Source organism: Lathamus discolor, chromosome 15 (assembly GCF_037157495.1).
Source record: "Lathamus discolor isolate bLatDis1 chromosome 15, bLatDis1.hap1, whole genome shotgun sequence".
In the NCBI taxonomy this organism is placed as follows: Eukaryota; Metazoa; Chordata; class Aves; order Psittaciformes; family Psittacidae; genus Lathamus; species Lathamus discolor.
Window position 1 is genome coordinate 10,312,183 of NC_088898.1, and position 137,119 is coordinate 10,449,301.

At 55.3% G+C, this 137,119-nt stretch overlaps 5 protein-coding genes and 1 long non-coding RNA gene across 14 annotated transcripts; 2 read left to right on the forward strand and 4 right to left on the reverse strand.

The window, feature by feature from the left end:
- The first annotated feature begins 305 nt into the window (after nt 1-305).
- Nucleotides 306-8,279, forward strand: BSPRY (B-box and SPRY domain containing). The gene is made up of 6 exons (XM_065695552.1): nt 306-420; nt 856-954; nt 1,083-1,313; nt 2,854-2,879; nt 4,212-4,336; nt 7,633-8,279. The coding sequence occupies exons 1-6, from the start codon at nt 364-366 to the stop codon at nt 8,157-8,159; spliced, it is 1,065 nt and encodes a 354-aa protein (XP_065551624.1). The 5' UTR covers nt 306-363; the 3' UTR covers nt 8,160-8,279.
- Nucleotides 8,280-8,847: 568 nt separating this feature from the next.
- On the reverse strand, nt 8,848-10,481 carry HDHD3 (haloacid dehalogenase like hydrolase domain containing 3). The gene has a single exon (XM_065695553.1). It carries the CDS (start codon nt 10,143-10,145, stop codon nt 9,429-9,431), a length of 717 nt encoding a protein of 238 aa, XP_065551625.1. The 5' UTR covers nt 10,146-10,481; the 3' UTR covers nt 8,848-9,428.
- A 76-nt stretch (nt 10,482-10,557) lies between these two features.
- ALAD (aminolevulinate dehydratase) lies at nt 10,558-18,537 on the reverse strand. The gene is made up of 12 exons (XM_065695551.1): nt 18,454-18,537; nt 15,452-15,587; nt 15,229-15,279; nt 14,401-14,497; nt 13,906-14,041; nt 13,378-13,461; nt 13,068-13,156; nt 12,435-12,490; nt 11,711-11,798; nt 11,045-11,131; nt 10,749-10,878; nt 10,558-10,644 (listed from the first exon to the last, which is right to left on the reverse strand). Exons 1-12 carry the CDS (start codon nt 18,509-18,511, stop codon nt 10,565-10,567), a joined length of 1,092 nt encoding a protein of 363 aa, XP_065551623.1. The 5' UTR covers nt 18,512-18,537; the 3' UTR covers nt 10,558-10,564.
- A 716-nt stretch (nt 18,538-19,253) lies between these two features.
- POLE3 (DNA polymerase epsilon 3, accessory subunit) lies at nt 19,254-23,256 on the reverse strand. Its single transcript, XM_065695940.1, has 4 exons — nt 23,055-23,256; nt 22,207-22,292; nt 21,385-21,503; nt 19,254-20,926 (listed from the first exon to the last, which is right to left on the reverse strand). The coding sequence occupies exons 1-4, from the start codon at nt 23,118-23,120 to the stop codon at nt 20,766-20,768; spliced, it is 432 nt and encodes a 143-aa protein (XP_065552012.1). The 5' UTR covers nt 23,121-23,256; the 3' UTR covers nt 19,254-20,765.
- A 7,327-nt stretch (nt 23,257-30,583) lies between these two features.
- On the forward strand, nt 30,584-106,711 carry RGS3 (regulator of G protein signaling 3). 9 transcript variants are annotated; one of them, XM_065695930.1, is made up of 24 exons: nt 30,584-30,961; nt 35,005-35,151; nt 41,175-41,225; nt 41,814-41,872; nt 42,505-42,599; nt 43,425-43,493; nt 44,230-44,290; nt 46,001-46,091; nt 46,728-46,795; nt 50,744-50,825; nt 51,403-51,508; nt 51,809-52,148; nt 52,592-52,631; nt 57,088-57,278; nt 59,695-59,778; nt 66,554-66,665; nt 72,736-72,776; nt 83,786-83,908; nt 96,356-96,982; nt 100,504-100,577; nt 103,870-103,971; nt 104,580-104,641; nt 105,215-105,381; nt 105,461-106,711. In XM_065695930.1, the coding sequence occupies exons 1-24, from the start codon at nt 30,919-30,921 to the stop codon at nt 105,644-105,646; spliced, it is 3,021 nt and encodes a 1,006-aa protein (XP_065552002.1). In that variant the 5' UTR covers nt 30,584-30,918; the 3' UTR covers nt 105,647-106,711. The 9 variants fall into 9 exon arrangements, with proteins under 9 accessions (XP_065552002.1, XP_065552005.1, XP_065552003.1 ...); XM_065695931.1 differs by lacking the exon at nt 30,584-30,961 and adding an exon at nt 34,668-34,719; XM_065695933.1 differs by lacking the exon at nt 35,005-35,151.
- On the reverse strand, nt 101,951-104,809 carry LOC136022513 (uncharacterized). Its single transcript, XR_010616192.1, has 3 exons — nt 103,424-104,809; nt 102,993-103,088; nt 101,951-102,370 (listed from the first exon to the last, which is right to left on the reverse strand). It is a non-coding gene; the product is annotated as an uncharacterized LOC136022513 (long non-coding RNA).
- Nucleotides 106,712-137,119: the final 30,408 nt, after the last annotated feature.

Below are 137,119 nucleotides of genomic sequence, written 5' to 3' on the forward strand. Positions count from 1 at the left end.
CAGGCCGGTGCGCACAGACCGGGTCGCTGCAGCCGGGCCGGCCCCACGGCGAGGCCTTGGGGCAGCCAGCGCGGGCCCGGGAACCCGCCGTGTGGGGCCGCTCCCGCCGCGCACTCACCGGGAGCGGGCGGGGCCCCGACGTCCGTCCCGTCCCGTCCCGTCCCGTCCCGTCCCGTCCCGTCCGCTCCGCCCGGCTCCTCGGCAGCCGCGCCGTGCAGTGCCGTGCCCGGCAGTGCCGTACCGGGGCAGTGCCGGTACCGTGCCCGTACCGTACAGGGGCCGGGCGGGGCCGTGCCGGGGCGGGGCTGTGTGCGAGGCCCGGACGGGGCCGCCGCCGCCCAGCGGCAGGTGCGGGGCCGCAGGATGGCCCAGCGGGGCCGGGAGCCGCGGCCGCTGGCGGAGCGGGCGGCGGAGCTGCGGGTGAGCGGCGGCGGGGACCGGGACCGGGACTGGGACTGGGACCGGGACCGGGACCGCCTCAGCCTCAGCCTCAGCCCCGGGCGGGGCCCTTTCCCCGGTGCCCGCCGGGGCCGAGGGGAGCGCGGGGCTGCGTGAGGCGGGGCGGGTCTGAGGGGAGAGAGGGGCCGCGCCCGGGTCTGGGGCCGGCCGGGGGGGTCTTGATGGGGTGCGGGACCGCGCGAGGGGTCCCTGTGGCGGTGGAGCCGTCCCCCCGCAGGCTGTGGGCTCGGGGGTCCCTGTTGAGGCGTGGGGCTGTGGGGGGGATGGGGGCTGCCTGTGGGGAGCGTGGCAGGGGGAGGTCCGTGTGGGGCTATGGGATGGGTCACCCGCGGGGAAGGAAGGGGTCTCTCCACGGCTCTGCATGTGGTGCCCGACGACCCCCATGTTGTGCTCCAGAACAAGATCGTGGACCGGTGCGAGCGGCTCCAGCTGCAGAGCGCTGCCATCGCCCGGCACGTGGACGAGGTGCTGCCGGCCAAGGACCAGGGCGTCCTGGTGAGTGCCGGTGGTGGCCGGGGCTCGGGGCGGGCCGGTTCCGCCGCTGGCAGAGCCGGCAGGGCCGGTCGGTGCTGCCGGTGGGGCTGAGCAGGGCGGGTGCTCCTCGTGTCCCCTCGGGCCGGCAGAGCGCAGCCAGCGTGGCGCGGGAGCGGGTGATCCAGAGGCTGATCTTCGTGGGGAACGCGTGCGAGAACGAGGAGCAGCGGCTGCTGGAGAGGGTGCACGCGGAGGAGGAGCGGGCGCACCAGAGCATCCTGACCCAGCGGCTGCACTGGAGCGAGGCCCTGCAGAAGCTGGCTGCCCTCCGAACCTACCTGGTGGACATGATCACCAGCCTGGATGACCAGGGCCTGGTGGTGAGTACTGCTGCTGGTACCCAGGGACAGCGCAGCCAGCCCAGCGGTGACCTAAGCTTTTAATGATGGGTCTTAAATACAGTATCCAGCAGCTCGCTGCACTGATAGCGTGGAGGCAGAGCTGGACAGGACCTACATTTGCAGATCTAGCACAAAGAACCTCCTTCACCTGCTTCCTTAAGCCAGGAACCGGTGGCTCTTCCACCTGGCTCAAGCCCCTGGCAAGCCCCTGTGGTCCTAGAGCATCTGCTCTGCCCACTGCTGCTTCTGCTTGCAGTGAGGTTCAGAAGTACCCAGGCTCAGGTCTCCCAGCCTGAAGCTTGTAGCTGCCAGCCCTCAGATGCCCTTTGGCTGGACAGGCAGGACAGCTCTGGGTTGGGAGCTGCTCTTATAGCAGTTAACAGAGCCACCAGTTTTCTAGAGCTCTGTCCAGTTTTAACCACAACGTGACCCTCAGGAGCACCTGCAGCTCGTCCTGAGAGCCTGCCCTGTTGTCTGGCCCATCTCTGCTGGGGATATTTACTGTGCAGAGCTGCCAGTGCTTCCCTTTGCTCAGTTCCTCCTCTGGCCGTCAAATCATCTCAGTTTACCGAGGCAAGCCCTTGGAGGCACTCACCTCCTGCCTTGCTCTCAGCCTCTGCTTGTCAGGTGTAACTTGTGAAGGGGGGGCAGCAGCTCTGCTGGGTGCCATGGGCAGAAGGCAGATGCTGCTCCTGCGGTGGGAAGTGCAGCTCCAGTCCTGCCGCAGTCCCTTGGCTGGCTGGGCTGCGGCCTCGCTGCCGAGAGCAGGGGGTGGAAAGCAAGATCCATCCCATACCTGTGGCAGAAAACAGGGAGACCCTCAGATCCTCTCTCCTTTTGCCACATAGTGGAGGGGAAGTGGGGCTCACACATTCCCCACCTTGGGATGTTGGTGTTGGTGCTTGTGTCTGTCAGGCATCGATACGTGTCATGCTGCAGGACAGTGAAAGGCACGCAGAGCACCCTGCAGCTCCTGTTTGAGCAGGGATCAAATGTTCTGCTAGCACTTTGTCAATGGAGCTGTACCCTGAGAACACACCACTGCCAGCCCGTGCAGAAACAAGTGGGACTGACCAGGAGGTTGGCTCTTGACTCGGGCCCTCCACAGCTTCACCCCTCACTGACAGCTCTGGGGGGTGTTTGCTGCAAGCACAGGGTGTTCCTGCAGCGTGCAATGATGGGATAAGGGACAGGGGGACCTCATGGCTGGGGTTCTCCTGCTCTGGGCAGGGCAGGGTGCAGTGCATCTGTCAGATGCAGACAGGCTGGTGCCTACCAGAGGGTGTGGAATTAGAGCTGGCTGAGTCCTGAGCCAGGGAGTGGAGAGTGCTGCAGCTGGAGAAAATGGGTGCTGGTTCCCCCTGACGAGCGCTGGGGTGAGGAGTGGTTTCTGTGGGTCAGGAAGGAGAACAGTGCTGAAGGAGAGCAGTGCTGCCTGGGTTTGCAGTGCCCAGCCTGGGTTTGGGGTTTCATCTATGGGCATTGCTGCTGTGATGATTCTTTCTCTCCTTGTCCCCAGCGTGCGGAACAAGAGATCTTCGAGAGGTTAGTACCCAGCGGCTCCTGGTCCTTTCCTTGCTCCAGGCTCACCTGCACCCCTTGGCTCCCGCTGTGAGCAGCATGCCCTTGCTCAGGCAGCTGGTGACACCCCTCTTTCCTCCCTCACGCTGCTCTTGTGGGGTTCAAGGACACACAATAGAGATCCCTCTTGTCTCTGCTTCCCATGCTGCCAGAGACAGAGGTGTTTGGCACCTAGAAGCGCTGTATGTGCTATGTCTTTTTGGATGCGCTGGCTCTTGCTTATGGGGGACCTTCTCCAGCTCCCCAGAAAACTCCACGGGGCTCACAGGGAGATGGAGCATGCCTGACCCTAGCCTGATGGCAGGAGATGGGGTGGCCCATCTCCAAAGCTGGGGAGCTCTGTGCCTGGGGTTGTTGCTAGCACCGCATTGCCCAGAGCAGCAGCATGCCCAGACTTGTGCTGCCTCCTTCCCTGAGAGGCAGGATGCACTGAGGGGTGAACCAAGGGCTGATGTCAGCATTCCAAGGCCAGGTTGGATGGGGCTTGGTGCAAGCTGCTCCAGTGGAAGGTGTCCCTGCCATGGCAGGGGTTGGAACTGGATGAGCTTAAGGTCCCTTCCAACCCAAACCAGGCTGGGATTCTGTGATTTCTAACAGTCATCACCAGTAACATGGGGCTGCCCTTGCTTGAGAAGGCAGTGTGGTGGCTGCATTTTACAGGCGTTGATTTCTGGGGCTGCTACAAGGCTGCTGCCTGAACTCTGCTGCCCAGAGGACTTTCAGGGGTATTTTTGCCTGGACCCTACCTATGGAGAGCAGGAAATGTGCCCCAGCACGTCACAGCAGCCTGTGCCAGCGCCTTTACTCACAGCCATGAGCTGTGTGTGCTGCAGGCCATGGGAGCCCAGCAGATCCCCCATCTCCTGGCTATGCTCTGTGAAATCTGGAGCTGCTCTCTTGTTGCATCCCCCCTGCTCTGAGCCAGCCTTTATTGGTGCACGGGGAATTCTGACTCTCTCCCAGCGGCCTCTTCATTGTGCTCCTCTTGTACCTGAATGCCTGCTCTCAGGTGCTTTTGCTCTGTGTCAGGTGAGTGAGGAGGCTGTTGGCTCAGGCTGCTGGGATTGTACTTAAAACACTGAAGTCCTTTCAGAAGGGGCTGTAATTGCAGCCAACCGAAACTATCACTTACGATAAGAGCTTGCCTAGGAATTCCTGCTGTAGTTCCTCTGTGCTCCTCTTGCAACTGCTCCAGCTCGCATTTCTGCCATACCTCCTGGTGATCTTTATAAACACCTCCCAGCTCTGGTCAATAAATCATTGTATTTCAAAATACCTCTTGTTTTCCCTTGCTAGGACAGAGGTGGCGGAGGGAATCTTGGAGCCACAGGAGTCCCTGAAGTTAAACTTTAACCAGACGTGTGTTCAGAGTCCACTGCTGCATCGACTGTGGGCCTCTGCCGTTCTCTGCTGCATCACAGGTCAGTGTCTCCTGCAGGTCCCACACACCCTGGGCATTCCTGTACACCCATTCATGTCGTGCTCAAAGAAACACCCTGATGCTGTGCCCAGCCCAGCCTCTGCCTGTTGCTTGGAGCCTCCAGCCAGGGGGCCAGCAGCAGTGGTTGGGGAGGGGGGGTAAGGGCTGCAAGCGGCTGGTTTTGGCTTGGAGGAGAGCTGGGGTTTGGAAGGATTGTGCCTTGTGTCAGCTCTGTGGCTTAGCCCCACCTGGTTTCTTTTGCTGTTCCCTGCGTCACTGTCAGCACTGAAGCTGGTGCTGCTGTTAGGGATCTCTGTCACTGTGTCCAGAATCGGCCTGCTGATCATTTTAAAAGAGGTGAAGTCACCCATGTGGTGTCTGTGGGACACTGACTGCTGGAGTGAGAAGGGAGGGAATGCAGTAGCTTTCTGATCCTAACGTGAGGCTGTGGCTCTGCACCCCCCGAGGTTTGTTCAGCTCTTGCTGTACAGCTGAGGTTCCATGGGAGATGTCTGTGCTCTGCGCAGGTTGTACCAGGCTGGTGTTGGCTGTGGTGAGCAGGCAGAGGGTTTGCTTCCGGCCGTGCTCTGTTCCAGTGGCTGGTTGGGAAATGTTTGCTTTTACTCCTGCTTTCAGGCCATCGTTAGAGCATTTCAACTACATCCTTTGTTCCTCAAAGATGGCACCATCCTTCACAACCAGAGAACATTTGTCCTGCCTGCTGCCTGGCGAGCAGGCCCTGGGGTGACCTTTCAAAGCTTCTGCATTAACTTCTCATTTTGGCTCATCTCACTTTTGATGCTGATGAGCAGTTTCCAGTGTTCCCTGTTTCCAGTTTTCTCTGTTTCCAGGTCCTTCTCAAAGGTGTGCACTTCTGGCTTTTATTGCTCTTGTGGTTTTGGGTGTTAGCTTCAGGACCAAACACCATCATCATTCATTTGTTCTGCTGCAAACTGTTGTCTAGCTCTTCCTTTGGGATTAATTTCCCCCTCGGTGCCTGAATGCTGGCAGTTGTGCAAACTCTTGTGCTTGGAACATCTCGATGGTTCAGAGCCATCCAGTCAAGCAGGAAACCTTTCCATGATTCTCTTTGTTTTCACACGTTGTTTTTGTTGGATTCCTCTCCCCATAGCCTCCCTAAGAAATGGAATGGCTCTCAGGCATTCAGCTCTTGTAGTGGTGTACTTCACACATAGTTCATTCTGTTTGGCTTTAGTTGGGTGGGTTTTTGTCTGTTGTTCCATTTGACGTGCTGTTACTGCATGCCGAGGATGCCTGCCATACCCTTGCATACCTCATTAGTCTGTAGTGCACCCAGGACCTAGCCTTACAGATTGAGTATTAACTGGTGGTCCTAGCTTTCTTCCAGACACAGTAATGTTGTGTTTCTCATGGTGGTCCCTCCTTCCAGAGATAGCAGAACAGGCGTCAGTCTGGTTTGTTTGCTTGGAAACGGTAAATTCCTGGCCTTGAGGGTTTGTGCTGTAGCCTCTCAAAAAGCTGCAGGCCAGCAGGAAACAGAACCTTCACTCCACACTCAAAAATAACCACGATTCCTTTGATGTCTTCACTTGGCATCCAGGCTTCTGTGTTGCTTAGGTCTGGGGTTTACAAAGGCCTGCAGGGACAGGCCAAGGGGAATGGCTTGAACCTGCCCGAGGGGAGACTGAGCTGAGCTCTTAGGCAGAAGCTCTTCCCTGGGAGGGTGCTGAGGCGCTGGCACAGGGTGCCCAGAGAAGCTGTGGCTGCCCCATCCCTGGCAGTGCTCAAGGCCAGGTTGGACACAGGGGCTTGGAGCAAGCTGCTCCAGTGGAAGGGGTCCCTGCCCGTGGCAGGGGTTGGAGCTGGATGAGCTTCAAGGTCCCTTCCAACCCAAACCAGGCTGGGACTCTATGATATGGTAGAGCTCTTGCTGGCAAATGACTCACCTGCTCCAGCCTTGTTTCCTTGGCAGCTTAAGACATAAAATGGGTGCAGTGAGGGCAGAGGAAGGCAGGGCAAGGAGGGGCACTCACAGGTAGAAACTCTGTCCCCTGGGAGCAGGTGAGTCAGTTGGGCATTGGCCTCATCTCTTGAATTTACAGAGGTGGGAGACACTCGTGGAGTTATTCAGGACTCACACATGGTCTGCTGAGGGGTTTCATGCACGGCGAGCAGTGCTGGGTGCTATCACCCATGGGTTTGCAGTGGTGCAGAGCCCTGGTGGGTGCCAGTGTCCTGCAGCCAGCCCGGCTCTCGCCCTGGGCTGCAGCTCACTGGGTTTGTGCTGTGGTGCAAGGGCAGCCCCTTCATACACAGCAAAACCAAATCACGGCCGTGCTCATCTCTAATGCCCGCTGCTTCCTCCCTCCACTGTTCCCAGCATGCTCGGTTGATAACTTGGGCTTTCTAGGAGGAAAGGGATTTCCCCACCCAGCCCTCTCCATTCCTCCTCGTTCCTGTATTTCCAGCTCTGCAGGATTTCTGTAAGGAGCCCTCCTTCCTTGTGCAAGCTCCTGACTCACCCGGGCTAGGGGAGGAGAAGTCAGGTCCTGCTCACCCACAGCGGCGGTGGGAAGGGACACGGGAGCTGAGGTTTGTGTCGCTCCCAAAAGTGGGATGAGCCAAACCTGTGGAGTTCTGATTTGTGTGGATCTGACAGAGTAAAATGAGCAGCATCTTGTTCAGCATAGAGAAGACAGGGCTCCAGGCAGACCTTAGAGCAACTCCAGTGCCTAAAGGGGCTACAGGAAACCTGGAGAGGGGCTTGGGACAAGGGCAAGTAGTGATAAGACAATGCGGGATTCAAACTGAAAGAAGGCTGATTTAGATCAGACATTAGGAAGAAATCACTTATTGTGAGGGTGCTTGCTGGCACCTCGCTGGCACATGGTGCCCAGAGAAGCTGTGGCTGCCCCATCCCTGGCAGTGCTCAAGGCCAGGTTGGATACAGGGGCTTGGAGCAAGCTGCTCCAGTGGAAGGGGTCCCTGCCCATGGCAGGGGTTGGAGCTGGAGGAGCTTTAGGGTCCCTTCAACCCAAACCACTCTGTGATTCTGTGATCTCTGACTCGGTAGCACTTGTAGTGCAAGGGGGGAGAGGTGCCGGGTAAAGTCTGGGCTTTGTTGAGTCTGGTTTGAGAGGGAAAGCTGCCGGGAGCTGCTGTGCTGGCCCCCAGCCCCTGTCACCCTGGGGGGGCAGATGGGTTCCTCAGGAACGATGTGCAAGGGGAGGTTGGTTGTGATTGTGTTTCTGATGGCCAGGACTTCTTCAGGTGGTGGCCACCGAGCCGGTGCTCACTGTGTGGCTCCTCTTGCAGGCTCACAGGAGATTCACATTGATGAGAAAACGCTCAGCCCCCACCTCAGCCTGTCGGAGGACAAGAAAACCCTGACCTTCAGCCCCAAGAAAGCAAAGGTGGACTTGGACGGCCCCGAGCGGTTTGACCACTGGCCCAACGCTTTGGCTACTGCAGGTTTCCAGTCCGGAGTCTGTGCGTGGAGGATCAGCGTGGACAAGAGCTGTGCCTACAAGCTGGGGGTTTGCTACAGCTCCCTGCCACGGAAGGGCTCTGCCAACGAAGCCCGCCTGGGCTTCAATGCTGCCTCCTGGGTCTTCTCGCGCTACGACAGGGAGTTCAGGTTCCTGCACGCCGGGCGCCTGCAGGCCGTGGAGCTGCTCAAGGCTCCGGCAGAGATTGGGGTCCTGCTTGACTTGGCAGGAGGGGAGGTGTTCTTTTACGACCCTGATTCCTGCACCATCCTCTTCTCCCATAGGGAGACCTTCACAGAGCCCCTGTACCCTGTTTTCGCTGTGGCACACGAGAGCATCTCGCTTGTCCAGTGAGCGAAGCATTGTGCTCACTGAGGGGGTGAAGATACAATTGTATGTACAGTGACTGTATATGCACTATACAGTACCTTTGTGGGGGAAAGGAGACCACACAGATCCTGCCTTCAGACTACATCTGTTCTCCGTGTGTTTGACAGCAGCTTTTCCCTCCTCCGGGAGGATCACCCACCCTATCTGCCAGGGGAGGGGGTCAGGGTCATGCCTGCCTCCATCATTTGTTCTGTTATTTAATTCCTCTCTGACCAAAGGCAGCTTCCCGCCTGATGGTGGGCTTCATAAAGCAGGAGAAATAATAGCAAATGTTTCCTGCTTGACTTGACAGCTCTGGACGTGTGGAGGAACAGAAGGGAGGAGGCACATGGAAAGGGACATCACTGGGACACAGCTGGTGGCATGCTTTGGGAGGAGCAGGGACAGGGCAGGGGGCTGTCACCCGTGCAGACCTATGCCAAGGCAGGGGCACCCCAAGGGGCTGTGGTCCATGGAAGAGCCCACGTCAGAGCAGAGGAGGAAGCAGCAAGGAGAGCACAAACCTCAGCTGAGCTGCTCCTTACCTTGCCAACAGTTTGAGGGTTCAGTGTAGTGTGGCAAAACCCCAGGGAGCTGATGTTAGGCCCGGAGGAAGGAGAGGTGTTGGGCTGAAGTTGAGCCAAGGGAGAAGGGTAGGAAAGGTGCTTCCCTGTTTGAAATTTGTCATCTTTATTACTCAATGCCCACATTGGTACAGTTTAATTAGCAATACATGAAATGAAGTGAAATTGCCCAACTTCTGTCTTGCTGGCAGCAGGAGGCCCACAGCCACTGTTGGGAAGAGGGTGATGGGGGTGGTGAGGTGGTCAGTCTGGGGTACACTGAGGTGATCAGGACTGCGTGTGGGTGCCCTGCATGGACAGACCAACCCGAGACAGACCAACCCGGGGCTGCTGGAGCCTCTTCCCTGCGTGACTGCAAAGGCACAAACCCCAAAGACTGCTTCCATCCCTCCTGCCAGAAGGAGCCTGTGGAACACAGCTTCACCCAGGCCCCAGCTGTTAGGGACAGACACCACCGCTCGCTTTGCCCAGTGTTTGAGAGCTGTGAAAGCAGCAGCAGCAATGCTTAGTGTCAGGAACACTTTATTACAGGACCCCCTCCCGCTCCACAGGCAGCACTGCTCCCTGGCCCTGCCAACACTTGTTTCTTTTCCCTGCGCAACCAGCAGCAAGAAACCCCACGCTGGGACCAGTTCATGGCTCAGCAGCACCGGCTCTCCCCTGCGCACAGCTACTCCTTCTCAATAAGAGCCAGGAGGTGGCTCAGCGAGGGCAGGACGTGCTCGGACGGCACCTCCGGCTCGTCGCCCTGCCCCGCGGCCCGGAGCAGGAAGCTGTGCATGCCCACGGCCCGCGCTGCCCGGTAGTCCCGGCTGTAGTCATCCCCGACGTGAGCTGCCTGCCGGGGCAGGGCCCCGCCGAGCCGCAGCGCCTGCTCGAAGATCCTCGCGTCCGGCTTGGCGCAGCCCGCGGCCTCGGAGGTGAGCACGAAGTCGAAGTGGTGCCGCAGCTCGCACTGGCAGAGGATGCTCTCCAGCCGGTTGTCGAAGTTGGACACGACCCCCATGCGGAAGCCGCGCCGGCGGCACTGGCTCAGGGTCTCGCTGGCGCCGGGCAGCAGCTCCCAGTTGCGGGCGCTGCAGTAATCGTGGTAGAGCTTCTCCGCCACGGCCGTGAGGACGCTCTCGTCCCGCACGCCCGAGAGCCTGAAGGTCTGCTTGACAACATCGACCCACCACTGCCGGGAGCTCAGCCCCCGGCCCTGCCCGTAGTTGGGGAAGCGCCGGCGCTGGGCCCCGTACGCCTCCAGGAAGGAGCGGCTGAGCGCCTCCGGCTGCACCCGCACGCCGAGAGCCCGGGCCTCGGCCGCGTAGCTGTGTCCCGGGGGCTGCCGCAGCCGCAGCAGAGTGTCCTTCACGTCCCACGTCAGCAAGCGGAGCCGCAGCATGGCCTCAGCGGAGCTCGGCGCCGCGGGACGCCCGGGACAGGCGGCAGGGCGGAGCCGGGGGCGCCGCAGGCTCCCGCCGGTCACCGTCGCAGCGGTGCTGGAACGGGCCCGTGGCCCGCATCACAGCCGCGTCCCTCGGGGGGGGTCAGGGTCACGGACACGGCCGGGGGGGCCGCCCCGCTCGCAGGGCCGCGGGGCAAAGTGTCCCGGGGCGGGAGCTGAACACCCCGCACCGCGGGTGCCGGAGCGGGGCCCGGTGCGAGGGCTCGGCGGGGCCGTACCGGGGCCGGCTGGGGGTGCGCGGCCGCGGGGGCTCCCCCGGCCCCGGGCTCAGGCGCGACCGCGACCCAAGGCAGCCCCGGCCCGCACCCACCTCTGCCGCGGAAGCGCCGCTGCCCGCCCCGGAAGCTCCGCCCGGCTCAGGCCCGCCCCGCCGCCGCCTCCTCCCGCAGCCACCGCAGCAGCTGCGGCGTGAAGTAGGTGATGATGGCGTCGGCTCCTGCGGAGAGAGCGGGCGGGTGGAGCGGCCCCGCGGCGGCAGCAGCCCGGGGCCGGGGCCGGGGCCGGGGCCGGGGCAGGCCCGGGGCGGGGGCTCGGTCTCACCTGCGCGCCTGAAGGCCGTGACCGCCTCCCTGACCGCGGCCTCCAGGGGAAAGGCGCCGGCCTGGGCCCCGTGCCACAGCATGGCGAACTCCCCCGAGACGTGGTACACGGCCAGCGGGTGCGTGGGGTGCTGCGGGGAGCGGCGGGGTCCGGCCTCGTGTCCGCTGCCCCCCTCACAGCAGCACCGGCCCCAACACGAGGCCCGCAGTGACAGCCCCGGTGTCCCGACCGCCCCCCCCCCCGCACACCTTCGCTGCCCTCGGACACCCAGCGCCCTCCCCTCCGCAGGAGCTTACTCGAGCCTTGACGTCCCTCACAAGGTCCAGGTAGGGCATCCCCGGCTTCACCATTAGCACGTCCGCTCCCTCCCGCACGTCCCGGTCCTGTGAGGGGAACGCGCGACCCCAGCAGCTCGGGCGCAAGAACGTTCCAGCAAGTTCGTGCTTTCACCCGCAAGAGCCCACAGAGGGGCTGTGATGGGGGAGGCAAAGCTCCCCCCCCGCCAGACACCCGGTGCTGGGGGAGGCAATGGCTCTGTGGCTCTGCCCCATCCCTGGCAGTGCTCAAGGCCAGGTTGGACACAGGGGCTTGGAGCAAGCTGCTCCAGTGGAAGGGGTCCCTGCCCGTGGCAGGGTTGGAGCTGGAGGAGCTTTAAGGTCCCTTCCAACCCAAACCAGGCTGGGATTCATGAGCCAACACCCCAAGCCACAGCAGGGTACGGGATCACCACCTCCACAGCTCCCAGCACAGTCCTTGGGCTGGGCACCAGCTCTGCAGGCTGATGGGCCTCGTTTCTCCTGCTTGTTGAAGGGGAAGACCCATGGCCGTTTTGCTGCCTCCCACTCCCTTTTTTCTCCAAGAGCCCTGACCTTGCTCTCCCCAAGCCCTGTGAGGAATTGTCACCACACAGGAGAGCGTTCTGGTCCCCACAGCCACAGCCCCACTCTCACACCCTCACTCACCACCGCACGCATGGCCAGGCCCCTGGCGCCCGGTGGCAGCTGGTAGCATCGCCTGTCCCCGAAGGCAGGTTTGGACAGAGCAGCATCCCTGGTGAGAGGTGAGGCAGGGCAGGGGATGAGGACCAGCACCGCTCCCCGTGCCTCCCACATACAGCTTCAGAAACATGAGCACAGACCAGGACGAGCACCTGAGGGGGGTCTCCTGACCCATGTCTGTGCCCCAGCATCACCTGGGGAGGTACAACAGCCAGGCTGAGCTGTGCTTCAGCACCCACTGCCCTCCCCATGCCCAGATGGGGTGAAATCGTGTCAGATGTTTTCCCTTTGCTCTTTTCCAAGGCAGGTTCCTCAGGGATGCCTCACCAGAGTCAGGCTGTTCCTGGGACAAGGTCTACCAGCTGACCAAGCTGAGCTTGGCCCTGAAGCCACCCTTTGGGGCAACACCAGCTCCTGTAACTGCCCTCCTCGCTGCTTCTGGCAGCTCCCTATGTACCTGCATTGCCACCAATGCCCAGGACAAGCAGGTGACCAGGGTGGTCTCTGTCCCACCCCGATCTTTCCCCCCCAGCCTGCCTCTCCTGGGCAAGGTACATTTATCTCCCTTTCCTATCAGGAAGCAAGAGGAGCGTGCTCCAAAGTGACCTGAATGGTCCCAGGCTCTGACCAAGCCCCCTTCCCAAATAACTGCCTGGGAATGCAGCTCCCGCCTGAGGGGCAAACCCACCGGAAGGGACCGTAGAAGCACGAAGCAAACTTGGCGCTGTAGCTCATCACCGAGACCTGCAGAGGAGAGCGGAGCTGTGAGGGCCAGAAGGTGGGTGCTGCATCCCGGCAGCAGCGATTCCCTCCCATGGCTCATCTATAACACATCCACCTTTCCCTGCCAGAGCCCTGCCACCTCAGCGTCTCCACATCCAGCCAAGGACATTCCCTTCCTGTGTGCACGCGGACAGGGAAATGCCTGTGGCACACGGAATAACAGAGTGGTTTGGGTTGGAAGGGACCTTAAAGCTCCCCCAGCTCTAACTCCTGCCACGGGCAGGGACCCCTTCCACTGGAGCAGCTTGCTCCAAGCCCCTGTGTCCAACCTGGCCTTGAGCACTGCCAGGGATGGGGCAGCCACAGCTTCTCTGGGCACCCTGTGCCAGCGCCTCAGCACCCTCACAGGGAAGAGCTTCTGCCCAAGAGCTCATCTCAGTCTCCCCTCTGGCAGGTTAAAGCCATTCCCCTTGGCCTGTCCCTACACCCTAGGCAAGGCAGGGGTTTGCTTCCCCAAGTGCTCTCCCAGGTCCCATGGTGGCACAGGCTCCCTGTGGTCATCACTCCTGCCTCTGGCTCATACAGATCCTGAGCTCACCTTGTTGCCCAAGTCATTGGAGATCAGCGCTGCCTTCATGGCCGCGATGCGCCCGTCCATCATATCTGAGGGGGCAACGATGTGGCAGCCTGCAGGGAAACAACAGACACTGAGGAGTGCCTGAGGCTTTGGCTTTGCCAAGGAGCAAAGGAGCAGGAGACCCCAGTACTGAGGAGGTCCTGGCTGCCTGCAGCTCCCCCATCTTGGAACAGATCCCTCCCAGTTGGAGCCAGGCCCCGTTTGCTGTATGTCCAGCTGAAAGGGAGAGGGAACAGGTCTGAGCCTGGGTACCGCTGCGGGGGACCCTCACCTGCTTTGGCGTAGGCCAGCGCCACTTGTGCCAGGCGCTGGCAGCTCAGCTCGTTCTGGATGGTGCCGTCCTCGCGCAGGATGCCTGCGAGACAAAGCCAGGTTACACAGGGGCTGGACGGGCCCTGCCTCCATCTCTATGGAAGGAGATGGCTCTGGGGACAAGCTATGAGGATATTCAGAGCAACAGCGGGGAGTGTGTCAAGGGAGATGGATAAGGACCAAGAGACCAACAACCACATGAGTGCTCTGGGGAAGGGAAGATGGAGATGGGGGACACGGGTGCTCAGACAGACTCAGATGGCCAGAGTGGCTGCCTCAAGCACCCGTGCCTCCCACCCTGCTGTTAAAACCCAGGAGATGTCTCCCAAGCTCAACTGCATCGGTACTGGGGAGCCAAGTCCTGGTGCAGGGGCTGGTCAGACCCCACCAGCACACATAGCTCCTCAGCAGAAAGTGACCCCCCCGGAGATTCCCAGTGCCAGGAAGATGCATGAGGAGCAGCGCAGGACCCAGGCTGTGCGCTCACCACAGTGCCCATGGGAGGTGTAAGGGCACAAGCAGACATCGCAGGCAATCAGCAGCTCTGGGAAGGTGGAGCGGATCTTCTTGATGGCCTGGATGGCAGGAGTGTCCTCTGCATCAGCAGCAGAGCCCTCCTCATCCTGTGGGGAGAGAAATGCTTCAGCACACACAGCCCAGGGCTTCCCACCCGCTCCTCCATGGCAGAGGCTCTGCCCAGGGACCCATTTCTGAGCCCTGAGACCCTGTCACACTGGGCAGTGTGAGCACCAGCCATAGAACAGGATGATGGAGTTGGGCCTCTGAGCAGCCAGTGCAGGTCTCAAGCCCACCTGCAAGAGCTTTCACTACAGGCTCCCATCCCCGTCCTGCTCTACTGGGTGAGGTGCAAGCAAGGCCAGAGACCCTGAGCTGCTCCTGTTTGATCATCAGAACCTCCCTGGCCCCACTCTGCCTTCCCACACCCCTGTGGTTACCCCCTGCCACCACCCTGCACACTGACCTTGTGGACCTTGCTGGGCACCCCGAAGATGAGCACACACTTCAGACCGTCCTCAACGAGGGGACGCAGCATCCCCTCCAGCTTGTTGACTCCGTACCTGAGAAGAGCAAAGGGAAGGGGCTGCCAGGCACCCGCGCCATGGGTGAGCTGGGCTGTGCCTTGGGTGCTGGTCTGGGAGCGACCCAGCATCCGCAGCAAGCAGCAGCTGGAGATATAGGGGACACGTTGCCTGAACATTGTGAAGAACAATCCAGGACCTTATCTGGGAGTACAGGAACATTATCTACCCGGCATGGACACTCTCTGCTCTGAAAGGCCAAGCATGCCCTGTCCCTGGACCCCTTATCGTGGTGTCCCTGTGGCAGATCCAGCCCACCTCCCCATAGGAACACCTCCTGGGGCCTCTGTGACCACAACCCTGCTGATGCAGCAGCAGATGAAGACAGGAGCTGCCAGTCCAGCAGGATCTCGTGCAGGACCAGAGCCCATGTCCTTGCACAGGTTTTCCAGCTGCTGCTGGAAACCCCATTTCCAATTTCCCTGCATGCTGAGCCCACACAATGTGCGAGTACTCTGGGACATCGTGAGAGCCTGGCGCTATCCCTGCCAGTACTGGTACTTTCCCGGCACTCCAATATGATTCCCTACACTCCCTTAGTGGATGAGTGCTCCTGCCCTGCCTGATGCTGAGGGATCCCCACGGCAGGGACCACAGAGGGTTGGAAGCATCGCTCCCGGCTCATGCTCATCTCAGGCCATGCATCAACCCTGCTTGGGCATGGAGCACGGCAGTGACTGTCACGCAGCTCAGCAGGGCTGGACTCTTACCTGGCTTGTCCAGGGAGGCTGGGGATCGGCTCCACTGCATCAGGGCTGTCACTGCAGGAGGTGGATGGGACGACACGTGAGGACTCAGTGTGAGGATTTGACCCCCATCCCAGGCTCATCCACTCCATGGGGAATCTGAACCTATCTAAGAGCTCAGGGAGCACCTAAACCGGTCACCCTGAGCATGGTCCCTCCCTAACCCAGAGAGCCAGGGCTCACTCACGTGACAAAAATGGGGTAGATGAGGTTGGAGGCATCGAAGGTGGTGGCTGTACACTGCCAGGAGCGCAGCACAGGGTGGAAGTAGCCGCTGTGGAGACGGGAATCCGCCTGCATCGTGGAGGCTGTGGAAGGAGGCTCTGAAACACCAGCAGAAGCCAGCAGGTTGGTGAGCAGTGGTGCCCTGGCAAGCTGCTGCTGTTGGTGCATGTGAGGAGGGGGCTGAGATCCACGCAGCCACGGCAGGACCATCCCTGTCCCTCACCGGGCACACACAGAGACCACGAGCTGCATCCCAGCCAGCTCCATCCCAGCCCTGCTGGTGGCTGCTGCAGGACCCGCAGCAGCAGTCACATAAACAGGGATGGTGCTGACTCCTCCCCAAGAAACCCCTCAATTCTGTGTATGAAACCACCAGTTCACAACCACCAGTGTCCCCCCACAGCAGAACCCTCCTCAGGCTCCCTCTGGTTTGGCTGCTACAGCTGTAACAGAGTTTTCTGTCAGTGAGATGGTCTTTGCCGAATTCATTTCACTTTTGCTTAATGCTGTGTAGGTTGTTTGATACAGGTTTGTATACAGTGAAGAGCTGCTCTATGTAGCACAATGTATTTATGGCTGCAGTGTATAGGTGCAGTTACAGAACAGTACAGGCACTGAATGGGAGAGCTGCATGGGATCACCCTGATGACTCCAGGGCTTTAAACCCCACAGCTCCAGTGGCCACTTGCTGCTGGGTGAGGAACACCAGGGAGTTGCGCAAAGTGACTGCAGAGGTTGCAAAGCATTACTCAGTGTACAGAAACGAAGAGTTAGCTGTGTTAATGCTGGAACTTGCCCTGTAGCAATGCTTTCTTCTTCTGTAACAGACCTGGTAACAGCTCTGTGATGAAACTGCTAAGATTTAAATTCCCCCTAGAGCTAAATTCCCACCACCGCGTGGTGGATGAGTGCGATGGAAGGGCTGTTTGCCTGCAGCACAGCAGGGAGCAGCTGTTTGAGCCCTGGGAACCCCAGCCTGGACCGCAGCCTGTTTGTACAAGCAGCTTCAAGGACTCAGGCTGGCTGCTCTCACAGGGCTGCATCCCACAGGCGCCTGCGCAGGGTGTCCCGGGGGACAAGAGCCAAGTCCCTGCTGGAGACCAGATGGTTCTGAGAGCTGGAGACTTCTGAAGGAGCGAGCGGATTCCTCCCCCAGTGCCCCCCGTGGCAGGGGGGGGCTGCCCTAGGAGGGCACACGAGGACAGGAGCTGGCTTGGAGCAGCCCTGGGGTCCCCAGTCCCACCCCTGGAGGGATTCCCCAAGCAATAAACCTCATGGACCCGCTGCCGGGGAACAGGTACAGCCCAGGGAGAATGCTTTACAGCAGCACCCACGGCACCAGGGAGCACCAGGGCTGTGCAGGAGATGGCTCCATCCTGCAGGAAAACCTTTAATCTGAGGCGTGCACACACTCTAGATACTGCAGTGCTGAGCCACGTTCTCAGTCTGTACCAGAGCACGCCAGTGCAGAGGGCACTGGTAATATGGGGCATCATGTCAAGTCAAGGCCTGACCTGAGTCTCTCACTTCTGCTTGGGGATGGGCAAAAGGCACCTCTCGGTTACCTACAGGCTCACACCTACATAAACACTGTATGAAGAAGCTGGATGGTGCTGGGGGGCGGTTGCAGACCAGCTGGCAGAGCCACAGCATGGCTTGGCAAGTCAGTTTTAGCCCTTGGAAAGCTGTTGCTCTGCCCTTACTCACAGGGAACGGGCCAGCCCTGGGCTGAACTGCAGTTGGCAGCTCCAGTGCAGTGGCCGGGCTCCAGGCTGGGACCAGTGGAGAACAAAGGGCTCAGTGAGCAAAACCCACCTCGAGAATCCAAAAAATGCTTTTAACAGTTAATCCCCAGGAGGAAGGGGCAGGGTGGAACCAGAGGCACCTGACTCTGTGCAGGGCAGATAGAGGCCCCGGCTCAGAGGCTGCCCTTGCTGGGCAAGGAGGGGACGGGGACAGGGCTGAATTGCAGAGCAGAGATAACAGCCGGGGGGGTGGGCCCAGCACAGCGCTGTCTGCTGTGAGCTGGGGGCACCGGGGGCTCCTCACCAGCCCCACGTGGAGCTGCAGGGTCCCCCTGCCCAGCCAAGAGCACCCGCCTGGATGAGGGCACCGGGGTCTTACAGCCTCTGTGTGCTGCACGGGGAAGGCCAGGGGAGATGCAGAGTAAGGGCTGCACGAGTGCTGCGGTAAGGGGCCACTGCACCATAGAGTCCCAGCCTGGTTTGGGTTGAATTGGAAGGGACCTTAAAGCTCCTCCAGCTCCAACCCCTGCCACGGGCAGGGACCCCTTCCACTGGAGCAGCTTGCTCCAAGCCCCTGTGTCCAACCTGGCCTTGAGCACTGCCAGGGATGGGGCAGCCACAGCTTCTCTGGGCACCCTGTGCCAGCGCCTCAGCACCCTCACAGGGAAGAGCTTCTGCCTAAGAGCTCAGCTCAGTCTCCCTCTGGCAGGTTCAAGCCATTCCCCTTGGCCTGTCCCTACAGGCCCTTGTCCCAAGCCCCTCTCCAGGTTCCCTGCAGCCCCTTCAGGCACTGGAGCTGCTCTCAGGTCTCCCCTTCAGGAGCCTTCTCTTCTCCAGGCTGCCCCAGCCCAGCTCTCCCAGCCTGGCTCCAGAGCAGAGCTGCTCCGGCCCTCATCCTTCCCTGCACAACATCCACCTCAAGTCCTGCAGATACGCTCAGCGGATCTGCAATTACACCGCAGCATCACACGCTGCTCGGTGCTCTACCGAGCAGAACCCATCCTGCCCTTACTGCGCTACCGAGAGCTGCCCTTGCCGCCTGCACCCAAGCGGTGTCTCCTTGGCCGGCCGGGCCCTCCCCCTCCCGTTATACCGATCTCCAGCCTCAGAACAGGCTTATAAGAAGACGGGGTCGGGGACCGGGGGCACCGGAGCCGGGGCGAATGCCCCGGCTCCGGTGCCCCCGGTCCCCGACCCCGTCCCCGTCGCAGGCACTCACCGGCCGCCGCGTCCTGCTCTGCCCGTATGAGTCTCCCCGCGCCCCCTACGATTTGCATAATCCCGCCCTCTGATTAGCATAGACACGCCCCCTCAGTGCGGGATCGTGGCGGGAAGTCTCGCGCGAAATAGCGCGGGAAAGGGCTTGGAGGCGGGGCGGAGATGGGGAGGGGGGGCTTTGAGGTGCTGGGGGGGGTGAGGGGGCAGGGTTTGGGGTTCTGAGCCGGGGGGAGCGGGGCTTTGGGTGCCGGGGCGAGGAGGAGGAGGCAGGTTTTGGGGTGCTGAAGGGGTTGGAGCAGGGCTTTGTGGTAGTGGGCAGTAAGGAGGCAGGTTTTGGGGTGCTGCAGCGGAACCTTGAGCCAGATTTTGGGGTTCTGGGGGTGCTGCGGCAGGATTGAGACCCCGAGTTTGGGGTTCTGGGGGTGCTGCGGCAGGATTGAGACCCCGAGTTTGGGGTTCTGGGGGAGCTGGAGCAGGTTTGGGGTTCTGGGGGTGGTAAGGAGGCAGGCTTCGGGGTGCTGAGGGGGGACTTAAACCGGTTCTAGACCCAGATTTTGGGGCTCAGGGGTCCTGGAGCAAGGCTTTGTGGTGCTGCAGGTGTAAGGAGCCAGGTTTTAGGTGCCTTTTTGGGATATTCTTTGCGAGCTGGAAGGCTCTAGGAAGGTTTATCCAAGCCTCCGCTGACTCCAGGTCTGGGCTGCAGCAGCCTCCAGCCTCACTTCACTGTGAGACACTCCATCAACAGCAGTTTGCTTCTGCCCTCTCCACAACCTCATTACTGACAGGAACAAGAGACTCCACTTGTGTAAAAACCCTCCGGCTTTTATTTGGATATTGTTCCCTTCCAGAATATGCACCCAGGTATGAAAGGAGAGGAAAAAAGGACAAAGAGCTAGCAGAAAGGCCTTTTGTCACTGGGGCTCTTGGGAAGATGTCAGCTCTGCCTGTCCATCTGACTGTGCGTCAGGAGGAGCCAGACAGCACAAAGTCTTTGTTGGTTCAGTTTTCTTCTGGAGCTGGGCTCTGCACAGGCACAAAGGTGGGAAGCTCTTGTGGGTGGTTCTGCATCCACTTCATGGTGAAAAGGATGTTCTGTTCCTCACAAGTGCTGTTTTAAAACTGCAGATCAGTGAAACTTGTGCGTTTCACTTCAAAGTACCTAAAACTTCCCCCAGGTTTCCCTAGTTAAGTTCAAACATTGGGTTTATCAGTCTTCAAAAAGCTCAACTAATAAAGCACTTTTCCCCAAAGGACCCTTATTCTAATGGATATTTTCTCAAAGAGAAAGGCATCAAAACTAACAAGAAGTGTAAAAGCACAAACCTACATGAGTACAAGGAACACACACAGCTTGTTTCAGTCCATCTGTCATGAAGGAGCTTTGGAAAGCCCCAGGCCTGACACTGCAGCCTGAGAGCCCAGCTGGAAGCAAGGCTGTACCTCTGGGACTGTTGTTAAAGGCTATGGAAGGGCCTGTGGGGCGATCAACCCATTCCAATCAGGTAAAGAGAAAAACCTGCTCAGGCCAACAACATCCACCTCTGTTCTACCCCATTTTAACCCTCTGCAGCTCTGCAGGGGAGGGAGGTGAGACAGAGCTCCACTGTTCATTTTGATTCAGATCCTAAATAGGGTCTCCCAGGGCTTTAAAGACACAAAACAGCACTTTCAGTACTCAGTTTACATCATAAAGTACTGTGAAGTTCGTTGGTTTGGGCGGGTGAGGTGAATGGGCCACTGGCTCTTGTGCAGTCGAACCTCATTGCTGCATATGACTGGTGTGGTTGAAAGACAGTAGCTCTGACAGATACAGCAGGAGGAAAAGGCACAGCCAGAATGCAAGAAAATGAAGGAAAATAAAGCAAGTCACAGGAATAAAAGCTTCAGTGTTCAGCTTCCAAGCCCCCTGACATCATCAGGGAGATTCTAAACCCCAAAGGGTTAATGACCTATTTGCTTCAGCCCCTGACATGCTTTAATGAGCTTATTCAGGTCTCTCAAGTTCTTGCTCCAAGTATTTCTTCTGTCCTCTACTTCAGAGGCAAGCCAGTGTAAAAAGCTCAGTCCTGTCACTGTTCATCCCCCTGAGCACAGGGAGGAGGAGTCCTTCCACCAGAAAACCTTTAGCAGGAGTCCCTCATGTCCAAGCAAAGCTTTAGTCAAAGTCCTTTATGTACAAGTTAAAGCCAAAAGGGAGAGGCTGCAGAGGAGCAGAGCAAAGCTCAACTGAAAGCAAGAGGGGACACAGCAGAGTTGATTTACAGTGTTTACAGCCCTTTGACCAAAACCCAGCCCCTGCACACATCAGCGAGCTCAGTTGTCCACCTCTTCCTCATCGTTCTGCTCTTCTTCATCCATCCTTTCATCATCATCATCATTCTCTTCCTCTCGGCTCTTATCCTGCTCCTCTGAGTCTGCCTTCTTGTCTTTGTCTTTCCTTGCTTCTTTCTTTCCTTTCTGTTCACGCCTGTAAACTAAGAGAGAGAAAGAGAACACTGAAAGATGACACACTGGTGTCCCTACGGCACGAACCACACAGCAGCTGGAGTCCCACGGCCACTTCAAAGGAGCAGTGACCCCACAGCAGCCACTCACCCTATTGTCTGAGCTGTGCTGACCAGGAAATCAGGTTAAATTCAGCAGAAACCTGCTGAAAAGGATGCAGGAGCTCACATTTAGGCAGCACCTAAGGCTTCCCTTAGATAAACATAATAGGGGGGTGACAGCAGATGAGACTTTCTCAATCCTCATCAGTTGTGACATACAATGTTATCCCAGTCCTGTTAGGGCGCACATTAGTTATCCCCAGGCAGTGTAGGATGCTGGGCAAAGAGAAGAGAAACAAGACAGGCAAGTAAGTGTTGCTTGTCCAGTGCTCGAGGAAAACAGGGCTCAGTGCTACAGAGCCCCCCCACGTGAACGAGGCCGGTACCTTCCAGTGATTCCTTCAGAGGGGCTACAAATCGCTGGAACTCCATCTCCTCCATGGCAGAGAGAACGTCACCAGCATTCAGGGTTTTCCTCTTCCCCTTCATGGCAAAGTTATTTGCACTAGTCAAAAATCAGAAGAGAGGGAACTGTTAACTGGCTCCAGTTTAGTCTTGTTAAAAGTCACAAGCAACTTAAGAAAAGAACCCATCTCTCAAACATCTGGGGTTTTTGAATCGCCTACTGGCAGCTGAAGGTACCTGTCTACATTGGCTGTTTGTTGGCTGGACCTTTTCCACAGCCAGGGGAAGGAGCAAATCAGAACATTGGCTGCAGGGTGACAATTCCACAAAGCCATTCCATACCCAACACCAGGGGAGCAACTGCCCACACTGCATCTGAGCTGCCAAGGAACACTGCTGTGTCCTCTGGGCTGATAAGGCAGGCTCCCGCTTGCCCTAAGGCTGCTGTGTGGGGAGCAGCCTCGAGAGGGAACCAAATGCTCCTCCCTTTCCTGGGAAAGGCCACACAGCTGTGTTCTAAGGGAACGGCAGTCTGGGCCCACCCTGTTCCTGGCAGGGAGGGGTCTCCATGTCCAGAACCCAAAGCTGCTTTCCCTGGGGTAGTGAAGAGCAGCCGGAACCCCGCTGCTGTGATCGGGTAAACTGGGCTGCACTAAGGATTGCTTTGTTGATATAAACAGGCAATCCCAGCCTGGTTTGTATTGGAAGGGACCTTAAAGCTCATCCAGTTCAACCCCTGCCACAGGCAGGGACACCTTTAACTACATCACCAGCACTGGTTATGTAGTGCAACAAATTCTTACCATGATGTTGCATAAAGCACAAACACACTCGCTGCTCGAGATATCGCACTCCGAGCTTCCTTGGAAATGTTGACTCCATCAGGAAGCTGAAAACCAAATTCGACTTTTATCAGCAGCTGCTAGAAATGACTTAAACTTGCATAAATCACGTGGCAGCCGCATTAAGGCATTTGGAGGACTCAGCACAACTGGAAGTGGAAGGTTGGTCTCGATCACTATCACAGCAACTTTGATGCCAACTGGAAACCAGCCTCAGTTTGGCTGTGTTCTTCTAGGGCTACACAGGAGCAAGGATCAGGGATGGGTTTGACCACCGTCTCAGGGCACTTTGTCTGATGACTCCCAGGTTCCCAACACAGACTGATCCCTGACACATCTGGATCCATCTGGCCACAGCTCAGTGCTCGGGACCAAACAGACCTCTCCTGACTGGGGTTCGAATCCCAGCCTGGTTTGTGCTGGAAGGGATCTTAAAGCTCCTCCAGCTCCAACCCCTGCCACGGGCAGGGACCCCTTCCACTGGAGCAGCTTGCTCCAAGCCCCTGTGTCCAACCTGGCCTTGAGCACTGCCAGGGATGGGGCAGCCACAGCTTCCCTGGGCACCCTGTGCCAGCGCCTCCGCACCCCATGGGGGATTATTCCACGCTCGCACCAGGACGCGGTTCCCGTCGCTGCCCGGACCCAGCCCCAGTGCCCCGGGGCCGCGGGGCTCGGGGGTCACAGCCCGGCTCCACCCCTCCCGCAGCGCTGCCCGGGCCTGGGCCCGTTCCGAGCAGCCAAACCGCACCTCAGCGGGGCGCCTCGGGCTGCGGCTCCTCCACCCCGGTGCCCCCGGGCCCGGCACCCACCGCCTCCTTGATGATGCGGGTGATGACGGCGTTGGGCAGGTTCAGGTCCTCCGGTCTCTCCGCCATGCCGGGCCTCCTGCAGCGAGCGCGGCTGTCACCGGGGGGGGGGCACGGCGCACCCGGGCCCGGCCGCACCAAAGCCCGCGCTCAGCCTCTGCCCTCTGACCCTTCCCGGCGTTCCCGGCCCCTCCCGGCGTGCAGCGCGGCCGCCGCTGCCTGGTAACGGGGGCGGAAGCGGAGAGGGGGGGAAGCGGCCCTGGGGACGGGGCGGGGCGTGCGCGGGCAGCGGTTGCTGGGGCGTCCTTCCCTGTGAGGGTGCTGAGGCGCTGGCACAGGGTGCCCAGAGAAGCTGTGGCTGCCCCATCCCTGGCAGTGCTCAAGGCCAGGTTGGACACAGGGGCTTGGAGCAAGCTGCTCCAGTGGAAGGGGTCCCTGCCCGTGGCAGGGGCTGGAGCTGGAGGAGCTTTAAGGTCCCTTCAACCCAAACCAGTCTATTTCTGTGATTGTTTTTTACCTGATAGTTCCAACTGTGAGCCGTGATGGGCAATGCGGCTTTTTTCCACCGCGAGTGTGTGTTTCCCAGTACAAAGAGCATCGTTATTGCAATGGGGATGTTAGCGTAAGATTAAACACATAACCACTGGAATGGTTATATGAGGTGCTTTATTGCAGCGCTGGGAAACCAGGGGCATGCACCCAAATCTGGCTTCCACCTCGTCACATCGCGTCCACAATTTATATCCTAAAAGTTTCACAGTTAATACATATTCATCATAGGTTACAACATTTAACTAATACATATGCATTAGGGATTACCATATCCATCTATTACGACATCAGCCTCTTGTGCGCTTGCGCGGCCCCCTCTGGTGGTCGCCTGGTGGTCGTTCCGATGAAGTAAGAGTCTTCCTCAGATGAAGTAAGAGTCTTCCTCAGATGAAGTAAGAAGTCTTCCTCAGGTTGTCCTTTTCACCTTTCCCCCACTTGAGTATATTCCAAACGTTAGCACCCTCTTATCTTCTTTCTGGTATGCTCTTCCAGCTATCTTATACACAGGTTCCACTTGGGTATAGTCTCCAGTACATACTTTTCTAAATCCTTTTATACTCCTTTTACCATATTTGGTTATGCTATGTTTTTGTAGCATTGGGTACAAGACAGCTGTGATATATTGCAACATTAGAACCGCCGTGATACAAAACCACGAAGTCACAGCATTTTCTAATATACAAAACCTCACTATTAATTTATAAATTTCTCAAACATAATAATTTTTACTATTTTATACAATTGTTTTATCATACAAAATTCTGCTCTTTCCAACAGGGACAGTTTAGAGACATTTATGAGGCTCATTTATAGGTGAAGGCAACAATTTGTATTGGACTAACAACGTGCTGGGGGTGGCACACAGCATTAGGGGGGCACACAGGGCAGAGCTGACGACAGGCTTCTGAGGTCTTGATGCCCTTCGCAGTTACAGGGATTGAATTAATAAAGACCATCCCTGTGTGGGCAGGTCCTGTCTCCAGAGTCTCGTTTTTAGCTCCTTTTAACGCGTTCTGTTGTTAACACACGTGGTTCATGGCTTTTGGGGCTGAGGTGCTGCAGTGGGCGATGGGGCCCATTGCTGGTGTCAGCTCCTAGGCACTGTGAGCCCTCAGCAGCGCTGCAGCTCCGGCTCCTTCTCTGTTTTGCCAGGGCTTGGTCTGAGAACCAAGCGAGGTGGTGCTGGGCCTGGTGAAGGGGTGCGGCAGGAGCAGGGGTGATGCCAGCCCAGAGCCAGGGACAGGGCCCAAAGCTCCCCTGCTCCCTGGCAAAGGCTGGGCCCTTCCTAGCAAGCTGTGTGTACAGCGGGTTCTGTTCTTCCTTGGAGGCTTTGGTCCCTGCTGTGTGATGGAGATCTCATCTCAACCTCCCCTCGTGCAGGTTCAAGCCATTCCCCTTGGCCTGTCCCTACAGGCCCTTGTCCAAAGCTCCAGGTTTCCTGCAGCCCCTATAGGCACTGGAGCTGCTCTCAGGTCTCCCCTTGAGGAGCCTTCTCTTGTCCAGGCTGCCCCAGCCCAGCTCTCTCAGCCTGGCTCCAGAGCAGAGCTGCTCCAGCCCTCGCAGCATCTTCGTAGCCCTCCAAGTGTATCTGTCCCCAGACTTTAATGTCTGGAACCATTCCGTCTTCCCCTAAACACAAAATAGGTGGTGCAAGAAGGAGCCCAGCTCCCAGTGGAGTGAGCTACCTTGTATATACTGCTTGCAGGCTTCTCTTCCTGCCCTGGGTTTTCTAAGATTAGATCATCTCTGATGAAGGGCTCCAAATAAAGCTGTTTCATCCTTAAACTCTCTTCCTGGGATCCTTTTTTACCATAAACTAATTCATCAGTTTTGATCATCAAAACATTGCCAACCTAAAATTCTTCTAACTGAGTGCACTTTCCTCTCTGACCTAAGAAAGATACTGGGGCAAATGGAGTGTACCGGTGGAAAAGCTATTTTCAGCTGCGTGAAATAACTATTATGTTAATGCTGGCTTTGTTAATTCATTTTGGAAGGTGCTTTGCAAAGGAAACCTGTAGGCTAAGCTCTGAGCTGCCTTTCCGACTGTTCGTTCAAATTGGTTTCACCATGAATCTTGCTTTTCTTTGTATTGTGCTTCAGAAAGACCTATTTTTCTAGGCCTGAACTCTGCAGCAGGGTCAGACGTTATCTCACCTGGACAGAGGAACCTCATGCTCTTCAATAACACTGTAGAAGTGAGTGCTTTGTGCTTGGAGGGAGGGCAGTGCCTTTCTGACTGCAGAGAACATGATCATTATTATGCAGTAACCAGGCCATGCTCTGCCAAATGAGCCAGAATACAAATGAATTCACAGAGTGGCTTAGAGAGGTCATGGTGAGGCTGAACTCCTGGTGTGCTGCCACCCCAATGGGACCCAACTCCTATGGCTGCAAAATGTAAAGTCAGGGTGACCCTATTATAGTGGAAAGTCATAGAATCATAGACTCATAGAATAGTTAGGGTTGGAAAGGACCTTAAGATCATCCAGTTCCAACCCCCCTGCCATGGGCAGGGACACCTCCCACTAAACCATATCACCCAAGGCTCTGTCCAAGGCTCCGGTGTTCTGGCCTTGAGCACCGCCAGGGATGGAGCATTCACAACTTCCTTGGGCAACCCATTCCAGTGCCTCACCGCCCTCACAGTAAAGAACTTCTTCCTTATATCCAATCTAAACTTCCCCTGTTTAAGTTTTAACCCATTACCCCCTGTCCTAGGGGGTGGACAACTATTGCTGGAGACTGTCTCATGCTGTTCTTGTTTTCCCCCTTCTGACACGGAACAGGACCTCGAGCTGCACAGACCTTGTCTGACCCCGAATGTTTGCTTTTAGTTTCTTATATATCCTTGAGTTCTGTAAGGAAAAGGGTCTTCACTGAGGGGTTGTTGGTCACTCCCCAGGGAGCTCTGACCAAGCCTGTCTGAGCTCCGGGAGCTTTGCTCTGTGCTCTTAGTTGTGTGGTTTAATTGTAAGTAGTCCTGCAAGGAGCAGGGTGTTGGACTCAATAGTTCTTGTGGGTCCCTTCCAACTTGAGAGATTCCATGATTCCATGTGCCTGCTCCCATGCTCGGGCAAAAGGGGGGAGTCGGTATCATGTAGTTGGGGGAGAGAAAAAGGGCAGCTGTCCTTTCAGCAGCGGCCTCCCACTAAATTAGCTTCATCTGGACACAAAAGTGTAGCAGAACCAAAGTGTGTGGGGCTTCACCGGAGGGTGAAGAAGATCTCTTCCAACAAAAAGGGCAACTTTGAGCCACTTCTGGTGCCTGATCTCTGTCTCCCCCCAGCAGATGCCCTGGCCAAATCCGTTTGCTTGCCAATACCACAAACACTTATTTCTGTCAAATTACTGAGCTGGCCTGGCTCTGAGAGGTTGAACGGTGGAGCCCTGGAAAGCAGCACCCAGGTGCCTGGTGTCAGTGAGCTGACAGCAGCTCAACTACTTCAGGTAGCTTCAGACTCTGCGCTCAGTTCAGCTCAAGCGACAGGCAGTGACTTTTTAAGCTGTTGTAACTTAATTACTTTGATCCATGTGACCATCCTAAGGCCAAAATCATCATCCCCAAGAGAACTTTTGCTGTATTGAGCCATATCTCTTTTGGGAGCAGTGTCTCTAAACTTTTTGAAGAGCCAGCTTGATTATTATATTATTTTTATTTCATTAAAACAAGCCAGCCACGGATGTGTCCTTAGCATTTGTCCAAATCCAGCAATCCCAGCAGCACTGCAGGCTCAGGAAAGCTGGATCCCAGCCCCATGTGCAAGGCAGCAGGGGCTGAGAGCAGGGACTTGGCACCACAGACCCGCGATCACATAGCCCCAGTGAGAGTTTCTAAGGTCCACGTGAGAGTTTCTAAATGGCAGAGGCTGCTCTGGTGCCCTGTAGGACTCGGTGATCCCTGCTGCTCTTCCTCACCTCTTGCTGCTGCAGTTTATGCTCTGCTTCCACTGTATTTCTGCTTGACCTAGTGTCGTGGTTCAAACCAATCCAAACAGCTCGTCTACTCACTCCCCCCTTTCCTTCCCTCCCCCTACTCCTGGAGGGACGAAGAGGAGAATTGAAAAGAATGCAACTCCCACAGGTTGAGATAAGAACAGTTCAGTAACTAAGGTATAACACAAATCACTGCTGCTACCACCAATAATAATAATGATAAAGGAAATAACAAGAGGAAAGAACACAACACCTCAGCACCAGCTGACTGATAACTCGCCCCACTCCCCCCAGCCAAGCACCCACCGATACCTCGTCCAACCCTGCAGTCCTTCAGCCCTTCGAGGTAACTCCCCGTTACCTCCTGGCCATGAAGTGCTGTGGTATGGATGCCTCTTTGGCTAGCTTGGGTCTGGTGTCCTGTCTCTGCTTCCTCCCAGCTTCCCCTCCTCCCTGGCAGAGCAGGAGGCTCACAAAGTCCTTGGCCAGACCAAACATTTGAGCAGTAACTGAAAACATCGGTGTTATCAGTGCTGTTCCCAGGCCAAAAGTCAAAACACGGCGCTGCACCAGCTACTAAGAAGGAGAAAAATAACTGCTACTGCTGAACCCAGGACACCTGGGTCAACTTTTGTCAGATGTAACGTGCCCTAGAGCAGCTGCAGAAAGGGGACTGGATGTTCATAGAATCATAGAGTAGTTTGGGTTGGAAGGGACCTTAAAGCTCCTCCAGCTCCAACCCCTGCCACGGGCAGGGACGCCTTCCACTGGAGCAGCTTGCTCCAAGTCCCATCCGACCTCTAAGAGACCTGCAATATCTCACCACTACTCTTCACTAATATGATCAGGGGTAGAGAGCGCATGGAACGGATGGTGCTGTGAGTTTGTGTAGTGCTGTGTAAGCTGTGCTTTTATTCAGGTTAAAGCCTGTTGGACAGGTATGTGTTAAAAACCCTGCCTGTGGAAATCCCACTGCCTTAAAGGAATACGAAGCCAAGGACAAAGCATTTTCATGGTAAAGTCGTGAGGTGTTTGGGTGATGTTCCTAAGTCAGGGGTGTGCTCAGCCTCCTGTTACTCTGCAGGCTAGAATGGCAAAAGGGAAAAGGTGGGAGGGGGGAAGGTGAAAACCATAGTTTATTGTGGCCCACTGGTGCTATGGGGTCAGTATCTGCTCTCAGCCCTCTGAGAGTTGGACTGTGCTGTGCTGCTGAGGCTAACCCAGGGGTTGCTCCTACTGTCACTATCCTGCGTGGCTGCTGTTTCCTCACTCTAAAGGGTGACAGTGGGAGGCTCTGCCTGGCCCCACAGGAGTTGTTTTGTACAGGATGTTTCAGGAAGCGTTGCTGAGCTTCAAAGTGATCCCTATGGAATTAAGCAGCCCCAGGGCAGGGAGGGGAAGCAGCCAGGCAGTTACTGCAGGCTCAGAGTGCTCAACACAGGTGAAAGTCCTCAAGAACTGGAGATAAAAGAGCTTCTTGCTCTCTCATCTGTTTCTCTGCTGTAACTGTCATGGAGAGCAGGTGATTGATGGAGTAGCTCTAATACAAACCCAGCCTAGATGCGGCTGCCTTAGTGGTCAGTTTTGGCCAGTTTAGCCGTAGCAGTACAAAGGGGTGAGGGACAAGATGAACTGCTTTGAGTTCAGCAAGCTTGGCCCTGCTGAAAGATGGGCATGGGGACAAGAAGTCATGCACACAGACTGCTCTGTGCTCTGCATTCCTGGTTTGTAACAGCTCCTGCCCACGTGGAATTTGGTACAGACCCTTTGCCTGCCCTTGATGTACTTGGCCATGCTTTAAGCCTGAGTTCTAACAGCAGCACCTCCCCAGTGCAGAGGCCAGTGTCACTGTGTGTGAGTCCCATTGTGTGTTCAGAGTGTTCATTTTGGGTTAAGGGACAGAGAGAGATTTAGAGAAGGGATCAGCCAAAGAAGCTTGTAAGCCAGAGCTATGGGTGAAAGATGCCAAACACAGCAAGTCCTATAAAGATGCAAAGAGAAGGTTCTTATAAAACTGGGCATCACAGAGGCTGATATATCATCAGGGTGCTGAGAGATGGACAGGCTGGAGAGGGTCCAGAGAAGGGCCACAAAGATGATCCCAGGATTAGGCTGCGTGTGAGGAAAGGCTGAGAGAGCTGGGGCTGCTCAGCCTGGAGAAGAGAAGGCTCCAGGAGATCTTATCACCATGCAAAGAAGATGAAGACTCCCTTTTTCCAAGGGGTCCCATGAAAAAGACAAGGGTGATGGGCACAAGTTATTCCTGAGGAGATTCCGGTTGGACACAAGTGGAAAATTTTTCCTGGTCAGAACAATCACCTGCTGGAATAATCTCCCCAGGGAAGTGGAGGATTCCCCAACACTGAACCCTGGGTCCAGGGTGCTGGGACATCTAGAGTAGGTCATGCTTTGCCTAGAAAGGTTGGACCAGGTGATGCTTGAGGTCCCTTCAATCTGGGATTTGATGACTTAGTGCCATGGGTTAGTGGTGGACTTGGCAGTGCTGGGGTAAAGGTTGGATCTGATGATCTGAAAGGTCTTTTCCAACCTGTTTGATCCTATGATTCTTCATTGGCACTTGTTGGAACAACCCAGCTGTGCTGGCTGCAGCAGTGGTGTCAGGGACAGGAGCAGCCCAGCAGTGCCCTGGACTCGGTGTTCCTCTAGACCCTGGGGCAGAGGGGCTGCGGCAGTCCCACCACTGGGTCAGTGCTGAGGTCCTGTGGAACTGTGCTAATGCCAGGGATCTGCCCTCAGGTTTCCCCAGAAATAGCCCAGGCCCTTTCTGTGCCGATCCTCTTACCACATGGGAAGCCAAGTGATTTTCCCCAGTCTGATTTCATCTCTTTAGTTTCAAAGCCAGCTTCAACCTTGCGGGCTCTGTGTGTGTGTCCGTTACCCTTTTGCCTGGACTAACTGTCAGGGCATGTGTCTGGGTTTGAGTTTCCAGCCAAAGGCAGGTCCCGGTGCTGGGAAACCGGAATCTGTGACTGAGAACGTGTTAAATTTTAAAAGAAAGCCATTAACTCCCGGGCCAAGCAGCTGAACGTGCAGATTGCCGCAGACTCCAATGGAAATGCAGGTTAAGGTCAGTCCCCAGGGGCTTGGATGTGAGGGGGGAAGGCAGAAAGAGTTGATCCATCCCTGCTGGGAGCCAGGAAAGGGGCCGTTGCAGGTGCCACCACCACCATCTCTTCCCAGCATACTGTTTAACTGGTGACTTCCTAGGACTGGAGCTCTGATCCCTTGGGACATTTACATAGTGGGGATTTTACCTGGGGTGCCAAGGTCAAAGGCTTGTGGCAGCCAAACCACAGCCGGGGCACAGGACGCTGGTGCCTGGAGGTGGCTGGAGACGGCGATCATCCCACGTGGAGTCATGGAGCAGCTGGGAGAGCCGGGGATCACACCGGAGTGCTCAGGTGATTCCGCCGCTGTCTGCTGGGTGAGGGGTGGGGGATCCTGGCTGTGCAGCTGCCTGGTTGTCACCGCTGCATCCTGGTGTTTGGAGATGAGGGACTGTAGCTCCCGCACGCTCTGTGGGGTGTTAGAGGTGCCCTGCTCATGGCAGGATCACATTTGGGCTCTCTGCTCGTGCCTTGTGCTGCAGGAAGGAGCAGACTGGAACCCGCTGGGTTTGAGAGTCAGGAGCGATTTCTGCAGTGAGCAGCAAGCCCTCAGGGAGGGGAGCGTGGGGACTCCCATGGCCTTGGAATCCTGGAGTCCTTTACTGGTACTGTTTGATTGCTCTTTTTAAACCTCGTGTCTCATGGGGTTCCTTTACCCAAACCTGTGAGGCCTGAGAGAGACAGTGCATGTTACTGACCTGTTTGTCTTTCCTTTTGCCTCTTAGAAGCGTTTTGCCTTGGAGAGAGGAGGCTTTGTGTGAGCCTGGGCAGCTCCTAGGAGACAGGGCCATGTCAAACACCTCTCACCACTTGCTGTGTGTACCACAGGGAATAACGCAAGCCATAGTCTTGATGCTGTTGTGAGGATTGTGGTGAAGGAGATCGGGACACGGCAGGGTTGGGCTGGTGCACATTCTGCTTGCACTACCAGAGGTTCAGGACACCTGGGACTGCAGAGAGGATGGTTTGCTTGTTCCCCCATAGGACTGCTTGGTGGTGTGTGTGCTGTGGGTAGAGATACACTGGTCACTGATGGCTGGGGATATTGTGTGCCGAAACATACAATCCCAGACAATTTTTTTGGGGTAAATAAATTTTCTGGGATAAAGTGTTAATTTTGATGGGTGGCACATGGAGATCACTGGGAATGTCAGCAAGTGGATTCAGCTCAACAAAGAGCTTTCGATAAGCCTGAAAGGGGGAACACTTTGAAGCACTCTGTACCCCTGAGCAGTGCTCATCCCACCTGTGTGCTGGTTCCTTGTTGTCCAGGACAACTTTGACATCATTTACCTGTGTCTGTGGTGCTCAGGGCTTCTGGGGGCTGTGGTGAGGGATGGATGGATGCTGGGGACAGTGGCAGGGTCCTTCTTCAACCCTCCTGTCAGGAGGTGACGGCAGCACTGACAGTGACCCCAGCCAGTCCGGGGCCTCTCCTCAGGGAACCTGCATCTTGCTGTTAGATGCAGCTGTAAGAGAAGGGGATTGAGCCTCTGGGAGGTTCCTCTGCACACCCAGGGCTGGGGTGCTGAGGGATCCCCAGACCCTCCCTGTCCGGAGGAAGGGAGAGCTCCTGTAATGTTCTGTAATAGAACTACTTGTGACTTGCTTCCTCTCCCAAGGTTGTTGCCAGTGCTGCTTGTGAGGACAGGGGAGGAAGGTGAGGATGGGTTGAAGGGGTTCATTCCCTCCCTGGCTCTGTGTCCAGGGTTCTCTTGCATGTCAGAAGATGTGGTAAAGGGTGTGACACCTCTGGTTTCAGCATGTTATGGTTTGGATGAGCTCTGATGTTGGTGAGCTGTGCTGGAGCTGAAGGCTCCACTGGCTGTACCTGGGTCTACAGGGAGAGCACGAGCAGCTGTGGGGATGTGTTTCTGGATGCCGGGGTGCAAAGATCTCCTTGGGCAGCTGGGACAGGGAACTGCAGGATGTGATGGCCCATGGGAGACTGAGATGAGCTCTTAGGCAGAAGCTCTTCCCTGGGAGGGTGCTGAGGCGCTGGCACAGGGTGCCCAGAGAAGCTGTGGCTGCCCCATCCCTGGCAGTGCTCAAGGCCAGGTTGGACACAGGGGCTTGGAGCAAGCTGCTCCAGTGGAAGGGGTCCCTGCCTGTGGCAGGGGTTGGAGCTGGAGGAGCTTTAAGGTCCCTTCCAACCCAAAGCAGCCTGGGATTCTGCTTGCCTCCCACACCTCTGACATTGTCAGCCTTGCTGGGAAATGGGGATCCATCTCCCCCTGTACTCAAATCCAGAGTCGTCATTAGAAGAGCATGTTGGAGCTGCTGAGAGACCCAGGGTTGTGGGGCTGCTGGTGCTCTGGCTCTGCCTGTGCTGCAGGGCTTGTGTATCCCCTGCATCTTGATTGGGGCAGCAAAGCCCCTGCTGTGCTGAATGAGCAGCAATTACAGACTAAATCACTCCTTTGCTTGGGTTTCTTCTTCACCCCACCCTGAGCTCTGGGTCCCTGTGGTGGGGGCAGCTGGAGCCCATTGTGCTCCCAGGCATCGCTGCTGAGAAGCTGAGCAGCAGGAGAGCAGTTCAATGGTGCTGACAGCTCTCACCCATGACTGTCACTGGTGCTCCTTCCCCTGCGTGCAGGAGGCTCCAGCAGCACAGCATCCGTGGGGATGGATGTGGGTGATTCCCTGAGCAGGAAGGCTACTCTGGCAGCCCAAGCAGACTCAGCTCTGGGCCTGTTTTGCTCCATTGATCTCTGAGCTGCACATCATCCCCCTCACATCCTGCTGTGCTGTGTGAAGAAGGGATCAGGAGGCATCTGGCTCCTTTCCACCATGGGGCAGGAGCTGCCAGCAGAGAGTCCTGCAAGGCCTTCACAGGCTCTGCATACCTTAAGAGGCAAGTATAACTGTGATGGCACTAGCTGGCTGCCTGCGGGTTGTGAAGGTTAGGGCTGAGCACTGTGTGGGCTGCCAGCACAGAGCCATGCTTTTTGTCTGGAGGCCTTTGGAGACTTCCAAATCATTATTTGTGTCTTCTCTGACACCCTGTGATTTATGGCAGAGACACAATAGGTGTCTGTTGGCAGTGATGGATTGGGCTGTCCAGAGAGCATCCCTCCCTTGCTCACTCTGTCCCTTCTGTTGCTGCAGTTTCAGGCAGTTTTGCTGGTGTAAATTCAGCTGAATCAAACCTGTGCCCCTGCCAGAGAATGAGCCAAGCTCTGAGGGAAAAGGCAGCTTTTCTAGGAGCAAACAGGCTTTCCAAGCTGCTGCCTCTGCGCCAGGCCCCTTGGGCTAAGGGCTGTGACAATGGAGCTGGGGGATGTTTTGGGGTACCTGGAGGCACTGAACTCGGTGCTGCGTGTCCTGGCACACCCTGCCACAGCGACACATCCTGGCTTCAGAGGGCTCCATCTTGCACTAGAATCACAGGTCAGGCTCTTCTGCTTGCGTGGATAGAGTGTGCGCATCATGGGCACACCATGGATGAGGGACACTGCTCTGCCCTCGTAGGGAGGATTCACCTGAGACTCCACAGCTCGGGCTGTGTTTGTGCTGGGTCTGCATAAGGGCAGTGTAAGACATTTGTGCTGCACTAACCCGGCACTGCTCAGCTCTATGGGAGAAGCCTGGGCAGAAGTTTCTGGTCCTGAAGAGCTACTGAGCCATGCAGGTTCCCCTGCCCTGTGCTCTGAAGGCTCCCATCTCTGGGTCTGTGCACTTCCCTCTCTCTCAGATAGGATCCTGTGGTGGTTTGATGGCTGTGGGCAAGGAGGGGCAGACTGGGGCCACTGTACCTGCTGTATCTGCAGGGTGCTGGCCCCAAGAGAACCATCCAGGTCCTCTTGGTGCAGGGCCTCCCTGCTGCTCTGAGCCCCAGCACATCATCACAGTGTGGGCTGGGGCTGGAGCCTTGCAAGACTGTCCCGAGCACCCAGCAGTGGCAGGGCAGCATCTCCAGTGTCCTGGAAAGCTGCTTATGCACTAATGAAGCCCTGGTGGGGCGGGTTGTCTGTTTTAAATGCAATGAGGGTGCTGAGCAGAGCCTCTGGGGTGCATGCTCTGTGTGCCAAAGGGCCATGGCTGCAGCTCAGGTGTGAGCATGGGTCTGTTCTGCTGTGACACTGGAGCCAGGGGATCTCCATCCCTCCTCTCCTGTCTGCACACAGGCAGGGCTGAGCAGTGGGGTGATAGTGGGGGGCAGATGTGCCCTGTTTGTGCAGAGCTGGCCAGGGAAGGCTCAGTGCAGGGGCCCTGGCAGCGGGGCTTGCAGGGGAAGGCTGGGGTAAGGTGCAGACGTACCCTTCTGCAGAGCCTGTGATGTCCCCTGTGCACAGCTCCACGTCCTGCTGTATCTCATCTCCTCTTTCCTCTGGCAGGGATAGGGCAGAGTCCGCAGTTGCTGGAGCTGGAGCATCCGCCCCTGGCGAAGGGGCGATGTGGGGCTGCACGATCCTCCCCACGGCAGCAGAGGGGAGCCTCAGGGAGCAGGAGGAAGATCAGCCACGCATGGGTGAAGGGGAAAGGTGAGTGATGGGGTGTGAGGGGTGCTGTGGCCCAGGGGGGCTCAGCCATGGCCAGGAGCGTGTGGAGGGGCAGCCATGGGGATGATGGCAGGGGTGTGCATCCAGCACCTGGATCTGCAGGAGATTGTGTCCTTTTTTGTCCCAGAGAGGTCGATGTGTTTAGTATTGCTCCAGCTGGATGCAGGCTGGGAACTGAAGCTGCCCTCACAGCACTGACAGCAGCATCCACTGTCACGTCTGCTCAGTGTGTGCTGGGCTGCACCATTGTTCCTCCAACCTTCACTTGTCGGGGCTGAGCTCTCGCATTGCCCCCCTCTGCCCAGGCCCAGGGCAGTGGGAATCAGCCACTCCCACCCTGAAAGCCCCCGTGGGGCTGCTCCAGGCTCACCACAGCCTCCATGCTGCTGAGGACCCTGCAGCCTCACACCAGTGCCACAAGGATCCAAACTCATTGAGTGTGGTGCTTCCTACAGCATGAGGTGGTGTGGGAGCAGGTCCACCCTGCTGGGGACTGATGGAGATCAGCCCTGGGGGGTCCTGGCACTGTGGGGAGCAGAACTGCTTGGACTCGAGGGTGGGAAGCAGAGTGGGACAGCCCAGCCCTTGGGGAACTCTGTGATTCCCCCACACTCTTGAGAGCTGGTGTTAGCTCTGGGTGCCTCCCAGTGAGCTGTGGTGCGGCACCTGGAGCTGGTGGGTGCATTGCCAGCTCCCAGGTGATGGAAGGGGCAGATCTGGGGCCCTGCAGAGTGATCCCATGAGCCTGGGGGGCTGCGTGTCTTTGCCTTTTCAGATGGAGCCAGGAGGGGCTGGGCTCTGCTCCCAAGGAACAAGGGATGGGACAAGAGGAACCGGCCTCAAGCTGCCCCAGGGCAGGTTTAGATGGAGCTGAGGAACAATTCCTGCCCCAGAGGGTGCTCAGGCATTGGAACAGGCTGCCCAGGGCAGGGCTGCAGGCACCGGCCCTGCAAGTGCTCACACAGCGTGGAGACGAGGCCTCAGTGCCATGGGTCAGTGGTGGCCTTGGCAGTGCTGGGAACGGTTGGACTGGATGGGCTTAAAGGGCTTTTCCAGCCTGGTTGATTCTGTGTTTCTGAGAGCCAAGCAGGCACCCCGTGCTCTGCTGTCTCTTTCTTGGCTCACCCCCTTTGCTTGCCTGCAGTAATCTCCTCAGCACTGTGAGTCTGCTGTGGGACATGTGCTGGCAGTCCCCATGGCCCCCAGAGCCACCGCGTTACTTCCATCCTGGCACGCCGCAGAGCAGGAGGAACGTGTCAAGGTTTCCCCTTTCCCCGGAGCTCATTCCCGGTGCCTGAGCGGCGTGGCCGTGGGCCGGTGCTGCCGTGGGGTGCTCGGGGAGCGCAGGATGCTGCCCGCATCCCCACACGCGGCTGCGGCTGGGGCTCTGTTTGCTCAGGCAGGTGCGGTCCCTGTTCAAACCCGCGGGGCCAATGGGAGCGGCGCTGGCCCAACGGGCGGCGGTTGGACGCGTCCCGTGGGATCCCGCTGCCGGGCCGGGCAGGGGCAGCTCCGGGTGCTGCCGGCTTGGGGGGGTCCCGCCATGGAGCCCGGCAGCATCCGCAGGGTCTCGCTCTGCACCCGCCGCGCTGCCCCGCTCGGAGCTTCCTTCTGCCTCCGCACGTTCGGTAAGCGGCGGGGCTGCGAGCGCGGGGGGAGCTGCAGCGGGGCATGGCCGAAAGGAATGGGCTGCAGCGCTGCTCCCCGCAGGCACTGAGCTGAGCTGGAGCGTGGCTCACGGAGCGCGCAAAGTGGGGAGCGCCCGGAAACCCAGGTGCAGGCGCTGAGGTGCGCGGCAGCAGCCGGATGCCGGGCACCCAGCGCGTTCTGCCCCTTGGATGGGCAGGAGCTGCCGTTGCTCTAGGGGCGGCTGGAGCTGCGGCCCCCACTAGGGCAGAGCCCCAGTTTCCTTCTGCGCTCCCTGTGGGTATTTCTGTGGTTGCCTCAGTTTTGCTGCATGGGCTTGAAGAAGTGACTTGGCTCTGCAGGCTGGAGCTGGCCCAGCAGCAGTGGCCTGGCTGCTGCCTATGGTGTGTGATGGCTCATCAGAAGGTGGGTGCCCTTCCCAGTGCCACTGGGCACCCATCAGTAGTTTTCTTTCAAAGCTTCTGCTTGCGTTAGTGAGCAGGGCAGGTGACTGTGCAGTGTGTGCTGCCAGAGAGGGAACCGGGGGGATCACCTGAGCAGAGTGCGGTGTCCCTTCTCAGGGCAGCCAGGGATGCTGCTCCTTCCCCCTTTTGGCTTGGGAGCATCCATCTGCTGAGGACAGCCCAGCCTGGGAGCTGAATCCCTCCTGTCTTTGTCTGTAGGACTTACTCATGCCAAATAATGTGAGTTTTGTGGTGCCTTTTGGCTCTGTAACCAAGTCCAGGCCAAGCATTATCGTAGCAGCTGCAGTTCCTTTAATGGGCTGACCATCCCAGAGAGATGTGATGTTGTGTACCTGGAGCAGGAGAGCAGCAGCAGGACAGGGCCAGCGCTGCCCTCTCCATGTGCGTGACCAAAGAGGGGGCCCTTGCCCTTCAAAAGGGCAAGTGCCAGGGCCTGAGGCTGCAGATGGTGATCTGAGGATGCTCTGCCTTGTGCCCGTGGGGACCTCCAGCCCCAGCAGTTCTCTGACACTGCTTTCCTCTGGTAAGAATCCCCTGGTGTGTGCACTGATGGTTCTTGGCTGTCCCAGTCAGGGCAACACCTTCATTTTTCTTATAATAAACCAAAAAAGCCTTTCAGGAGCAGATCCTAAAATTTTCTGTTTGTCAGAGATCATCAGTCAGGAGCAGATTTTCCTGCCTATCAGGTCTGCTCCCAAAGGAGAACATTCACATGTCCCCTTCCTGAGCCTCGCCAACTTCTCTCATGGGTGGAAATGTTTGATTACCATCTTGTGCTCATTCATATTGTGCTGGTTTCCCCCTGTTATCCCTGTGCCAGCTTTGTTCATCAGCTTGAATTGCGTCTCCTAGCCCTGTGGGGCCCAGATGGATGGTGACCTGGGCACCCTCTCTCTGTGATGGGGTGTGCACCCAGGGAGCTGTGTGTGGGTCCTGTTGTGAGGCGAGCTGTCTGCTCTGCTGTCTCCCTTTGGCCTTTCCCTGCGCCTATTTTCATTTATATGAAGCTTTACTGAACACTGGTGGCCTGGACAAGCTGTGCCAGGGCCTCTCTGCTGAAGCTGTTTCCCTGAGTTTGTGTTAGGGTGTATCCAAAGGGATAAACCCAGAGGATAATGGTTCTCTGTTGGTCTTGGAGTGAGGTGGAGATGCAGCCCAAGAGCTTGCCTTGATTTGGTTTGTGTTGCTGCCCAGCCAGCTCTGGAGGAAGGTCACTGCTCTGTGCATCTGAGAACATGCAGCTGCTCTGTCCAAGTGCAGGCACTGGTGCAGCGGATCCCTTCTGCCAGCTCAGGCTGGATCGGCTCTTTCCAGCAGCAGTTTCCTGCTGTGATCCCAGCCCTGGAAGTTTTACAAAGCCGATGGGCTCTTCCGTGGTATGAGCAGGCTTGACCCCTCTGGGGCAGAAGGGCTGGCTGGGGTGTTCTGGGATGTGTGATTTGTCCCTTCATGTGCTTTGGAGACATTTGGGATCAAATGCATTAAGAGAAAAATGTCATCTGTTCCTCCCACATCCCTTCTGCTAGGGGACAGTTTGTGGAGAAGGCAAAACTGCCTGTTTTCTCCCAGCTCTTTGGTTGCTGGTGTAGCCCGCAAGACAGGGATCGTGGGCACTGTCATAGAATCCCACCCTGTTTTGTGCTGGAAGGGACCTTAAAGGTTATTCACTTCCACCCCTCTGCCATGGGCAGGGACCCCTTCCACTGGAGCAGCTTGCTCCAAGCCCCTGTGTCCAGCCTGGCCTTGAGCACTGCCAGGGATGGGGCAGCCACAGCTTCTCTGGGCACCCTGTGCCAGCGCCTCAGCACCCTCACAGGGAAGAGCTTCTGCCTAAGAGCTCATCTCAGTCTCCCCTCGGGCAGGTTAAAGCCATTCCCCTTGGTCTGTCCCTGCACCAGAAGCAGCAGCCCTGCACACGGTGCACGAGGCCGTGGTCCTGTGTGACCTGATCCCTCACTGTGCCTCATGAGCTACCCCAGGAGCTGAGCAGCCCCAGCCCTCCCCAGGGCAGTGCTGGGTTCAGAGCCTCCTGCCCTGAAGAACCAGCACAAAAGCTTCCTTTCTCCTGCCTGGGGCCCATTCACCCTGGGCAGACTCCTCGTCATGCTTGGTCGGTCAGGGGCATTTTGCTCCCATGTTATAATGGTTGTTCCGTGCTAATAGTGGAGCAGTGAGAGGGTTCCCACAGAGCCAGAGATCCAGAGATAGCAGAGGGGTTACAGGCATGGCCCGGGAGGCTGGGGTGGCAGTGAAACAGGGGTCGGTGTTCTCACTGCTGTACGTCGGTCTTAGCTGCAATAGAGCTCTCCTGACAGACCCTGCCTGGTCCTTGTCCTTTCTCACCCTGCGGTCACTCATATATAACTGCACATGAGGATGTGCATTCCACATGTGCACACACACGGACACAAATGTGAGCTGAGAGAGACTTTAAATGTTCTTTTTTTTTTTTTAAGTAAAAAAGGAGTTTTTTGGTTGTTTCAGGTTGAACAATCCCATGAGTTATGCCCCCCTCGCCCAGCAAGCAAGGTCCTTGGGTGTGTGCTTTGCAAACTGGGGTTTAATTTACAAGCTGTTTAGATGTCTCTAAATGATGTTTCTGTATTTGTTGTGTTGTGTAAGCTGGAAAACAAGTGAAAAGGGGATATTTTGCTTTGGGCTAAATGGAGTGTTGGGCTAACAATGCTTTTGATGTTTTAATCCTCCAGGACTGGGAATGATTTAGTTTGGGGTTGGTTCAGAGCAATTATGCAGATTTCGTGGTGGCTTTGGCAGTGCTGGAGTAAAGGTTGGACTTGATGATCTTGAAGGTGTTTTCCAACCTGGTTGATCCTATGATTCCAGACCCTGCATCACCCTTAACATCTGCACATCCCATCCAGGCCGCAGGCAGCAACTCCCAGGGATCCTCTTGGGAATTCAGAGCCCTCTGTGCCATGGAGTCTCACCCAGACCCTGGCAAATGCCATCAGCTGAGTGTTTGTGCCAGTCTGAGCGTTGTGGATGGACTTAGGGCTGATGCAGGGTTCCTGGAGCATGGGAAAGCCGGTGTGTTCCTGTTGGGAAGCTGGCAGGGCAGAGCTGCTGCCCTGGGCCCGTGCCCGTGCTCAATGGGGGTTACACATGGGGCTCTCCCAGAGCTGGCACAGGGCTATGACTGCTCTGGTTTTCAATGCTGGGAATCAGTTGCTGGCAAACAGGTCCAGGCAGTGCTGGAAAAGCACAAACTGCAGCTCATGATGAGAGGCGGGAGCTCAGGGTCCTGGCATGGGCATTTCAACAGGCGGTGGGAGCTGTGCAAAGGCTGGGCTTTATTCTTAGCTTTGCTGTGAGCAGTTGTGGATGCTGCATGGGCTGTGCTGTCTCTGCGTCCTTCCTGCTCGAGAGTGCCAGTGGACAGGAACTGTTGCTGGCTGTGACAGTCGGGAAGGGATTCGTAAGGCTTTGCCATTTCCCAAAGCCCTCCTGGACAGAGGAGGGAAGCAGCAGGGCAAGCAGGGAGCAGGTCCTGCAGCAGTGGATGGACAAAACCAGGTTAGTGTCATGGTTCAGGCTGCCCCAGCAGACCCTGTGCTGGTGTGCTCCTGCCACCAAAGGCACCGCTTGTCCTTGTCCTTTGTCCAGGCTGTCTGCTGCTTGGCCCACCATCACCTCCTGCAGGGTTGGCAGCCTCTTGCCCACCAGCAGCTCAGGGGAGGGGCAAAGGGGAAGTTGAATCTGGGCTGGGAGCAGGATTTGAGCATCTGCACCCCTCTGTTCAACCAGGGTTAATCCACCCCATGGCGACTGTTTCATCCTGGTGCTCCCACTTCCCTGCTGCCGTGGGCTCTTGTCTCCTGCCATCAGGTTACTGTGTGCTCAGAAAACACTGTCCCCTCCTCTCCTTTCCTCCAGGCCAGCTGAAGCTGTCCGTCGAGGTGCAGAACCGCGTCCTGGTGCTGCACAGTGAGTATCTCCATGGGGCACATGGCAAGGTGGCCCCAGAGCCAGGGTGGGCTAGTGATGGGGACAGCACTGCCATGCCTTTGCTTCAAGCTCTTTGGAGCTCCATGGCAGCTGTGGGGAACAGCTGTGGTAGAGTGGCACGATTGGGAGCTCTCTGATATAGAGGCCAACCTGAAATTTCTGGGGACCATTTCTGGGTGTGTTTTACATCTGCTCATATAAACTGTTTTTTTCTTTAACTCCATGTGAAGGGATAAAAGTCAAATATCATTTGTGAAAGAAAACCTGAAATGCTTAATCTCCACTAAAATGTCTTTTACGTTGCCCAAAACCATTTTCCAGGGCTTCCAATTCGTTCCATTACCTCCAAATGGTGCTTTTTCAACACCACCAATATTTCTTCAACAAGAGTATTTCCCCTGGTCCAGGTCCTTCACGTGTCTGTGGGTGCTCAGTGAGGGCAGGCTGCTGGGGAGGTGTGTGCAGCATCCTGGGGGGGTAGGAGCTGGGTTCAGCCCCTCATGAAGGGAGCACCCCTATGGTGCTTTGCTGCTGCTTTGGGCCATGACCATTCTGTTTCCTTTCCAGTCATGGAAGCAAAAGGTCTGATGGGAAAGGAGCACCGGCCATGCGACTCCTACGTGAAGGTGGGTTCTGCTCAGGTTTTGCTCTGCAAGCTTCATGCTTGCTTGGGATTTTGTGGTTGGGTTCTCCAAGCATGCTCTGGCTTGCCTTTCCCACTCTGTTCTGCTCTGGCCAAGTACCCACAGCATGCAGGGAGGTGGCTGGTCTCTTGCCCAGTGCTGGAGGGTTCATGGCTTTTGTTGGCACGGTGTCTGCATGGAGCCAGAAAAGCAGAGGACAGGACCCTGCTGAGGGCTGTGTCAGTGGTTATAGGAGCATCCCACTGGTGATGAGGACTGGTGGGGATAGGAGTGTGGCCAGCACAGGGTGGCTCTGAGCTCTCCTGGAGGTCCCCTTTGCAGGCTGCCCCAGGGCTGTGCACAGTGCAGGAAGCATCTCCACTGCAAGGGGGCTGCAAGTCAGAGACCAGCCAGCACCACTCGTGTGCACCAGTCCTTGATTCTTCTGCTCTTTTCCTGCCCTCTGCTGCCCTGAAGAGCTCTGTAACGCAAGTGCAGACACCATAGAGTGATCTAATCAACTGTTAGCACAGGCTCAGCTGGAGTTTTGAGGCTCAGTCACCCATGGCAGTGGCTGTGCTGTGCCAGGGCTGGCTTTAGGAGCACTGACACGCTGCTCGTTTCCCTCCCTAAAGATGTCCATCGTGCCAGATGCTGATTGGAGGTGCCGGCAGAAGACAAAGACTGTGCCAGACAGCAAGAACCCTGTCTTCCATGAGCACTTTCTCTTGTGAGTATGAGAGGGCAGAGGCAGCTCTGGTCCATCCATTACTGTGCTCACGTGGGGGGACCACGTGGCTGTTGTCCTGGGGCACCCTCTTGAAGCTAAACTCGATGTTTGTTGTGCATTATGATCCATAACAAACAAGCATCATGCATGAGCAGATCTGCTGCTGAGATGAGGAGTGACAGACATTATTCTGCTGGGTTTTTATAGCTGAGATGCCTTGAACTTTTGGGCAGAGCTTGGTGAAGGCTCACAGAGCTGTCAGCACACAGCATGGCAGCAGTGCTCTGCACGCTTGGACTCTCTTGCTGGGCAGGAGTTGGGCAAACACACTCCATTTCCTACACCTTGCACCTGCAGTAGCATGTGCATTGGGATGAATGAGGAAGGTAGAAGGATTTCCTACAGCTACAGCATGTCTCTACATGGGGATGGAGCTGTTTTGGTAGAAATTGGCATTGCTCAGTAACCAGCCTTTGTCAGACCTCTGTCACCATGCAGCATCATGAACTGTGCCTTGTTCCTTGCATTTACCCTTTGGTGTGGATGTGTGTCTTTCTGCAACGTTGCTTTTCCTCTTAAACAACCTGAAGAGTGTCCCCAGCGCCTGCCCAGGAGGGGTCACATCCCTTTGCAGCTGGCTGTCAGGAATGAGACAATTGGTGGAACAGGGGCTTGTTTGAGGAGGTTGATGTTTGGGGTGATGCTGCAATGGGAGTACAGAGGATGGAGAAGACCTGGCTCTGAGGAGGGTGAGGGGTCCCTGGCTGCGAGGGGAAGATCATATGGTGTCATCAGCTCATGGGCTGTCCCCTTTGCTTGTTACAGCCCAGTGCAAGAGGAGGATGAGCAGAAACGTCTCCTTGTCACAGTCTGGAACAGAGAGAGAAACTCCAGGTAAGGGGCTGCCAGCCTGCCACAAAACCTCTTTCAAATGGGGCTGGCATGGCAGTGAACCTGCCCACCCCCCATGTGAGCTCCTCCAGTGCCATGGGCCTCAAGGGCTGGCCCTGACATCAGGGCTGGCCACATAGAAGGCTGGTGAGGCAGGGGCATGAGCAGTGGGGCTGGGACCTGCTGGTGGGACACCCAGCCAGGGTCATCCTCATGGGCAGCCTGTGCTGGTGAGCACCTCAACACTCCAGGCTGATGGAGAGGAAACCCTGTCCTTGTTGTGCTCTGTTGGCTTTGCTGCTGTGTGGTAGCCATCAGCTGCACCAGCGATTAGAAATCCTGCAGCCACTAGTGCCTACACTGCAGGCTAAAGTCAAGCTGGCTGGAGCCTGGCTGTGTGCTGGGGACCTTCCCTACCTCTGAGGGCAATGCAGTGAGGAGAGCCCAGCAGCAAAGGGTCTGGCACTTGGCAGGCTATGCTGCCTCCTCAGCCAAGCTCCTGCCAGCATTGGATAGGCTGGAGGGGACCAGGATGTTGAGCCCAGCTTCTGCTGCAGCTCAGCCATCTGGTCACACTGTGCTTGCTCAAAGCATGGGCAGGGAGGCACATCCTGGTCACTGCCTGGCTCCTGGACTGGGCAGTTTGGGATGGGTGTGGGCTCCCTGCAGAGGGATGCTCTTGGGGAGCTGGTGCCTGGGGAGTTCTCACAAGTGCTGATGGTCTGTGCCCCTCCTGCAGACAGAGTGAACTCATCGGCTGCATGAGCTTTGGTGTGAAGTCCCTCCTGACCATGGACAAGGTACCCCAGTGCCAGAGCGCAGCGTGTGGGTCTGGGGTCTGACTCTCTCAGGGCGGTGGGTGGATGTGCATCCTCGGGGCAGGAGCAGGCTGCTCCCGCTTTGGACAGAAGGGTGCCCACTGAGTTCCCTGGTCCCGTTCCCAGGTTGTTCCATTGTGCGCCTGATGTTGGTGTGATTGCTGGAGGCAGGGGCAGGGAGGCTGTGAAAGGAGGGATCCTAGAGCAGGGACTGTCACTTCCACCTGTAGGGAGACGCAGAGTGGCAGCAACTGGGGGTGCAGAGAGGTGGCCTCAGTGAGTGCTGCCTGCTGGGGGGACAGGAGGTGGGGTCAGCCTCGCTCAGTCTGGCAATTGTCACATCTGGTATGTCCTGAGCCGTGGCCAAGTGGGTGCAATGGTGGGGACATGCTCCTCTGAGGAGGATTGTGCCTAATTCCCTGCACTCAGCAGCCAAGGCTTTACCAGTGGAGGTGGTGGTGGTGGGCAGGGGGCACATGCAGAGGTCTCGGGCTGTTCCTGGAGGCAGTGGTGCTGCCAGGATGTCTCCATGCCAGGATCCATGTCGCCGCTCCTGCGGGTTTAGTCACAGTGCTGCTGCCCCAGCCTGGCTGCTGCTTGGTAATACAGCTTTCACATCAGCCGGCTTTGCTTTCGTGGAGAGCCCTGCCGGGCTGCTGCTGGGAATGACTCTGCTGATCCACTCAGACGCGGAAATGTATCATCCCGGCTGCCAGTGGGCAGAGATTCCACCCCTGGTCGTGTCCTCTGTACATCAGAGTTCTCGGCAGCCAGAAGGGTTTTGTGCAGGTGTTAATACATCCCCTGAAGTGTGGAAATCTGCTCCCTAGCAAGAGGATAAAAAGAAGCAATTTGTGGCAATGACCTGAGAAAAGGGTAAGAGGCAGCTTGAGCATAGCCTCCTCTGAATGTTGGACTAGTGAGATGCAGCTTTCTTATAACAGTGAAGATAATAAGGCTCTGAACTGCAGCTCTCCTATGGAGGGGCCTCTGGTCATATTTGACCTCCCCAGAAATGTCCCTTCCTCCTCAGATTGTGCCAGTGAGTTTCACCAAGTGTCACAGTGTGCAGAGAGGACAGAGTGTTTGTGTGCACAGCACCCATGCACAGCACCCTGCTCTCACGGGTGGGAGGAGGATGCTGGGGCATGTGGTCTTCCTGGGACCTCAGCAGGGGCTGAGATGAGCTGGCCCTGACTCCTGGGTGCTGCATAATGCTGCTGGATACCTCCCCTCTCCTCAGTTTCATAGAATCATCACAGAATCCCAGCCTGGTTTGTGTTGGAAGGGACGTTAAAGCTCCTCCAGCTCCAGCCCCTGCCACGGGCAGGGACCCCTTCCACTGGAGCAGCTTGCTCCAAGCCCCTGTGTCCAACCTGGCCTTGAGCACTGCCAGGGATGGGGCAGCCACAGCTTCTCTGGGCACCCTGTGCCAGCGCCTCAGCACCCTCACAGGGAAGAGCTTCTGCCTAAGAGCTCATCTCAGTCTCCCCTGTTCTGTCAGGTTCAAGCCATTCCCCTTGGCCTGTCCCTACAGGCCCTTGTCCCAAGCCCCTCTCCAGGTTTCTTGTAGCCCCTTTAGGTATCGGAAGACTGTTACAAGGTCTCCCTGGAGCCTTCTCTTCTCCAAGGTGAGAAAAGAATAGGGGTGAGTATCTTCCCTTTCATCAGCAGCTTCTTTCCTCCCCCCAGGAGATCAGTGGCTGGTACTATCTCCTCGGGGAGGACCTGGGCAGGACCAAGCACCTGAAGGTGGCTGTGCGGCGGCTGAAGCAGAGCAGAGGTGCGTTCCCCCAGCTTGGATGTCCCATGGAGTTCTGGCATGGTTTGGAAGAGGACTCAATCCTTGTGGCATGGAGCAGCCCCCAGCCCCAGAGCACCCTCTCCCCCATGGGCACCCCTGTGAGGCTCAGTGGGCTCTGGGTCCCCAAAAGGACCATGGGGAGATCCCATGGGGAGATCCTGGCTGGTTCAGCAGGCTCGGCACAGGCACTGAGCTTTCCCCTTCAGCCCTTGCTCCTGCTCACTGGGGCTCTGTGGGGACCCCAACACTGCAGCCACTTTTCTCCTTGCTTGCCCTTTCGTCGTGCTGATCCTGCCTCTCAGACTTGGGGCTGAGTCCCATGGCCAGACTCTGTTTGGCTTCTGGGGTCTGTGCAGGATAGCGGGGAGCTTGTTCTCCTTCCCTGGTCTTGTTGTGCTGCCAGGGTGTGTGAAGGAGGCCAGGCTGGCACACAGCAGAGACAGCAGTGCCTGTCTTACGTGTACAGCCACACCACAGCTGCTGCCATGCAGGGCTGCCCCAGCCTGGAGATGTGCCCATGACATGTAAAGATCTTGTATAGAATGTGTAGATGCAGTGTGGAATTGTCAGATGTGTGCTGTTGGGATGAAATGGCCTTTCCCTGATTTTTTTAAGAGCCCATGCTGGGAAGTCAGAGTGCAGCACAGGAAAGCCAGGATGGTGTGACCGTGGAGCAGCTGAAGGTAGGTATGACAGGGCTGTGACCCGCCAGGGCTATGAAGACGTGGGGTAGGGAGCTTGCTGGCAGCAAAGCCTGCCTGGATGGGTGGCAAATGAGCCGAGGGCCAGAGCATTAGTGAGGGTGATGCTGAGGGGGGAGCTGTGGGAGTCTCCCTGTAGACACTGGCTTTTATAGGGAGTTAGTTATCCCAGTTGAGGTGGAAGTGGGTGATGTGGGTAGTAACCCCACACTCACTCCCCATTCCCATACAGGGACCTCCTGTTTTTTCAGTCTGTTGCCACAGAGACAAAGCAGCAGCCATTGACTGGGAGCAATGGGAACTGGGAGCAGTGGGGACAGGGCTGGCCGGCTGCCTGTCACACAGCATCAGTCCCTGGCCGGCTCCGTGTCTCTGTGGACGGGTGTATCTGCTCCTCTTCTCCTTTCAGGGCTGCTTGCTCTGGGAAGGGAAAGGCCCATGGTGGAGCCTCGGTGATTTATAGGAAGGCAAGGATGGGAAATGGGAACACAAACACATGGCTTGTATCGGAAACCGGGCTCGGCCGGCCCCGTGATTTATCTGTGCCGAATTCCGCTTTGCTGCTTCCCTCAGCTGCATTTTCAGTTACTTGCTTTAAAGCGTAGGATTGAGCAAGACAAACAAAGCCAGCGCCCCTCTCCTCCCTTCCTCCCCGGCAGCGCCACGGCTTGGGAGATGGTGGCTGGGAAGGAAGAGTGATCCCATCCAGCTCCAGCCTGGCGGTGCGGCCGCTGGGACAAGGCGCCCGGAGCAGCCCTGGGCAGTGTCCCCTGGGAGTGCTGGGGCTCCTTGTGCTCCCTCCCCAGCCCCTGGCCCTGCCAGCCCAGGGAGCCCGGGGTCTGCTTTCCCTTGAGCCTTTCCTCTCATTTCCATGGCCATGTCTGAGTGGCGAAGGTGCTTTCATCTCCACTGCAAACCCACCTCCATGGGGTTGTGCTGCAGCGCTGGCGGTTGGGGCTGTGCAGTGCAGACTCACCAAGTCCTGCTTTGTGCTGCTGCCTGTGTGAAGAGTTCATCCTTAACTCCGGTATTACACCATGGGTGCAAGTCAACTGACCTCTTTGCTTCCCCCTCCGTGACTCTGTGAGCACAAAGCATCAGGATGTGCCTGTCCTCTGGGTCTGTGCTTTCAAAACAAACTGCTTTTGCTTTTCCCCTTTAAACCTTCTCTTATCCTGACGCCTGTAACGAGCACAGCTCCTCTCTTTAGTGCAGCAAAGCTCACAGAGCCTGCGAAACGCCGCTCAAACATCCTCCAAGTGTTTGTGAGAGCGTTGCAATAACAAAGTGCTCCGTGCGGCTGAAGAATGCTGCAGGAACAAAAGCCCCATCAACAGAGCAGGGGCTAGGGAATACTCAATAGTTGACAGGAATCTTAATATAAAACTCTCTCTCTTCCTTGTCAGTTAGGGTTTTCAGGAAGCCCTCTGGCTTATCGTCAAGCGGCATACAGCACAGACAGGGGCTGGGGAGGTGAAAGGTGGCTTCCTGCCATTCTTCTCTGGAGCTGGGTTCCCATGGGCGGTCATGCCAGTTTGACTGTGGTTTGTTCCACACTCGTGCGATACGAGGAGCTCGGGATCACGCCTGCTCCAGGGGACTGGATTTTCATGGGCTAACGGCGAGTTGAGTGTTTCCAGCCATGAACCGCTTCAATGGACTCTGCAAGGTGTGCTCAGAGCGGAGATACAGGCAGGTCTGTGTCTCGCATGGGAAGAGATCCATGCAGCAGCATGAGTGTGTGTGCAAGGCTTGGCTAAGTTTAGGGGTGTCTGTGGGCTTTCTTGCTATTCCTGGGCTGTGTGTGCTGATTCCAGGGTGTTGGTTTGCTGTTGTTATAGTTTGTAAGTTATATTATCAGGAATACATGGAAAGCATCCTCAGGTAGGTGTCTCTGCTGATGCTGCAGTGTGTAAATGGGGACAGACAGGGAGCATTTACTGTGTAATGTGAGGGTAACAGGGGATTGGAACTAGATGATCTTAAGGTCCTTTCCAACCCTAACTACTCTATGATTCTATGACGGTGGAAGTGTTGAGCTGCAAGGTGGTGTCTCAATTCACCACGCGTTAGAGGCAAGGCAGGCACGGCTGCAGCCAGGTCTCTGCCAGACTGCTGCTATAGCTCCTCAAACCTGTCTTAGTGTGGATGTATTTGGGAATCGAGTGTTGCTTGAAGCTGGACTTGCTTTAGGAGGAGCAGATTGCTGTGAATGCTGGTGGAAGCTGTCCTAGACCTGCACAGTGGGCAATGCCTGGTGCTGGTTTTGCTTGCACAGGTCCCAGTCTCCTGCACTTTTGAACACAGTTTTAACTCCATGCTCTGGACCGGTGCTCCTAGCTGATGGTCAGCTTTTCTCTGCACTCCTCTGCTGATCTTTCATGCTGTGCTAAAGCTGCTGTGGGGACAGTGTATCTTGGGCATTGTGCAAAGAACCAGCTGCACTAAAAATGCCCACTTCTCGTTGGGGCTGTAGTGACCAGCTGATGCCAAAAGGCTGCTCTGCTTTGTATTAATACCAATGGGACTGTGATTTGTGTCTTAAACCTCCTCAGTTCTCTATTTTGGCAATTTCTTCTGCATTTAGTGACAAAGTTACGGCTACAGAGACCCCTGTGGTGCTGCAGTCTCTCTCCACCTTCCCTTGCACCTTCCAGCTTATGTCAGATGCTCATATTAGTTCTGTGCACAGCAGCAAAAATGGCCATTCAGCTCCTTGTAATGGCCATGGTGCTGGGAGCTGAGGAGAGGGAGCCATCAGCAGTGAGGAGCTCCTATTTAGCGGCAGAGAGAAGTGTCCACTGGTGGCGGACAAGAGGCAGCAGCTCAGAGAGAAGGAGCAGGAGCGCTCTTGCTGTGGGGAAGCTTTGGGCTGGGAAGTGCCTGTGGAGTCTCCATGGTGGGAGAGATGCTGAGCTGGCCTTGTGTTAGGGATGTGCGGTTGGTTTGAAGGTGCAGAGCCACAAGCAGCCTCCTCCTTGTTTGAGAATCCAGCAAACTCCAGAGAAGAGCACTCAGTGTGGGGAGACTGGACCTGTTTTATATCCTGCCAGGGAAAGACTTTTATCTTTTGAAGCCTGGCTTTCTGCTGAGCAATCAAGCAGGGACGAGGTGCAGGGAAATGGAAGCTCCCTGCGTTTGCCCTCGTGTGGTAAAGGAGCGAGGAGCCAGTTCCCTCCTTGGCAGCTTCTCCTGAGTTCTTCATCTTCTCTCTGACTATTTGTTCTCAAAATAATAGAGGTCAGATGTTGGAGTTTTCTTTTCCCTGTCGGTAAAACAAGGATCCTGACAAATGTCTTGGGGGATAATCAGGTATTTACAGGAACCATCCTGCTGAGCTGCTGCTGGGAGCCAGCATCACAAAACAAATATCATTGTAGTAATAAGCTCAATGGCTCTTGAATCAGGAGGAGAAGTGAACTGAAACCGACAGCATCCATCCTCTCCAGGCTCAGTGAGAGAAAACCTCCACAGCCTATGGGGTGCTGTGCACAGAGCCTGTTCCAGTACGGATGCTGGTGCCCATCCGCAGGGCAGAGGGGTGCTGCTGTCCCTGGAAACGAAATGTTTAAGTGTCTGTGTAGAGAAGGGGTGTTGGAAACCAGCGTCAGAGCCAGGCTGCCAGGTTCCCCTTCCTAATGGCTTATCAGACCTTTCCTTAGCCTCCCAGGAGTCTGGAGCGGAGACTTGTGTATGCTCAATCAGCACGTATTGTGCAGCATTCTGTTGCTCCTCAGCTCGGTTTTGCATTGCTTTTAGCACCCTTCCCACCCTGTTGGGTGCAGCAGGGTAGACATGCTATCTGTGGGGCTCACAGGGCAGTGTGGTCACTGTGGCAGCCCCTCGGGCAGGGTGCGGGTGAGGAGGGTGCTCACTGGCTGCACACAGTGGCTGTTTCAGACCTAACGGTGACTCCGGTGTCTCTTTCAGATCACGATCCCTCGAGGGAGCGATGGGTTTGGCTTCACCATCTGCTGTGACTCCCCTGTCCGCGTGCAGGCAGTGGACTCGGGTAAGAGAGCAGGTCACTTTGTCCCCCTTGATGTGAAGGGTGACTCTGCTGCTGTTTTACTTCCCGGAGCGTGCTGTGATTCAGAAGCTCCAGTGCCTTGCAGGATCCCAGTTACCCCCAAGAAACTTGTGAATTCTCTAGTGGCTCTGATGAGGTCAGAGGCCACCGGGTTAGTGCTGGTGCACTATTTTGGCAGTGTTTGCAGTCATTTGCAGAGATTTTGTTCCCTCTCCAACCTGAGGATTGGCTGGTTTGAAAACCTATGGAAAGCATCTATGGTGGGGGGGTGTGTGTGTGTGTCAGATGGGCACACAGAGGGTAGCAGGGTCGTGGGAGCCTCCCCTTGGTGTGGATCTGCAGGATGCACTTGGTGTCTCTGTTGTGCCCTGGTGCTCCCACTGCACACCAGGAAACAGGGGAAGCTCATGCAATAGCTCTGAGAGAGCATTTATGACTTTGTCCCAGGCACTGAGTGTGTTTGCCCATTGGAAGGTGAAGCTCCAGGCTGGCTGACCCCACTTCACAAGTGGGTGTTTAAGGAAACAGTGGGCAACTGGCATTTTTCTCTTCTCTCTAGGTGGCCCAGCAGAAAAGGCAGGTCTGCAGCAACTTGACACAGTGCTGCAGCTGAATGAGCAGCCTGTGGAGCACTGGAAGTGTGTAGAGCTGGCACATGAAATCCGGTGAGTATTGCCCCAAAGCATCACTGCAGGACTGTGGGAGAGGTGGTTTGAGTGCAGTGCCCTGCCACTCAGAGCTCCAGGGCAGGCAGCAGGAGCTTTGAGTGGGAAGGAGGTTGGAGGGATGCAGGAGACTGGGAAAGGATTCTTTGGAGTAGAAGAAAGGGTGCAGGGGCTGGGAAGGGCAGGACAGGGGGCAGAGGCATTAGAGGGAGGAAGGACTGCAGGGCTCATGGTTGAGTGATGCAGAGGCCTCACTCCCTACTGCTCCATCCCTGACTTGCCTCATGCCATCCCTTCCAGGAACTGTCCCACTGAGATCATCCTGCTGGTGTGGCGGCTGGTGCCCCAGGTGAGGTCGGGACATGAGGGCATGATCCGCAGATCATCCTGCAAGTCTGCCTACGACCTCCAGTCACCACCCAACAAGCGGGAGAAGAACAGCACCGTGCCCCCGCGGCCCGAGCAGCGCCGGAGCTGCCACGTCCTGTACGATGGGAGCGATGGGCTGGTGCTGAACAGCTGGGAGAGGTACACAGAGCTCGGCAAGCGGGGCCAGAGCACCCTGCCAACCCTGTCCCGGGTGCCCTCTGCTGCAGACCAGAACTATATCATCTTAGCTCCTGTGAACCCCGGGAGCCAGGTAGGGCTGCTCTCCAGCCCCGTGCTCAAGTTAGTGCATGTGGCTGTTGGCTGTGCTTGCTGCATCCTCTCTTGCTTTAGTCTTAGGGAGCATCATCTCCAAATGTTTCTAGAGCACATGTCATCTTTACAAGCCAGACCTGTGTCCCTTGGTGGAGCTTTCACTATGTTCCTAAACCACTTACACCACGACTGCAGAATGGTGAATGACCTGTAGCCTCCTCTAAGGGCTCACTCAAGGGGTGAGGATATGGGAAGTGTTTCCACTGCATAGACCACAGTGCAAGTCAGTGCTCTCCTGTTCTGCTGGCAGCAAACGTGATTTTCACCTATCCGAAGTGCTTTGGCTTTGCTGGGTTTGTCATGCTAACATTTGCAATGGGTTGTTGTCAAGTCTACCTCAAGCCTACTTCAGGTGACTGTCCTTCCTGGGTTGTCTTACAGCTGCTGAGACCTGTCTATCAAGAAAACAATGAGACTGTGGGTAAGTTGCTGATGTGCTGAAAACACTGCTTAGAGCCCCCAGCAGAGCTAAACACGGTCTTTCTAGTGCTATTGAAGCCTTGCCTGGGGCTTTTGAGGAGGATCATCTTCCCACTCTCAGAGATAAAAGCAAGAGCCCTACCCCGGGCCCAGAGATGATCACAGTGTCACAGCCTTGTGCGTGATGAGGTCATTCCTTCCATCAGCGGTATGATGGAAGCAATGAAGTGTGACAGTGTTCAGTGGTGCTGCTGTGGCTGTTCCCCAGATGTGTCCCTGGGCCCATCCGTGATGTGTTTCCCTTCTCATGCATGTTGCCTTGCTGGGGGTGCCAATACTGTGGCCTCTGCTTTGATGTTCACTTTATTGCTAAGGCAGTGAGGATGGCCATGACTCAGATTTGTACAAACAATAGTGCAGGTTGATGTGCCAGGTTTGGGGAATGGTCATTTCCTGGCTGCTGCAGGTCTCTGCAGGCTCTGGATCAGCTCTTCTTGAAACCCCTTTGAAATATAAACTCGTTTTCTGCAACAGGTTTACTGGGTCTTGCTGGAGAATGGCGTATGGTTGGGCTTGTGGGATGAGGTGTGTGGCAGGCTGGGGACTGCAGGAATCCTGCTCCATGCAGAACCACTTGTTTCCTGCTCAAAGCTGGGAACTCTGGGAGGCTGCTCTTGCACCCTGGTGTGTTGGGATGCCCTTAGGAAGAGCTGTATGTCTGCAGAAGAGCTGTGTTCCCAGGCATGATCTTCCAGGGTTGTCTTTACCTCAGCTGGAAAACTCTGTACTGCCTGTAAAGATGGGACAGTGTCCACTGAAGGCAAAGTGTGGGGCTGGTAAAGGCATGATGGGGATGTTGGGCAGTAGGAGGGAGCAGTGTGGGTCCAAGCCTCCTGTACCTTGGGTGGTGCAAGCCTTGGAGCTCTGCAGCCAGAAGTATTCCCAAAGCTCAGCTGCAGGGGATGTTCTGTACTGTGGATAATTGCAGCTCCCTCCTCCTCTTTGTGGATGCTGTGAAAAGATGAGCTGGACCATGGGGACTTGTTCTTACAGCAGGGTGGAATTTGAAATGCTCAGCTTCTTCCCATAACACATTTTAGTGATGGTTTTCAGTGTATTTAATGTTAAGTCTTCAGAGGGAGGGCTGCATTAGTTACCCTGAGCAGTGATTAAGAGCTGGCCACCAGTTCCAGTGACAGGAGCTGACACTTGGGGCAGGCTGGATCTCTGTCTGCCAGTGTGCAGCAAACAGGACTTCTGCAGGTGAATTCCTCTGATAAAATGAGGTGATCTGGGGCTAAGAGGAAAAGCAGATCCTGCATTCCCAGCCACATTGCATCTGTCCTGGGTTGAGCTCTCTTTCATGCTTTGATTTCACCTGCCAGTGCAACCAGGACAAAGGGACAAAAGAAAATGTCAGGGTTGTTGCACTCAGAGGTGGAAACAACCTTTTAGGTCACCAGGGCCACCCCGCTGCCAAGGCAGGCTCTTAAAGCAAGCAGTAAACAGCAGGTTTGTGTTGCCAGCAGAGCACGGGCTGGCTCTGCTGGTGCTTATCTGAAAGTAAATGTGCTATTTCCTAGCACTTAATGGAATATGTAATGTTGGATAGGTTCGTTTATTTGCTTTGGACAAGACCTTATCTGCTCTGAGCCACAGTCAGAAGTGTTTTGGCTTGTTTCTGCCTGGGAAGGTTGTGGGTATCTGCTCAGTGCAGAGGCAGGAGCTACTGTGCAGAAAGCTGCTGTGCTGGGAGCAGAACCCCCAGGGGCTGGGGGGCTGAGGAGGGATGTAGGGCTCAGGGGTCTCTGCTGGGCATCCCTCTAGCAGGGGCTGCAGGAAGGTTTGCTGGGCTATACCCCTAGAGCGTGAGCAGCAGCTCAGGGAGGGGACTCTGCCCCTTTGCTGTGCTCTGGGGACATCCCCCCTGCAGCCCTGATCCAGCTCTGGGGCAGCAGCACAAGAGGGACGTGGAGCTGCTGGAGTGAGTGCAGAGGAGGGCATAGGGATGCTGCGAGGGCTGGAGCAGCTCTGCTCTGGAGCCAGGCTGAGAGAGCTGGGCTGGGGCAGCCTGGAGAAGAGAAGGCTCCTGAAGGGGAGACCTGAGAGCAGCTCCAGTGCCTAAAGGGGCTGCAGGGAACCTGGAGAGGGGCTTGGGACAAGGGCCTGTAGGGACAGGCCAAGGGGAATGGCTTGAACCTGCCCGAGGGGAGACTGAGCTGAGCTCTGAGGCAGAAGCTCTTCCCTGTGAGGGTGCTGAGGCGCTGGCACAGGGTGCCCAGAGAAGCTGTGGCTGCCCCATCCCTGGCAGTGCTCAAGGCCAGGTTGGACACAGGGGCTTGGAGCAAGCTGCTCCAGTGGAAGGGGTCCCTGCCCGTGGCAGGGGTTGGAGCTGGAGGAGCTTTAAGGTCCCTTCCAACACAAACCAGTCTGGGATGATTCTATGATTCTATGTTCCTGAGACATAGTGGAGGGGAGAATAGGCCAGTGCTCCAGCTCCTCAGCTGGGTTTGTTCAAATCCAAGTGGAGAGGTCTGCCTGCTGGACCCAAGCTTGCTTGGTTCAGCCTCAGGAGGCAGGAATAAAATACTTGGATTTTCCAATGGGATTTCTTTTGACAGAAGCATGAATTTTGGGTCAGAGACACTCAGTTCCTGTTGGGGTTGTTGCCTGCGAGTTCTAGGACTGGCTCCCAGCGGTCTCCCACCTTGACCCTGGTGCTGACAAAATGGTAGTTTCTGTCCAGGCCAAGCATCTCCGGAGCGCCCCACATCCCATGCCTGCACTCATGAGAGAAAATGCTGGTGGGAGCTTGCTGGGTGTATCCAAAGGCATTCCTCTGGGGTTGGAGGAAAGAGCTTAGAAATCCTATGTATCAGGCAAGGAAGGACTCCCCCTCACAGGGGGGAGAGTGCAGGGCGCAATAACAACTGTTGATAGTTATCAATAATGCTTTTAATCACAGGATTATCAATTGCATTTGGGATGCTGGGGCTGGTTTGACACATCACCTGATGTCTCCTGGCCTCTAGTGATGCAGGGTTCAGGGTGGCTGCAGTAGCTGGTCTTGGCTTGTTGGGCAAGTCAGAGCTGTGCTCAACCAGCTGAGGTCGGAGGCTGGAGGGGAAAGCTCCTGTGTAATCCCTGCTCTGAGTGGGGATAACGGCTCCCTGCAATGAAGAAGGACAAAGTGAAGTCCAGTCAGGCTGCTTGGACGTTTGCCAGCACTGAAATATGATGCTGAACCCCGTGGCTGGTGTTGTGCCAGCCTCACGCAAAATGAGCTCATCCTTTATAAATATACCCCCATGTCTGAGCAGCCATTGCATCCCTGGGAGTGATTTGGAAACACATGGATTGGTCCCATGCCATGAATGTTTGTCACTCCTGTGCCCTTCTCTGAAACCTCCAATCTCAATATCTTCTAAAAACCACGATTAACCCATCACTAGGCACCCCATGATGTGAAATTCCTGCACTTTGCTAATTCCCGTGCCCAGAATCCATAGCAGGCTGGGCTTGGATGGACAAAAATGTCCCCAAGTTGAAAGTTCCAGTGTTTCTCTCCATGCTGAGTTAGTCACAGCGAGTTTTCCCCTCCCTGCAAAGGGAAGGGTCATACTTCCATGGTATTCCCCAGTGGTGGGTATCTCCTTGGTGCTCCTGTGATTCAAGAATGTCCATTTAAAGTCACATTTGGGGTTCTGTATTAGTGTTGTACTTTCAGTATTGCACAGGGAGGTGTCTGTAACACCACCACATCTCTTCCTCCGGAGTTCTGTATTCGCACATTGTGCAGATGGCAGCAGACACGCAGTGACAGAGGCGCTGGCCTGCAGCGGGACTTGCTAGGACAAGGGGAATGGTTTCAGACTTAAACAGGGGAGACTGAGATGAGCTCTTAGGCAGAAGCTCTTCCCTGTGTGCTGAGGCGCTGGCACAGGGTGCCCAGAGAAGCTGTGGCTGCCCCATCCCTGGCAGTGCTCAAGGCCAGGTTGGACACAGGGACTTGGAGCAAGCTGCTCCAGTGGAAGGGGTCCCTGCCCGTGGCAGCGGTTGGAACTGGATGAGCTTTAAGGTCCCTTCCAGCTCAAACCAGGCTGGGATTCTGTGACTTCCTTGGGTTTTCATTTGCACACACACAGGGGTGTTTGTGCTGCTGGTGTGATGCAGTTAAGTCCTTGGTCCAACAGGCGAGTAGCTCTTGAGCAGAAATGTCCAGGGAGATGTCAGTTTGCATTAGAAGTGAGGTCAGTGCTGTTATTTCATGGATCCCCGGGGAACTTTGACAGCAGTAGGATGGCTGTCCCCACAGCTCTGGGCTCCAGCTCTTCCCCTCAGGCTCTACGTGCCCTCCTGCAGCTTGAGGGAGCAGGAAGCGAGCTGACAGCATGCAGCAGCTCTGCGGGATCAGTCCCCTGAGTCTCGGTTTCTCTCTGCTTCCTCTGTCTCTCCAGGAAATGCATGTAAAGGGAAATCACACACGGGCTCCGGCAGAAAATCCAGGCTCATGAAGACTGTGCAGACGATGAAGAGCTACGGGAACTACCAGAACTGCACCATAGTGAGGCCACACATCCCGCATTCCAGCTATGGCACCTACGTGACGCTGGCTCCCAAAGTGCTGGTATTCCCCATCTTCGTGCAGGTAAGGGCAGCTGAATTGTGGTGTAATGGATCTGATGCACTCAGTTCTTGCTGTTGGAGGTGGGTGCAGGCTGCCATGTCAGAGTAGGTTTGTTTCCCAGCAGTATATCCTGTGAATGCATGGATCCCCTCTGGCACTGGCAGTACTTAGCGCAGTACTGGGTACATTCTCAAAGGGAATTGTATCCTGCCCAAGCGATTCTGTGTTGGAGACTTTTCCCTTTTCAGCTTTCAGATCTGGTCCTTGGGCGCTTGCTTGAGTCAGGAGAAGGTATCCCAGCTTCTGGGCTTCAGCCACCAGTTTCACATAGTTCCGTGGGTTCTATGTTCTGTTAATAACAGTGTGCAAACAAACATTCTTTCAGTTTAGCTGGTGGCCAGCACTAAAATCCCAGACAAGGATCCAGGGCAAAATGGCTTGACAGAGGATGTTCTCACTCCCCAGCTCCAGGAATGTTTTTCTTCAGACTTGGCCCTGCATTTGGTGGTACCAGCTCTAACTGTGTCTGTGTCTTACATTTTGTCCCTCATATGGCCAGAACCCCAGAAAACCTCATCTAATCCGGTACATTCAAGTATGTTACTGCAGAATCCCTGTGGAGAACCATTAGTCCTCCTCTGCAAGTGGCAAGAGCAGTGTCATGTCAGCTCCTGGTGGTGTTTAACTGAAACCCATGATCCATGTTGTCCATCACTCCAGCCTGAGCCAGACCTGGGGGTAAATGTGGGGCTGGGCTGGTGCTGAGGGGGTAGCCTTATGCTCATCTCCATCCTCCCCAACAGCACCTGCATGGCTGTTCACATTAGCACCAGTGTGTTCACCAGCCCTGGCTGTGAGCACAGTTTGCCTTGTGGAAGGTCACAACCAGCACTTCTGCCTGTTTAGTCCCAAAACTTGTGTCTTGGGTTGAGTCTGGGCTGTTTCTGCAATTGATGAGCTGGTTTTATGTTCTCACATACTGCAAGACCCCTGTGCAGGTCCCCTCATGTGCCTGCTGGTCTTGCAGCTCAGGATGATCGTCCTGGGCTGGTTTGTCAGGAATTGTTCTGCAGCTGGGACAACTTAGCCTGTCCTGTTCTTCTCCAGCATTAAAACAGGGAAGGCACGAACCAGGGAGCTGAGCGCTCAGCGTGACAGCCTTCTTGAAGTCACTTTAACTTACTGTGAGAGTAATGGCTTTACCCTGCCAGAGGGGAGCCTGAGATGAGCTCTTAGGCAGAAGCTCTTCCCTGGGAGGGTGCTGAGGCGCTGGCACAGGGTGCCCAGAGAAGCTGTGGCTGCCCCATCCCTGGCAGTGTTGGCCAGAATTTGGAGCAACCTGGTCTAGTGTCACTTCCAACCCAAACCGCTCTGTGCCCTGGGGGTCCTGGTGGATAGGAGGATGACCATGAGCCAGCAATGTGCTCTTGCGGCCAAGAAGGCAAATGGCATCTTAGGGTGCATTAGAAAGGGTGTGGTTAGTAGGTCAAGAGAGGTTCTCCTCCCCCTCTACTCAGCCTTGGTGAGGCCGCATCTGGAATATTGCGTCCAGTTCTGGGCCCCTCTGTTCAAGAAGGACAGGGAATTGCTTGAAGGAGTCCAGCGCAGAGCCACAAAGATGATTAAGGGAGTGGAACATCTCCCTTATGAGGAGAGGCTGAGGGAGCTGGGTCTCTTTAGCTTGGAGAAGAGGAGACTGAGGGGTGACCTCATCAATGTTTACAAATATGTAAAGGGTAGGTGTCAGGATGATGGAGCTAGGCTTTTTTCAGTGATATCCAGTGATAGGACAAGGGGCAATGGGTGTAAACTGGAGCATAGGAAGTTCCACGTTAACATCAGGAAGAACTTCTTTACTGTAAGAGTGACAGAGCACTGGAACAGGTTGCCCAGGGGGGTTGTGGAGTCTCCTACACTGGAGATGTTCAAGGCCCGCCTGGACAAGTTCCTGTGTGATGTACTGTAGGTTACCCTGCTCTTGTGGGGGGGTTGGACTAGATGATCTTTTGAGGTCCCTTCCAACCCTTGGGATTCTGTGATTCTGTGACTCTAATCCATAAAATCATATAGCAAACATTCTTGTCTGAGGGGTGTGAGAACCCAACGTGCCACTGTTGTGGTTGTGTTTCCTGCTAAGAAGCACCCATCCCCAAGCCCACACTGCGGAGCAGTTGACGTGGAGAGGCAGGAGGCTGATGGTCTTTTTATAGCTGGGTCTGACGTAGGTGTTAAGTGTTCAGCCTTCTCTTTATCGTGTGGCTGGACTGCAGACCTGCTGTCCTGAGCACACTGTGGGGTGGCTTCTTCCTGAATGACTTAGAGCTCAAAGTGCAGACAAAGTGGGTTTGCGGGTGGAAAGTTGTTCTGGCAAACCACATTTCCAGTGGAAGGTTTGACTGATTCGGTCTCTTTTTTGCCTGTTTCCTTTCAAATGTAGCCCCTAGATCTTTGTAACCCAGCCCGGACTCTGCTGCTGTCAGAGGAGTTGCTGCTTCATGAGAGCAGGACCAGGACCATACAGGTAAGATTCTGAGCTTTCTAAGCATGCTCTCTGCAGTCTTATATAGCAGATTGCAAAGGGAAATGTTTTCTTGTGTAGTGCTGATATCAATACTATATTTGGAAAACTTGCAGTCAGTTTATGATGGGATAAACTCAATATCAAAGCTTTCCTCTGCTAGAAATCAACTTTATTTTCTTGTCTTCATGCTCACAAAGAAACTGCACATGGCAAATGCCTGCTGGTCACAGTCTGGTAGCTGAGGCCACTCAGACCCAGAAAGAGGGAGTTTAAGAGTATTTTGGGCCAGGTTAGAGAATTAGACAGAGAACAGGAGCATCCAGGAATTCAGCTCCTGAAACAGGTTGTATGCCTCGTCCAAATTCCCCTTTCTTTTCCTTCTTTCTGCTGCTTCTCTGTGATGTTATCAGAGGACTGTTAACCTTGGGAAGCTTTGGCTACGTGCTGAGCCTGTGTAAGGGTCAGCTTTCAGCATCCCAACTGGCAGACTTTGGATGTGTTGATTAGATTTGCTGCTGGCTTCACTCACGCCCAGCTGCAAAGGCTGCAAAGCCCTGGGATTTGGGACAGAGGAAGCAGCAGCTGGGAGAGCCCACCCCAGCACTGCCAGTGCTGAGGGAAAGTGTTGCTTCTTTGGGGCATTTTCAGAGAATCTCACCAGTGCACAGCATGATTTTGGTTTGAATTTGGAGGAAGCAATGTGCCATAAGGAATTTTAATTTGGCTAATCTCGGTTTCATTCTATGAAAATCCCAGCCTGGTTTGTTCTGGAAGGGACTTTAAAGCTCATCCAGCTCCAACCCCTGCCACAGGCAGGGACCCCTTCCACTGGAGCAGCTTGCTCCAAGCCCCTGTGTCCAACCTGGCCTTGAACACTGCTAAGGATGGGGCAGCCACAGCTTCTCTGGGCTTTCTGGTAACACCTTCTGGGTGACCAGAATCCCAGATGTATCACATCACTGGCCTCTACAAAACAGTACAACATTGTGTTACTTCAAGTGTCTCTCTGATTTTCAAAGTGTGATTAATCCCTTGCTTTGACTTGAATCACTTTTTTCTTTCTGCCAAACTACATGAGAAATTGCCTGATCGATAGGAAACTTGGCACTGATCTGTAAAAAAAACCTCTTTCCCTGTCTGTGCTGCTGTTCTTTGCTGCTCAGGGTCTTCTGCACACCCTCATGAACGAAAATCAAGTAAACCCATGGCTGAGTAGCAGCTGTGCTGTGATGGTTTGGAAATGTGGAGGCCAGCCTGAAGTCAGGGTGCTTCTCCTGGCTTGTTTGGAGTTGCTCACTTTCAGACCAGACTCAGAAGTCTGTAGTAGCAGCCAAATGTTGAATTACTGTGAATAACTAATGCTGTTTGAGCCTGCGTGGAGCATGTGTGTGTATGGGGCGTTCATATTTATATGATGGAGAGCCTCAGGACAAGCATGTCCAGGGGAGATGTGCTGCTCTGTCTCCAAATGGCCATTCCAGAGACCCAGCTTGGGCAGGATCAGGAGGAGGATGTCTCAGGGAAAGGACGCTTTTTGCTTATGATACCCTGAAGAAGAGCATGAGGCTGGAAGAGGATTTCCCAGTTGGAGCTGCTGCCAGGGAAGGGCAGGATGCTGCATGCTGGCCAGGAGTGTGAGACACAGTTTGGGAATGATGGTGCCCTGAGGCTGTGATGCCTGTGCAAGCCGGGCAGAGGGGCAAGGCTAGAGGCTGTGACTAAGCAGAGTGGAAAAACAGAAGCAGTGAATGGGGAAAAGCACGTGGCAGTGTCTGCTTTGGAAGGCAGGGGTCTTTCCCTTTGTGCGAACCCAAACGTGGTGCTGTTGCATGGCTCCCTGTCGCTGGGAGCTGACAGCTGAGGGCAGCAACACTGGACATCAGCCATGTCCCCATGGAAGGGCTGGCTCATACCTGCAGTGTGTCACAGGGTCAGGGCAGGCTTTGCAGAGCTTTCAGGGGTCGCTGCAGGTCTCTCTGGAAAGCCAGAGACTTCCCTTCTCCAATGGAGCAATGGGCTCTGCTTTGGTCCTGATGGGCTGTGAGGTGGGAACCTAAACTTCTGAAGCCAGCAAGACTGAAACTGGCCTGGACACACAGTGGAGCTTCCCCTGGTACAGAAGGGCTCTGACTTCTCTTTTTGCTGGACTTGAGCTCTCTCCCTCTCCAGCCTTCTCTGCTGCCTGAACAGAGGCTGTCCTGTTTCCTATCGGTCCTTTCTTCCTTGCTCCATGGGGTTTTCCACTTCCCCACTGCTCTTCCCACCCAGTCTTTCTCAAACTGGACCCCTGCTCCTGTGGTTTGCAGGAGCTTTTTCTGGATGTTGTTCTGTTTTGGCTCAAGAGGGGAGGGCCCTGGTGCAGGGGCTGGAGATCCTGGTCAATTCTGCCCTTTTCAGCCCCCCAAAAACCCAGACCCACCCAGAATCTTTCCCCATTGGCAGCTTTGCCATCAGAACCCACATCCTCATCACTGAGCAAACTCTCCCATCTCCTGAAGGAGTCAACCTATTTCTCTGGAGGCTTGCCAGGATCTGTCCTTTCCCTGACCTTACCTCTGGGGCAATCCTTATTCAGGCTTTAATCACATCCTGTCTAGACTTTGTTGCAATTCCCATTTTATTCTCTTCTAAAATCCCTCCAGTCTGTGGAGTGGAGAGGAACCTGCGTGATGCTGCGGTTGCACACGAGGTGTCAAACATGGGCTTTGTCCTTGTGGGTCCATCTCTAATGTACCTGGAGGCAACTTGCCAAAGCCCTGAGGCACCTTCACAGCATGAATCATGCTCATCCCTTTCCCAGCTCTCTTTTCTGCAGATCAGGATGGTCCTCCCTTGAGCTCTGAAAGCCCCCAGCTCTGCCAGCAGCCTGGAGGTCATGGACCAGTATGTCCAGAGCAGAACAAGAGGCTTTGCTCTCTCATCCCAAGTGTTGCACTGCAAGTTCCTGGCACTCCTGGCCAGGGACAGGGCTCCCAGCTCCATGTTTCAGTGGGTGGCTGAGTTTGGCCAATGCAATTGGTTGACCAAAACCCTTCTCCCTGGCACAGACATTTCAAGATCTTGTTTTCAGCCTTTTTTAGACAGTTTTGGGTGAGAACACCAGAAACCTGCACTTACCCATTCTCTCCACCATACTGGTCCCTCTTACTCTGTCCCTTCTTCACTGCCACTGAAAAGCCTTCTCTTCCTTGTTTTTCACCATTTCCCCATCTGCACAATCACTGCTTAATGCTGGTGTTTGAGCAGAAGAGCAGTTTGAGCAGTTAGGAACAGTTCCTAAGGTTGAATGTGAAGGTGCTGTGGCTGCAAGGCTTTATTTCTGGGCACTTTTCATAACGCTTTTGTTACCCTGCTTTGCTTTACAATGTGTGGTTGTTGCGCCCTGTGGCCAGGCTCTGCCAGGCGTTGAGCTCCTGTTCTCATACTGGGGAAGCATCCTGAGGAATGGACTACATGATCTCCAGAGGTCCCTTCCAACCCTAATGATTCTGTGAAGCGCACTAACCTGCTGCTTTCCCTCCTGGCATCCATGTTCTTTTTTCTTGTAGGAAGCACTTTAAGCATGGCCCTTCCTTGTGCAGCAATGCCTTGCTGGTTATATTCTGTAGTTAGTCAAATCTATCAGCAGCTGAGGCTTTGCTCTTTTGCTGTGTGCACAGCACACAGACATGCGCTGTGTCCCACACATCAGTGTCAGCCTCTGTGAACATTTCCCCCCTGTAAAATTTATTCCCATTCCCCTAAGGTCTGTGTGACGTCTGCCATGTGGCTTCATCACTCCAGTAGTAACGCAGGTGAGCCTGTGTCTGTCTTCAGAGTCCTGTCATCGCGTCACTTGTCTTATTTCTTAATTTGGGGCAGGAAATTAGCCCTGGGAAACATACAGAGACACTGACAGGCCAGGAGGCAGCTCTTGTGGGTTCTGTGTCTTGCCTGGGTGAGTTCAGGTGCTGTGGTTCTTTTGTGTTTGCTCTTTTTCTTTTATGGGCCCTGTGATTTTTCATGGTAGATACCAGGTCTGTTTGCAAAGGGCTGTTTTGGACATGTTGCAGCCTGTCAGCAGTGTGATGGCAACCCCAGGCAGAGCTCCAGGTCACTCCCTGCAGCCCTCCCCTCTGCTGGCTGCTGCCTTAGAGTCATCCATGCTTCGAGTTTCCAGTGCTCAGCTATGCTGATCCTGCTTCCACTGCTGTGACCAGGGTCTGCTGGAGTCCAGGCTGGTGCTGGGGTGCTCTTGGCAGGCTCTGGCTTTGTGGGTGGAAGGGACACTCTCTTTTTCCTGACCCAGAAATGTGGAGGAGCACCAGGACCTTTGTAAACTGGTTTGTGTGGAGCTGATCTAAAATCAAGTGTCTTCCTGGAAGCAGCATCTAATAGAGATGCTCTTATGTGACCCACACTGGCTGTGCTTTTATCTTTCTACATCCTGAATTCAATCAGGTCCCCTCCAATCCAGATCACTCTGGTTCTATCTTCTCATAAAAACACAATGTTACCTATAAATGCTTTTTGTGTATTTCTGTTTCCATGATGCCCTGTGTAAACCTGCTTGGTTTTGAAGTGATATTTTTATTCCTGCTGACCCTTCTCATCTTTCTTCTACCCTTTAAAATTCCATGTGTCTTCATTTTCTTTCCTTCATTTCCAGCATGACCACTTCCTGATCCTGCTTTTCTCTCACAGAATCCCAGCCTGGTTTGTGTTGGAAAGGACCTTAACCTCATTCAGTTGCACCCCCTGCCATGGGCAGGGACACCTTCCACTGGAGCAGCTTGCTCCAAGCCCCTGTGTCCAACCTGGCCTTGAACACTGCCAGGGATGGGGCAGGATGCTGACTCCTTCACTTCAAGTTGCTATTCTCAGAATCCCTGAACATCTTTTATTTGAGGCTGAGGGACCTGGGACGGCACCAGAAATGTCCCAGAAGTTACCTTTGACATGAGACGGGCATAGGAGAAAGTTTATAGTGCAGTTTGTACTTTGTTATTCCTGGTATTAATAATAAGGTAGTAGTAGAGGTAGTGAAGAGGGTGAATGTGGGCGCAAAGCCAGCAGCATCTTGAGAGCAGAGGAAGGGATTTTCCCAGTAACACAGAGAAAAACAGACCCTGTCTGGTTTCATTGTCAGTTAAAGCTGTGCCAGTAGCTTTGTGCTTATTAAGAATCCCACAGAAATGAATTGGCACAGCAAGGAAAAATCCTGTGTCAAGGGCTCGATTTTGGTTTCAGAGCCACATGCTGCTGCCCTGACATGAGCTCACCATTGTGTGATGAACTGATACCCAACTTGTCCTCCCCCTGACATGTGTCCATCAGCTGCTGGGCATGGAGACAGATTGTACTGGGACAGTGACTCAGAGCAGTCACCTTTCAAAGGTGACTTGGTGGTGGCAGTGGTGCTATAGCTCCCAGTGAGCCCTTGGATTATAGAATCCCAGCCTGGTTTGTACTGGAATGGACCTTAAAGCTCATCCAGTTCCAACCGCTGCCACGGGCAGGGACGCCTTCCATTAGAGCAGCTTGCTCCAAGCCCTGTCCAGCCTGGCCCTGGGATGCTGGATTGTTTTCTGCTTTTGCAAAAGGGTTGCTGAAAGGCCACAAAACCTTCATTGCTTTGTTCAGTGTTGCAAAGTAGCTTTCCCTTTGCTGGAGGAGGTTTTTGGGAGCATCCCAAGCAGTAGTTAGAAGCAGCTGTGTGCTCACATGCTGCATCCTGGGCCAAGGTCAGCATGTGGTTTGGTAGCATGCAGAAGCTCTGGTATCTGGCATGTCCACTGGTGCATTGCAGCCGCTTCCTGGCATCTTCTGCATTTGGCTGCATTTCCTCAATTCCTGCTGGAGAGTGAGACAGGCCCCAACCTCGGCTACTGGCACAGTGATTGCACTGAGCTACTCGCCTCCAGTAGGCTCCTGGGTCAGGGATCTCCAGTATAGAAGCTCCATTCCTGCTCCATTCCTGCCCCATCCTTTGCAGTGTTCAAGGCCAGGTTGGACACAGGGGCTTGGAGCAAGCTGCTCTAGTGGAAGGGGTCCCTCCTATTGCAGGAAGTTGGAACTGGATGATATTTAAGGTCCCTTCCAACCAAAACCACTTCATGATTCTTAAAGATCACACTGATCTGTGCTGATTGAAGTAGGGACCTCAGGCAAGAGCCAGAAACAGAACAAAATCTCCCTTCTGAGCTGTGAGCATTTACCCACTGCTCTGGAGTAGCTCCCAGGCTCTAGGACACTGCTCAGGCATGGAGCTGGGGGTTCAGTGTTTGCTTTCCACCCATCAGCGTGGTTTAAAGGTGTCAAGTTTGTTTCCTGTAACTGCTGTTTTAAAAGCCAAACTGTTGTTTTCCCAGAGGGAGCACTGGGAACAGCAAGAAGTGTCTCGGGAGATCACGTTTGCTTTTAGGTTGCAGCTTCTACGACGTGCTGGGATTAGTCGGCAGCTTATTCCCTCCTCCTGCTCCTCTGATTTATAGCTCATGCAAATGGGAAGTGACACGAGAGAGCAGAGGGTGTGTTTGTGTGGAGTTAAACTGTCGGGCAGGTCTGTCCCTCTTGTCACGGGGCTCCACAAGGTTCAGTGGGTGGCTGCTGAGTTGGGGGGAGCCTGGTCTGGGAGCACCCCGAGGGCTGTAGCAGGGATCAGCCCTTAGGGAAGGGTGCCTGGGCTGCTGCCATGGCTGGTGTGTCTCCCCAGGGCAGAGAACCTACCCAGGACCTTCCCTTGTCTCAGTGCCAAGAAGTGAATGTCTCATAGCTCCTGCTTTTGTGCTTCCAGGTGACTCTCTTTGTCTACTCTGACCTACTGCTCTTCACCAAGGAGGACGAGCCTGGGCGCTGCAACGTGCTGAGGAACCCTCTCTACCTGGAGAGTGTCAAGCTCCAGGAGGGTGAGTGTCTGCAGGCAGCAGTTTGGTGCATTTTCATGCCATTAGCTATAAATGTTTCTAGCCAGCAGCAGCATAGCACCCTGTTACTCCACTGTTTCTAGTGTGTAACAATACCATCTAACTGGTGCTGCCACATCATCCTGCAGGGGGGTGCAGGGCCAGCATCACCCTCCCTGTCCCTGCATTAACCCAGTCCCCAGGAGCTCCATCTCCTGGGACACCTCAGGGGCACGTGGGTACCACCCCTTGCTTTCCAGGGCTTTGTGGTGCATCTCTTGGGGGTTTGGGGCTGGCATTCCCCGGTCTCTGGCTGTGCTGGGCTGCTCCCTTGCTGGTTTTACCCTGCCTGCAGCTGGGGCTTGCCGAGGTGGAGAAGGGGAAGTCTGAGGTTACCCTCAAGGGAGTTCAGAGGTTGTCTCTGGGGGAGCTTGGCTGAGCCCTGCTTGACCTTTACTCTGCTACTTCTCCCTTCAACCACCCACAGTTTCCCCCTGCACCAGCATCCTCCCCCATGCAGGAAGAAAGAGCAAACCTTGAGCAAACCCTGGCCTCGGTGGCAGGCTGTGGACCATGCCCTTCTTCTGTTGGCTGTGCTTTCCCATCAAGTTGAGGGCTCAGAGAGGGCTCCTATGGCAGGGGCTGATCCAAAATCAGTTATCTCAAATTGAAATGAGGTTGAAAGATGGCCTTCAGCTACTCAGGGTCAAAAGGAGAACAAATGAATTGCCTTTACCACATTCTATTTGCTACTGTGGAATCACTTGACCCCAAGCCCAGTCCCTCGCCTTGTTCCTTCCTTGGTGCAGTCACTTTTGGGTATGGGTTTGTTTTGTGGGCAGTCCCCTGACTGTGTCAGTGTGGGGCGGATGTCTTTATGCAGTCCCATGGCCCTCACCAAAAGGGGTTCATCTAGATCCGGGCTGCTTCTCCAAATGGATCATTTTCTGGCTGGATTTTGTCCCTTGCCATGACTCTGTGGATGAGCTGTGTTTTCCATGTGTGCCATGTTGTTGTGAGCCTCAGTGCTGGTGGTCTGCAGTGCTGAGCAGGGCACCACAGGCTGCCTCTCAGTTGTTATTTCCCATTTCCATAATTTCTGCTCCCAGATCCTTTCACGGACCTCTTTGGTGGGGGTAGAAACACAGCGAGAGTGAGGGGGCACCACGGCACGAGCCATTTAGAAAAGCCCCTGAAGCTTCCCTGGGGTCTATGGGGTTTGTTCTTGGTGCTGCTCATTTCTAAGAAACAGCCAAAGAAAACTGTTCCTGGCTGGAGTGCTCAGCTGTTGGTCAGTGTCTGCTCCTGGAGCATGTGTGTGCTGCCCGGATGCTCTCCGAGCCTCAGGAATAACTCTGCTCTTCTTCACCTCCTTGATGGAATCAGCTTCCCCGTGATTCTGGTCCTGGCTCTGTGCACCCAGATCTGTTCACAGCTCGGCACAGGAATGTGCCTCCTAACCTCAGGCAGAGCAGTTGGATTTCATGAGTGCTTTTCTGCCACTTACTTCCTTGTTGCCATAATAACTGGGCTGGATCACATCTGGAATAGCTTTAACAAGGCTCTCTGAAGGGGGTGCTTGTCTCTCCGGCACTGAACCACCCACCATGCACCAGGAATCCAGCACAGTCAGTTTTGAGGCAGCTCATCCTCCTGCTTTGGGCAGGGCCGCTTCAAAGGCGGGTGGAACGAGCGAAAAGGTGTCCATCCCTTTTGGCAGGGCTTTTCTGTTAGTCTCCTATAGGACTGAATGGCACATGAATAGGAACAGGCGTATTGCTGAGTACAACAATCGGGACATCTCCGGTGCACTACAGACCATTGTGATGTTTCCTGTTGCTGCTGCTCGCTGCACTGTGCGAAAGCAAATCAGTGTGATCTGCTGTACAATGCGCCGTCTTCCTGCTTTAGAAGCCGAGCAGGGCTGATGAGCACCACACCAGCCAATGTTTCCAGTGTGACAGGGCTGGCTTCCTCACCAGATACTGTGGGAATTTCCACGTGAAGGTCACCACATTGCTGGGATCCTGCCCCCACCCCGGCTGGGTGCACTCGGCTTTGGGATAGGGAAGAGCGCTCCTGTTCTGCAGCTGGAATGAGGAACCTCAGGACTGAGCTGGGATCCTGCAGACAAGGACTTCTCATGGGCTGCTTTGCTGTCCTTGACATCCCACCCAGCTGTATCTTGCAGCAAACAGCTCCAAGTTAGAGGCCAAGAGTGTGATTGAGTCTTCTGTCCTGCCACAGCTTCTCCCTGCTGCCCAGTGATGCTGGAAAGAAAGAAACCTGGAGAGGGGCTTTGGACAAGGGCCTGTAGGGACAGGCCAAGGGGAATGGCTTGAACCTGCCCGAGGGGAGACTGAGCTGAGCTCTTAGGCAGAAGCTCTTCCCTGTGAGGGTGCTGAGGCGCTGGCACAGGGTGCCCAGAGAAGCTGTGGCTGCCCCATCCCTGGCAGTGCTCAAGGCCAGGTTGGCCACAGGGGCTTGGAGCAAGCTGCTCCAGTGGTAGGGGTCCCTGCCAGTGGCAGGGGTTGGAACTGGAGGAGCTTTAAGGTCCCTTCCAGCTCAAACCATTCCATGGTTCCATGATAGCACCCAGGGCTTGAACCCTGCCGCACCTCCCCAGGGACATGTGCCACAGAGCTTGTCCCCTCTTGGTAGCCAGGTTTGAGTGTGCAGAAGAACCTTCCTCTCTCCTGATGTACCCAGGGCCCTGCAGCACCCTCCCTGAGACCCATCTTTGTGGAAGGGTGGTCAGGAGGGGTTGCCGTGGTCCCCTGGGTCACACCAGGAGCTGTGGAAAGCAGCCAGGACCATCATCCCTCTTTTCCCATGTTTTTGACCTGGTTCCTGGCACACACCACCCAAACCCTGCAGCCAGTGGGTGTTTTCTTGGGGTTGCACAGGAGGTGTGGGGCGGTGCTGGAGGCTGCCGCTGTGCTGGGTGAGTCCTGCCCCACACGTCAGAGTGGGATGAGGCTGAGCTGCAGAGGGGGACGTGTCCCCACAAAACTCACACCTCCTTTTGTCGGTGCGAGCACTCGCAGCAGCCCAGCCCCGGGGCAGGGACGGCTCCAGTTAGCACAAGCCAGTCCCTGCCACAACACAGCAGGAAGGAGCTGAAATATCCTCAAGTGAGTTTGTTTTCTTCTGCTTGTTTCCTTCAGCTTTCCACTGAATCTGCCTGAGCCTGTGCGCTGTTCAGCTGTCAGACAGGTGTGGATTCCATAGGGAATGCAGCCCCACATGAGCCTGAGCTGCTACATCCCCAGGACAAGGTTGTGCCTCTCCCCTTGTCTTTGGTGGCCTCTGTGATCTGGGGTGCAGGAGACGAGCAGAGCACAGGGCACAGCAGCCTCCAGTGCTCCAGCCTCACCCTCCAGACACCGGGAAAACCTTCACGGAAGAAATCCTGGTTTGTGCTGAAATCTGTGCTTGGATCTGCCCTTCCCAGCTCTGCCCTCGCTGGGGATGGCGCTGGCTCGAGCCCAGCTGCTGGGCTGGGGCCAGTCTCTTACCTCCCATTTATTGTCTCTCTAAAGGCAATTCCTGGTAGAAAATGGGATTCAAGCAGTTCCTTAGCCTAGGCTGGCTCCTTGCTTTCTGTGTCCTATAGGCACTGGGCTGCTTGGCCATGTGTAGCTGGGGGGACAAGGGATAGGAGCTGCTGGCTGTGGAGGTTGATAATGCCAAGATTGAAAGCTCAATGGAGAGGAATTTGAAAAGGAGCTGAATTCTGATGGTTTTGGGCTTTGTTGGGATCAGTAGTTATTGCAGAAGGAATAGAGAGGCCCAAGGGAAGCAGGGTCATTCCCAGGCTGTTACACTCCAGCATCACCTTTCCTTCTGAGGGTGCTTGTCTCTAAAGGTGACCTGCTCCTCACGTCAGCCTGGTTAAGGCTCCTGAGGGGAAGTGGCTCATGTTGGACATGCTGTTCTTCCGCAGTTTGCTTCGCAGGGCAGCCTGGCGAGCTTTGGTCGTGTTGCAGGGAGGAGCAGGGACCCCAGTGGAGAAGATGGGTGGGTTTTGTGCTGGTGAGCACTCGGGAAGCAGGAGCTGCAGAAGGGGATGGTGGACTCATGGTGTGCCAGCAGCAGGCTCAGGTCCTGCCTCCAAACCTTCCCTCGAGGGGCGAAGCAGTGACTGAGGAGCTCCCATCAGAGGCTTTGGCTTTGCAAGGAAAATGCTCCCTGATCATGCTGCTGGGATTTATGGAAGTGGGTGCTGGGAGAGCTCGGACATTGCTGTTGGAGAGCAGTGAAGGGTTTTCCTGTGGCGCAGGGGTGAGACACAGCTCCCAGCCAGCCCCGTTCAGCATCATTCCCCTTCTGGAAGTGAAGCTTTGATGGGCATCGCTGGGCCCTGGGCTGGCAGCTGTGGGGCCAGGCTGCTTCCCTGACCCTCACACTGCCCAGGGTGAAGTGGAGAGAAGCTCATTCAAATGCACAGGGGCTCCTCATCCAAGTGGTCCACAGCAGCTCTCTGGGTGGCGCTGGCTCCAGCAGCCTCTGTGGCAGTGTCCTGCTGTCCCCATGGTGGTGTCCAGCCTATATCCTGCAATGTGCATTGAAAGTGGAGCTGGCAGAGGCAGGTCTATGATCCCAGTGGGAAGAGACACGCAGCAAACAGTTCCAGACCATTGCACTTCATGGATTTCACGTTGTCCATGGGGTGACTCAAGAGGCATCAGTGAGTCCCTCAGTGGGTCACAAGCTCTTATCTTGACACTTGGGCTGCTGCCTGCAGCAGAGCTGCTCTCCTCTGGGGAACAGGGTGTTTCCAGCCCTGCACAGAGCCTGTTCCCATCATTAGTGCAGCCCAGGCTGTTGAAATGAAGCAGAGCTTGTGCTGATACTGCTCCGAACGGGATGTGCAGCGTGCCCAGGCTGCGGCTCTGACCTCATGGTACAGATCACGTCATGAAAAGGGTGACGAAAGCTGCAGCCCAGCTACCAAGAGCAAAGCTGGTTCAGGGCATGGTGGTGAGAAGGAGAGAGCAGGCTCCAGGAGATGGGATGTCCTGCTTCAGAGCTGGGGTGACCCTGTCCTGTGCCAGCCTCATGTCCTCCTGTGCAGCTGATGTATGCCAGGAGCTGGCTTCTCTTGGCACTGGAGACACATCTCGCCAAAAGCGATCAAAAGCCAGGGCAAATCTTCAGGAATGCCTTCTTGTTGGGTACAGGGGAGGCCAGGCCTGCAGAAACCAGCCTGGTGGAGCAGCTGGGGCATGACACATCCCCTGGGATAGCTGGCAGCAAGAAGAGGAGCTGTGCCGGGCTTCTCCATGGTCCAGTGAGATGTGGATTGCAAAGCTGGTCACTGCATTGCCTCTAACACCATCTCCTTTCTGAAAGCCCTGGAAGTGCAAGTCTCTTGGTCTCTTGGTCAGGTCTCCGGAGCTCCACACTGGCGGGAGCTTGGGGAGTTCGCCCTCAGCCCGATGGAGCAGGGTGGGCTCTGCGCCACATCAACCACTTCCCATTGCCCTGGAATTTGGCTCACTCTCCTTGGAGAGGTGCTGACCCCAGCCACTGGCACTGGTGGAGGCTGGGCCAGACAGCACTGGGCAGAGCTGCCACCAGCCTTACCAAGGGCTTGGGGCTGGAAGCTGGGAATGAGCAAGGATGTAGGAACAGGAGCTGCTCTGGTCAGTGTTCCTGGGAGCAAAGCGTGCACAGAGGGATGAGACCCAGTGGTGCCCAGGATGGCTCCATGTGCACTGTGGGGCCTCCATAGGCCCAGCGAGGAATCAGGCTGCCTGTGCCATGGCAGGAGGGCAGAAGAGCCTGGACGTGGCCTCTGAATGAAACAAACCTTTAACCCAAAGGACAATCCCAAAGGAGAATCCATGACAGCACAGTGAATCCATGCAAACACCATGCGACGCAGCCTGCCCGGCGCATGGCCCTGCAGATGCAGCATACATCACTCCACATCACAGCCTGGTACTGTGGGGTGACAACAATAAATATTCATTAAAGGCTGTCTCCTCGCCAGCTCCTCTGCCCGTGGCTCTGCTTGCAGAAATGCGGTTGTAGCTGAATTCTGATCCTGGTTTTTCCTTCTTTATAGGTTCAGAAGACCGGAAATTCTGCATCCTTTACCTTGCAGAGGTGAGTGCTGCTGTTTTCCAATTGAACTTTCTAGTGGGAGCTGAACACGGACCAAAAACTCTGACCCTTTCTGCTTTGGCAGGAGCACTGGGCAGGCTGGTTTTTACTTCCTTTTTAATATGCCAGAGGTCTGGAAATGGCTGCAGCCACAATGTGTTAGTGAGAAGCTGCTAAGAGGAATCAGGCGGTTTGCTTTTCCCCTGCCCCTTTGCACAGCATCTCACTTTGTCTTACCCTGGGATTCTTTTGCCTGGGGGCACATTTCCTTGCCAACTGTTTTGTCTTTATCTTTTAGGCATCTTGCTTTTCTTGTCTTCAAGCACCCGGGTGTGAAGCCCTCAAATAAAATAAGGAAGCTCAGTCTAAAGGGCATGATATCTCAAAGTCATGTGTGGCTGGTACATGGCTAAATGCTCTAAACAGGTTTGGAATCACTCAGACATTGGCACAGTTACATTTGTGCTGTGAAGCAGCCAAGGAGACTGCAAAATTGGCTCATAGTGAATGGACCCATCTGATCGTTGGATGCTGGGGCTTTTTGTCCTTTTCAAGTGACTTTACTGTGTTCCTGCTTTCAAGGCTTTGTATTTCCAGAGGTGGAAACGTGGGTGTGGGGAAGATCCCCAGGGCACAGAGGAGGAAGGGCAGACTTTGCTCAGCAGCGCTGTGCAAGAACAAGCTATTGTGAAAGCTGGGTGAAAATGTCCAGAATGAAAGTTGTTCACCTTGAGTGGCTGGGACCTGGGCCAGGCCATGACTTGCTGTGTAACCATCTCTTATGTTTTCCTCCCGTTCCTTCCTTGTCTCCTCTGTTTCTTCCTGGGGCGGTCGGGCAGGAGCTGCCTCCTCAGGGGTTTGCTCAGTGCATGTCCCTATGGAACACCAGGAGTGTTGATGTCTCCATACCCTAATCCTGTGCTGTGACTCAGAAGGGCTGTGATGGGTGTTCCTCAGCGACATCCCAACAGTGGGATATTGGGCACCTGGCACTTTCTCATGCATTTGGAAAGATGCATTCAGAGCCTGACATATAATTCAGTGCTTTGGGCCCCTTAAGTAGAAGTGACTGAGAGATTGATGTTTCATGAGATCCTGAGAGGTGAAAACTTGTCTTTGTTAAGACTTAATGAAGTGCATAAGCTTTTGAGGGGCTTAAATGGCTCTAATTGCTCTGGTCATTGAGATCAGAGAATGGCTTTAAGATGAAAACAGGGAGACTGAGATGAGCTCTTAGGCAGAAGCTCTTCCCTGGGAGGGTGCTGAGGCGCTGGCACAGGGTGCCCAGAGAAGCTGTGGCTGCCCCATCCCTGGCAGTGCTCAAGGCCAGGTTGGACACAGGGGCTTGGAGCAAGCTGCTCCAGTGGAAGGGGTCCCTGCCCGTGGCAGGGGTTGGAGCTAGAGGAGCTTTAAGGTCCCTTGCAACACAGACCAGGCTGGGATCCTGTGATTCTCCATCAGTGACCTCTGTTGCAGTTGGAGTGTTGTAGTGGTATATAAAATGTGAAACATTTGCTTTCCTACATGCATGCTCTTCCAGAGGACAGATCTGAACTGGCTGCTGTCATGGGATTCTCCAGTTCCTCCTGGAGTTATTTTGGAGCAGGTTGCAGGTGGAGCAGGAGTTTCCTGACCTGCAGTGACCAGCAGGTTTGCTGCATGCCCATACCCTGGAGTGGCTGCTCGCACCCTGCGCTAGCCCAGGGCTTTCAGGTGACACTGGGGCATCCTCTTGCTCAAAGACAGCACCTTGCTGTGCAGGGCATCCCCTGTACCACTCCTTCCCTCCCAGACCCCACGGGGCTGCACTGAGGCTGCTGGTCTGCACTGAGGTCAGGCTGATGTGAGGAGGTGATTCTCCAGTGTTCTGGTTTGGCTGGCTCTTTGCTTCAAGGAAGGGAGAAGGTGGCTTCTGTGTGTGTACATAGCACAGATAGAAAGGCCGGTGTTCATGCTTCAGGGGCCAGTGGAGCAGTTCTAGCTGTGGGTCTCGTGAGACTCTCCAGCAATGGGTAATTCTGGCTCAAAGGGGAAGCTGAGGTGCAGGAGGGACATGCCTGCGAGTCAGCAGTGACCAGGGCAGGACGGTGCCCTCCTGACTTCCCCATGGCTGCTCTTCTGGGAACAGTGACCTGCAGTGCTGCAAGGACGGGGCTGGTGAAGTATGAGAGCAGAAACCTCACACTCGTGCTGTGTGTAGGTTGTGTGGTTCAATGAACTGTCCTCAGGCAAACGGAGGCTTCTTAACTGATGGGATGCTGCTGTGGGAGCCAGCCTGCGAGCATCTGAGCATCCTTTTCCTGCAGGGAAGCTGAAAAGAGAATCACCATCAGGTCATCTCTTTTTTAATTTGTATTCAGTTTTCAGGAGCAAAGCTTTAGTTACAGGGTTGTTTGTGTGGGGTGTCACCAGGAGGTTTTAAGTCTTGGTGGGAGGGAGAACATGGTCCCCCTCAAAGGCATTGCTGCAGGCTGGCTGCACACAGGGGGGTTGCAGAGGCTGGTGGGAGCATCAGTTTGTGGTGTTCAGGTTATTTTTGCAGTGGGGTGAGGTCAAGTCATGGGCTGCTGTCAAATGAAAGCTGGGATTTGAGTCCAGTGAAGCATCACTCGCTGCTGGTAGATGTGGCTGTCCCACCGCCACTCCTGCCACTGCTTGTGGCAACTGGAAAGCTTTGTGTAAGGATACAGGAGGGGATGATGCTTGTGTGGATACAGCTTTTTTGGTCCCATGGCACCCTGAGTGTCTCTCACCCTCCTCATCTGCTCTTTACAGAGGCTCTTTCCAGCCACTGCTCCATCCCTGGGCTTGCCAGCAGCGCTTTACCCTGCCAGGAGCCTTTCCCTGGCTCAGCTCTGCCGGCTGGCCCTCTCCAGGGTGGATGTGATGGGTCTGGGGGGTTTGGTGCTCATCACTGAGCTCTTCTGTCACTGTGATCTGGGCAGACACATCTGTTGCGCTGCCGTGACAGGGCCTGGAGGTTGCTGGACACGCTCATGCTGCTGTTTCTAACCCACAAATCATCTGCAATGAGCTGTAATGTGTTTAGTGCTGCTGAGAGTCAAAAGGGAGCCCATGGGGCTGGGCTGATTTCGTGTTTGCTGCAGGAAGAGCTCTTTGCTGAGGCCTCGAGCTGTTCCCTCCTGCTCCTTCTCATCTGGAAGGTTTGTGATAAAGTTCTGACCCATAACGCTGTGGTTTTGCATTCAGATCTGGCATGACCCAAAAGAGAAGTACGTTTCAATGCCTGTGAGATGCTTCATTGATTTTAAACATGAAAATTCCAGCTCTCAGGGGAAACTGGAGTGCCATAAACCAGCCACTGCTGCTCATCCTGCCTAATCACGTGTCAGTAAATCACTCTACAAAGCCTAGGTCCTGTGCATCCTGTTACAGTGATCTTTACAGCCCGATGTGGGTTACAGCAGAGGGGGATTTGTTTTACAGCTCCCCAGGGTGTGAGTTGCAGTGCTCAGAGGTCCTGAGTGCAGATGGCCCCGATCCTGATGGGCCTTCTGGAAGGGCTAAATATAGGCTGGTCTTGGAACGAATGCAGAAAGAAAGGAAGGTTCTCCCCTGAGCTGTCTGCTCTTGCGGCTTTTGCTCCTTGTGTGGTGATGGGGTAGCTGCGATAGTCCGGCACATAAGCAAGCCAGGGTTTGGGAGGGGAAGTGGTACCTTCTGATCTGAGGAATGCTGTGTATACCTGGAAGCTTGTCTAATTTTTCTACTTGCCAATTGGTACTTGAAGAAATACTCTCAGTGCATGTAAACCTGGTCCAGCGTGTGTTTCATTTTAGTGTGTTAAATCTAAATGAAACAGCTCAAAGTTGAACAGATTCTGCCTGTGGAAGCTCTGGGCTGGTTTACTGCGGACCCATGTGTCTGCATCCTATAGAATTTGGAGGGTGTGAGTTGGGCTCCATTTCCCCCCTGCCCAAATTCCATTCTCTGCAGGACATGAACACCTCCTGTCATGACATATGTAAAACCTGTCAGAGAAAGCATCAACTGTGATGGGAATCAGTAGCCCCACAGGGAGCCAGTGCAGAGATGTGAATGTGATCCAGGGCTGCCTTCACACCCTTCCCTGCTCCGGAAATATCCCACTGATAGGAAACTGCAGATCAGTGTTTTATTGCATTGTTGGAAGGTTTTGATTCAAACCCAACGTATTCAGGCTGAATTGACTTAAAATCAAACAGCTCAGTAAGTTTTTCATCTGAAAAGCACAAGCAAATGGATCTTTTCCTCTGGAAGTTTTCATCTGCAGACACAGAGTTCCTCTTGGGAAGCTGCTTCAACAGAAAATCTTTCCAGTAGCAACTTCTTGGCTGCTGTGATGAGCACACTTACATAGCCGAGCCCAGTGATGCTGTGAATCCGTGGCTGATCTTGTTTTGCCTTGGAGATGCACATCCCAACTCTGCATGGGAGATCCTCTAGATAAGTGTTGGGGAAATCTTGGAATCACAGTCTGGTTTGTGTCAGAAGGAACCTTAAACTCTGGTCTGTAACCCCAGTGTCATCTTCCGTGAGGATTGCTCTGCCAGGGAGGGCTTAGGAAACCTGACTCTTGCTTAACTGCAGTCAGCATTGGCATGGTAGGAAACAGCGAATCATGCTTGCTAAATTGTGCATCTGACTTGAACTGTGGGGAAGCAGTGGATGATAAGAGCAGTTCAGTGATAGAGCATTGAGGGTTGGTTAAGTTGGTGTAAGCTGATGATGTGTTTTCATGTGATCACAGGGAGAACAGGACTGTACACACAGGTCTGTGAGGGTCAGAAGGGACTGAGAAAGGCTCATGGGGGAAGGATGATCAGCAGCCATGAGCTCCTGATGATGGCATCAGTAATGATGACTTTGGGATTCAGTCAACTTTCCAGTTCCTCTGTTCTCTAACCCCAAAGTGATAGCCCAAAGACCTGCATTTTGTGTTGAATTTGCTTTTGACCAAAATGTGATGGTTTTGGCAAAGGCCAAAGCAAAGGAAGTTGTTCCTCTTTTCCCGTTTCCCAGCATTAAGGAGGATCTGGTGCCCTGGGTTGGGCTCTGCTCGTGTGGTTTCCACCCCATCCCAGTTAGTTGTCTTCTTGGTGAGGCCTGAGCAGCCTGCGAGGTGACTTGATCCTTCCTTTTCAAATGCTCCCTCTATACTTTTAGTGCTTAAATGCAAGAAAATACCCACAAAAAGCCATGACAGCAAGGTCAGGTTAGAGCCATGAGCTCAGGAAACCTCGAGGCTGTGAATGAGACATGGAGCTGTGCCCAGCACTGACCCCAGAGCAGCCCTGGCCAAAGGGGACTGTGAGCCCTCACGCACCTCCCTGCAGGAAGGGTTTAACCATAGCCCCTTGACAAGATGAGCAGTGATTTAGCAGTCCCTCAGCCTCATTGGAACAGAAAACCCTGAATTTGGTGCTGTGACAGTCACCCAGATGCCAGGGTGGAATTATAGCTGGGATTTACATTCCTGATGAGAGAAAGTCGAGTGTTGGCTGGCATTGGGTGCTGTGAGCGGGATGGAAGAAAGTAAAAGAGATGGGTGCTTGTCTGTGGAGTGAACTGTGAGCTCTGCTGAAATTGCATCTCAATTCCCCTTAATTCATAGTAGGAAAAGAGATGATGCTTGTCAGATTTGGGGGCTGTTATTTGTCAGATGGGCTTGTACTGCAGTGAGGTGACATCCTCTGGCTGGGGTGGAGCGGGCACTGCAGGCAGGGCTGGAAGTGCTGGGAGAGCAGGAAACATTTGTGTCCCAGCTGGAGAAACAGCTAAGCAGGGGCACTCTGCTTCCCTGGTTTGGGAATCTTTAAACACTTCAACCCAAATCTGAGTTTTGAGATGAGCATAAAATGGGCTTTTTGGAGCAGAAGTTCCTAATTTTTTTCCCCAGCCTTAACTCTGGTCACATTTCCGAGAGTTGATATGGTGCAGTTTCAGTATTGGAGAGATGCTTAAAAGCCCCAGGCACCTGTGGGTGGTTTTAGGGTGGAACTGCTGCTCCCTGGGGCTGGCTGCATGGGCTGGAGCTCTTTGCTGCTGAGATGAGGGAAGAGGGATGGATGTCTCTGGGACTCTGTTTGCAGTGGGGAAGCTTGGTGTTATTGTCGCTGGGACTGCTCAGCCCTGAGCCCTCTTGCCTGAGAGTTTGCAGAATGGGAGGGCCATGGACCTGCTCTCTGTTTGCCAGTGGTGTTTGCACTGGGAGCTCCATGCCTGCATAGTCTCAAGGCTGGAGTTTCCTGTGAAGGCTGTTATCTGATGATAACAAAGTGCTGGTCTGTTAAGTCCATGCCCTGTGTCCTTGCTGGCTGCTCCAAAGTGGGTGGACAAGGTCCTTCAGGCTGGCTTTTCCTCCTGGAGGATGAGCATCCTCCAAGCTGTGCCATGATGCCATGTTCCCATGGCATCACTCCTTCATTTACTCTCTCCTTAGCAGCAGCAGCATCTGAGCGCAACAGGGTCTGACCAGCCTGGGGTGAGCTGGAGACACTGGTTGGCTCTGCACCATGAAGCAGCAGGTCCACTTTGCCATCTTAGTGCCTCTCAAGGCACCCATGTGTGTCTGTAGGACAATCAAAACCCATTTCCTAAGAGCTAGCCCTTGGTGTCACAAGGAAGGATGGGCACATCTATCCTTTGCCTTCATCTATAGAGCCTCCCTGTCTTGAAAACAAGACACACAGCAATGAGCCACACATCTCTGGAGAGATTGCTGTGCCCTGCAAAGCAGCAGTTCCGTGCACATTGTCTGCTGAAGCACCAAGGAGATCCTGACACCTTTCGGTCATCCCAGCTTTCAATAGGACCCCTGTTTTTATTGCCAGTGTTTGTTCTCTGGGTACCACCAGTGTGCCCAGCAGTCCAAAACCCACAGGAAGAGACATGGTCCCCTTCACAGCTCAGCACAGGAGCCAACTAAGCTTTCTCATCAGGCCTGGCACTGGGTTATGAAATACCAGGCATCTGCTGCCCGTGTTTTGTGCACAGGATATTCCCAGGGCTGCAGTTTTGCCGGTGGAAGGTTTGCTCTGAGATTTAAAGCTATTGTAGTCTGGAGCCCGTTTCCGAGGTACTTCCCCTCTGGGATCTCTGTGGGGTTTGGCTGAGGACCAATGCTCTGAGTGCTCGAGGCCGGGGGCTGGGCAGAGAGGAGCTGGGCTGGGAGCCCTGACCCTGAACCCTAAACCCCGCAGAGGAGAGGAGCCTGGGGAAAGGAGAGGTGCATCCTCCCGGTCTGTGGGGTTGGAACACACACCCAAGGACCTGACCACCCCTGGGAGCGTGTCCACTGGCACACTGAGGGAGGGGGTGATGGGATAAAACCAGCCCCTGGCCAGGCTGGTCCCTGAGAGGTGTCAGGCTGAGTCTGCCGCATTGCTGTTGTTTTATCTTAGTGTAGTGTCATGTGCAGCCACACTTGTGTACCTAACGCTGTTGTGCTGGGTCCTGTCAAAGGAGCACATCTGCAGCGTGGGGTCTTGGTGTGAAGGGTCTGGGCGCCCCTCCTGTGATGTGCTGCTGTTCTCTGGCTGCTCCTCAGCTGCTCTATGGGCTACAGAGCCAACAGCCCCTCTTTGGTTGGTGGCTGCTGGGGTAGCCAGGAACTCTGCTTGGCCAGACCCCTTGCCTCTTCTTTCCCTGGCTGCAGGGGGGCCGAGTCTCATCTGGGGGAGCATCCACAGGGGTGAGCTTTTCCCATGGAGCAGAAGGAACCTTTTCCTGGCTGCAGCAGGGCCCATTTGGGGCTTGTGTTGGCTCATCTGGGTCCTCTGTGATACACACCCGTGTTTTCCTCCTGCTCCCCCAGGGGCGGCACTGGCGCGGGGTCTTGGCGCGGGATCTGGTGCTGCCATGGGCTCCCTGCGCTCCCATGTGTTTAGGCACACACCACCTGCAATAACATGTTTGTCCCAAAGGCTGGGTGAAGGCAGGCAGAAAGCAACTGGCAGCCACTTCACTTGCTGGCTTTATCTGGTCGCAAACACCCCCTTCACGCCATCTGCATCCTCCTTTCCCAGCACGGGGAGATTAAACCCTGTTTTCTCTGTGTAAATATTGGCAGGCACAGCAGCAGCCTCCCTGAATGAAAACAATAGCGGGGAGGCCAGTTCCCAGAGTCCTGTCAGCCCAATTCCCTGCTCCAGCCTCCCCTGTGCACAGGAGCACTGAGCTGGGCAGCTCGGTCCACGGCCAGGGGCTGGGCTCCAGGGACATGTGCCACCTGTAGAGCTTTGTCCCATGTCCTCATCAGTCCTTCATGTGTCTGCCGTCTCTCTGGCTGCATCCCAAAGGACTTTGCAGGAGCCTGTGCTTTAGAGGCAGCTGAAGGTGCTCAGCTCATGTGGGTTGGGCTGCCTCTCTTGCCAGCACAGGTGAATATTACTGGGGAAAGCAGGTTGATGGAAGAGGGAGAAACAGAGCTCTTCCCTTGGGAGTCTTAGAATCATGGAGTATAGTTTGTGTTGGAAGGGACCTTAAAGCTCCTCCAGCCCCAAGCCCTGCCATGGGCAGGGACACCTTCCACTAGAGCAGCTTGCTCCAACCTGGCCTTGAGCACTGCCAGGGATGGGGCAGCCACAGCTTCTCTGGGCACCCTGTGCCAGCGCCTCAGCACCCTCACAGGGAAGAGCTTCTGCCTAAGAGCTCAGCTCAGTCTCCCCTCGGGCAGGTTCAAGCCATTCCCCTTGGCCTGTCCCTACAGGCCCTTGTCCCAAGCCCCTCTCCAGGTTCCCTGCAGCCCCTTCAGGCACTGGAGCTGCTCTCAGGTCTCCCCTTCAGGAGCCTTCTCCAGGCTGCCCCAGCCCAGCTCTCTCAGCCTGGCTCCAGAGCAGAGCTGCTCCAGCCCTCGCAGCAGCTCCATGGACCAGAGGAAAATCTCCTCTCCTGGCTTTAATATTCCCAGGCAGCTGGGGCTGGGAAGCATATGTGGCTCACTGAGGCTGAGCAGGAGGGAGAGGGGCACTTTGCTCTCAGCAGCCAGTGCGGGCTGAGCATCGCTTTATGCTAAATTCAATCAAAGAGATGGGGACTGTAATTGAATCAGCGAGGGGCTGCAAAGCGGGGGTAGGTGAGTGTGTATCCATCATGAGGAGAGGGATGTGAGATGTCCTTGGAATTGCTTTAAGTTTCATGCTGGGGGAATTGTAGAAGCTCAGTAGGGATGAAGTGTGCAGTGGTTACAGCATCAGTGTGGGCACTGGACTCCTTGTAGCTGAAGTGATGTCTTTTAGGCTCTGCTGAGTCCTTGCTGTCATTCATTTCTGGTCCCAAGTACCCTAGGGTGGGAAAATGCCAGCCTGGACCTCCAGCCCATCAGATTGGTACCCATCCTCTCCTCCAAAGACAGGAATGATTGGGTGCCCCTCTAGGATGAGGGGATATCACAGTGGTGATCTACTGGTTTGGGACTGGGAGAGACTTACATCAGTAAAGAGAAAGAGCACTGTGAGGCTCTGGGGGATGCTCAGAGCACCTCTGCAACTCGGGATCTGCAGGGCAAGGGGGAGCCCCACCACCTTGTGTCCCTGAATCACAACCCCGTCTTCCATTTGATAGTGCTCAGCAAGCCTGAGCATGCATTTTCTGTGTTGAAGCCTGTTCCTGCTGTAGGAATAGATGTGGTGGTGTCAGACATCAGAAAGGTTAAATCTCTTTCCTGGAAGTCTCCTTGGAGAGGCAAAGGGCTGAGCTGGAGATCTCTTTTTCCAGAGGTGACGTGGGAGGTTGGTTTATTTCCCGCTTTAATAGGGATTTTGGATTAAAAGTGAATGAATTAGCATCCAATGAAAACAGTGGTTTAAATGGTGTGACTAAAGAGCATTTCCCCTTTGGTTGTGTTGTGTCTCCAGAGTCACAAAGCTGTGAGTTCCTTAGTTCTCTTTGGCCTTTCTGGGAAAAACAGGCTATGGGAGACCTGCCCTTCTGGAAGGAAATCCTAGGGGGAAATGAAAAGTGGTTTTCATGCCCTTTAGTGGGAGACTCTGGTTTTTTTCTCTGCCAAATCTGTCCTCAAATCCTGCCTTTTTTTTTCCTTTATTTTTTTCTTTTCATATTTGGCCTCAGAAGGGGATGATCCAACCAGGGGCATTTCTGGACCACTTTTAGAGTGAAACCTGAAAAATCCCAATGGGCAGCAAATGTTACTAATGCCTAATTTGGGATGAGCTCTTTAACAGCTTGGAGACATTTGCCAAGAGAACTTGGTCAGAAAGTTTCTTAAATGGGAGGGATTTGGCTTAAAGAAAAGGTGGTCGATGTCCCAGCAAGAAACCTGGAGAGGGGCTTTGGACAAGGGCCTGTAGGGACAGGCCAAGGGGAATGGCTTTAACCTGCCCGAGGGGAGACTGAGATGAGCTCTTAGGCAGAAGCTCTTCCCTGTGAGGGTGCTGAGGCGCTGGCACCGGGTGCCCAGAGAAGCTGTGGCTGCCCCATCCCTGGCAGTGCTCAAGGCCAGGTTGGACACAGGGGCTTGGAGCAAGCTGCTCCAGTGGAAGGGGCCCCTGCCTGTGGCAGGGGTTGGGGCTGGGTGAGCTTTAAGTTTCCTTCCAACACAAACCAGGCTGGGATTCTGTGATTCCCCAGAGTTCTGCCTCCCCCCGCCGCACCCAGCTCAGAGGCACTCGTGTCCATCAGCTCTCGCTGCGGCGCCTCGCTAATGTTTGCATTCAGCAAAGGACAATTTCCACCCTCTAAATTAGCTTTAATAGACGTGCTTCCACCGCGATGCACAGGCTGCAGAACTGCTGGTGCTCTGCCCGTGCCTCCCCGCTCTGCTCCGCACCGCAGCAGCCTCTCACCCCCTCTCCAGAGGAGATGGCACTGAAGTTGATTTCCCATCTATTTTCCTTTCTTGTTCCCAGAGCACAGGGCACTGGTGTGAGCTCTCCTGTTGTACTCACATTCATCTGCTACAGTGTGTTGGAAGCGAGTAGTTTGCAAACCAAGCCAGGGTCTGAGACACACAGCTAATGACCTTCTCTCTGCCTGTGTTTCCTTTACGTCAGAAGTCGGAGTGCTTATTAAGTTTGGAGGCTTACTCCCAGGAGCAGAAGAAGAGGATCTGCTGGTGTCTGGCTGAGAACATCACCAAGCAGCAACATCCGGCATCAGCTCCTACGGAGAACAAGGTAAGAGATCCATGCGGGAGCTTGAGAGCACTGCTTGGAGCATCACAGGGCTCTGTTCGTGGTAGGGGCTTTGCTCCAGGGTTGCTCCTACCAGGGGAGCTGCTCTGGAGGCTGGTTTTCTGCTAGGAGACAAGGGAGATTGTAGTCAGGCACTGCTGTGTCTGCAGCTTCCTGCCCTGGTTGGGAAGCGGTTACTGCATTTGCATCCACTGACCTGAGGAGAGGCAGGCTCCAGTGAGCAGGCAGCTTCTGCTACCTCCCAGCATCTGTATTTGGACAGCTGAGGCCATGCAACCCAGTCTATGGCCTTCCCCAAGAGCTTGGCTCTAGGGCACGGCTAAATGCAGAGGGAGAGGCTCAGGCCATGGTCTCTGGGTTCTGATTAAAAGCCAAGGGCATGGGAGTCGTGGTGCAGAGATTTGGCCCTTTGCACACTCAGATGGGATCAAGCGTTTCATCTGGACCCCACAGATAGCCTCAGAGCACAGAAAGGTCATTTGATGAGTGCTGCTTTTCATACCAGCAAGGCAGCACCAGCACTTTTCCCACACTGAAGACCTTCAGCCTGGCCCCAGAGCTCTGCCTCAGCAGCATTGGCAAGGGATGTGTGTGTGGAGGGGGTTTGAAGCACTGTAGTTAACACCTCTCCATCTGCCTGGCTTTGGGGCTGGTGCTGCCACCGCAGAGTTGTCTGAAACAGCAGCAATCTGCTGGAGTCATCCCGTCCCCTGGGGACTGGGTTTGGACCCTTGGTGGGTGGAAAAGAGAAACCCACGGGTGCTGAGTGTTTAAAGAGCTTTCAGTGGAGCAGATGGGGAGCTTGGGGGTAAAACCACCCAGATGCCTCCCCTTGGCTGCTGCGTGGTGGTGGAGCAGCTCCTGCCCCATGTTGCTGGGTGGATACAGCCTCCGTTCATGGTTCTGCCTGGCTCAAGGGCAGGGACTCGCTCTCAAAGCAGAAGCAGGAGCGGTGCCACCAGAGGCAATGATGTGGCTTTTGCTCCGCAGCTCCCAAACTGGGTCAGTGCAAACATCTCTGCAGGAGACAGCGCCTCCGGATTCCTTTTCCTGCACGTTTCAGATGTACTAAAATAGCAACATACAGAGCCTGAGAAAACAGCTACCAGCCATACCTCAGCAATGCAAATACCCCTGCAGCTAACTCAGTGAGGTGACAACACGTCTCTTGTTTTCCTGCCATGTGTCTGGCTGACACCACACAGTGCCCAGGCAGGGGGTCCCTGGCCAGCTCCATGGGGGATGCATGCGATGGAAATGCTGCTGGGGGCTTGGCTTGGCTCTGGTCTGGGCTGGGTGTGATCCGGGCTTGGGGGGTGCTCTGGGCTGATGCTGTGCAGGGACAAACTCAAATCCGAGCATCTCAAGTAGATCCCAAAAGGGGGGATCTTGGCAGCTCTCTGTCATGACACATCCTCGGGGACTTTGGGTTTTTGGATGCTGTTTGCCCTCCCTGCTCCAGACTTCATGGCAGAGGGTGGGAATTTGGCTTTCTGGTAGATGTACAAGCCCTGTGGCTCAGAGCAAAGGTCTGAGAGCGTCTGCTGCCCACGTTCTGGAGGGAGCCAGGCTACTGCACGGGTGAACAAATACTCGACACAAACCTTTCTAAGGCTTTTCAGTGCCTTAGTAGCCAAGAGGGTGATCCCTGGGTGCAGTGGAGAGCCAGAGTGGGCCCTCCAAGGTTCTGATAAGGGGGTTTTGTCTTGGATTGCCGAAGCTGATGGAAATCCCACTGGGGCCTGGAGGGAGAAAAGGAGCAAGAGAGGCTTAACCAGGTGCTTAATGGAGTTCATATCCCCATTTCCCATCCCAGCAAGGTGTAAGCTGCTCAGGATGCAGTTTGAAAGCAAACCTGATCCTGAAATAGTGTGGGGAAGAAAGAGAGCCCTGTGAGAGGCTGCAGCGCCTGAGGAACAGGCGAGGTACTCAGTGGGGTGCTGGGGCCAGGGCAGGATGGGTGCCTGTGCTGGGGACAGGCTGTAGGCAGAAGGCCAGCACGGGTGAGCTGCAGCTGGAGCTGCTGTGACCAGGCTGCTCCACAGCTGGCTTGCCGAGGCACAGTCACCAGGGATTCCAGTGTGCAGGAGCTGGGATAGTCAGTCACATTTTGCAAGGGAGAAGTGATCCATTAGCATTGCTTGTTGCTTACAAGTCATTCGATGCCAGGGCTATTTAGGGAAACAGAACAGTGTCTGTGTCCTGTGAACAGGCAAATTAAGCTGGAAGTATCAGCCTCAGCACGGCTGATTTCTGCTCCAAGCAGGAATCTCATTTGCAAAGCCCTCAAAACTGCTCCAGCTTGGCCAGAGGCAGCTCATGGGTCTGGGGCTCTGCCATGCGATGGGAGCAATGGGCTGGTGCAGCCTCAGTGCCAGGCAGAGATGTGCCATGTGCCAGCTGAGTGCTGGAGAAAGGGACTTTGTCTGGGCAGAGAGAGCTCCTCAGCAGTGAGAGAGCTGGGAGCATCTCTCCTTCAACACGTTAACCCTGCTGTTAGTGCTGTCCATCAACCACAGAATCCCAGCCTGGTTTGTGCTGGAAGGGACCTTAAAGCTCATCCAGTTCCAACCCCTGCCACGGGCAGGGACCCCTTCCACTGGAGCAGCTTGCTCCAAGCCCCTGTGTCCAACCTGGCCTTGAGCACTGCCAGGGATGGGGCAGCCACAGCTTCTCTGGGCACCCTGTGCCAGCGCCTCAGCACCCTCACAGGGAAGAGCTTCTTCCCTTCCTGAGCAGACAGTTGTACTGCGGCAGAGCATCCCCAGCAGGATGGGTACATCTGGAAAGGAGGGGCTGAACTGGTTGAACTGATGGAGGAAAAGTTGCATGGTGCCAACTTCTTGGGGCTGAGGGAAATCAGAAGGATTTTGGGCTTGGGATGGTACCTCTTGTTTTAAAAGGCCCCCTGAGCTGTGCCTGGGTAGGGCACCAGTAAGGGAAGGTCCTTCTGGCTCAGGGTCATGGCTCTGCAGAGCTGTCACTGCCTCTGGGAATGTCTCCTGGAGGATGGTGTCAAGCCTGGAGGATGCAGCCTGCGTGGAGCCCGCGCTGCTCCTGCTTTCAGAGCAGGTGGGTTTAGAGCAAAGCTGCTGGTTTCTGGGAGACACAAGCATACGGTGCCTGTAGCATCCACTTCTGGAGACATAGGAAGAGAAAGCCATGAGGGTTACAGCTGTGATGTATCCCATGCTCCCAATGGGCTTTTCCTGCCAGAGTCAGTGCAGGAGGAGCTCCAGGGATAACCGTGGCTGTTGGTGTGGTCCATGGTGGAGACATGGGCTCCGGTGGCTTCTCTGCTGCCACTGTAAGACTTGGCTGAACTCACGGCATGCTGCACCCATCCTGCCAGCTGCCGCAGGTCACAGGACTTGTCCTGTGGGGCTTTTCTCCCTCTGCAGAGCCTTCCCCGCTCTCATCCTGCGGTCCGGGTCTCACTGGAGGCAGCTCCCTGCCTCTTGGCTGTGCTGAGCAAGGAGCTGTTAAATCCATCTCCAGGGTGACCCAGCTTGGTGACAAAAGTCCCCAGGCAGGGAAGTGTGGAGCCGGAGGCTGGGCAGGGCTGCTGAGGAACCACAGCAGTGGCAATGTGATTATAATTATGACTTAACTGAGTTAGTGAGGCTGCCTCCTTGGGCCCAATCATGTCCATCTGTACAGAGCACGGGGCTTTCAATAACCCTGCATCTCTGCACTGGTCCTGTTCCTGGCCCAGCCCCATGAGGAATCGCATTAGCACGATTGCAGAGATGGCGAACAGCAGAGCAGGGGCAAGGACAGGGTGCCAAGAGCTGGAGCTGCTCCAGCTGCTTGGGCTGCCAGGGCGAAGATTAGTGGCACAGCACCCTGCTTATAACCAACCTGCCACGAGCTCTGATTCTCACTGCTTGTTTCTTTGTGTCTTCCACACTCAGAACGGCTGATTACTCTTCCTTCTGCCTCCGTGACCTGAGATTACCTCCGAGATGCTGCCTGGCTGTAGCTGAAAGATGTAGATTATCCTTAAACTAACTAATTCCGGACACTCGGTGGTGCGGACTCTGGGCCGTGGCAGTCCAGGATGGGTGCTCCCCTTGTCTCCCGAGGGAGCTGGTGGATCCTCAGCACTTTCCAAAGCCTGGTGGCCAGTGTCTCTCCCATGGCTGCTGATGGTGCGAGCAGGCGTGGACCGATCCTGCGCTCGGCCCTTCCTGGCAGCGCTGGCTCCGGTGCTGGGAATGAGCCGCCGGTGGGTGCATGGCCGGGAGGGACCGCCCGGCCCCTTCCTGGCTTTTCCTGTGCTCAGGAAGGGCAGGGCTGTTTCTGTCACTATTTACAGCGTGCTTGACAAGTGCAAGTAAATGTGCTGTCAACAAAAGCAAACAGTGTGTAATCGAGGGATGATTGAAACCAGGGCCGGTGGTGCGGGGAGGGCTCTGCGCTGGGCTGGGGTGCAGGGGTGGCCCTGCTCCTGTGGGTGCTCCCCCAGGAGCCTGCAGCAGGGGGAAGGTTGAATGTGGGTGACCCCTCTCCTGTCCCATACCTGGCCACCCCTGGTGCGCACCCAGGTCCCTCTGCAGTCCCTGTTCCCCAGCACCTCACTGCCCTCAGCAGCACCCGTCCTTTTTACACTGGGTCACCTCCCAGACCTGCCTTTGGGGGGTGGCCATGTGCACACTTGAGCTGGCACAGCCGAGGGGCTCCTGGCACTGGGGTGGCTGTGATAAACACTTGGGGCCAAGGTGCTTGTGACAAGCTTGGGGACAAGTGAGGTGAATCCATCTCTCTCTGGGTGCTTCACTCAGCAGCAGTGTTATCAGAGTGTGTTTGGCTGTTTGATGGGGAAGAGAGGGAGGAACTCTTCCCTGTGAGGGTGCTGAGGCGCCGGCACAGGGTGCCCAGAGAAGCTGTGGCTGCCCCATCCCTGGCAGTGCTCAAGGCCAGGTTGGACACAGGGGCTTGGAGCAAGCTGCTCCAGTGGAAGGGGTCCCTGCCTGTGGCAGGGGCTGGAGCTGGATGAGCTTTAAGTTTCCTTCCAACACAAACCAGGCTGGGATTCTATGAATTTGCACCTTCTCACTTTGTTTTCAGCTCAAAGTCCTTCCCTTTTGGGCTGGGAACCTGCTGGCCCATCAATGGCAGCTCTGCTCCAGAGGTCCCTGCTCACCAGCCACTGTGGAGCAGATGGGGCAGGGCACAGCCAAGGGTGCAGGAAACCTGGAGCTTCATCAGTGCCTGCTTTTCTTCCATGATCTCGACGTGGGAAGCTGGACAGGGCTAAGCGCATCCCACCCGCATCGGAGAGGCCAGCCTGACCCCGGCCACACGCACCTCCTGCTGCTGTCAGTGTGCTCAAATGGGGAGACAACATTGAGGTTTATTCTGCCCCAACAAGGAAGGGTTCCAGCATCAGCTGCCAGAAAGTAGGAGCCAGGGTGCAAAAGTAAAGTAAATAATTCCATGACAGTGAGCAGAGCTCAGCTTTCATCCTAGGCTGGGAAATGTGTCACTGGGGGCAGCCAAAGGCTGTGGATCCGGGAGGCGGTGGGATGGGAGGTGCTGTCCCCTGTGAATCAGGCTCCAACTCAGCTCTCTCCACTCGAGTATCTGGAAGAAAGAGTCCCTGCCAGAGGTCTCCATTCCATTGGAGTGAATGAGACCCTTGAATCCACGTTGATGATCTCGGTGCATGGTGGCATGTGGATCTCCCCCTGGGCACCCAGCGGACCAGGGGAAGGGCAGTGTGTTGATGGTAATTCAGCTGGGAGAAGAGCTGAAGAGAGAGCAGTAGATGTGAATCAGGCTGCAAATATAAAGGAAGTAGCTGCAGTTTGAGCTGCCCTGGTTTGACCCATCCTGAACCATGTTCTTGCTGACTTTCAAGCCCCCTTTCATGGAACAAGCCCCAAATGCAGCCGGGGCATTGAAGGCTGTGGGGAGATTTTACAGCTCCCTGTGAGGCTTCAAAGCATGTCTCAAATGTGCCTTTATGAATCTAAGGACCCTCTTTATGCAGTAGCCTGACTCAATTCCCTGCAGTGCAAGTGAGCCTGGGTGAGTGTTGAGGGGTCCTGGGGCTCATCTTCCACCTCATCATTCCCTTGCTGCGCATCAGTTGGCTTCCAGCCCTAAGCACAGGGGCACACAAAGCCTGGGCAGGTGAGGGTTCTCCTGACTGCTCACTGGGGATGGATGGGATGTGGGGTTGGGCTTTGTGGCATCTCCTTCAGCACCAAGCCCAGGCTCCATCAGGCTCTTGGTGCTGGTGTTAATGGCATGGAGGTGCTGAGGCTGCCAGCCCAGGACAGCCACCGCTGGCTCAGGGGCTCCTGAGGTCCCTGTGTGCCAGGAGCGAGCAGGAGCAGATGGAGCAGCCGAGAGCCACACTCCAGCTTTATCTGTTTGTGTGCTCAGCTGCATCCAGAGCCATGAGGAAAGCAGAGCTCTGCCCTCCAGCAAACACCAGCTCCTGTTTCTCCGGTGCTGTGTGATGTTCTCCTGGCCATGTCCAGTGGCACGAGTGACCCTTCCCACATCCCTCCAGGCGCAGTTCTTTAGGGGTGGCTGGAGCAGCTGCCGACACTTCCATAGTGGCCAGGGGTGTTGTTAAACCCTGAAGGTTTGTTCCTCATGGAGCCCCAGCAGATCTGGTAAGAGCAAGTGCTGGGATCAGGGCTGGTCAAAGCACAGACTCAGTGGTTTAAGCCAGTGCTGCTGTCAGTGAAGGCGCTGGAAGTGGTGCAGTGCTGCCTGTGAAGGGGACACTGCCTGTGCTCCAGTGGAGCATTCTTGTGCCCAAGTGACTCCTGTTGCAGGTAGCTGCTGGTGCTCTCCCCTTCTGCTGTGGTGGGGAGCTTGCAAAAGTTACTCAACCCCTGATTTCTTTGTAAAGCCAAAGAGTGTGTTTGAAATGCTGGGGCCTCTGGGTGGTGATACCCAGGGCTGTGTGTGACTGGGAGACATGGCTCCATGCTGTCCCATGGGATTCTCTGGCCCTTTGTGGGGCTTGGCATCCTGCCCTCTAACAAGCACCTTCCTGATGAAGTGTCAGGAGCAGCAAGGGGATTACACTGCAGAGCATCTCTCACTGCAGAGCATCTCCCACTGCAGAGCATCTCTCACTGCAGAGCATCTCCCACTGCAGAGCATCTCCCACCTCAGAGCTTTCACTTTTTCCATAGAAAGTAGTTTGGGAAAAAAGCCCAGCTGTGAACCTGCAGCAGTTTCGTCAGGAGGGAGCATCAGAACCAGCCTGCAGCGTGGTGTCACTCAGGGGCAGGACAGGGCAGGTGAGGGGGAGCTGCACAAGTGAACTTGTGAGGTCTCAGGGTGATGCTCAGCTCTTCTTTGAGGCCAAGCGATCGTCTGCTTTCACCAACAGGTAACAGCACCTCAGGGCTTGGAGCAGAGCCGGGAATAGCACAATGGGCACAGGGGAGCCAGGGTGGGGGGAGGCTGGAGCAGCTTCAGCTGCTGCTCTACACAAACACCAGTAAGTGCAGCAGCAGAGCCAAGCGCTGCGGCCACACGTGCCAAAGGCTTCTCCATGGCCCCTGCAGCCCCGATGCACCCAGAGCCCAGGCTTGGTAGGTTTTGCTTTCAGAGGTTGCAGCCTGGGGCTGTACCCTTTGCTGGGCAGGATCTGGGCACAGGCTGAGGAAGCAGCACAATGGGGATGTCCTTTTGGATCGAAGGTGTCTGCTCTGCTCCCTGCTCCGGTCCCCATGCGCTGGGCTGGTCCCTGCTGACTCCTGGGGAACCTGTGGCTGCTGCCTGGCTTCTTTTGAGCTTGAAGGGCTCATGATGGGCAGCATCTTGAAGGAGTGAAGGGGCTTGTAGTGATGGGGACTTCCTGAGGTTCCCTGTGCCATATGCATCAGCTGGCTCTTGCTGGGGGAGCGGCACTGCAGTGCTCTGACAACATGGGCTTTGTGCTCCAGGGGCTTTTCAAGCCTTTTGGATACTCTGTTCACTGGTGCTGGGGAACACCAGCAAATTCAGCCTTTACCACTGAAATTAGAGCTGTGTGCAGGGGATGGAGGGCACTGGGCAGGGGACAGGTTGAGGTCTGGAGCTGGGACTGCGTTACCTCAGCTGCTGAGCCAAAGTACGTGGCGTGGGGAGGTTCTGCCTCTGCCAGGGGCAAGGCTGATGCCTCGGTTAAGCCCTGGCTCCTGTTCAGGGCTGTGTTGCAGGGAGCAGAGGCACAGAGAGCAGCACTGCAGCGGCAGGGCTGGGCGATACCTGGCTCAGCACCCTTTGCAGAGCTATCAATTGGGGATGACAGTAATGCGAAATGGGATTAGTGCAGGCTGCTGCCACGGGATCATTTCCTCCCATGGAGGAGGATTTCTCCTTCCAGGGCTCTGAGACACTTCATGGCCAGGGATTTTGGGTGGTGTGAATGTTCCTGCTGGCTGGGTTTCTGCACCTGTGCTTGCTTTTGCTCTTACACTAATTGCTCTGGATCAATTATTCATGGATACAGTAATGAGGCAGGGAATGAGTACAAAGCTGCTGTGCTCCATCATGGCTTGAGGAAGGCAGGAGTGGAGCTGCTTGGGGGATTCTCCTGTGACGATTCTCAGATGACTCCTATGAGGATTTTCTCAAGTTCCAGTAGTTCTGCTTTGTGTTTCTGGCTTCTTTTCCTTCCTCTCAGCCCCCTGCTGTGTATTAGATGCCTCTTCCTCTAGCCATGTTCTTTGTGTTCCTCGGGGTCACTTTTGAAGTCTCGAGGTGCTCATCGCCAATGGTTCTGGTAGTGTGTCACAGGGCCCATTAGAGGTTTCTGGTCTGATGGCTCGGTTTGTCCATGTTTGGAACTGAAATGGTAATATTTTTCTTCCACTTCAGCAAAAACCTCTTTGGAAACACTGATGTTTCCCTGGGTGATGGAGGTGCTGTTTTCCCCACATCCCATCATGCCTGGAGAGGGATGTTACCTCTGCACAGGGAACACACTGCCGGCAGTGAAGCTGGCTGCATCCTTCCCAAAATCCCCCTAGAGAAGGACTTAGCCTCATTCCAATGGAGTTCAATGCTTTTGGGGACAGGCGAGGCACCTTTGAGCAAGGATAGATTGAAGGGCAGCAGGAGCCAGAGAGGTTCCTCCATGGGGCGCTGCCAAGGTGTGGGGACAGCCCATGGGAGCAGCTCTGCCAGCTGGATCTCGGGAGGTCCATTGGCTTCTCCTGGAGGGAGAGCACAGGCAGAGCAGCACAGCCATTGCTCTCCCGTTCACCTCAATGTCCAACAGTCTGTTACCTGCAGGGACATTCCTGTTTTTCCCAATCCCTGACTGCCCCATCCCTGGCAGTGCTCAAGGCCAGGTTGGACACAGGGGCTTGGAGCAAGCTGCTCCAGTGGAAGGGGTCCCTGCCCGTGGCAGGGATTGGAGCTGGATGAGCTTTAAGGTCCCTTCCAGCCCCAACCAGTCTGGGATTCTCTGAGGCTGAGCAGCTGCCTGGGTGCAGGGCAGTGCTCCAAGGCTTGTTTAGCCTCCTCTTCCTCGCTATTACTGCAAGAGGCAGATGAGCATTGCAAAACCTGAGCATCCGCATCAGCAGCCAGGAAAGGCTGAATTCCATTTTCTTGTACCCGGGTGTTACTTGAGCTGCGTGGCTCCGTGACTGCGAGGGGCAGAGGTCTTGGAATACGAATCTGAAGCCTCAAAAACATCCCTGCCCTCTCCAGGCTGGGGATTTATGGGGATGCCGCACATCACAGCACCTCTGGCAGCACCAGGGGAAGTCAGCGCTGGCTGCAGCTCACAGCTGGGCTGGCTCTGGGGCTGGTGTTTTCCCAGCTGGAAGTCGCGGCTGCGGGAAGCCAGAACGGGAACGTTATTCAGAGAAACGCTGGCGAAGCTGAGAGCCCACTGCCAAACCCGCTTCTGTTCACTGACATTTGATGAGTTCTGGGAAACCCTGAGCAAATTTGAGCCTGAGAGCAGGGGGTTTGCAGTTCTCTCCAGTCTGGCTTTCAAGAAAGCTTTTGAGTCAGTCAGTGATGCCCAAAGTCAGTGTCTGGGCAGGGGGTTACATGTGCAGGACTGAGGATGCTGGAACAGACAGGGCAATGTTTGGCATTTTGGGGGTGTCTTGAGGCTTGTTTAATGTTAGGGACTCTGTTGCTCTTGCTCTGATCTCATACTTATCATCCTCCTTCCCTAAAATCACCCTGAATGCCATCCTGGGCTTGGAGGCAGCTTGTTCTCACTCTCCTACTTTCTCTTCCCCTTCCTGGGACGTGCTGCCTTGGCCACTTAGAAACTGAGAAACTGAAACAGGGAAGTGTGAGGTCCTCCAGAGAGGATGTAGTAAAGCCCCCAGGCCTTCCCCTTCAGGACAGGGAAACCCAGATGCTGAGAATGGGAAGACCAACACATTGAGGACAGAGGGACCCAGATGGTGAGGATGCGAAGATGCAGATGCTGAGAGCATGGAAACCTGTATATTGAGGATATAGACAGATGCTAAGAACAGTGAGGCCAATATGCTGAGGATGGAGAGAAGCAGATACAGGCCTCCTGAGCTAGTGCTGCTGGCCAAGGACCCATGCTGCAGTGAGACCATGGGGTATTTTGGATGAGTCCTTGAAGTGGAAGGACAGCTCCTCCCTGCTCAGACAGCATTAGCTGTGCCTCATTCTGCTGCCTCCTCCTGCAGCCCCTTGGCTGCAGTGGTGGTGAGAAGGAAACCTGGTCACACCCCTGTTCTTGCTGGCCCAAATCAGCTTTGTGCAGCAAGGTGACCCTTGCCTTTGTGGTGATGAAGTCCCTGGTGCCTCCAGCCCTGATCAGGCTTGTTGGCTGGCTGTGATGGCATTCTGCTGCTTTCCCTCTGTCTTTCAGCTGTCACTGTCAAGTTTAGCAGAGCTCAGCCACAGCCCTTCCTGCAAGGACAGGATATCACCCCCCCAGTGATGCTTCCAACCCAGGATGGAAACCTCGCTCGTGGTGAGGCTGCTGCTCATACCCTCTGTGCCACTGAAGAGCAGCAGAGCTTCTGATTGAATTAGTGCAGGGGTTTAATTTAATCCCTGAATCTCTCTCATTTTAAAGGAGCCTGTTCATTTCCTTCTAGGGCCTTATCTGATGTGGGCAACCAGCAATATTAAGCAGAAGGACTGGGCAGATAGGGAGCTGTTTGGGAGGGGAAGGGCTTTGGGGGCATGAGCTGAGGCTGTGTGGGTTTTTCCTCTAATTATTCCATGAAATACTGATGACAGTGATTACAATACAAATAGGACACAATCAGCATCAGTAAAACATGCGCTGGTGCAAAGAGCATCTTTGCATGGCAGGTCTGGGAGCATTCCCTTTTTACAAGACGTTACAATAGGAGGACTGGAAGAGACCCAGGGATGGGGTAAACTGAGCATTTGCTTTGTGCCTCCCACCAAATCCGGCTGGTTTTGGGGTGGGGGAGATGTTGCAGATGGGGCTGAGGACATGATAGTCTGAATTTTAGTTTCCAGACTCACTGGGGCAGTTCAAGTGATGCTGGATCACTGCCTGTGGTGAGTCAGGCTGGAGGGGGACAGAGCAGCTCCTCTCTGTGCTCATAGGTGTAAAGCGGGACCTTTGGCATCATAAAAAGGGCAAGGCCACAAAGGCTGGAGCAGCTCTGCTCTGGAGCCAGGCTGAGAGAGCTGGGCTGGGGCAGCCTTGAGAAGAGAAGGCTCCTGAAGGGGAGACCTGAGAGCAGCTCCAGTGCCTAAAGGGGCTGCAGGAAACCTGGAGAGGGGCTTGGGACAAGGGCCTGTAGGGACAGGCCAAGGGGAATGACTTGAACCTGCCCGAGGGGAGACTGAGATGAGCTCTTAGGCAGAAGCTCTTCCCTGTGAGGGTGCTGAGGCGCTGGCACAGGGTGCCCAGAGAAGCTGTGGCTGCCCCATCCCTGGCAGTGCTCAAGGCCAGGTTGGACACAGGGGCTTGGAGCAAGCTGCTCCAGTGGAAGGGGTCCCTGCCCGTGGCAGGGGTTGGGACTGGATGAGCTTTAGGGTCCCTTCCAATCCAAACCATTCCATGACTCTATGATGTTACTGGCGCTGTTTTTGTGATTGGAGCTGAGCCCCGCTGTGCCGTGCTGAGCTGCCTGCCACCGGCCCCTGCTTTCCTCCAACCCACCCATGCTGCCGGGTGCTGGAAGTGGGAGCCAGGAGGCCCCATCCCTCTCCTGCCCCATAACCACAGGCTTGCTGCTGGTAGGGGAACCTGGAGCTCCAGGGATCAGGAGCAGGACTGGGTGCTGTGGGAGTGCTGGGTGATCTGCTACCACCTGGGGATGATGCCATCCCACCCTGCCAGAGCACCGTTAGGGCTGTAGAAATTGGTGCCAGCCTTGTGGTTGGCGTGTCAGGAGCAGAAAAGCTCCCCAGGAAGGTGCAAGTGAGAGATTCAGAGTGCTTCTGCCCTCATTCTTCTTTATCTTCTCTTCTGGGCAGATGCTGGAGACGGATGCTGAGAAGCCGGGGCAGATGCACTCTGAGGACAGGAAGGCGGCAGCGGGTGATGCTCCTGCATGCACAGAGCCCACTCTGGGAGCCACCCAGGATCCTCTCCTGCTGGAAAAGCAGCCGGTGTCTACCAAGAGGGGAGAGGAGCAGCCCAGCACCCTGCCAGCCTTTGTCATCCCGGAGCTGCGGCTCGACAGCACCTTCAGCCAGAGCGCAGCGGGCATGGCAGGCAGCACCCCGGATGGTGAGGATGAGGAGGAGGATGAAGAGGAGGACGAGGAAGATGATGAGGAGGATGAGGAGGAGGATGGGGATGAGCAGTACTTGGAGAGGAACGAGGCGAAGCGCAGCAGCATGATCGAGACGTCGGGCTCTCAGCCCGTCTACACGCTGAGCGTGCAGAGCTCTCTGCGGCGCCGCACCCACAGCGAGGGCAGCCTGCTGCAGGAGGCCAAGAGCCACTGCTTCACCTCCGACACCACCCTCAACTGCTTGGACAGCCAGGGCAGCACAGGCCCCTGGGCCCTGCCCTCCCCCAGGACCCTCAAGAAAGAGCTCACCAAGAATGGCGGCTCCATCCACCAGCTCACGCTGCTGTTCTCGGGCCACAGGAAGGTACGTGACCTGCTGGGTCCTGCTTGGTTGTGTGATGGGGGAGCTCCTGGGGTGGAGGTGAACCAGCATAGAGCCATGGAATGGTTTGGGTCGGGAGAGACCTTCAGGCTCGTCCAGTTCCAACCCCTGCCACGGGCAGGGACCCCTTCCACTGGAGCAGCTTGCTCCAAGCCCCTGTGTCCAACCTGGCCTTGAGCACTGCCAGGGATGGGGCAGCCACAGCTTCTCTGGGCACCCTGTGCCAGCGCCTCAGCACCCTCACAGGGAAGAGCTTCTGCCTTATCTCCAGCCTGAACTTTGCGTGTTTCAGTCTGAACCCATCACCCCCTTGTCCTATCACTGCAGTCCCTGATGAAGAGCCCCTCTGCAGCATCCTTGTAGCCCCCTTCAGACACTGGAAGCTGCTCTGAGGTCTCCATGCAGCTTCTCTTCTCCAGGCTGAACAACCCCAATGTTCTCAGCCTGTCTCCATATGAGAGGTGCTCCAGTCCCTGATCATCCTCGTGGCCTCCTCTGGACTTGCTCCCACAGCTCCATACCCTTCTTATGTTGAGGGTTAACTGCACACACGTGGCCCCTCTCTCCATGGCCACAGCACAGCTGGCATCTGAGGGGCCAGGAATGTCCCTGCCCCAGGCAGTCAGCACTGGGAGATGCTTGGCAGTGTGCTGATGCTCTTCATGGGCATCTCCCACCAGTGTGTCCAGATCTTTCAGGTCCCATGTCCTTGAGAGCTGCTGTCTGCTGTGACCGGTGGAGGGAGAGGTGTACCTGGGTGTCTGCACTTGCAAAGAGCTGCCTGCAGTGGCAGGGACAGGAAAAGCCAGGCTCCAGTTAGCCTTTGGTGACCAAGTGTGCCCAGTGTGCTCGGGGATGCAGCAGCAGTGCCTTTCTGCCCCAGCCACGCTCCTGCAGGGCTTTGACTATTGTGGAGGGCTCATCTCAGAAGGCTGAGCTCAGCAGTGATTCCCGACCCTGCAGAACAGGAGCAGTGGAGGGCCATGCAGCAGGAGCTCTGCTCACAAACCCGTGCAGCAGAGCTCACCTTGGCTGTGCTTTTGCAGGAGCCGATGTGCCATTGCAGAGGTTGTGCCTGGGTAGTGCTGCTTCTCCAGGTGAAGCCTGACTGGGTGTTGAGAGCCCAGCGCCCCGCTCTGCCCAACCAAGCTCACCCCAGCTTCATATCCACCAGTGGCTGTGGGTGCTGCTGTGATCAGGGCTGTATTACTTGGCTCAGGACCACGCTGCATTGCCCAGAGTCATGCTACACAGCTCAGGACCATGTCACGCTGCTCAGGACCACCTTGCAAAGTGCAGGACCACATTGCATGGTGCTCCATGGTGCTGCCTCCTTGGCAGGAGGGGCTGATACAGAGCCCTGTGTGCCACCCAGCATGCAGTGTGGCGGGGTTAAACCTGTGATGGGGTTAACCCTCTTCCTGCCAGCTTCATGCTGCTTGAAGAGCCACCTCTGCTGCTGTTCCCTGGAGCACTTTTTGGGCTGAGAGCCCTTAACTCAGCTCTAATCCAGGCTGCTCAGACGGGGCTGCTGTGCAATAGGGTAGCCCAGACCCTCTGATACCAGGAGTTGTGGGCTGCGGGGCTCGGAAACCTTCCCAGATCCTATCAGGAAAGGACCTTTTTGGCAGGGGCACTGCAAGCATCCGTGCCTGGTGAGTGTGTCCCGGCTGCGGGTCCGCTGGTTTCACAGTGCCGCTGTGCGTGCGGCCGGGAGCGTGCAGCCCTGCAGGCAGCGGAGTGCAGCGCTGCTGGGGCCCCGTGGGCTGCGCTCGCTGCGGGGGATGCCCTCGGAGCGTGTCCCGGTCCTGCGCCGGAGAGCCCCCAGTGCCCGGCCTGGGCTGACCCGGGTGGGTGTTTTCCAGCAGGGGTGCACTGGGCTCCTCCTGGGTTGCACTGCTCTGGTGCGGGCTGTTTTAGAGCCCGTGCAGTGGGGCTGCGGACGTCTGCTGCTGCCAGCTCTGCATGGCCAGTGCCTAAACCCACTGCCGGTATGCCCGCCTGGGGCACCCCTGCCTGCTCCCATTGCTGTGTCTCTCCAGCTCCCTGCTGATGTACATAGGATGCCTGGGGGCTGCAGCTCGCAGGGTGCCTGGCCACCACATGCATCGGGTTTTGTGCTGCTGCCACCCCCATGGATAAACTTTGGAGGGATTTCTGTTGGGCTGTGCCTTTGGACTAGTTTGATAAAGCCCGCTGTGGTTTCTGGAGTGAGGCACTGATGCACAATTCCCCTCTGGATCCCCTCCAATTTGACAAGCACGGGTGACACCTGCACCGAGTGGCCTCAGTGGCAGGGCTACAGCATCCATCGAGGTGCTTGGTTGTTTCTCCCCGCATTTCAGAGGGGCTCACTTTGTTGGCCCTTTTAACACCACGGTGCCCAGCATCCCTTCCCGCTCCCCCCCACCCCGCAGTGGGGCCGGGAGGCGGTTGTTTTCAGAGCATGCTGTGGTTGGGAGAGCTGGGACCCCTCGGGCGAGCTCCGTTGCTGCCTTTTGTACCGGAGCACGGCGGAGCCTCTCTGGACAATGGCAGGAAGCGCGCTCCGGCTGCGTGTCGCCGCGGCCAGCCCGCCTGCCGGGGCCCTATCTGCCTGGGGAAGGTGCTTTGCAAGGGCTGCATTGTTTGGGGCCGATAAACTCCGGAAACCCGGGCGCAGAATGGAAGGAAGCGTCCAAAGCCCTGAGCTCCGGGCTGCGGCGCTGCGCGGCCAGTTCCCACGGGGAGGCGATCCTGGGCAGTGCCCTGCAGCCCCCGGCAGCGCAGGGATGAGCTGGATACGGGGCTGGCTGCGAGCATCTTCCAGTCTCATTCACCAATGGGAAGCTACAGTGGTCCCAGGGGTCCCCGTGCCTGACCCCAGGCTCAGAAGCTACACTAGTGCTGCCCCGAGCTCGCAGTGTCCCCTTGGTTTGCCCAGGCTGCTCCGGGGTGCTGGGCAAGGAGTGGAGCCCTCTGGGTGCTCCTTGAACTTGAAAGCTGCCATGATATGATTCAATTATGGGTGAATTGTTCTGGTTTTTCCTGCTTGGGGACTGCTGGGGAGCCCCTCATTGGTGCTGCTGGGGACAAGCTGCTCTGCAGGCTGTGCAGGGATTCCTTTGCCCACTCAGGACAGCAGGAATAGAAGCATCAGGAATGGATGCAGGTGTTCTCCCCACTGTCAGCATCCTGAACACAGAGGGGTTCCTGGGTCACCAGCCGTGGTGTCTCCTCAGATGCCCCAGGAACACCACGGACTGAAGGGGGCATTGGATGGGTGTGTGTGGGGGGTAGGTCCCCATGCCGGGGTAGAGAGGACCTTGTCCCATTGCATTGCTGCAGGCAGCTGTGGTTGTGGGGAGGGAGCCCTGTGGATGCTGTGGCTCTGGGCTGTGCAGGTGTGGGGACCCCAGGGAGTGCTGGCAATGCTGGTGGGTGACCTTGGGGTGCCACTGGGGCCATGCACTGGCACAATGATGCAGACACTGTTTTTCTCTTCCCCCCCCCCCCCCCCCCAGCTGAGCAGAGCTGACCCCGAATGCAGCTGTGACGAAGGGGATGAGACCTCACGCAAGAAACGGAGCAGAAACCTGTAAGTGTCACACTGTGGTGACATCGGAGTGTTCCACGGCTGTTTGGGGCACTCAAACACTTCAGCTGAGCGCTGCTGGTCCAGGCAGCCCTTAGGGTCCCCCCTGTCTTGTTCTCCCAGGCTTTTCTGGGGAGAAAGCAGCAAAGACACGTGTGAATTGAGGTCTCGCTTCATACAGGGAGTTGTGATTTCCAGGGAGGAGGTGGGAGATGTAATGGGGCATCACACACCTGGGCGCAGCCCCTCTTGGCCTTGCTTTGGCAGACAGGGGCCTGCTCCAGCTGGTGCCATGGGGAAAGCAGCTTCCCAGAGCTGGCAGAGCTCTGCCTTGGTGGTGCTGAGTTCAGGGAGAGGCCATGCAAGAGCTGAAACATGAGCTGGGGGCCTCCTTCCCACTGGCCCCATGCCGGGAGGAGGAATCGGGAGGTTTCCCACTGTAGGACAGGCTCCACCATCACAGCACATGGGCAGCGCGGTGAGAGCACCGGGTGCTGGGGGATGTTCACAGCCCCTCTGCCTCTCCAGGTAAGGCTTTGGGGGGGCCAAGAACTGGGTCCAGGCAAGGACAAGGCAGCCGTGGCCTTTGCTACCCACGAGCACAGCTGCAAGCAGTGGTGGGGACGAGCGAGGATGGTTTTGGAACAACCTCTGAGTTTGCAGCGCAGGATCCATCCGGGTGTCACGGCCACGGGGATTCCTGGAGCTGGGTCCTTCATGCGGGCTCAGGGCAGGTGGAGAAGCCGCACGTGGTTTGAGCAGCTCAGGGGGTGTGAGGGGGCCGAGTGTGCTGGATGTGCACCAGGATGCACAGCTCCACACATGTGCCTCCTGCCAGCGAGCGGCACTGTTGCCCCGCGTGTCCTGGCTGCAGGTGCCTATTTTTAGCTCTTTTCATTATTTCCCTCCCAATTGAAATGAAAATGAATCCCTCACGGGGCATCCCCCCCTCCTCCCGTGTCCTGCTGCAGCGCTGAGCCGGGGGAATGGTGCTGGTGGGGGGGGCTCCATCCCGCAGGGTCAGGGACGGTTGCGGGGAGGGTTTTGTCCTCACCTTGAGCTGGCTGCGGATGCGCTGGGAGCCTCCTGCCTCGCACCGGCCGGCTATTGGCTGTGCAGCCGGCTTGCCAGCCATCTGCAGGGCCTATTTATGGTGCACGAGGCTGGGGTTTGGCACTCGCCGCGTCTCGGCCGGCACCCCCCGATGCACCACACGATGGTGGACTTCTCCGAAAGATACCTGGAGAGGTAGGGCTCGGCATCCTAAGAGGAAGGGTGATGCGCTTTGCAGGGGATGCTTTGGAAGCAGCGCGGGGTGATGGTGCTGGATGTGGCCTCATGGCCATGCTGGGAGCTGATCACTTTATAGGGGCAACTCCAGGCAGAAACCAGCAATTCTTTAATGGAACATTACTTCTGCTGTGGCATTTTATACTGCGGGTTATACAGCTGGGGCTCTGTGTGTCCGTGGTCTGCTTTTGTGCTGCCTGCTGTCTATTTGCAAGCACGTGCAAGGGTAACAGGGGGTTTTAAGTTGGGGAACTTCCTTAGGTGGTGCTTCCTGGTGTATTACAGCTGGGAAACACCCCCAGCCTGGTGTGTGCAGGGCTCGGGCTGTGGTGCCGGCAGCCCACGTGTGCTGGGGACACACACAAGCGCTGTTCAGTGCTTTGAAAGCTGTGCCAAGCTGTGGCGGCTGCCTCGCAGAGCTGGGAACACACTGGAGCTGTTGCTGAGGGCTGTGTGGGGTGGCCCGTCCCGTGTGGTGGCTGGTGCTCCGCTCTCAGCATCGCTGGCTGCGTGGTAATGGGAGACAGATGGTGTTTGGAGTGTGAGGCTCTGTGTTTGGAATTGCTTTTCCTATGTTAGTGCTGGCAGCAGCAGGATACGTGTCCTGCTGGGACTACAGCCCAGATGATGTGAAGGCAGAGAAACACCCCGTGCCCCCCATGAGGGCATGGATGCGCTGGGGACTAGGAAGGGATATTGCCCTCTAAATCCTTCCATGGCTCAGGGTGCTCAGCACCTTGTGGGACTGAGCCCTGGGGTGGTTGCATTTATTCCCAGTGTGCTGCTGTGTTTCACCGTCCTGGGACAGGAGAGAGCTGTGGGTCTAGAGAGCACAACTAGGGATAGGGGTACACCCCTGCCTTGAACCCCTCTTATGTCCCCGGCCAGCCCTGGGCATGGCTCGGCCAGGCAGAAGTGGCTACTCCGAGCATCCTGGCATAAACCCCTCCGGTGTGGGAGGCTGCAGGGGGTGGCTTGGCCAAGCTACCCTGGGTCCCATCCACCAGCCTTGGTGCAGGATGAGCATCCCAGGCCACGCAGTGTCCCCTGCACCCCTTCGTGCCGTGGTGTCATGCAGGGAACGTGCCACGAGGGGACAGCATCGTCTGCTCCCGTCACCTCTCCCACCTCCTGCTCTCCGCTTCTCGCCGGGCCAGGCTGGGGCTGGGCTTTGGGGTCTCATTTTCACGTGGCACTTGCCAGAAACCTTGGTCCCGCTTTGTCCTGGTGGGAACAGGGAGCCCCGTGTCCGGGTGTCCAGCGCTGTGTCCGTCCAGGGACCCGCGCAGGGTGGCAGCGTGTGGCGTCCGTGCCCCTCAGTGCCACACGCTGCCGGTACCGTCACCCCGTTATGGAGATGTCCCCATGGCTGCGCCCATCCTGCGCTGGCACTGGAGCAGTGTGAGCTCCAGCGGGTCACACGAGGGCTCCCCGCCCTGTCCCCGCTCTGCTCCCAGCCCCGCTGCCTTCCCCGGGATTCTGCGCCCCATAAACAGCCTCGTCAGTCCCGGCCGCCTCCCAAAGGGCCCCCCCTCCGCCCTCGCCGTTGGTTTTTCCACCTTTCCTCGAGTTTCCCCAGCAACGCCGCAGCCTCCCGGCGCGGCCGCGGGGCTGACGCTGCCCTTACTCACCCGCGCCCCGGCCGCCCCGCTCCGCATTTAAAGCTCCCCCGGCTGAGCCCTCCCACTTCCGCGCCGGCCGAATCGGGCGGGAGCGCGCACGGGGCTGGCCGCAGAGCTCCGGAGCGTGTGGCCGCGCCGGCAGCGCCGCGAGGCTCGTCCCCGCGAACATGCCCTTTTTCCGGGACCTCTCCAAGCCCCAGCCGCTGGAGTTCCACGCCGAGATGCTGCTGGGCGTGCAGAGACCCCACAACGGCAGCCTGCAGCGCCGGCACACCATGAAGGAGTAGGTGGTGGGCACGGGGCTGAGGCTGATGCTGGGTCCCCTCGGTGCCGGGGGTCCCGCAGCCCCTCTCCCGCTCGCTAAAGCTTCCTTTTCCCCCTAGAGCCAAGGACATGAAGAACCGACTGGGGATTTTTCGGCGGCGAAACGAGTCCCCCGGGGCCAACCCCTCCGGGAAGCTGGACAAAGTGCTCAAGTCACTCAAGTAAGTGCTGCGAGCGGGGGGCACGGGGACCGGGGGGAGCTTGGGGACAAGCTGTGGTCGGGCTGAGCATCGCCTCCAGCGAGGCTGGGGCCACCCTGTTGGGGCAAGCTGTGGACAAACAGGTTTTGTTTCTGGAGCAGCATTAAAAGGCATTCGTTGGCTAAAACCTCTCCCGAGGCGGGGGAAGCTCCGTGCCCGGGAGGCGGCAGCTTGGGCTGGAAATTTACCTGATGGCTGCTTTCCCCAGTGCCTGTACGAGAAGCTTTAACTGGCCGGAGGGTGGTTCGGAAAACCACTTTTCCCTGGAGATGCTCCAGCAGCTGGAGGCGAGCCCTCTCTGCTCACACTCAGCAGCTCATCCGGCCGCTGAAATCCTGCCGTGCCGCAGCCAGTCCTGGCTCGGACACCCCAGATCCCAGCGCACAGAGCTCCGTGGGTCCAGTTGTCCTCCTGCCAGTCTAAAGGCAGAGTTTTCCTTCCCCTGCCGCGCTGCCCGGTGCAGAGCCCTCCCTCGGTCTCTGTGCAGTGCTGGAGCTGGGGCACACGCGGTGCTGGTACGGGCTGTGGCTGTCCCAGCCTCACCTTGCCAACGCTCTGTCCTCCTGCAGGCCCACTCCCGAGGAAGCTCTCAAGTGGGGGGACTCCCTGGAGAAGCTGCTGCTGCACAAATGTGAGTGTTGGAGAGTCTCTGCTGCCGCTGTTTGCTGCTGGGGGAGTATCCGGACATGTGCATGGCTAGAGCAGGGATTTCCTCTGTTAATCCCTTCCGGTGTTTGGGGTAGACAAAGGGAAATGAGGCTGCCCCTCACCTGCACCCGTTCTGCTCCTGTCTGGTGCAGGGGCCCGGGGAGCCAGGGCTTGAGGCTGCAGCCCCTCTCGGGGAGGAAAAAGCAGCAGTTCGTGTCTCTGCCTGATCTACGAAGGAGGAGCTGCTTTAGACTATTCCCCCTCTAGTGTGGGGCACCCCACATCACGGCCACATCCTACACCCAGCTCCCATAGCGACAGCATGCATGCAGCAGGGCTGAGGACTGGGGATTCAGCACACGGATGGATTGCGTGGCCGAGCTTGCACTGGCCATGCCACCGCTGCCTGCTTTGCCCAGGGGCTCTTGAGGGGGTTTAGGGGGCAGCGCGTGGAGGCAGCTGAGGCTGCACCTTTGCAAGGTTGCTGGGCTGAGGGTCCTGTGGGGCCATTCCCCACGTGTGAGCTGGGAGTAGAGGTGTGCCTGTGTCCCCACAGATGGGCTCGCTGCCTTCAGGGCCTTCCTGCGCACCGAGTTCAGCGAGGAGAACCTGGAGTTCTGGCTGGCCTGTGAGGAGTTCAAGAAGATCAAGTCCCAGTCCAAGATGGTCTCCAAGGCCAAGAAGATCTTTGCTGAGTACATCGCCATCCAGTCCTGCAAGGAGGTGAGGGCTGGCTCCTGTGCTGGTGTGTGGCTCTGCGGCACGGGGAGCTGCTCACCAGCGCTGGTCTCTGTGCCCACAGGTTAACCTGGACTCCTACACGCGAGAGCACACCAAGGAGAACCTGCAGAACATCACCCGCAGCTGCTTTGACCTCGCGCAGAAGAGGATTTACGGGCTCATGGAGAAGGACTCGTACCCCCGCTTCCTGCGCTCCGACTTGTACTTGGACATAATTAACCAGAAGAAAGCCAGCTCCCCACTGTAGACCCACGGACTCTCTCGGGGCAGGCTGGGAGCTGAGTGTTTACATGGAATCGGGCAGCAGAGGCTTTCCTGGGGGATAGCGGGAGCTGCCGTTGTGGCCCCAAACGTATTCCTGCAGTGGACGGGTGTGGGCAGCTGAAGGCACCGAGCATGGGGCCAAGGGGACCAACAAGCCCAGCAGTCTGGTACTGCTCCATCGCCCCATCTCACCGTTGCTGGTACGATGCCTTTGGGGTGACTCTGCCATGGATTTTAGCCAGGAGGGAAGCTCCCATCGCTACTGTGAAGCAGGCGCCCGAGCTGCCAGCGTGGCTGGAAGGTGACGAGTGATCCCAGCTTGAGGAGGAGGACTTCTGTGTAGGGCTCCGGCAAGGGGACAACAGCACCACCTTATATCCATGGATATGAGACTTGTGAACTGGACCAGCCCCAGGATGCTGCTGTGCTTCCCATGCCGGCGATGCCTCCCGGAGCAGTTATATCCCAGGAGCCCGGCGCTTCCTTTGCTCGTGGTGGGTCCCCCTGGGAGCAGCGGAAGCCGGGTCCTTCCCCTGCACTGGAGGTGTCTGAGGCCAGCCACCTCCTGCTCCCACCCCTGGTTTATTTATTGACCTCCCGTAGCTGGACGCGTTGCTGTGTCATAGGAAACCCTTGTGTCCTTTCCCGGTCTGAAATGACAAGTGCAATATTTGTGTGTGTCGCGGCGGGGTCCTCCGCTCGAGTGGATGCTTTTTTAGTTTCTGAGTGCGTACAGCGTTGTCTGAGTTCGGTTTTATCCGACAAACGCGTTCCCTGGCAGCGGGCCGCTGGGGGAGCCTGGTGTATATATCATGCGCTGACGACGGAGGGTTTGGTGATGGAGAAAAGCAGCTCCGTGGACCAGATGCTCTCCTTACTCTGGATAACAATATGTGTTTTGAGGAGCGGGGGTTCCTGCTGGCCCTGGCGGAGCTGGACGGACTGCCTGCCTTCAGGCACCCGGTTTACAGTGCGAAGCATCTCTGCAGCTGGCAAAAATACATTGTCATGGTCATAGGTAAATAAAAGGAGAATATCATGTCTTGTAGCTGCCTTTCCTTCCTGACGTGTTTCTCGGCACTGGCAGAGCAGGCATCTTCACTGGGGAATTGTAAACTCCTGTTCCTGCATGGCTAAAGATGGGAAACTCTGGTTCCCCGGCTTTCTGAGCTGGGTTTTGTGAGGCCGTGCCCGGGTATAGCCCTGCAGGGACACAGACCGCTTTGCCCAAAACGAGGCTCTTCCCAGGGATAGTTTTTGCTGTTCAAACACAGCAGAGCACCAGCCTCTGAACGTGGAAATGCCCAGAAACACAAGTGAGCGAGTGTAGCTCTGGGTCTCTGGGGACACACCAAAACAAGCATCAGAAAGCCCAGCCGTGCTATTTCAGGTCCTGGCTGGCAGGGCTGCTGCTCCCCCGGGAAAGGCAGCGCTCTGACAGCTCTGGTTTAAGACGAGAATGTTTTGTAAGGGCTGTTCATGGTGTGTTTGGTGGCTGAAATGTCTTGTGCCACCTGCTTGTGGTCAGCTTTGGGCGGCTTAGGATGTGTTTGTGGTGTCAGGGGACTGTGTGGGGCCACGGTGTGGTGTGGAGGTGATGCCCAGGGGTGGAGGTGGTGGGGCTGCCCCAGCAATCCCACCTGGGCACAGCTGTCCTTGGCAGATCTGATCTCTACTTGGGAACTGTGTGTCTCCCCCTTTAAACTCGCAGCATGTGATGGCCAGGTGGGGAAACTGAGGCAGAGTCGAGGGAATCCCTTGGGGGTCAGCTGGAGGCAGCAGGGTGGTGGGATGCCTGCATCCTAGAGCTGCCGGGACCAATCAGGTCAGTGCATTCTCCCTGTGAGCACTGCCATGGTCACCCCAGCTGACTCCTCTAAGCCAGGCCCTCCTCTTCCTCCTGTGCTGTTGGGAGCCTTCATCTCCTCTCCTCCCCAGCCAGGAGCATTTCCCTTCATGTCTGGCCTCAACACAGATTTTCTTGCAGTTCCCTTCTCTCTCCATCACCCACATTCTCTTGACCTCCTCTCACAGCCCCAAGCCGTCAGTGTCAGGGCACTCTGCCTGCAGGGTCATGTTGTTGGTCCCCACTTCCCATGTCTCATGCAGGGGACTCGGCTCATGGGGCTTTGCGGGTACTCGGCACCTGCCGTTACCTTCTCTCTGGAGGCCAGGGCAGTGGGCCTGGGAGCATCCATCCTGCACATCCATGCCTGGTTTTGAGCCTATAACATGCCTTCCTTACGTGAATTATCCGAGCCCGTCCAGCAGGGCAGGCAGTAAGGCCTGGAGCTGCTGTGGGACACGCGAGAATCTGCTGCATGATTGAGTAAGTGCCACCGATGCCTGCAGACAAAAGGCAAAGGAATGGGGACCTGGGGTGACTCCCTGGAGAAAACGGAACTGGCCCCGTGTAAGTGACACCAGTTGGGTTATTGCTGTAGCAGAATTCACTGCCAGGTTAGCCTGAGTCACTGCAAACACCACAGCTCCAACCCTGTGTGCCTGGGAGGCGCTGGATCGCAGGAGAGGCCGGGCTGGGGTGGGCGGTGGGGATGCTCCATGCTTGTGCCCTGTGTCGCTGTGCTCTCTGCAGGAGGACAGGTCTCATCGTGGACCCTGCGGTGACACCGAAGCCACAGCTTTGTCCTCTCTGTGCTGCAGGAGAGGAGCTGTGCCATCTCCTGCACATTGTGCCTCAGAGTGAAGGGTCTGAGGAACCCAGTTTATGAATGGGAACTGGGTCAGCTCATGGAGGGGGCTTGTTCTGGGGGGATGTTGGTTGTGATGGAGATACAGCCCCACTGCCCTGATCAGCTCTTTCTGCAGCTGAGATTAAGGTATGGAGGGCTAGTTGGACTGTCACAGGGGTATTTAGCTTAAAACACAACTTGGTAGCCCAGAGAAGCTGTGGCTGCCCCATCCCTGGCAGTGCTCAAGGCCAGGTTGGACACAGGGGCTTGGAGCAAGCTGCTCCAGTGGAAGGGGTCCCTGCCTGTGGCAGGGGCTGGAGCTGGATGAGCGTGAAGGTCCCTTTCAACACAAACCAGGCTGGGATTCTACAATTTCTGTCCTTATTTACCATAAAATAAGATGTCCAAGACAAAATCTAACCAGGTTGCAACAGATGTGAAAGGAAGAAGTTAGTGAGTTGTCAATGCCAATGCGAATACAGAAACTCGTGCCTTCTGCAGTAGGGAGGATGCTGGTGTGGACCTTATCTGGGCAGATAACAAGGGTTTATCTCAGGGCTAAAAATGAGTGGTTGCTCAGTTGCAAGTAGTCACAACTCAGCCGTGGTTGTTGTGTGCAAACAGGGTAAAGTCCACGGAGGTGAGGGTGATCTTAGTTCATGCGCAGGATGAAGATCACCAAGCTGAAGGCAGCCATCAGGAAAAGCAGCCCAGGGAGAGCATTTAAACAGGAAAATGGGAATAATCACCAGCAGGTGCCGAATGCTTTGTTAGGTTTCAGAAAATGCTGTGACCCCATAGGTGGAGAAGGGTAAGACTGCTGGGAAAAACATCCAAAGATCCTGGGTTTAACATCCTGGCTTAATAGACTTGTAGAATGGATTGTTTTGAAGGGGCCTTAAAGCTCATCCAGCTCCAACCCCTTCCACGGGCAGGGACCCCTTCCACTGGAGCAGCTTGCTCCAAGCCCCTGTGTCCAACCTGGCCTTGAGCACTGCCAGGGATGGGGCAGCCACAGCTTCTCTGGGCACCCTGTGCCAGCGCCTCAGCACCCTCACAGGGAAGAGCTTCTGCCTAAGAGCTCATCTCAGTCATCACCCCTTGTCCTATCACTACAGTTCTTGATGAAGTTTCCTCACTTCCTCAGGGATGAGGAGGTTGGGATGAGCCAGAGGGACTTGGGGAGGGTGGTAAATCAGTCTCACCTACCCGAGATGGGCCTTGACCCTTCAGGTGTCCTTCAGCTCAGTATTTCATCAGCTTCCCAGCGCAGCAGCCAGAGGTGGGTGCTGGGCTCATCTGTGTAACTGCAGCACTCAGGTTGCAGGGGCCTCATTTCAGAGCTGGCTTGAAGCTGTGAGCCTGGAGCTATTCTCTTATTTCTGTAAAAAGAAGGAGTTTGCCTTTTTTACAAGTGTGCCCCTGCCCCGGGACTCTGCAGCAACCCCAGCCTTAACGGGGCCTTTCCAAGACCCATCCTGGAGTATAAACTTAGCCAAATAAACAGAGCTTTTTACTGAGCAAAATACATCCTTGGACCCCCGATTAGACAAATATTCTGAGAATAGAAACAAGGCTGCTTGAGAGGCACAGACTGAACAGAGCTCCACAGCGAGATACGGAGGCTGCAGCCACAGGCACCCCCCTGCCCTGCTCACACTGCTGACTTGCTGCGTGAGCCGCCTCACCCTGCTCAGAAAGCTGCTGGGGCTTATCAGGAGCAGCCAAGCTCTTACTTGGGTAGCCGAGGTGCCCAGAAGCCGTCTGGAGCTCCACCATGGAACAACCAGTCCTTGTCTGCACAGCGGGGATGGAAGTTGGGGTTGGTTGGGTTTGGTTTGGGGACTTTTGCTTCCACCAGGTTTGGTAAGGGCTGGGGATGCTGAGGTCTGTTTCAGGGCTCTCGTCCTTCCAGATGGTGACCCTGGGGCTGGGCTCTGAAAAGCCATGTGGGGAAGTTGAGGGGTGTCTCTGCAGTGTGCTGGGGGGTCCTCAGCTCAGCCCTGCCCTGTGTGCAGTGTCATCCTGCCCCAGGGGCTACAAACTGTGATGCCCAGATGTGGGACACTGGCACAGGGTGCCCAGAGAAGCTGTGGCTGCCCCATCCCTGGCAGTGCTCAAGGCCAGGTTGGACACAGGGGCTTGGAGCAAGCTGCTCCAGTGGAAGGGGTCCCTGCCCGTGGCAGGGGTTGGGACTGGAGGAGCTTTTGGTACCCTTCAACCCAAACCAGTCTCATTCTGTGAATTGAGGCTGTAAGGACAAGTGCCACCAACCTCTGTGGATGGCATCAGCAATGTCAGTCCTGAGCAGTCCATGGGGAAGGAGAAAATAAAACGCTTCTGCAGTAAAAATAAACTCGGCTCAGATGCTGTCTGTCAAGGAAATAAAACGAGCTCGGCTGGGCTGCTGCCAGGACAGGAAATCCAGCGGTGGGAAGAGTCCCCTGGGTGCCGCTCACTCATTCAGGAAGCATTGTTCTGACCCTCTCATTGCTCATTTTCTGAGTCTTCGCTGCATTAGGTCATTTTTACTCAGCTCATCCAACTCACACGTTCCCTGTGCTGGGTCCCGAGTCCCGGCCAGCCGTGGGGCACTGGAGAAGCCTGGGGAAAAGGATGGTGGAAAACACTTTCCTTTGTTGCTTGAGCAGACCCACAGAGCAGTGGCACAGGGGGAGGATGAGGAGGACCTTTACTCAGAGTGACCCACTGCCAGCATCCCTCACCTCTCAGCAGGGGCAGAGATGGAGGTGATGAGCTGGATTCTCCCCTTGGAAAGATCCAGGACCTCCCCATCTTCCCTGCCTTCATCCCTTGAAGAGGGAGGTTTGAGAGATGGAGAAGAGCCAAGCAGGAGCAGGTAGTACCTGGGGACAAGGTGTTTGCTTAGGAGCCATTTGCAGGTAATTTCTTGTCCCTTCCTGAACTAATGGGACAATTATTTCAGGACACACGTGTTCCTCATGGAAAGTTTCACCCGGCCCATGCGTCACTTTCGTCGGTGTAGCAACCCTGTTCTGCTGATCGCAGTGTTCCTACACAAAGACAAGTGGGTGAAACCTCCTGCTCCTGGACCAGAGACAGCAGTGACAGGACACCGAGTGCCAGGCAAACCTCCTGGTCCGGGGCACATCAAAGCTCATGGGCTCACGTGTCGAGAGCTGATCTGCAGAGCCCAACAAACACTGATCTGCTCTGATGCAGCTCCTGTGCTTGACACTCAATGTTTGGATGAATGCATCTGATTTTGTACCGTTTGCTCCAACCAGCTCAAGAGGGATGTGGAGAAATGGGAGGGGGTCTACAGCTTTGGGAAGGACAGCTACCAAAGCGATGGAGCCAAACTCTCCTTGGTAGCACCAGGTGACAAAATAAGGGGCAACAGCCACAATGTGTGACAACTTTCAGGCCTTCAGCTTGCACAAGGGGGTTGGAACTGGGTGATCTCTAAGGTCCCTTCCAACACAAACCATTCTGTGGCTACATGATGCAGGCCCTCAGAGAAGTAGGGGGTCTTCATCATTGGAAGTGGTTAAGATTTGGACAAAGCCATGGCTGACCTTGGTTGGGTGCTGGTGATATTCCTGCTCTGAGGGAGGGTTGGACCAGAGATGGCTGCACAAGGAGTCTGCTCCTCGCTTTGCTGGTGGATATGAGCAACATCTTGGAGGAAACCGGCACTGATCCCACAGGAGCCATGGGACAGAGATGCAGCAGAGTCCTGGCAGGAGCAGTGGGGATGAGTCCTGTGATTTTCTACAAGAAAAAATCCTATTTTCCATGGGCTGGGGAAGGCCCCATCTTGTCAGTGTCTGAGTGAGGGAAATGCTCCTTCCTTCTGCCCTCTGACCAGCTCTGGAGCTGTTTGGTTCTGGGTAAAAGATAAGGGCTAAGTGGAGAAATCAGGCTGGGTTGAGCTGTGCGATGGTGATGTGGAGCTCAGGGTGACAGGTCTGCAGCTGCCCTGTCCCCTGGCCAGGTAAGCTCGTCTGCTCAGGGGTACGACTGCCAAGTTTCCATGTCCAGATTTCCATGTTTTCCAGAACTGATCTTAAAAATCCTCTTTTTGGCCCCACAAATGCATCAACCACCTGAGGAGCACCCGGATCACTGCAAGGATCACACAGGGGATGGGGGCACTGGTTGGCTCTAGCAGCTATTGCCCAACGTGTTTCATTTACTTTGCCATCTGAATGCAAACAATGTATTAACTGGGTGATCTCTCAGGGAACCCAAGTGTTGCTACAGGTAGGAAATGTGATCAGTTCATAGGGCCAACATTCCCCTTTCTGAAATAGAGGCGAAGGAAGAAGGATGGGGAGTCCCTGCAAAGCACCTTTTAACGTGGTGTCAACATTTATGGCTAAGCCATAATGTAATAGTTCCTGAAGCGCTGCCACAAGGGTTAATGAGATGAGATTTCTGGACACGCTCATCACTGCAGCTTCATCACAGCCCAGGAGCTGACCCCGGCAATGGGTGCTGCTGTCCCTGTCCTCATCTGCTGCCAGTGTCCGCATGTTGGGAAGTGGAACTTGCCCCACGCTGTGTGAGCCTCCACCAGCCAGGGCTGCAGGCAGGCTCCTCGCAGCAGATGGGACAATGTTCTGGGTCCATGTGGGCAGCCTCGGGATGCACAACCTGCAGACCCAGTGTGAGGGCTCCGGGGCTGCTGCAGACTGATCCCACAGGAGACAATCCGATCCCTCCTTCACGGAATCATGGAATTAACCGGGTTGGAAAAGACCTTTAAGCTCATCAAGACCCCAGCACTGCCAAGGCCACCACTGACCCATGGCACTGAGGCCTCGTCTCCACAGTGTGTGAGCACTTGCAGGGCCGGTGCCTGCAGCCCTGCCCTGGGCAGCCTGTTCCAATGCCTGAGCACCCTCTGGGGCAGGAATTGTTCCTCAGCTCCATCTGAACCTGCCCTGGTGCAGCTTGAGGCCGGTTCCTCTTGTCCCATCCCTTGCTCCTTGGGAGCAGAGCCCAGCCCCTCCTGGCTCCATCCTCCTGTCAGGCACTTGTAGGGAGCCATCAGGTCCCCCCTGAGCCTTCTCTTCTCCATCTGAACCCCCCAGGTCCCTCAGCCATTCCCCATCACACTTGGGCTCCAGGCCCTGCACCAGCTCCAGTGCCCTTCTCTGGACCTGCTCCAGCCCCTCAAAGTCTTTATCTCTTTATCTTTGTGTCCTATTTTATTTCCTGCTCAGTGAGGAGCCTGAGGAGCAGGTTTAGGGCTGGAAGATCCAGAGGGGTCTCAGCTTGGAACTGCTGGTCCATCATTGCAGAAAAAAGGCTTCAAGGGCACTGGTCCCTCTGCAAAGAAGTGTTTTAGAGGGATGAAAGTTTGCTGGGAAACGCTGGGAAATGCAGCAGCCCTTTCTGGCTCCTCATTCAGACGCGCTTCTGCTGTCCAGAGTATGCAGGTCTCCATCTGAGCTGGTCTACCAGAGACCCCTGTGATCTACAGACACACATAGACCCTACAGGAGAGTTATTTACACACAAGCACCTATGTAAGGAGACTAGTGTATTGATGTATTGATGTTCTGCACTGTCCCCACAGACCAGAACAAGAACTTTGAGGGATTCTGGATCTGGAGAGGCAAAGCCTTCTGTGGAAGGGGGGAATATACTTTTCTGCTTGTATTAACGGCCACACAGGTTTGTGGAGGTGATCAGGTCAGGCAGCCTGAGCACTGAGGAGGGGGTCAGACACTGTTGGCATTTCCAAGGCCAGGTTGGACACAGGGGCATGGAGCAAGCTGCTCTAGTGGAAGCTGTGGAAGCTCCAGCCCACGGAAGAGGGCTGGAACTGGATGAGCTTTAAGGTCCCTTCAGCCCAAACCAGTCTCATTCTATGATTCTATGCTTAATAAATGTCAGGCTCCTCCAACACGAGGAGACAGCGATGGAAAGCCCCGGGCTGGAGGCTGCATTGTGTGGATCCCACTCAGCTTCCCTGCGCTTGGTTATTTCCAGCTGTGGCTTTTGGAACCTTTGCTGCATCGGCCACTTTTAGCTCTGGCAGCTCCCTCACTGCTCCTGGCAGGGCCGCAGCTCCTCGTCTTCTGGAAAAACCTTAAACTGCTCCAGAGCGTCAGAAGAGCGGCCAGGGAGGAAAAACAAACCCAGTGCAACAAAACCCAATGAAACAAACTCAGCCTTTTCCCAATCAAGCTGCAGCGTTGTTGTATTTTTATTGAAGAAAAACTTCTCTACTTTTTTCCTGGACCAGACCCCTCCAAACGCATTCCCCGTTGTGCCGAGCTCCTAAAATAACTGCAATTGCTCATGGAAAGGAAGCCCTGGGAGAATCGCTCGTTGCTGTCTCACCAAGCACATCCTGACGTGCTGCAGGCCCTCGCGCCCGGCACTAATCTTTGCCGTGGCAGTTTCTGTGGGCTTCACACCACAGCGTGGGTTTGCAAGGGGCCATCCAGGGACGTTTATTGTCGAAGGCTGGCATAGATGAAACGCAGCACCAGCACTGGAGGTGGGCTTGGTGGGTACCCCAGTGTTTAACTTCTTTGTGTGTGGGGTGGGCAGCAGGACAGGACAGAGCCAGAGCCTCAGCCGGGGTGTTCTGCCTCCCAGGGGCTGCACTCGGGCGCGGGGGATTTGCTGATTTCCAACCCATCCCACCATGGAAATACAGCCCTTGGTTAAGCCATCGATACCCAGACTAGTTTGTCTGGACACGGGAATGCTGCAGATGTGCATGTTCCACGTCAGGGAAACCACAGGCACAGGCTCATTCATCTGTCTGAGATTCCTAAAAGTTGTTTGTTGGTTTTATTTAAAAATCACTTTCCACAAACCTGTCCCTGACCTCCCGCTTCTCCCCAGAGGTGACCCCAAGCGCTGGGGCTGCATCCCCCTTCCTCTGGGTGTTAGAACGGGCAGAGCCAAAGACAGTGCATCCAGAGGTCTGCTCTGCGGTGGAGGTACCAGGACTTGTGCTCAGATAGATACCTCCTTGAGAGGGGAGGGAAGCACAGAATCAACCAGGCTGGAAAAGCCCCTTAAGCTCATCCAGTCCAACCGTTCCCAGCAGTGCCAAGGCCAGCACTGCCCCACGGCACTGAGGCCTCGTCTCCACAGTGTGTGAGCACTTGCAGGGCCGGTGCCTGCAGCCCTGCCCTGGGCAGCCTGTTCCAATGCCTGAGCACCCTCTGGGGAAGAATCTATGGGGAAACACAGAAGCGCTGGGAGATGGTGCGGGGAGACCCAGCTTTGTCCTGGGCTGACCAAGGTGTGTGTGGATGTCACATGTTGTCCTGGTGGGTTCATACCCCCAGGTGACGTGAAAGCCAAGGACAGACGTGCCCACAGGCTGCACTGGCGCTGCCACCATCCTGCCCCACGGGCACCATCAGGGTTTCGCTCCTCACCCTGGAGCCGGGGGAATGGCCCTTTCCTGTGATGGGCTTGGCAGTTCTTGAGCCTGTGTCTCTCAAACCCAGACGTCTCACACGGGCAGTGCTGAAGCCTTGGACACGTGTCCTCCATAAGCAGCCTTTGCACAGGCCACCCATGTCTTTCCTTGTCCTCCAGCCAAGAGCTTTGGGAGAAAAAGGAGCCTGGCCAAGGGCTGGAGCTGCTCCTGGGGTGTGTGTGGCCAAGGGCTGCAGGGCTCGCTGCGGACCTGCGGGACCAGCTTCTGGTGCTTGCACTTCTCTGACAGCCGCATTCTCAACATAAGGGGTAGAAGAAGCAGCTCTGCAGAGAGCAGGGGGGCTGTTTTCAGCCCTCCGCCCCTTTTGATGGTGGCTGCAGGGAGGGGGAGACCTGTGTGGCTCTGTCACCCACACAGACCCAGCCCAAGCCTCCATCCCTGAGCCTTCGGAAGCAGCTGTGCTCCTCGCAGGAGCAGTTTCTGCGTTGGGACTGATCCAATCTGTTGCAGTGCGTTTCTTAGAAATCGCCCCAGCTCCTGTTTTAGTCATTTCCCTGTTTGGGCCTCTCCTGCCTCCAGCACGTATCCTCCTGGGCATTTGCTTCAGTTCGCACACTGATTTCTGCAGTCCGGGATCCCTTCTGCTCCTGCAGTGGCCACAGCATGGGCTGGAGTGTGGATGGAGGAAAACAGCAGCGATGGAGCATTAGACAGGAATCCCAGAATCCCAGCCTGGTTTGGGTTGGAAGGGACCCTAAAGCTCACCCAGCTCCAACCCCTGCCACGGGCAGGGACCCCTTCCACTGGAGCAGCTTGCTCCAAGCCCCTGTGTGCAACCTGGCCTTGAGCACTGCCAGGGATGGGGCAGCCACAGCTTCTCTGGGCACCCTGTGCCAGCACCTCAGCACCCTCACAATAAAGAACTTCCTTAGATCTAACCTGAACTTCCCCTGTTTCAGTCTGAACCCGTTACCCCTTGTCCTATCACTCCAGTCCCTGATAAAGAGTCCCTCTCCAGCACCCCTATAGCCCCCTTCAGACACTGGAAGCTGCTCTGAGGTCTCCACACAGTTTCTCTTCTTCAGGCTGAGCATCCTCAGTGTTCTCAGCCTGTCTCCAGGCACACTGAAGCCGGGTCATGGGCAGCTTCTCCTCACCCAACACCCCAAGTCCTTCTCCTCAGGGCTGCTCTCAATCACTTCTCTGGCCAGCCTGTAGCTGTGCCTGGGACTGCACGAGGGTAAAGGGCTGAACCCGTGGCTGCCTCCTGTGCTCCTGTCCCCAGGTGACAAAGTTCCTCCTGGGCACGATCGAGGGTGACGCTGCTCTAAATTCCTTCCCACCCTCTGACTGTACCCTTGGTGTGGCTGGCCTGCAGCAGCAATCCTCCAAAGGTGGAAATAGGCACAGGTCAACACTGCTGTGAGGTGTAGGTGCTATCATCCAGTGCCAGGCGGGGACGGGAGCGGCAGTCCTATCGGGTCCTATGTGGTGACACTGTGGGGTGAGTCACAGCGGCATGGCATGCCCAGGTTCATGGGTTTGGTGATTCAGCTCCAGCAGCCTCTGTTGCTCTCCCTCCTGGCACATGGCCGGGTGCTGGGACACACAAGTGGCCCTTCACCTGCAGAGGACCTTCAGCAAAACCACAGCCAGACCAACCTGATGGTGCCTGCAGGATGGCACTGACCAGGGCTGAGGGCAAGGACTTGCACCAGGGTCCCATCGATGATGCTGATAACTCCCCAGTGAATGCTATTGGAGGCCATCTCATGACCATCCTTCAATGGATAGCACTGCTTGGGTGCTGTTTCTCCCCAAAATGATGTGCTATAACTTGGGCTGATGCCTGGCAGCAAGATAGTGCAGGGGCTGAGGCCAAGGTCAGTGGTCCTGTGTGACTCCTTCTTCCTGACCTTGAACACACAATGTCCTGGTGGGTCCATCCTGAACAAGGGTTTGCTGTGCTGGTGCAGCACCTCCTCCCAGGGCATGGCTGAGGGGAGCCTCTTCTGATCAGGACATGGGGGCATTGGTGGGGTTTGGGAGACCAGGTCCTCAGCTGACTGGGGAGGCTTTGATCACCACGCACAGAACAGCACCTTGGCTGGTAGGCTGGAAGCAAAGGGGATGCGGATTTCTCAGTCTGAGGCAGGAGGAGCAGCTGAACGGGACCCCTGAACACCGGTGACTCTCAACCATCTGACCCAGCGGTGCAGGCAGGAGCAGTGCTGTGTGCTGCAGACGTTGGTCCTGCCCTGGACTGATCTGGTAAGTCTGCTGGGAAATGCAGCTGATCTGGTCCACATCTGGTGTCGTTCCAGAAGCCCCTGCTGACCTGCTCAGTTTCTTGGCTTTTTGTGAGCCCGGCTGGTGGCTTCTGCAGGGCGGAGACTTCATCGCATCGTTTCCTCGCTGCGCTGATGGCACGTCTCAAAGCCTTTGGAGGTGAGGTTTGTGTTTGAGTGTTACCAAAGCAACCCCGGCAGGCTGGGGAGCTTTGCCTGCCTGCAGCCACATCTGTTTGACATCTGTTTCCAGGCGGTCCGTACCTGCAGGCTTGGTGTGTGCCAAAGCACGGGGCTCTGCTCTGCAGGTCCCCTTCAGAGGGGTGGTACCTTGGTGGGAAGCCAACAAAAGGCCCTTGCATTCGGTTCCCATCTCCCTCAGGGATTGGACCAGGCTCTGGAAAGCAAATTTACAGAAAAAGGCTTAACTCAATGTGACAAGCATAGGTAAAAAAGGGAGTGGGACGGGTTCAAACCCCGTCCACAGCAGAGCTGTTGCTGCACCGAAATTACATGCGACCAGCTCAGGGACTTTAACCAGACCTCTGGGTTTCCTTGTCAGTCCTCTTCTGGGGCCCTGAAGCTCCTTTTACAGCACTTTCCAAAAGCAATAACCTTGAGCTTTGCAGCTAAGCTCCAGCGAGGCACAAAATGAAAGTCACACTTGGGCAAGAGGCCAGCACAAGGCTCCAGAGCATCCTCTGATGCGAACACAGCACATGCAGGGGAGATGACTGAGAAACAGCCCTGGGAGTTTGGGTCTGTTTGTGGCTGGGACCTTGTGGGAAAGTTCCCTGCAGTTGCTTGACTCACAGCAGCTTCCCAAGGAGCTTGCGAGCAGCACATGCCATTGCGCACATGCAGGGACCACATAAAGCCTGGTCCCGTGTCTGCAGGGGAGGAATCAACCCCATTCCTCTCCCTGTTTCAGTTCCCAACAGTATGGAAGTGATTTAGAGCACATGCCACCAGCTGATGAGGCTGACTGCAGTGGGAGCTGGGGCCCGCCTTGCTCCTGCACCCAGGCAGGGCTGTGTGTGCCTTGATTGGTGCCTGTGCAAGCTGGCAGGTAGAGACTTGGTGTATGGGGCAAGGTGGCCCCCTTTGCTCCATGGCAGTGCCTGCAAGTGGGGTGCCAGGGTGGGACTGGCCTTGCCAAGCTTTGCCTGTGTCATGCAGAAGGGTCCTGTCCAGAGGTCCCATTGCTCTGGGCTGTCTCAGGGCTGCGGTACAGTGTGTTCCACCCTGGGAGATGGAGCTGGCTCCTGGGTTGCCAGAGCAAACAGGGATGTGTAATCCCTGCTGGGCAGATGGGAAAGTTGCCCTGGACTGAGTGTCTCTGTGCTCCATAACCCTATGGGGCTGCAGGCAGGAGGAGGGGGAGACTGAGCTGCCTGTCCTGCCCCATCCACCTCGCTGGGGCTATACCAAAGAAACGCACTGCTTGGTTCCCGGGATATGGTCACCCTGGCTTGGGAAGAGCAACGTTTCTGGTGCTGAGCAGGCCTTCAGCCATGTCTACATGCCCTGGGCTGCAAATTGGATTTACTGTGAGGCGTGCAGAGGAATGAACACATTATTCACAGGCACTTTCAGATGAGAATGCCTCGGATACTTCACAAGGATGCAAAGTTTCCAGTAGCTACGTTTCAGATTGGTGCTCGTGTATGATGCAGGCTTGTGCTTGAGCTGGAGCAGGAGAACCATTGCAAAGGGACGATTCTAACATCAGAAACTCAGGGAATGGAAGAAAAAAAAAATACCCTCAATTCCTTTGGGCTCCATCCCAGCTCATGAAGCTTCACTGGAACCAGCCAGGACATTCTGCATTGCTCCTGAACACACTGGATGTTCCCTTCTTCTGCAGAGGCTGCAGGAGATAAAAGCCGTGACCTGGCACGGGCACTGGGAGCTGAAGAATTTCCAACCTCATTTTCTGATAAGAGCTCTGACAAAGCCTTTCTGGAACGGTTTGAAGCAGTTGGTGTTCGCTGGCACCCTGCAAGGTCAAGTCATTCAGCAAGGACCACCCCATACTTACGTTGAACAGACCAAAATAGTGATGGAAACAGGGCTATGGCACTGCAGACCCTCTAACTCATGGCAGGGAATGGGCTCCCTCCCTGCAGTTGAAGCAATATTCAGGCCCTGCTCATCCAGAGAAGCAGAGGGAAGGGTATTTGGAGATGTAAAATTGCTGACTGAAACAGGCACATTGTCCCTCTGCAAGGGGAAGGGACTGCTACCCCATGGGCTGGTGTCACGCACCCCTGCAACACAAACTGGCTCCCGTGTGCCTGGAGCAGAGCAGTATTTGTTGGCTTTAGGCTTGATTAGAACCTGGAAAATGTGGTGTAACAGTCCCTTCCCACGGGATTTTGTGAACAAATCCGACATTTACATCTTCCCCAGGGGAACAAGCCTGGTGCCCTGAACAGGATGAGTTACCTGTAGCTGTGTGCCATCTGCTGCAGATCCATAACCCCATTTCCAGCTCCAGCCTCCCATGAGTGCTGCATCAGTGCAAGCATGATGCAGCTCCATCCAGCACATTGACTTATAATTTATTCCTCAAGGCAGCATCTTCAAAGCCACCCTTTCCTCACACAGAGCTGAGCTGACTGCTCTGTGCTCTCTCTGTTGGGTTTCTTGGGGCAGATGGCTCGTGCAGAGCAGTGCAATGACCCCGTGTTAGGATGAGTTCAATGCTCCAGGCGTGTGAGATGCCCAGAGATGCCTGGGCTGGGTGTCAGGGGAAAATCCTCCCTAGTACAAGATGCAGAAGGGAAAAGCCGGAGCAGGCAGGAACAGCAGGAGACACCAGTGCCATGCATCGACCCCTGTGCTGTGGTACCATTGAAAGGTGTTGGAAACCCGCTGTGTGATAACTGTCCAGCAGTGAGGGCTGTTGCATCTTGGTAAGTGTGGTTTCCACCCATTTGTACCTCCTTATCCAGCTGAAAAAGGTCTTTGCATCTCCAGAGGACTGGCCACTTGGTGGGAACTTCTGCAGATGAGGACAGGGAATCACCCTTCTTCCAAAGTGTGCTTGTTAAAGGGGCAATAGGAGAATGTATGAGCCTTGACCTGCTAAACAAGCAGGCACCCATATGAGAGGCTATAAGGGCTGGGTCCCACCCTGCGATGTGCTGGCTGGTGACAATGGCAAGGAGCAAAACGCAGCAGAACGTCTGGTCCCCAGGAGTGGTCCTGGGAGGGTTGCGAAAGGGGCTTTGGCACTGGCAGAGCTTTCTGTTGCGCACAGGCTGCTTATTTAGGAGCTGATCCAGTGAAACACTTGAGCACAGAGGTGTCATTGAGTTCAGAGGGACTGCACCTCCTTAAAGGAGGTACTTGTGTGGTTGAGGCTATGGACCCATGTAAGTTTGCTGGATCAGGGGCTTAGGGTGTAACACAGGCGGCAGGATACTGAAATACTTCGGGGTTGAGATCACTCTTGGCCTCATAAAATGGCTGTGGAAGATTTATTGGCATTTATCTTCATTGCTGCAGAAAAATGAGCGGTGTGTTTGGGCCAGAAAGCAAAATTCAGGCTCTTGGAAAAGCAACAGCAAGCGTTCCAAAGCTGCCGTGTACATTAACAAAGAGTTCCTCCCACCCCAGTCCATGCAATGCTCCTGCAGTAAAGTCCCAGCTGCGCAGCTGGACCATGGGGCTGTGTCTGGAGCCAGGACTGCCCGGAGGAGCTGAGTCTGGCTCTGATGTGCCGCTTCCACAGGGGCTGGTGTGATGTGAGGACCTTGTGAGGCCCTTCCATTGCAGAGGAGGGGTCAGGAGACCACATCAGAGGCTGCCCTGGGAAGGGGAAGTCACACTTGGCTTTCATATTGCTATGGAGAGTTCATGTCTTACCCTTCTGAGGGATGGACCTGGGCAGAACATCACCAGCACCACGTCCCAGGCAACCTCTGCTCTCCAGTGCCAGGGTTCAGAGCAGCTCAGAAGCTTTTGCCCAGGTGAAGTGATGGGTTTCAATTAGAGATAGTTAGTTAGTATAAGGAGCTGCTGGGAAAAGGCAGGGGGATGGGGTGGGGATCATAAGGGTTTAGTTGATGGGAGGTCACAAGTGTTGTGTGCACTGTTTGTAGGATGCTGCCTGGACTTGGGGAGGGTGTGAAGGGCACTACTGAGACCTGCTTGGGCACAGCTGATGCTGACCTGGCTCCTTGTTCTCCCTCCTGCCAGGAGCATGGTTCCTGAGCAGGGCTGGCACACCTGGGATCCCCACTGGTGCTGGGAGGGCTGAAGGTTGGTGATGAGGTCTGGCTGGTGGGGAGGAAATGCTGGGTATCGTGCCTGGAGGCTCCCTGGGGATCAAAGAGGTCCCCAAGGCTGGGGTGCTGTAGAATCATAGGATCTCATCTCAAGTTCCCCATTTTTAGCTATGACAAATGTATATTTCAGGGTGGAGAAGGTGGTTATAAAGAGGGTGGCTCCTTGTGTCCTACATGGCCACCTTGGTCTCTAAGGGTCAATCAGCCCTTTGCACACCTCTGGGTTATTTGGGAGGCACAAATGTGTTGTCTGAGAGCACTGTGACAGTCAACAAACCAGAGTGGCTGCTTGGCTGGAGGCTGTTCCTACCATGGGGCTTGGTTTCCTTGGGCTCTCCAGGGTGCAGGGAGCTGCAAACAACACTCAGGACATGAGACCCCATTAAATACCAGGCTCTGAGGAGAGCCTGTGCTGATCCCAGCCCCTTTTGGTGGTGCCTGTCAACGCCTGCCCTCTGCTCCATGCCGTTGGTGGTGTTTGCAAGGAAACACTGGGTGACCACCCTCAGGGGAGCTGCAATGTGCTGCCCAAGTGGGGGGTCTGTCCCCCAGAGCCAAGGGGGTGAAGAGGCTTTGCTCCATGGACACCACGCTGTGTCTGACGCACTTTGCAAACATCTGGAGAGGCTTTTGAAGTGTGGCCTGTCGCTTCTGCGTGCCTGAGTGCTTTGCTAATGCCCTTCGCTGCTCTTGCGACGTCTCGTTGCTTCTCGCTCCAAGGCATATTTTTAGCACAGAGCTGCATCTGGTCTGGCTGCGGCTCTCCTTGTGAGTCCTCCAGCACAGATAAGGAAGCGGGGAGGAAACAATCGTCGCCTCAGTTATTTTTGGCGATGAGAAGCTCCTTATTAACAGCATGACTTTTTAATAAACAAAATACCCCTTCATTCGGGGCAGAGGGGAAACAATTGGTCCATTTATCCCCTGCACTAATGAGGCTGCAGAAGGGAGCTAATGGGAGCTCACTTGACAAGGGGCTGCAGAACAACAGAGCTATTCTGGGAAGGGCAGGAAAGGCTGCCGGGACAGGAGGCTGAGTTTCCTCTCCATCCCGAGGTCTGTTCCCATCTGCCGGTGCTGGCTCCCTGGCCAGCTTGGAGAGGGCAGAGCCATGGATGCCTGCGGCTTGGAGCCTGCATGGCCTGGCTTGTTGCTCTGAGCAGTATGGGGGTCTCTTCCCCACCCTGGTACAGCATGGGCTGGAGGCCGTGGCCACCAGCACTGCTGCTGATGGCCATGTAGGCCTGCATGGATCTCACTGCACTGCAGGGTCTCAGCCATCCCATGCTTCATTCAGGCATGGAGCCTCCTGCCCCCAGTACATCCCAAAGACTGGGAATGATTTGCGCATGGGGTAAACCAGAGCTTGCCTCTGACCTCTGCAGCTCTGCACTGGTGGGGCCAGACCTTGCTCTCTGGCCCTGTGTTTTGACACTAACGCCGAGGCAGAGGTGAGGGGCAGTGCTGTTTTGGAGGCTGCTGAGCACAAAGAGCCCCTCTGCGGTCCCACAGGTGCTGCAGGAGGTGCAGGGAAACTGGACTTGACCAGCGGGACCTGGCAGAGCTTTCTGGGACCCTCTAAAGTAAGGGTTTAACCACACAAACCAAGAGGAGGCCACGGGGATGCTGCGAGGGCTGGAGCAGCTCTGCTCTGGAGCCAGGCTGAGAGAGCTGGGCTGGGGCAGCCTGGAGAAGAGAAGGCTCCTGAAGGGGAGACCTGAGAGCAGCTCCAGTGCCTGAAGGGGCTGCAGGGAACCTGGAGAGGGGCTTGGGACAAGGGCCTGTAGGGACAGGCCAAGGGGAATGGCTTGAACCTGCCCGAGGGGAGACTGAGATGAGCTCTTAGGCAGAAGCTCTTCCCTGTGAGGGTGCTGAGGCGCTGGCACAGGGTGCCCAGAGAAGCTGTGGCTGCCCCATCCCTGGCAGTGCTCAAGGCCAGGTTGGACACAGGGGCTTGGAGCAAGCTGCTCCAGTGGAAGGGGTCCCTGCCTGTGGCAGGGGTTGGAGCTGGATGAGCAGCACAGGAATGTTGGTCAGGAAAAGGCAGACCGAGGACAGGATCTCCTACACCACTGCCTCCCACAGGGAGCTGTTCAGATCCCTGCGCTGGTCCTGCCCTTAAACACTGGGGCAGCTAAAAATGATTTTCTGGCCCTTCTGCTGAAGCAGAGTGGATTCTGTAGAGCAAGGCTGCGGCCATGCTCAGGGCAGGCAGAATCACTCTGTGCCTGTGCTTGCTTGCCTTGCTTATCTGGAGATTCTGGGATACCCTGTGGTTTTCTTTCCTGTGCTCCACAGGGGAGGTTGGCTCACTGGGAATGGCTCGTAAAGGAAACACATGATGAGATCATCTGATAAATGCTTTAATGGTGTGGAGCACCAGTTCTGGGACCGGGCTGCGTGGTCCTTGTTAAATCCCTCAGGGGATACCCTTTCTGTCAGTCCTGCGTTTGGCATCGTCAAGGGGCATTGGCTCTTTGCCCCAGGAGCCAGAGCAGCAGGAGATGGGGTCTCTGCTCCAAGCATCAAACTCAGGTCTCTGCTGGGTTGCTCAGTTCTTTCCTGTGCAGTTGGCCAGTGTTAAAAGAGGAATAAAGTCTCCTCTGGAGAGATGTGTCAGGCTTATTTATAAACATTTTGAAGTGCTCCGACCTTTGCAGATGAAAGGGGCTGTTAACGTGCAAAGCAGTCTTCTTGTAGATGCATGAGCTGTTTGCCTCACATACAGCTCAGTTTACCTTGCTATCTGGAGCTTTCAAACTCATTTGGATGGCTCTGGCAGCTGATCATTGCAGTTGGAAGGAAAATGTTCTGCAGCGATAACAACTCATGGCGTCAACCAGCCTCTTCCTTATGATCCCAGTTTAGTGACAGTGCCTGGAGATGGCTGTGTTTCCTGGGAAAGGGTGCCCCTTACAATAAGAAAGGGATGACAAAACCAGGTTTTACCTGTATTTACATGTCCGAAATGGGGCACTGGGGGTTTTGGGCTGCAGGGAGTCATGGTCAAGTGTTCTGGCTTGATACAGGGTTGGCATCCTCCTTTCTGGAGGACCAGGCAGACCCCAGATGCACAGATAGGACCCAGGGCAGTGCAGGACCCACTCTCAGGAGAATCCCACCATGTGTCATCCAGCTTCTCCAGGCATACCCCGTGTGCTGGTGAGGCTGCTCCTGCCATGGGCTGTTCGGGTGAGTGACAGCTCCCGCAGCGGTGACCTCCTTCCACGCGATGTGTGTGTGTGACATCTCCAGCGAACGCTGCCAGAGCGGCTGGGGGAAGGAGAGAGAGCAGCAGAGGATTCAGGCAGGGCCTGACTTGTTATCTGTCCGCATCTGCTTGGTTGTGCGCTATTCTGGGAGTCTCAGATGTGGTTAGGGCTGAGGAGGAGGTGGGGGGAGCTGGCAGGCACGCAGCAGTGGCTGCAGCTCTGGGGATGTCATTTCCAATCAAGTGATCCCCCACAAGCTGCGTAAACATCCTTTGATTTGAGCGATGCTCCAGCAGACAAAGAGATCCTCTCATTGTGCTCCACCGGCTCAGCAGGTCCCAGCACCATTGCACCGTTGTTTGTGTTCCAGTTCAACCCAAGTCCAGCCCTCCCAGCACGATCCGCAGAAATAACCCTGCTGGACTCCCTGCTGCAAGGTTACCTCTAGAGGAAGGGAGGTTTTCCTTGGTTTCCTCCCAAAGGGGCAATGAATCACAGAATCACAGAATCCCAAGGGTTGGAAGGGACCTCAAAAGATCATCTAGTCCAACCCCCCTGCAAGAGCAGGGTAACCTACAGTACATCACACAGGAACTTGTCCAGGCGGGCCTTGAATATCTCCAGTGTAGGAGACTCCACAACCCCCCTGGGCAACCTGTTCCAGTGCTCTGTCACTCTTACAGTAAAGAAGTTCTTCCTGATGTTAACGTGGAACTTCCTATGTTCCAGTTTACACCCATTGCCCCTTGTCCTATCACTGGATATCACTGAAAAAAGCCTAGCTCCATCATCCTGACACCTACCCTTCACATATTTGTAAACATTGATGAGGTCACCCCTCAGTCTCCTCTTTTGCAAGCTAAAGAGACCCAGCTCCCTCAGCCTCTCCTCATAAGGGAGATGTTCCACTCCCTTAATCATCTTTGTGGCTCTGCGCTGGACTCCTTCAAGCAATTCCCTGTCCTTCTTGAACAGAGGGGCCCAGAACTGGACGCAATATTCCAGATGCGGCCTCACCAAGGCTGAGTAGAGGGGGAGGAGAACCTCTCTTGACCTACTAACCACACCCTTTCTAATGCACCCTAAGATGCCATTTGCCTTCTTGGCCACAAGAGCACATTGCTGGCTCATGGTCATCCTCCTATCCACCAGGACCCCCAGGTCCCTTTCCCCTTCACTACTTTCCAGCAGGTCAACCCCCAACCTGTACTGGTACATGGGGTTGTTCTTCCCCAGATGCAAGACTCTACACTTGCCCTTGTTAAATTTCATCAAGTTTCTCCCCGCCCAGCTCTCCAGCCTGTCCAGGGCAATGGCTTTCAGAAACGTGGGCTGTGGTGTGAGGGGCTGAGCCCAAGGGGCTGCGAGACCCTCTGAAGAGCAGATGTTTCCCATCAGAGCTGGGTGGTGGCTTGGGTGCTCCTGTGCTTCTCCAGGACAGTTTTTTCTCCAGTGTCCCCTCTCTGAAGGCTCTCATGGAGCCAGATGGGAGCTGGGGGGACCCTGACTTGCCCCCCATTCTAGAGCTTTCATTTTGATGGGCTGAGCCCCTGCCTAGAGGTTCCTGGGTCAGTCCTGATGGCCAGGCTGTCCAGAGCTACCTCCTGGCTTTGGTAGGGTGACCCATGGCCATGCAGATAAGCACAACATTATATTTCCTGTGTTTGGCCTTCAGCTGGGGATATTTGTGCTTGAACGTGCCCTTGTACCAGACTTTCCACCCTGTGGATGTTTCTGTTCCTTCTCTCCCCCAGTGATGGCTGGACCCTGGCTAAGGAGGAAGCTGCGCAGTGTAATGCAAATACCAGGTGGGAAATGAGACAGGGACAGGAAAAATACCGCTGCTCTGTTCTTGGGGGAGCAGAGTAACACACTCCTTCCTCTGAGGCCCGGCAAGAGGCCACCTCTGCAGAATGCAGTGTGCACCTATGTCTAGGGTGAGACCTGGGGCAATGCTACAGCTGCAGGGGATCAGACAGTTAGGGCTAATAGCTCGGGTGTCACTCCCTGTGTGTGAGGTGAACACCCTTACAGGACAGGGTCTTTCCTGGGACTCAAATGAAACATCATCTGCTCCTCCTGCAGCTTCCAGGCTTGAGGATTCCTAGGCCGGGGAAACCAGTGATGGCACATAGAATCATAGAATCATAGAATAGTTAGGGTTGGAAAGGACCTCAAGATCATCCAGTTCCAACCCCCCTGCCATGGACAGGGACACCTCACACTAAACCATCCCACACAAGGCTTCATCCAACCTGGCCTTGAACACCGCCAGGGATGGAGCACTCACAACCTCCCTGGGCAACCCATTCCAGTGCCTCACCACCCTAACAGGAAAGAATTTCCTCCTTAGATCCAATCTAAACTTCCCCTGTTTAAGTTTTAACCCATTACCCCTTGTCCTGTCACTATAGTCCCTGACAAAGAGTCCCTCCCCAGCATCCCGATAGGCCCCCTTCAGATACTGGAAGGCTGCTATGAGGTCTCCATGCAGCCTTCTCTTCTCCAGGCTGAACAGCCCCAACTTTCTCAGCCTGTCTTCATACAGGAGGTGCTCCAGTCCCCTGGTCATCCTCGTGGCCCTGTGAGGCTTCAGTAACTCCTCCATTGCAGCAGCTAGAACATAGAATCATAGAATAGTTAGGGTTGGAAAGGACCTCAAGATCATCTAATTCCAACCCCCCTGCCATGGGCAGGGACACCTCACACTAAACCATCTCACCCAAAGCTTCATCCAACCTGGCCTTGAACACTGCCAGGGATGGAGCACTCACAACCTCCCTGGGCAACCCATTCCAGTGCCTCAGCACCCTCACAGGAAATAACTTCCTCCTTATATCCAATCTAAACTTCCCCTGTTTAAGTTTGAACCCGTTACCCCTTGTCCTGTCACTACAGTCCCTAATGAAGAGTCCCTCCCCAGCATCCCGATAGGCCCCCTTCAGATACTGGAAGGCTGCTCTGAGGTCTCCACGCAGCCTTCTCTTCAGGCTGAACAGCCCCAACTTCCTCAGCCTGTCTTCATACGGGAGGTGCTCCAGTCCCTGATCATCCTCATGGCCTCCTCTGGACTTGTTCCAGCATTTCCATGTCCTTTTTATGTTGAGGACACCAGAACTGCACACAATGCTCCAAGTGAGGTCTCACAAGAGCAGAGTAGAGGGGCAGGATCACCTCCTTGGACCTGCTGGTCACACTCCTTTTCATGCAGCCCAGGGTACGGTTGGTTTCTGGGCTGCGAGCACACACTGAAGCTGGCTCATGTTCATTTTCTCATCAACCAGCACCCCCAAGTCCTTCTCTGCAGGGCTGCTCTGAATCTCTTCTCTGCCCAACCTGTAGCTGTGCCTGGGGTTGCTCTGACCCAGGTGTAGGACCTTGCACTTGTCATGGTTGAACTTCATGAGGTTGGCATCAGCCCACCTCACAAGCGTGTCAAGGTCCCTCTGGATGGCATCCCTTCCCTCCAGCGTATCAACCGAACCACACAGCTTGGTGTCATCGGCAAACGTGCTGAGGGCGCACTCAATCCCACTGTCCATGTCAGCGATGAAGATGTTAAACAAGACCGGTCCCAGCACCGATCCCTGAGGGACACCACTCGTTACCGGTCTCCAGCCGGACATGGAGCCATTGACCACAACTCTTTGTGTGCGGCCATCCAGCCAGTTCTTTATCCGCTGAGTGGTCCATCCATCAAATTGATGTCTCTCCAATTTAGAGACAAGGATGTCATGTGGGAAAACATGCCTGTTACAAAGAGCTTGATGCCACAGCTCCAGATTATCCCTCTACTTCTGATATGACCACTTAGGTACCGTCCCTGGTATGCTCATCTGGGGAGCTGTATCCAGGCTAGGGGTCAACCTGTGGCTCTAATGCTGGGGCTTAGCACAGGGTTCAGGCACTTAAACTTTGGCATCTAGTGCCTCCAGAGGTGATCTGGCTTGTCCTACCTGACTTCCATCTTCAGATCAGATCTGCAGGAGCCCTGGGCTGGATCATGGGTGCTTTAGCTCTGCTAATGTGTCTGAAGCAGCACTGTGTCCCCATCTTCAAGCACCTGTCTCCCACCTCAGGTTTCTGGTCTGGATGTTCTCAATGTAAGGAGTCTGTGGCTTGACAACAGGGGAAGCTGGAGAGGTTGTAATTAACATAGATCAGAACCTGCCTACAAGGTTGCTTGGTCCCTCCAGTTCATCCTACCTCAGACAGGAGAGGAAGGGCTTTCCTGGAATGAAGGGGCAATAAATCTAAAACGAAGAAGAGGAATATTTCTTCACTCAGCATGGTCACAGCCTGAGGAATTTATTGCAGAGGGGGGCCGCTGACAGATGCTGTCTCTGGACTGGGAAGGAGGTTGGGGCCTTTGACGCTGCATTTCTGCTCCCACAGACTCCCAGAGGATTCATCCATCTCCCGGCTAGGACTGGGGCAGAGGGAGTCTCTGGCAGCCCATGGACACGATGAGCAGATGGGGAGTGAAGCATCCGTTCTCTGTGGAGTGGCGCATCACTTGATGTCACAGCATCCCTCCGAGGTCAGGTTAAGGGCCAGAGGCTCTCACCCCAGTGTCTCCTGAGAGCAGATAATTGCTGTCACTGCTGCTCTCAGGACATCTATAGGAGCCAGATCGGTTGCTCCCATTAACAAAAGTGCATGAAGCGCAGTTGTTATAGCTTTTTATGAAAGGTGGGGGCAAAGTGGGGAAGGGTCTGAGGTGCATCACGGGCATGGTCGTTCAGGTGGAGAGGGACATTTCCAACGGCCTTGTTCATATGTCTAGTGGCACACAAGGGCAGTTGTACCAGGTGTATGGACACAGGGAGCAGTGCTAGAAACATCTAATTATTTGAGGAAACAAGGTATTCACCCAGACTCATTTCAGAGAAGGGAATTCATATAAAGACAAGGGAGGTACCTTAACTGTGGGTCCTGCTCAGTGTTTGTGATCTTGAGAGCAGACTTGGCCGCTTACTCAGGCAGAGCATCGCCACTGGATAGTGCAGAATGAGAGAAGCCTTTGGATTCCCTCTGTGAAAACCTTTTGGAAGCATTTTAGCTCAGGTGTGAGCCAGTGGGTGCCAGGGACAAGGCAGATTGGGCTGGGACTGCCACAGCCATCCTGTTGCACAGAGCACATAGCTGCTTTGCTCACCCTGCCTGGCACCAGCAATGTTTCCAGGGGAGCCCAGAGGTGGGGGAAAGAGAAACGAAGCCCAGCACTTCGCAGAGGATATGGAGGTCTTGGTGGCCATGGGGAAGCTGGTCACACCAGGTCTGAGCTGTGAATGACTATTGGGGTGCAGCGCTGTGGGACCAGAGGCGCAAAGGAGGGTGCAGATGGAGAGGGGCAGCGTCTCCAGCACAACCTGGCTCCTCGCTCCTGTGTCACTGCTTCCACCTGAGCACCTTGTGCAATGCAGAGGCGTGTGATGCTGGGTGACCTCCTCAGCTCTGGATGGCCTGGTGATGTGTCAGCGCAGTAATAGGCCTGGGTGGAAATAGCATCAGAGAGGAGGATGTGACAAATACCCAGCCAAATTCCCTCACCCCTGTCTACTGAAGCGTTGTCCCATCAGGGCTGGAAGCTGTGAGCCTGGGCTGGAATCCCGGGATACACACAATGCAAAAGCAGCCAGGCCTTGGCAGATCCTGTTTTTCAGGTGTTTAGTGCCACTCCAGCATGTGCATAAGGAAAGAGGTAAACTGCAATCTTTCCATTACTTTTGTACCAATCCATCACCTTTCTTTTATGAGCAAGGAGACAATTCGAGCTGTGATATGCTTCTGCCAGTTTATGTTTTCTTCACGGATCCCATGTGTTACGAGGGCAAGTCTTTCTCTGCCATCAGAAACTGAATCACACCACCTCTGATGAGAGATCAGACTGAGACTGCCTTCCAAGAACTTGTCCTCACGCTGGTGCTGCCTCCTACACTTCAAATAGTCATAATGAAATGGTGCGAATGCCATTGATTCCCCCAGATACTTTAATATCCATAAAACATTAACACTTCTATCCACAGAAAAGTGTGAATGTTTTGATCATAAGGCACCAATTGTGAGCATCATGATGACAACCAGTGCTTGTTCATTCGGCTTTCTGGATGCAGTATGGCAGATAAAACCACCCCAGTAGCAATGCAGCAGGGATACAGAGCCAGCTTCGCAAGGACTGAGGTCAAAGGAAGGGATTTCACTGAGTTCATGTGCGGGGCTAGGGTTTGGTAAAGGGTTTGCAGTTAAAAATCTCTGAGTCTTTCGCCCTGCAGAGGCGGTACAGATCGGTGATGCCACTTCTCATTCACTTGTATAATTTGTTAGTCTGTTCAGCAGCCCCAGGCTTTAGGGCTATCTTTTAAACCTGCCTTCCTTCTCAGGGTAGTTTGGATCCGGGTTTGCTCAGCTCCGCTCTGAATGTGTGGCTCCTCAACCATGCTCAGAGCTGAGTTTCCAAGCATAAAGCTTCTCCTGTGTGGAGAAAGCCCCTTTCCTGAGTCTCCATTTGCTTACTGCTGTTCTGCCAATTAAAACTAAATGAAAACCATAATACCATAAAATCTGGGAAGCATCCAGAAGAGGCGTTATGAAATCACTTCCTCTTGGTGTAAGTAATCAGTCTCTCTCAGTGAAACTACTTGTAATTTTTGTACAGTTACACTGCTTTTCATGATGCTAACTAATGATCCACAGCGTTATTTCCTACCATGACTCTCCTTGTTATCACTTTTGATGCGTGAATCTTTTCTATTTCTTTTGAGAACGCATGAGTATAATTCTGTGGTTCGTTTGATAGGCACATTCTAAAGGTTTGTGTTTTAACAGCAGTACTTTGTTTTTCCTAATCTTTATATCATTGCAAATCATTATTCCCCTCATACACAGCCCCTGGCTCTGCTTTCTACTCAGAGATGGGCACTTCTGCCTTATTTCTTCCCCAGTGGCTGGTCCAGAATCTGCCTGGCAGCTACTGATAAAGCTGAAATAATAAACACCTAAACAGTTATTACATTATAACACCAAGGAAGGTTGTGTAAGAGCAGCATTAACACACCAGGACTCCAGATTCAGGCCCTGGCTTCAGGAGGAATGGGTTATTTCCTCACAAATACTGGGCAGCACGTTGTAGAGGAAAAGACAAGTGTCTTGAAGACAAACATCTCCTGTGCTGGAGGTGCTCCTGCTAATGCACTGAAAATGCAGGGTGGGAGCTACCTGCTTGGTGCTTATTAAGAACTCAGTTCAAGAGCTAAGGTAGGGCACTGCATGGGACTTCAGTCTGTGCTTTGTGCAGTATTGAGGGAGATGATGTCCCAAACTCCTGATAGCATTTACTTCCACTCAATCCATGCAGATTGTTTGCTCCCTGGCATGTCTCTCACCCTGACTTCCTGGCTGTAAATTCTGTATTTTTCCACAGCTTTACCTTCAGCCTCTTTCGTCTGCTGAGATAAAGGAGAAAGAGGGAGTTGGGGAGGGAGGGAAGATGGTAAATGGGTGAAATTGTAGGTTTTATTGCTACAGCAGAGGCACAGGGGCAGCTCTGGGGTCTGGGAGTTGGGAAAAGAAGAAAGAAACTGAAGCTAACCATAAATTATAACTGTTGCTAAACAACAGGAGCCAAAAATAATGGTTGATTTTTAAATTATTATTTTAATATTGTTATTATTGTTATAATGTTAATAATTATTGTTGTTATTTCAATCAAATTCTGCTAGCCTTAGCTACAAGCACTCTGGGCCCACAGCTGTGATTGAATCCAAATCTCTACACGATGCCCTTGAATGGCCCTTGAGACCAGCCTTGGCCTGGCTTCCAGCTGTGGGGATGGTCCCTCTGCTGTGCCCAGCAACTTCAGCTCTGAGGCTGCATCTCAGCACCACAGGTCATCTCACGTGTGAGACCTTAACCCTCTGTAGGAAACCTGAGAGCCAAGGGTCCCACTGGCATTTCTGCGTCCACTTGTGGTATGTTCACCCTCTTCCATCGCAGCCAACCTCTGCTCTTCCTCCAAAGGACTCTTTGTCTTCATCTTTTTTTGTAATTTATCCAGGATTTTGGTCTGTGGTTTGGGTTTCTTGTTGCCTTACACAAGACAAGCAGTTCAGAAAAGCTGTGCTGCTCCAAGCTGGGGAGAAGATGCTCATGTCCCCAGTCTCTATGTTTTTCAGAGCAAGATAGGATTTTAACTCATAGTGATTTTTATAGAGTCCCAGCCTGGTTTGGGTTGAAGGGACCTTAAAGCTCCTCCAGCTCCAACCCCTGCCATGGGCAGGGACCCCTTCCACTGGAGCAGCTTGCTCCAAGCCCCTGTGTCCAACCTGGCCTTGAGCACTGCCAGGGATGGGGCAGCCACAGCTTCTCTGGGCACCCTGTGCCAGCGCCTCAGCACCCTCACAGGGAAGAGCTTCTGCCTAAGAGCTCATCTCAGTCTCCCCTCGGGCAGGTTAAAGCCCTTGTCCTATCTCTACAATGTTGGCATTTACCCCAGAACAGATATGATAACAGATTTCCATGCAGTAACACTGAATTGTTTCTTTCTGTTAATGTCAGAACATAAACATTCATGTAATCACGAGTCTATGTAGCATGTACCCAGAACATCAAATTTAACATGCTATATTATTGTTGAATTAGGACATTATTATTAAACCATTAACTTAAAACACTGAAATGCATAACCTATAACTCAAAATGAAACTGCCCTGCCACAAGTGAGAAATTAGAAAGCAGTCATTTCATCGTGGCCCGCTCTTGAGAACAGTGTGGCCACACTCTCTGGTGGGAAATGTTCTCCCAGAACAGCTTCACTGCTTTGTGGTGAGGTTTCATCCTGAAACCCATTTTCCCACATGCTCTCTTTCCCACTCTGGCTCCTCTTGAACCTTGGGAGGGTCTCAGGAGTGGGGCTTGTTCACTCTGTAGTCCTGCATCTATTTCTAATAGTGTTGGTCAGAGTCCTCAAACAAGGTTGGCTTAGCTGCACTTGAAGGACTTTGTGCATCTCTTTAACACTTGGCTAAGCACATATCTCCTTGCAGAGCTTGGCATATCCTCAGGATCGATCAATACTGTGGTCACCTTTCACTGTGCATTGTTTTTTAGGGTACAACCTAAAAAGGAAGTTTTTCCATGTGGCCATGATCTGTGCAGGAACAGCCTCTGCAGTAAAGATATGAAGCAGTTTGCCTGCAATTCATAGATGACAACCAGCTTGGAGCCGTGTTTTATTTCTGTTCCTGTTGTAAGGAGCAGCCTTTTCTTCTGGCTGCAGAGGTCAGGACTATCTCCCCATGCTTTCATCGTCCATCCCACCAGCCTGGGGCCAAGATGTGGCAATGCAGCAGTGTGGGCTGGCAGCAGGAGCCTTTGCCACTGTATTCACCACAGAGCAGACCAAGCAAGTGAGGCCACTGTAGACCTGTCTCTGCTCTGCAAAAGCAGTTTACGGTTGAGCCCCAGGCAAGACAGCGCTTGAAGAATCTGTTTTTGGAGCAGTTCTGTTCATGGGGAGAAAGACCCTGGCCTCAGCACTTGCCTTTGGTGGTGACATTCATCCGCTGCTTTGCCAGAGGGCTTGGCTGCTTTGCTGTAAATAACTCCTGGAGCCTGGCTGTTGTGTCCAAGTGTGTGACGGCAGAAGATGGTAATTGACCTCTAAGCACATGATCTCGCTGGCTCCTGTCCATTGCAAAAATACCTCATGAAGGACCCATTGATATAGCTGGGTCACTGACAGTCTCTGACAACATACGAGAGCAGCCAGGCATTATCTGGCCACAAAATGCTGCTCCTGAGGGATGTTTGGGTCCAGCAGAATCCACATGACCAGGGAAATTGAGAAGTGAGGCTGGAAGCGTGGCTTCTGCTTCAGCCCCAAGGAGCATCCCAAAGACGTGGCTCTCAGAGCCTCATGCCAGGCAGGGAATATTGGCAGAGGGTTATCTTCTCTTGCTCTCTCTGCTTCAAGATCTTTCCTACTTTCTGTAGATCCTTCCTGCCTGGAGCCCCCTAATCCCTCCCCTCTCCTGCTCAGTGAGGAGTGGTGCTTGAGGAAGGTTGCTCTGGTCTCTGCTTGTGCTGCTTCTGCCCTCTATGATAATTTCCATTCTTCGTTGTCCCATAGGTTGCTCTCTGGAAATAAGCTGACAGGCTGGCTTGCCAACTACTGCCCTCACCAAGACATGCCAGGCAGGCGACCTCCTCTCCTGACTTTCTTCCAGGTAGTAGGAAAACATCACAATACTCTTCCAAGCCTACCTTCAGTTCGCTTCATTGGGCTCAATGGGAGGCCATCTGGGGTGTGCCCCTCTCCTGAGCAGAGGAATGACAAGGACTAGATGTGACCCTTTCTTCTGAGTCAACCTTGTCTCATCTCCCCATGGATTAATGTGGGGTTCCTGGCTCTATATTTCATCAGTCCAGAGGGAAGCAGCTCTTGAACAGGATCTTTAAGGGGTACCTGTGGGAGAAACAACCAGATTTGGAGGATGAGGAGAACTGTCCTGTTCCCCACCACCTTTTGGATGCTGAACTTCACCAATGCTGGAAAAGTCCACCTGTCTGCAAAGGAGCTCTTGAGAAAGCCTCTGGAAGTCCTTCATAGGAGCTGACATGTCAGAGGTACATGGGGCAGGGATGGAGGAACAGGACTGATGTGCACTAACGGAGAAGAGGCCACAGGTGAGGAAAGCAGGACAGAAATGGCAGAGGGTGCCCAGGGAAGGGTTAAAAGATGCTGATGACCGAGGAAAGAGAAAGTCTCCGTGGCGCGGTCTCGCACTGCACACTGCCTATACCCAGACTGTGGTGTCAATCACTCACTTTCTCCAACATGAGAAAAGAAGAGATCCCTCCCCCATGATAAACTAATCAGAAAATCCATCAGCTCCAGCTCAGGCAGAGGCAAAAACCTCATTCTGCAAATGCTGCTCCATTTTTCAAAGTCCTCGTGCCTTTGAAACCGGCTCTTGATTTCATTGGGATGACTCCCCCTTCCCAAAGAGCACTGCAGCACAGCCTCTGCAGCCTTTCTCCCAAAGTGTATGAATCACTCCGGCCTCGGGGAACTGCCACAAGTCACTTGAGCAGCTAAAAATACCTCAGAGGAAGCAGGACAGAAATACACATATCCGCTGCTGTAATGCTCGGCTGGGAAGGCACGCACCGAATTAAGATGTTCCCTTTTCTGTTTCATTCCCTGCAGGTTTATTCGTTACTGAAAGCAGATCGAGCAAACACAGGGGTTTGTCCGAGACTTCTCAGGAAGTTGCTCTTTAGGGGAAGAGGGAAGGTAGAAAAACCACTTGTGTATTTCACACAGATCTGATTCCCAGTGTTTTCTGGCTCAGGTGTCTCTGGTATGGGGGTTTCTTCCAGAGTGACAAGTGGAACTTTTCCAAGCAAGGGGAGCTGAGTAACTTCTGAGGACTTGTCTTGATGGCTGATGGTACTCTTCATGATCTACCTTGCTCTTCAGTGCTGGGTGTTATGAACCATAGAACTGTAGACTGGTTTGTGTTGGAAGGGACCTTGAAGCTCATCCAGCCCCAACCCCTGCCAC

Bases quoted from the DNA above. Each gene is read 5' to 3' on its own strand.
- BSPRY (XM_065695552.1), top strand. From the start codon at position 364: ATGGCCCAGCGGGGCCGGGAGCCGCGGCCGCTGGCGGAGCGGGCGGCG. The intron at 955-1,082 runs GTGAGTGCCGGT...TCGGGCCGGCAG, and splicing joins CCAAGGACCAGGGCGTCCTG to AGCGCAGCCAGCGTGGCGCG. The intron at 2,880-4,211 runs GTTAGTACCCAG...TTCCCTTGCTAG, and splicing joins GAACAAGAGATCTTCGAGAG to GACAGAGGTGGCGGAGGGAA.
- HDHD3 (XM_065695553.1), bottom strand. From the start codon at position 10,145: ATGCTGCGGCTCCGCTTGCTGACGTGGGACGTGAAGGACACTCTGCTG.
- ALAD (XM_065695551.1), bottom strand. From the start codon at position 18,511: ATGCAAATCGTAGGGGGCGCGGGGAGACTCATACGGGCAGAGCAGGAC. The intron at 15,588-18,453 runs GTGAGTGCCTGC...CTGGTGTTTCAG, and splicing joins AGAGCAGGACGCGGCGGCCG to AGCCTCCTTCCACAGCCTCC. The intron at 13,462-13,905 runs GTGAGCGCACAG...TTTGTCTCGCAG, and splicing joins CACCTCCCATGGGCACTGTG to GCATCCTGCGCGAGGACGGC.
- POLE3 (XM_065695940.1), bottom strand. From the start codon at position 23,120: ATGGCGGAGAGACCGGAGGACCTGAACCTGCCCAACGCCGTCATCACC. The intron at 22,293-23,054 runs GTGGGTGCCGGG...TTTGGTTTTCAG, and splicing joins CCCGCATCATCAAGGAGGCG to CTTCCTGATGGAGTCAACAT. The intron at 21,504-22,206 runs GTAAGAATTTGT...ATTTTTGACTAG, and splicing joins GTGCTTTATGCAACATCATG to TGCAAATAACTTTGCCATGA.
- RGS3 (XM_065695930.1), top strand. From the start codon at position 30,919: ATGGAGCAGCTGGGAGAGCCGGGGATCACACCGGAGTGCTCAG. The intron at 30,962-35,004 runs GTGATTCCGCCG...TTCCTCTGGCAG, and splicing joins GATCACACCGGAGTGCTCAG to GGATAGGGCAGAGTCCGCAG. The intron at 50,826-51,402 runs GTAAGAGAGCAG...TCTTCTCTCTAG, and splicing joins CGTGCAGGCAGTGGACTCGG to GTGGCCCAGCAGAAAAGGCA.